The following is a 126,134-nucleotide window of genomic DNA, read 5'->3' on the forward strand; positions in this document are numbered from 1 at the left end:
TTTTTATATATTCCTTGAAGTACGAGGATGGTTCTTATGTAGAGAAAGCGTAAATATGTACCACGGGCGAAGCCGGGGCGGATCGCTAGTTTAATATAAATATTTCTATGTCTACTTGAGATAGGTAGTGAATTTGCTTGTATATTAATTTACTAATGAATAGAAACTATTGGCTTTAGTTTGCACACGTGCCAAACAAGGTAAATTTACACCGAGCAAATATTAATTGATACCAATTGATATTGATTTATGGTACAGACTCGCAAAACGTGAGATTATAAGATGAAAAGACAAAATTATTAAGTATTAAAATTTATACAAATAAATGTAATTGTAGTACTCTTTTTTGTAATATAAAATTAACTGAAACTTAATTTATTTTGTACTACATTATAAATTAAAATAGGGTGTATAAAAGCTTAGTACCTTGACACTTGTGTAGATCAGAAATGTGATATAGTGGTACCCCTAAAATTAGTCTTAGTTATTTTGTTGTTTCTATTGAATCACGATTATTTACTCAGATGCTAAATTCCAGTCATATTAAAACTTAAAATTTACCGTACATAGGTGAATCTTCTCGCCATGGACGTATAAAAAAAGACGGACGGTATATCGCCTAAACATTGAGTGAAGCCTAGTAATGGCGGCGACACATCCATGTGTGTGTGCCATGTTGCCATGGCAACAGCTGTCCTGATGACAATGGCGGCTGTATTTTTTTTCTATAAATTTTGCCGTAATAATTTTGTCATTAAAACATTAATGAAATAACTTGCTTCCCTGTGGAATGTAATCCCTTGTGTTTTGTTATTTAAAATTGTACTGTTGCGACACCATTTAACCACGCAAGACAGCATTTTAAATATTTTTTGTGAAACAGTGACGCAGTTAATCGGTCGGTAGTTCACGACGTAATGGCGGCCGACAAGCTTACTATGGTGAGAGTGTGTGCGTGTTCATTGTCTTTACACGATTGCTAGCTTACTATTGTGGCTTCACGTTGTTTGTTCGTAATACGGCGTCCGTCTTTTTTTATACGTCCATGCTTCTCGCATCTAAAATTCTTAATCTATACAAATATGTAATTTAAAGCTGAAGAGTTTGTTTGTTTATTTGTTTGAACGCGGGAACTAATCTCGGGAACTACTGGTCCGGTTTGAAAAATTCTTTCTGTGTTAGATAGCCCATTCATCGAGGAAGGCTATAGGCTATAATTATATCATCACGCTAAGACCAATAGGAGCGGCGCCATGTGGGTGAAACCGCGGAGTGCATCTAGTTAAGAATATACTGTACGTTTATGAATAGAGAGTTAGAGACATAATTCACATATACAACCAATAAAAAGTTATGAAACAATTTCATTATAATAATTTTTTATCTATTTCAGGAGCAGATCGGACAAGCGGAAGCGGCGTGCTTCACAGCAGCTGAAGAGCTATGCATACTTCAGTACACAATGCGAGATGAGGAAACAAATACAGTAGGAGTTTATTATATTATCGTGTGTCGTGGCTTGTTGAGGATTTTTGTATTATTTGTAGAGCTTCAATGAGTGGTATTTTTATTCTCTTGGTTTTAATAAATCATTTTGTTGCCCTCCTAATATGCTATTATAATTTGCACATGAAATAAAATTGATTAATATATAATTGGAGCACGTGAAAATATACTATGTGTATATAATAAATTGTTATAATGTAATAAATTGTTGAGATTTTTGTTTATATACCTATTGTCTGATCAACGAAGAACCTGACGAGCAACTTGATGTTGATTTAAATAAACGTTAGTCTTTCTTTTTCCTTCGTTAGTTACATACAAAAAGAAGCTAGGCTGTTTGAAAAAGGACTAGGTTAAGCAATGTCACTTACCAAGCCACGACACATATCAATATTTTCGTCATAACAGTGTTCTACAACATAAAAATTAAGCACGATTTTCTTTCATGCCGGAAAAATCTCGACGTACTCCCTTCGACGCCCGTGCTGCCGTGCACACAAAGGATACGCAAAATACGAAAAAAATCGATTTCTTTTGACAAGTCCACGTCGACTATTGAGTTATATCGAAGGTGAGAATTTCTCATCATGGATGCTTTTTTGCTCATTACATATTGTACTTAACTAGCTGTGCCCCGCGGTTTAACCCTCATTGTACCGCTCCTAGTCTAAGCGTGATATTAAGTATACTATGGCAAGACTATGGCAAACAAACTCTGTAGCTTTGTTATAATAGTAGATATATACCCATATAATTTATACATTAGGTAAATAATTATTGTACAAAGAGTGTAGGAGAGTACCTACCAACATCAGTTGATTTTTTGTTGACTAAAAATATAGAATAGATCCTATTCATACAGATTATGCAATGCAAACAAGCATATCAAGTTGAAAAATATTTCGTTGCAACGAAATACAGTATTAAAACTTAATTTTCAGTTTCTGTATCTCTCCAATATTTTCGAAATATGGTTCAGGAATTATTGAATCGAGGCCACGTCGAAAAATATTTCGGCTCTTATGACCAAATAACTACGCTGCTAGGAAAGTTTTTGAGTGAAAATCATTGAATGAAAAGAGAAACTGGCCAAAAATAATTAATATTGAGCTACTTTTTTATTTATTTTTTTGCAGAAAACTGCCGCCCAGTCGACGAAGTCAACAGTCGAACCTTAGTTTAAAATAGCGCTAAAACATATTGTATTGTCGTATAAAAAATGTAACCTATAACAGTAATGTGGTGGAATATGTTAAACAAATTCATACTTATATAATAAAAAAATGAAATTCTATAATGTTTATTCATTTTCTCCGAACTTATTGGTTATATTTTAATTGTACTGTAAAAGCAAAATTTCGTCTTGCGACTTGTTTCTTGCTATTATGAACTACTGTAATAAATAAAACAGATACGCATGGGCATAGAGACATCAGCGGCATAGCATAAAATCTAAAAAATACCCACATTTATTATGCCACACTAGAAAAATAATAAAGCACATAATTCTGTCCATGAATGGTTTCAACTACTGATTATTATCTCATTATTTACGTCTTCGATCCATATTTTTAAACGACATAATTATGTCAATTTCAAAAATGATTACGTCATAATTATGTTAATTATTTTGGAATTATTTATTATATTTTATAGTCATTTGTTATAAATTTATCGAAAATTACGCAGTAATGTATTAAATTTGCAATGTGTTTGCGAACCAAACTATAGAAATGTGCGATATATATTCTTGTCGAAATTTTAAGTGAAGAAAATAGTGGAAATTAAAAAAGTAAAATATTAAAACCATGCCTCTTAGCAAGAACTTCCTATTTGAATTGAGCATTTTTATCGCAGTAGTTGCTGTTACTGGACATTTGACCACGCATTTTTGGGATAGATATTTTTTCCATAACGAAATCAGTCACATGAAGACAAGTTTACATGTATTGAAGGTTATTATTTGTTTTATTAGAAACCCGTTCAATTTGAATTGGTAAATAGGGTACCTACATTAAGTTTCGTATGCGGGTCTTGGGGATATTTCCAAATTCCGCTGCCACTGAGGAATTCTATATAGAAATACCATTAAACACAATACCCGATCTTGAAACTCTGAACACTACTGCCGGGATTACAGTTATTAATTTTCACGAAGCAATGAATATAATACATTAGCATTAGGTACCGTATCAATTATTGTATGTAGTTGTATGTATAAGTTGTGTATAAGCAATCTGGAGCATGCCAAAACATTTAATGTCAGGGTTTTAATAATTATGTATCACCTTATTTTGTATCAGTTAATAATTTAGTGCATTTAGCACATTTTTGAAACTGCTGCATAAGTAAAACAACAAATTTTACTCGTACTATGTGATACCTGTATTTGTGTTATTATCCAACAAAATATAATATTGACCATTCGTAATCATAGTTCAACAGTGCATCAGATCAAGTGCAGACTGTATAGTGAATGTTATTCACTTGATTTTGTGACTTAGACCACGTGAAGATTAATTGAAAATGCCAATTTATATTATACATCACACTCAGTATTGGCCTTCAGATTGCAGTCAATTCAATTAACTATTGACCTACTCTATTAATGCTGGTATTTTATGAGCATATTATATAGTATGAATGCAGATTGTTCTGTCAATTGGTTAGGCAATAATTGTTATGCTGAGATTTCAATATTAAACGAGTTACTATTTACTCATTTTAGCACACAATATTGGATATAGGTGCTGCTTACGATAGTCTTCACAAAGAACTGAACGAAATTGCAAAACTAGAACGTCGGAAAAGCTGTGCTGTACATCATCATCATGACGAGCAACATCATCGACATTTGGATCGAAGAAAACAACATGATATGAATGTACTATCAATTTTAAAGGACAAGACTAAAAAAGAGGCAAAAACAACGACTAACCAAGCTACCCAAAATGAATTGAGTAAATATTCAAAAAATGCCACAACTTTAACAAGATCTTCTCTAAAATCCACAGGTGTTGGCGTAGAAACGCGGCAATATTGTGTTTACAAAAAAGACTGTCATTGCAATAAAACACACCAAGACAAACACTGGATATACTGATGTGAATACCTTGTAATATAAAATTGCTTGTTGAAATGAGATTCAAATAAATTTTACCAATTTTTATACAATTTTTATTTCCATTGTTAAACAAGATTAAAAAGTTGCCTTCATTCGGTTTCTTACAAATTCAAAAGTATCCAAATCTAGTCAATCCGCCTTAATCTCTTTTTGATTTTGTGTGAAGTTTAAAACGTCGTCCTTTTTCAAATGATTCGGTGTCTCAATATTCAGAAATACATCAACATTGGGCAGAGATAATTGCGTTTTAGGATTCCATCCAAAATCGCCCCTTTCGAGCGTGTTAGCTAATGCTTCCAAAACTTCCACTTGTCCTTCTATTTTTGGCAATTCTTCTGAGAACTTTAATATTTTAGACTCTAAATCATAGTAAGAATTTTTCATATCCGATAGATTAGCCTGAAAAAATACAATATCATAAGTCTACATTCAAAATAGTTGCTGAGTCAGTTTTCTTTACAAAAATACTTACTGTTATTTCATTTATTCCTTTTGATATGTTATGTAAATCGCACTTGCTGCTACAAACGCTACAATGATGTTCCAGAAGTAAGTATATAATAGCCATTAGACTGGACATTACAAGGAAACTGCATATACTATCAAAGAATGACGACTTTTTCTGTCTCGGAGCAAAGGCCAGTGCAACAGGATTAGATCTTGGTCTTCCACGGCGACGTCTTCCGTGATACTCCATTTTAACGAGACCTTTGCTTAGTTAATGATTTAACGAGTTCATAAATGCTTTTAATTAATTATATTTTTATGTTTTTTATAGCGTTTGTTTTTCTATTCCTCCATGTTAAGGTTTTTACTGTAATTTGGCTTGTTCGTTGCTCAAGAATTGACGGAAAATTCTTGTGTCACTTAGCAGAAGAAACTTATTGTTCTTTATCGTTTTTCAAAGCACGATGAGTAGGTATCTGTGTAGGTACTTCAAAAGAGTATTGACTATTTATTACTCGTTTTAAATATTATAATTCGGTATTTATATATTATGTAGTTAAGGTATCGTCTTCTTAGAATATTAGAATTAATGTAATCCATTTTTAAACACGAGTTTTTACACTTTTATCGAATTTTTCAAGTCCTACATAAAAATTAAACGATTTGATGACCACGCCATCTCTTTGATACAAACCGTATCATTCCTTTAGTACTCATAAATCTAGTAATTCTGGTTGGTTTCTTTAGATGGCAGTAAAATGAATTTTAAAAAGAAACTATTTTTTTTTTAATAAGTAATTAATGGTGACAAAAACAGCTAAAGTAACCCATGCACCAGATCATAATATAAAATAAATAAAACACAAATTTAAAATTCGGCTCACACAATAACGCATTTTATAGCATGTTGATTTGACTTTGAATAATTAGTGACGAGGGCTGACCATGCGCGCCTTGGTGCCTTTAACATGGAGATAGAATGAGATGACAAGACGATAATATATCTGTCCCTTTTACTCATATTGTATTCCATACTTGGTTTTCATTTTACATTCATTTGGGGTTCATAGGGCAGGATACGGCTGATAATTATTATCGATATAAAGTTTTTATTAAAACTGAAAAAATCGTTAACTTTTGAACATTATATTTGTAGGTAGTACCTACATATAAAACATATTTCTTACGTCATTTCCAATAATAATAGAAAATATAAAATTTCAGCTGAAGTTCACACTTATAATACTTACTGTTATTAATATTTTTTGAAATATTCATAACTTTTATTAATTTTTTGGGTAAATACGTTGGGTAAGTATCTTGAAATGCTTGCATCTAAAATCTAAATTGTATTTATGATCATGAGCCGAAGTGTAAAGGTTGTGGGTTGAGGTTATCTTGTACCTCAGCTCGTCGGTCGTCGATATCGTGGCCTCCGTCACATCCCTAGAGTCGAGCACCGGCCGGCCGCTTCGCGCTCGCTGCATGATGTCATTCATCACACACTCACACATAGAACAGGTCGCCAGTCGACCCGCGCCGCTGTTTACATTTGTATAGCGATTATATCCTTCTTCCCGTGGTGACTTCACGACAAACCGCGTCTGTGATTTAATTTATTATTTATTGTACAAAATAGTTTATAGTTACAAAATGGCAAACAACAGGGCGACCAAATCTGGATTTGCCGCGGAGGCTCAAAGAAAGGTATGTTTTTTATAATATACAGTACTCAATATTTAAATTTTCCAGTAAGATGTCTGCCTTGTCGGCAAAATTTTTAGTTTTTGTAGACGGTTCGTACCTACCTGTACGTATGGATTTTCCGCTGAGATACATATCGATTTGGGATGCTGGGTGGTCCAGATGTTGAGCCAAGGACTCAGCCATGACCTATTTATGTCACGTGCCTCATAATATGTCCATAATTATTATTAAAGGTAATTTGCGTAATTAATGAACTCGAAAGTTCTAAAATAAGTATTTGTCAAAAATGTTCCAAATTAAGTATGTAGGTATCTAGTTTTAGTCTAAAACCCAGATTTTTAGCTCGTACTGATCTTTAAATCAAATATAAGTAAATCCCTGTACAATGATACACATCTATTATAAGAAAGACGAAACAAGAATCTTAAACGGTCGAAAACAGGTTCCAATTTCCACGGCAAAAAACGTTCGTAAGCCCCGTGTGGGTAGGTATTTCTAAACACCATGGACCTCACTCGTACTTGACTTACAGGTGTGTTTTATGGTTCACATAAATCATTTTACCACTGAATTATCTTACAAAGACTTAATTTTTCAAAATTAAACGTAATTTGGATATAACTATTCAGTACTGTACCTAATTCGCGTTTTTTTTTATAAATTTCATTTTTTACCTATCATTATTTTCTCTATAGTCTATGGCAACCGGCAGATGAAATTCTTTTTTCAAAGATGGATTGATACAAAATTAAAAAAACCTATGTTTAATTTGTACAGACTGGCACGGCTTATCTTAGCATGAACTTGACATAATATTATGTATTTATGTACATAGATATCACCATAAATAACTCGTAATAACGGTTATAATTAATTGCATTTGAATTTACTGAATGTACCTAGGTAAGTTTTGCAGGCTGCTGCTGGATTTGTTCTACAATCTTCTAATCTAGAATACTCGGTGGAGTAGGTATATTGTAGAATGCTGAATGCTTTCTGTAGTTTATTATAATTAATTGACTCTATTGCTTTGTCACCGATTTCTTCAACAATAGATAGATAATTGTAGAGAATTAAGATGTATATTTATCAGAGCTTGTGTACCTACTCCGTACATGTTGTTTGTTACGTGAAGTATTGTTGTAAGGTTTCATTTCGTTTTTATATAGTACCATTTTATAGGATATTTAATTTATAGTTGAAGGTCGTTTTTCGATTTTTCTAGGTACTACGATACCATAAACAAATATTGCAATATAGGTAGGTACCTACCTACCTAGGTACCACAAAACACAATCAAATGCTTTTGTTTAATTCTTGATTATTACACACAAATATGAGCAATAGGTACATCTAGGGTTGAATATAGCTGTGTAGAATAATAATAAAGTCTTAGCTTCTCAAATAGGTTACAAACCCCATTTAAAAACGCGAGGGAAACTTTTTAAAGTTTAAAATCGCATGCTGAATTATTACCTAGCTCTAGGTATACCAAATGAAAGTTTTCTCATTGATTTCATAAAAAATCACACAAAAATATATCGTGTTTTGCGTAATCCATACCATTGATATACCTAAAGTATATCGATATCATCAATGAACATAGAGAACAGATTAACGATTTCATAACCGTAGGGATAAATACACCTAACCACAAAGTACGCATTACAAAATGATGTAAGTACAACGTGACTAACTACTAACAATATTCATACTTCATAGAACAATAGTGTAATTGGCAAGACATATTTGCGACCATATGACATATATGTGCACATTTTTGTATGTATGGAAATTCCGATGCTGTAGCCTGTAGGTAACGCTTGGGATCGGTTTTGAATTTTAAAGACGTATAATCGTCCTCCTTATGCTACCACATAAGGAGGACGTTAAGCTCGGTTATTTGCTTAGGATAAGTGTCTGCTGCATGTTGCAAGTGTGTGAGGTGACACGGAAAAATGAATAATGCATGGCCCACGATTTTTTTGTGACTGTGACAGACATTTTATGAACTCATAAATTACTCATTGATATGTTGACGATACATAATTCTGGTTTGGTTATTCTTTCATGAGTGATATTATTATAAGAAGCTTCGAATATTAAAAATTAAAAAAAATATATGAAAATAAAAATATATAAATCTACGGAAAATATTTCAATAAATTTTTACAGTGTCACAATTTGATATTACCAATATAATATTACGTAGCAAATTTATTTCGAAATTAGTCAGGTAGCGGTGATAGCACACGTAAATGAAACAACTATCTACGTTTTATTTCCATACTTTCCTTGAAATTTTGTGAAATTTCGCATTTATCAAGTATAATTATTGTAACACATTGGAAAAATTGCGATAATTGTAAAATAATTATACATAGTTATTTCGTAACATGAGCAAACGTGAGTAGATGTTCTTCTTTTACAATTATTATGTATCATTAGCATAATACAATATAATTGTTCATAATACAATATTATTGTTCTTATTTTGTCAATGACACAATTTAACAACCCCGCCCGGGCTATCCCCGGGCTAACTAGGACAAATCTGGGGCGACCCGGACGGATAGGATAGCAGCCCTTAGTTTTATAAATAAACTTTAACATACCTGTTTCAGAGTTCATTTTATTCAGGAAAATATAATTTTAAGAGTAGATACCTAAGAACCATGTATAACTGATTCAAACAAAATGATAATACATAACTTAACGTACATTATTAAAAGCAATTAATATTAACAGTTAAAATTATTTTGGCAGAAAATATCAAGTAACAAGAGCATATAGCATTAAGAATTACGGAAGGCGGTTGTTGACCCTACAATTTAAATTGCTCAATATGTTTTGTATTCTATTTGAATACGAGTTGATTGCAGTTTCGTCTTACAGTGAAGCAATAGCAACGTTTTAGATGTTATTCTTTGATACTTTTAATCCGGTTTTTCCAAAAAAGGTCCAATCCAATTAACGGAACATATTTTTTGCTTCAATTAATTTGAACATGCGGTGCCTTGTGCTCTTATTAAATTTATGCTATGAAACTCGAGCGGAATATTCTGCTTTTAGTTTTAACGAAATCGTTACTAAACGAACATTCCTTCCGATTATAATTGGCTTCAGATTTGAACTTTCTGTCTGGCTATCCTTGTAAAATTTCTACAGAATTTCATTTCCACATAAATAACACTCTGCCTTGAATGATCATCCTACACAGTCGTTACCATACAAGCTACCAAAATAAGCGGTTAACGGACAATTCACAGTACGTTTCGTCACACTTACATACATTGTAATATTCATAAAAGTATCGTGAATATTGGAAGTCATCTTGCACCTTTCTTCCTGCAGCCGATGTGGGTCAAGGAGAATCGGTCAACACTTTCAACCGGTTTCCTTGAGAGAACCGCTATCGTGGAAGCAATGCACGGCGCCAATGCATTTTTAATAAATAACGTAATCATGTATTCACATAACTCCATGTGGTTTAATTTGTACCATCAATTACTGAACTAGCTGGATTGGATTGGCGTTCCGAATATGCACGGAATTCTAGGAACAGGAATGTGAAAAACTGTGCTAAGGCCTAAACTGCAGCTAAGGATTAGAGCGTATTCAAATTAGGTTTTTCTTGCATTCCGTTCGGCCGCGGCGTGTGTTTTCGGTTTGATTTCTCGGATGAGAAAAAGATTAAGCATAATTAACTATAATTCAAACATTCCTTTCAGCGAAAATAAATGAGCACACTGCACAACCTATACAGTATGTTCGTTGGTAGGATAAAATTCCAATTTCAAACCAAATTAACCTTTTATTAGCGATATCCAGGGGCAAAATTAGTAAAGACGAAGTAATAAAAAAGTTGGTTGAGACTAGAATATGATTCAGAACAACAAAATTAAAACTTTCCTTATAAAAATTATATTGAAATTGTAAGACGACAACCTCTCCAAAGGTTTTCTCATTTAAACTTAGAAATAAAAATAAACCTTGACAAAACAATTGTTCTAGTTAGACAGTAGATAATAATTAATTAAATTCAAACATAGGCAATGAAACAGAATCTTATAACATTTCCGGTACGTCTAAGTGCAATATACCTACATAGTTTGTTTTGTTAAATTCCTCCAGTATGACGCTGCGTCTAGAAGTTTCTAATGACATCATTAATATATTAGGAGTCTAAGTTAGGAGTTATAATATTTTGGGTAGAATAACTTTGTATGTAAATGTTAAAACAATAATTTAGAAGGCAGGAATAGTGGTTTCATTATCCTCATACATTTCCAATCATTGTTTATGTCCTAAAAAATGCATGGTCTCACCTTACTGTATAATTGTAAAGATATCAGATCAATCGTTAAATTATATAGCGACCTTAGCTAAATATAAGTTTATAGGAACAGATGTTCAATTAGGTGCAAAAGAATTTTTTCATACTAATTCATCGAGACGATGACTCATACAAGGCACGGTTCACTTACAACACAACCACACCTTATATGGTATGGCCTTTACTCAGGACGTATTTATAAGGCTTAAATAATATAGGCTACTTTCAAAACAACGCCATATGTTTAAGATTGATGCCTGACCAAATTTCTCTTGCGTCGTCTTTGAATTTTAAGCCCCTGTGTGGACCAAATGTAAACATTAAACAGTTCTAAAACTAGTTTTGTTATGTTCCTGGGTGGCCTCCCATGAAACGTTAGATGTTGATGTAATCAACGTAATTTAAACTTCTACCTAGACTCTCGTTTCGGATAGCCAATACAGGAATTAGTATTCGAGATTCAGCTAACTTAGCTATATAGAAAACAGAACAGAATATACGAGCAAATGAAACTACACACGCTGCTAAAGTGGATTCAGAAAAATTTGACAACCATCGAAATAGTGTTAAGAAGTGGTTGCTATTTCATCGGTTAACTAAACACAACTACTTAATATAAAACCCCTCAAACATAAATATTCAAAAGGAAATGATAAGAGCACGATTAATTACAATAAAAATTCAAGTTCCTTTCAACCATCGCACATTGAAGAATTAACGAACCAGAAAGGAAGCGGTCGCACCTCGAATATTTTTAAAATGGGGTCAAAGGAGAATGGGCATTTTACTATGGAAGTTGGGCCTGAACCCTTGAGTTGGACCAATACACATGAGATATTGTTTTTATAATAGATCATAACACATACATAACGGGAAAAATATATATAAAAAAATAATCAACCGGGTTTTTGTACAGTCACATGAAGTTTTATTTCTTTGTGTATAATATTTTTTGCAATAAATAACTGTTATAAGACAATGACAATATCTTTATGTTACTCCAATTCACTTTCACTTACAAATACGTTCTAATCTTAAGCCTTCTAATAACCGAAATACACTAATATTATGTTTTGTAACAGGTACCTATACCGTGTTTATTATAATTCAACGTAGTTAGACGTTCTTTGTGGTTTAATAGTTAATTCAGTCACTCCAGTGACATTTAGATTTATATTTACTTCACTCGAATTAAAAACACCGTTATTGTGCGCAAAATAATAGCTAAATAAATAAAACTTTGTGCCTTGACTGTACAAGAACCCGATTGATTTATTTTTTTATTTTATTTTTTTCTTAAGGTATGTGTTATGATATATCACAAAAACAATATTTCGTGTGTATTGGTCTTAGCCCAAGTTTCAGGCCCAATTTGCCCATTCTCCTTTAACGGTCAGATGTGGTGACAACACTTAATTGTACCACAGACTAATAATAATATACTACGATTGTACATAAATATTAACACAAGAGAAAAGAGAAAATTACCAGAATGAAATTAGCTGGATGGAGAACAATGTTTCCCACGATCAGCCATCACAAGCCTAGAGGCACACTAGATTTTATACAAATAAGATTGATCATTGCATCGAATTAGCTACATGTAAGCACTAGGCGGCCTCATTGTGACCCCATTCCTGTCTCCTTACCGGTCAATGTTGGAACTATTGTTGATAACAAGGTCTACACTCTACATGCAGCCATAACCGGTAACCTATTAAAAACTCGAATTTCTATTACCCGAATATTAAAACCCCGAAAACGGTTGTTAGAACTTTTAAAAGACAGATGTAATGAATTACAAATTTTTAAAATTCCTTTTTTAATTTCCCAGATGAATCAATTTCCAGATGCACCAAAACCAGATTTTTAAAAAGTATTTTTTTGTTTCCCGTATTTTCATAATACAGATCTCATTATACCAGATTCTCAGAATACTTTTTTTTGTTTCCCATCGTACCATTTTCCAAATAAACTATTGCCAAATTTTCATAATCTTTTTATTTGGTTCCCATATAATCGTATAACAGATAAACTATTGCCAGATTTTCATAATCTTTTTATTTGATTTCCATACAATCGTGATTATACCTTTACTATCGACTGAAAATAAACATGTCAGTAAGTAAATTTATTGTTTTACTTGTCCATTACAGAAAGGTTTAAGTGTCAAATTCGACTCAGTAGGTTAGGTTAGGTTTGAACTGTGACCCCCGATGCACGAGCCGAGCGAGCGAAGCGAGCGTGCCGCGGCAGCGGCCGGCGAGTGCCAGAATCGACTCGCTATTGTTTTACTTGCCCATTACAGAAAGGTTTAAGTGTCAAATTCGACTCAGTAGGTTAGGTTAGGTTTGAACTGTGACCCTTCACGCACGAGCCGAGCGAGCGAAGCGAGCGTGCCGCGGCAGCGGCCGGCGAGTGCCAGAACCGACTCGCTATTGTTTTACTTGCCCATTACAGAAAGGTTAAAGTGTTAAAATCTATTCAGTAGGTTAGGTTAGGTTCGTGCTGCGACCCCCTGGAAGGATTTCGTTTCGCTGGGTATCGTTTATTTGAATTTAAAAAATCTGGACATTGTTTATCTGGATATCAATCAACTGTATTTCAAAAATTTGTGTTTTAAAAATCTGGCTTTCGTGCATATGGATTACGGTCATCTGGATTTTGTGCATTTAGATTTCGTATGTCTGGAACTCATTCGTCTGGATTGTAAAACGTCGTACAAATAAAGAAATGGGCAAATGAAATTCGGAGTTGCGATTATATGGCAAACAAAACTTCGAAATTTTAAAATTCGGGGTTATGAAAAAATGTCCAAACGTTTTCTGGATTATGATATTCGGAATATTAAAATTCGAGATTAAGATAGGTAACCGCCATAACCATTTGAATAAACCTGTATGAATTGTTAGAACTGTTTTCCGCATACATTAAATTTAAAATAACGTTTCTAGAAATATGATAGTATCGAATCCATTGACATTGAGTCATGTTTATTTCTGAGCAGAGTTTTTGTTGCTAACGGACATGTATGGTTCTTACGTACTGAGATTGGTCATGAAAGAGCGTTGTGTACGCTATTGGTCATCATTAACGGCCTTCAAGCACATCTGCTATTATTAAAATAAGGCTTAACGTTTGTATTATATTACATCGCTGGTTAACAGTCGGTAAATTCTCTAAGTACTTTTTAAAAATATCATACAAATTATTTTCATCGAGTGTTACAATATGTACTATTAAAGCTCTCAATTAAACCGTCAACGTTATCGACGTATGATACGTACATAATATGATGATGACTATAAACTAAGCGATATTTCATATCGTAAGCATAAAATATGAACCAATTAACAAAATATTGATACAATATTTGAAGTTATGGATAGACTGGTCGGAATAGTAGAAACGGGACGTTGCTATTGACAAGAATCCACTTCCTTTGTCTTGAAACACAAATTAGATAATGTTTGGAATATTAATGGCTGGCCGAATAGTTGAACGTTATCGGGCAACTTTATCGACACGTTGAATTTCAACTGTACATCCGTCACGTTTGAATTAACATAATTGTTAATTAGTCCGGCGAATTCATAAATCAATGACCTGCTATTAAGTTTTAAAATTAAACTGTTATGCAATATTATCTATGAAAAATTAAAACTAATCGAAATTCATGAACTTATCCGATCCGACCGATCAAGAATGTTTTGTATAGGCGCTTAATGAACTGCAACAGGTCCTACATTAGCTTATATAGTAAAGCCTAATCTACTATTAGCTATTCGATATAAATTATGTGCATATTTTAATAGCTCTATATTTATTGTTCTTGTTACTCGAAGTTTCAGAAGTTGTATTATTTCATTTTGTTTTCAAGACGAATACATACTGTAGTTAGTCGTTGTTACGGTTACTGGAATAGATTCTTCTTTAGAACTTCCTTTCTTTTCAAAATATAGAAACCATGAGCAAATTTTACTATTACATGACTCGTTGTGCACTGCATCGCCATACCATCATTTGCGTGCATTAATCAATAAATTTCGGCAACATATGACCGTTTTTAATAACGTCTGCCCTCTGTTGACTCATCTGAATCCTTCGCTTATTACGTCATACTGCGATCTTGCCCCAATCTCGTATCCTTACAAAACGAGACTGTTTCACGTATTTCTTAGTATTGAGTCATTTATATTATTATTACATGAAGTATTTCTGTATAGTTCGTGACAAATTGATTATTGAGAAATCGACGCATTCGATAGTAAGTTTCCTCGTGAACCTGACCATGGAGTGAACTGTAAAACCCTACGTTAAGTGGAACAATGCGAAAATCTCATTAACACTAATAACTGTAATATATTTAATTGTAATGCGGCCTAGAGATGTTATTGTGGCCTCAATTTACACGCAACTAAATGTTTCCAGCTGCATTATCTAAGTTTTACATACTTACCCCTTTATTTAAATTTTTAGTGTCTACAAAATCCACATTAAAATCTTTCTAAAGAATATTTTCCATTTAAGTTTATTCTGTATGAACTGTAGGGATAAAAAGGTCTGTAAGTACCAGAATATTCTAAAAGAAATGTGTGAATTTGTTAAAATAATGATACTATACCATTATTACCTTGATAATCCCGGCTACGATAATCAAGATATAAATTTTTATATCGTGGGCTTTGAAAGTAACAGAAAATACTATTCTATGAGGCTGCAGCCTGAATATGACATTTAGGTCATTTGCCTCAAGCCGAGAGACGCATCTACTGATATTAAACCAGAAAGCATTTTTTATTTAAAAAAAAAATCTGCAACTGCTATTTTTTACCGACTTTATTACAAACGAAGGCAGATTTCAATACGCGTACTTTATGCCATAAATATTAAATAGTTTGGAAAATCCAAAAGTGCACGCCTCATAATTTTTTTTAAATAATTATTTAGTAATTATTATTTTTGTTTATTTAATAACAATTAAACCACATCGAATCAGACCCTGAAAAATGAAAGGGTTCTATTCCTGAGCATACTCAAGCGTAAGAGAAAAAGAAAGACTCGATTAGTAAAGTATTTCGGTCGCTATCGTGTTAACAAGAAAAAGGATCCGCACATACAGACACACGGACGTCCAAGACAGAACTTTTTTAAACTGTGTGTGTATGTATTATCTTACAAGTGCAATGTATGATACATAAAGACATTTTAAGTTTGAAAAATCAGATGTTTTGCGCGAAGTGACAGTAGTACCCACCTCAACGCTTCGCTTATGAGGCGTGCAATATGTTACTGCTTCATTTCTATAACAAGAAAAACTTTTTACATAATACCAATTACCCTTTGACAGACATTCGTCTTCTAACTTCAGTTCCCATCAATTTCTTCAGAATGTGTAGAACACTAATTGAGCACTTGTTAGGGTTGCTTGTAACAACGTGTTTGTCTTCCATGTACATCTTCCTTGTCCTTATAAAAACTAGTCTACAGAAAAGTGGGTTAGCACACGAGGTTTAATGATGACAACCCATCTCAAAGACGTTTATATCCATTAATGTAATTCATCAAGAGCTAAGCCATATAAATTGTTTTTATTGACCAGTAAATGGCCATAACAAAATACGTTTGGCGCCAGACGGTTGTCGCTTTATCTTGAAGCTATTTGGTTCATCGAGTCATGGAAATCGAGTCTACAGTAAACGTAACGTATTGCTTCTTATTTTATTATACAGATATTTTATTACTTATCCATCGATCTTGTGCGGAGACAGTTTCTGTTTATATTGTCTTAGAGTTTCGGCATATGATATCCTGGAGAAGTTAATAGGTATGCAATTTTGGATTCCTGACTTACTAATAAATGATGATTTACAGGATTTAAAAATCAGTTCGAATAAATAAGTACCTATAAATAATAATCGGATATTATGTACTTGTGAAACCAACCAGTAGGTAATTGTGGTTACAGTAATTGTTGCTACAAACTGTAAAGCTTATCATCTTACAAGTTACAACAATCGATTCGTATGTAATTAGATTACTATTAGTTTTCTAACATTAATTTATTTTAGGGCTGATTTTTCAATCCTTGGTTAAAATTTATTCATCGAATAACGTATTAAACTACCATTTCAAAAATTTATTCTAATTGTCCGTATATAACAGTTTACAGGTAACATTTTAAAATGTTCGTGTAATACTTTATTGAACGGATAAATTTTAACCAAGGATTGAAAAATCGGCCCTTATACGAATAGATAACTACATAATTAATATGGTTTTCCACATGTAATATAAACTAGTTATTTATCGGATATGTTTTTGGATGGAATGAACAAATAAAAATTGTAACAATTTTTGTTACAATTTTCTGTCGGCCCGCTAAACAATTTTGAATAGGTACAGTACTTACTCCTCCAAAAGTGTTTTTTGAGACACAGACGAACCGAGCTCAATAACCAGAAGTACATACAATATCCCAATACTGTCAACATAATGTGCTATATTGGTGATATAAGATAAAATCAATAGGCAGTTGACTGAAATATAACGTACGTTAGATGGCTTATTATTACAATCGCGTATACTATTTATCCTGTCCTTATCAGTTTGACCTTGGCTCGAATGGTTAACATTGACGAAACTCGCATAAAATAAGGTTTCGCACATGCATGTATTTTATTCTATATGTATAGGTATGTAGTAAGTTTTAGGATAAATTTATTTATTCATTTCAATCGGTTTAATAAAGATGAGAAATCTTTACAATTTTTGACTCAGTTTAATAATATAAAATAGAGGGAAAAGAAAAGAAAAACCTCCATAAGGTTAAAATTTCTTATGGATATTGGACTAATAAAATTGTAGGTATCTATTTATTGCAATTATTATCTTAATTCCATTATTAACAGCAAAATGCATAATGTAGCCACGGAAGAGTAGTAAAACTCTATCTCTCTATCTTTGTATTAAATAAATAATAAATATTAAATATTATTATAATACATTGCGGCCTTGATTATGAATTTCACGGTTTACGTAGGTATACCTACTATATTTTCACATAAAATGTACACAATTCTCATTTAAATGTACATTACAAGGGCTGCTGTCCTTCTGGTAATATTCGAATAGTATATAGAGCTACGGAATCATATTTAATACTGCATAATAATAGAATAAAATACAATTGAAATGATAACTTTCAAACTAGATTTCGACCTAAGCAGGTCACGGGGTCATCGCACTCTCCTTGCATTATTGATTAAAAATGCATGATTGCAACATAGAAGTTAGACCATGTACATTATAGGTACATACTTAAATATTGTGTATCTTATAGAATCTTATTATTGCAATTCGAGATTGAATTATTATCCTTATTCAGGTATATTTTTTATCCTATGAAACCCGTTTATATGGTTATTTGATACGTTCAGAGAATTGCTTCGGATAGTAGATTATGTTTAGGGAATTTTGTTTATATGCCTTGAGGGACCTAGAACCGCATGATAGGAATATAAATGGATGAACTTACGTCAGTAACAGGTAGTCATCTAGGCAAAGAGGCACTCATGCATTTAAATTAAACGCTTATAGAAAAAATCTTATATTTTCCATTAACTTGATGAATAAATATTCATTTCTAAAAATAAACAGTTGATTAATTATACTCTATATTTATTTTAGCCTTAAAAATTATTCAAAGATCAAAGTGAAAATGTGTTTAATTTGACCGTTGACCAACCGAGTCGACAGAAGAGGAAAATGAAATAATTTGTACTTAATTAAGAATTAACGTTATGTTTCCAATAACAATACATACTTATTACTTGCACATTCATTGACCTTGTTCTGACATCTCTTAAACCGACCTCATTTCTCTTCTTGTTAAATGAAGGTTGAAAATTGCAGTATGTTGCGCGTCACCTTTTAATATAATAACTATTATATATATAGAAGTTACTGGTCATGAAGCATACCAATTATTCAATTGTTATTTTAAGTAAGTATAGTAATTTCTTGAATTGGTATTTAACATCTGTTTTCAACTGTGGTTTTATGTGTCATGCGTATGTAATTCGAGGTATGATTATTTTTACTTTAATTAGGTATTACATCGATGTATGTAATTATTGTGAAAATATGATCAGAATTTATCGGATATTCGCCGAAAAAAAAGGTGAAAGATATTTCGTTGTAATAAGAAAAAAATTTGGCAATTTGAGATGATTATTTTTTCTGTATAATTTTGGAGCTAAAATAGAAAGTAGAAAATATTCTGCATGTTTTTGAGCGTAACGCAAGCCAGGTGGAAAAATTGTATATAAAAATAAATTTAATAAAGCGTTGACCTAGTTGTAAGTCGCTCTCGAGGCTTGAACAAGTAAACATTTTTATAGCACTTGTCCAATATCCATTCTATTACACTAATTAACTTTAGTAAGTTTAAATTAATAATAATTTAATTAATTATTTTGCTTGCATTTCACTGTTTTTATTCAATATCATAGAGTCGTTGATTGTATGGAACTATGGAACGCTATTCTCTGTGGAAGTATTTCAGTTTTAATTGTTTTATTTAACTTGCTAAAATGTTAATGCTAGATCATTATATAAGTTCAAGATCATAATAGATTTATTATTTCGCTTATAGAAGAATTACTATAATCAACAAAAAAGATAAATTTCATGTTTTCAAGTCAGAGAAGGAAAAAAGTCTTCATTTGCGAATTTCAATTTCTTTGAATGTCTTGGCATCCTGCGAATATAGAGCAAACCACAGAAAGCAAACAGACGCATTATTTTTCATTAATCAAATATGTATTGCTTTTCGTTTCTAAAATTATAAGATTATCCTTATAATGTTACTATTCCTTTTTAATAACATATCGGATAATTAATAAAACACATGTACGTGTAACTTGTAAGTCCCCAAGCCATTGCGAATCATGTATCCCAAAAGAGAGAAAAATTCAATTTCCCTCCATATTTGCGAATAAAGAAAGTGGTTATAATCGAGTTTTTCTTCATTCCAGATCAACAGCAAATACAGCGAAGAGCTGGCTGAAGAATGCTTAGAATGGATCAGGGTGATAACTGGAGAGCCCATCAACGTGTCTGGGGACATGGATAACTTCTATGAAGTACTTAAAGATGGCACCCTTCTGTGCAAGTATGTATCTTTCTTTTGATGATAAATCTTCGGATTCTGTTAAAAATGTAGTCCTTATAACTTAAGCTTGTGCTAGGTTTGAGAAGATTAAAATTGAGTATTTGAATAAAATTTTTTTTTGTGCTAAATGGAAAGATTATATATTAGTTTTATAACAAAACTGGGTTTTTAATTTTTTTTTTGCAATAATTCAAAAGTTATTTCAAAATAAAAATTAGTCTTTGAATCCAGTACCGAAAACACACCGACAACTCCCGAAGCGTCACCCGAACGCGTGTGACGTCATAATGTTAGTTTTCACTCATTGCAGTTGATAGAAAAACGTATACAACTATAACATTTTGACGTCACATCTATCGTGACCAGTCATGGCGCGTTTATAGTCACGTGACTTTAATTTAAATTTCATCAATTTTTAATTGCTTATAATTAATTGAAAAATAATTTTTTTGGAGATTTTTGCATTAAATATCAATATTATTAATAATAAAGTTTTAAAATACATAAAAAAAAATCAATATTTTTTTATTATTCAAATATGTACTCAATTTAGGGCATTGGCTACTTCGCGTAGAATATTTTATATTATTAACAAATATTTTTTGATCACATTACCGATACAGAAAATAATATTGATATAAATTAAAAAAAATAAAGGACACTATCGTAACCTCGAAGTTAGTATACAACATGATGGTAAAATCCTCAATTAGTTTGATGACAGCTAATGTAGCTGTTTGTTTAGGCTCACTATAAACCCAATATAGCCTGTATCAGCCATAGTATTACTGCCAACATTGGTAATTGCTTTGATCGTTAATGTTGTATTAACCTGAATTTACGACCCACCCAATCTTTAAACCATTAATCATTCAGTATGTTTTTACAAGTTTCAGTGAAAAAAAACCGCTAACATTTTCCTGATAATTTCGCCAAAACTCACTAAAGTCAGTGTAGTAACGTGTCCCTTTGTGGGTTATGGGAAGGGATGACAGCATTTCAATGTTTCCCTGACATTTTTTTTTACCTAAGTCTTAAGTAAGTAGGTATGTACGCGATCAGTCTTCTGCATCATGTTAGACAGCGACATTTTTGATAGGCTTTAATGCGAATCCAGGATCAATCAGTTCATTTACCCACTCACTTTCCACCATACTAAGGAGGCAATCACAACAATATCTGATTTAACTACATCAATAACAAAAAATCTTTCACATTCCAGGCTCGCGAACAGCATCAAACCCGGCCAAGTGAAGAAGATAAACGAATCCAAAATGGCGTTCAAGTGCATGGAGAACATCAACGCGTTCCTCGAAGCGGCTAAACAGTTCGGTGTGCCAGCCCAGGAGACCTTCCAAACTGTCGACCTGTGGGAGAGGCAGAATCTCAATTCCGTTGTAATTTGCTTACAGTCGCTTGGTAGAAAGGTAAGGATTATTATAATATTATGTACTACTAGCGGTCCGCCCCGGCTTCGCCCGTGGTACATATTTACGTTTTCTCTACATAAAAACCATCCTCGTACTTCAAGGAATATAATAAAAAAAGAATTATCGAAATCGGTTCAGCCGTTCTCGAGTTATGCGCTTACCAACACATTTTGCGATTCATTTTTATATATAAGAAGATAATCACCATTGTTAAATTCATCTCTGTTTACTGTAGAAAAAACAACGGTCAGCTGGCACGACATTAATAAAAACTGGTGTTGGCGAAATTTAATTGTATTTTATTATTTTTAAAGAAGGACTCGTAATTCGTAATTCAATTATTAGTAGTTACAGGCATTCTATATTTTTAAATGCGGCTACGAAGTCACTTTCGTGATTCAACATATTTTTTGATATTTTTTTTACTAGGCACCGCAAGTATTATTAATTAAAAAGATACTTAATAGTGCTGCCAAGTGTCCACTAAATCACTCAAATTAGCAACTTATATAACTTCTCTTTTTTCCAGGCCCACAATTACGGCATGCCGTCAATAGGACCAAAGGAGGCCGAGAAGAACGTTCGCAACTTCACCGAAGAACAGCTGAGGGCGGGACAAGGCGTCATCTCCTTACAGTACGGCTCCAACAAAGGCGCCAACCAAAGCGGCATCAACTTTGGCAACACTAGACATATGTGAACAGATTAAAAATATTATGTACCATAGCCAACAACAAACTTTGACGTGACTATGGAAATTTTGGCGCGAAACCGCCACAGTCAATGTTCAATCCATAGATTATATAAGTAGTTCTGATTAGCATAAACAAAGTACTTAGAATGGCGATATTATTCGAGTCTTAATCTCAATAAGGACCATTATACAAACTGCATATTTAGAATCTCTGTAACTGAAATATATTCGATTGATCTGTGTTTAAAATTTTATAATTGTATTAGTATATTGCATTCCGCATTCATTCCATGATTGGATTTACTTTAATATAATGACAAGTGAGATTCTTTTGATCTTACTGTAGTTTTATAAGTCGGTTAGCATTTGTTTAATTTACGAAAATAATAATATAAGCATTTTATTACTAGTTTTCCTAATTCCTTAAGATCTTTTAATCTGAAGTGAAGTGCCAATTTCCGACTTCCTTAGCTTTTTTCTTATGCATAAGTATATTTTATATTTATAAAATAATATTGTGCCTTTGAAAGTCCTAAAGGGTTTTTAATTGTTCATCGAAGGTGACTAAATAAAGGATTTTCCAAATTATCAAGAACTATTCTTGAGTCATTCTATTATAATGAAATTAATTCATTCCAAGTTATATTTATTGTGTTGTTACTGTGATTAACCATTATATGTATATGTACTCTATTCTTATAGTTATATATTTTTATGATTCATTTTTGTAAGTTTCACGAAGTTTCATGACTTTGTGAAAGTACGTAGTAAGTAATAAATAATAATCACAAAAACGGTTTTTATTTTGCATGTTTTCCTTTAACAATAAGCTTTTTATTGATAATACCAAGATATAAAATTATACCTATTTAGTTTTATAGCATTGAAAATACCAAGAGAGCTCGACATTAAAATTTTTTGTTTGATAATTTTATGCAATATAATATTCAATTGATTAATAAGACTTCATAGAAAATTTCATCAGGGTAACTCCCCTTATAACTGAAAAAATCTAAATGTTATAAGGGTACTTTTTCACCAGAGATGTGCGAGGATGCGTAGCGGAGGATGTGTTTGTAAAGAACCAATCATATCGTTTCATTTGGCGTTTGAAGCAATACTATTGTTTATCTATACCTAGAGTTAACGCGGGTCATGTGCAGTCATAGGTACGATATTAATGATTATGAAATAAGAATCTAGTTATTAACACTTCTCGCATAAGCGAGCTCTTTCCCTGTACTGTTACAAATAACTAATTAATTATTCTTTGGATTTGGGGTCAGCGGCTTAGCGCCAAAAGAGCATGATAAGAGAATAGAGAGCTAGGTTTCATAGTCAAATATGTAATATCACAGAAGGACCATGACCGTTTGTAAAAATATACTATCATAAATAAAAAGTTTTAGTTAGTTAGTAAATTATTTTGTTATCTGTGGTAGATCGTGCGTTATGCCCGTTATGCCTGTGCGTATTTAGAGTCAAACAAATACTTATGATTGTGATTCAATAACATGCGTTGCGCGCGTTAGTAGGTAATAAAATATTATATTATTGGGTATTTATTAATTTCCATAGTGACGTATGTTTGTTATCTCATTGAAATGTTATTAGAATGGTTCGATTTAATAGTATAAATGGTTAACACCCCTGGGCTTTGTATATTATTTATGCGATAACAGGATAACCTCTTATGATAAAAAGACCTCTTGAGTTCAGCTTCCGAGATAAAAAATAAATTGTGTTTAAAGTTAAATGTGGCGATGTCTAGAAGAGCTAAAACCATAATTATTATTAGGTACCTATACCAATGAGATACTGATCCTTATATTGGATCTTTTTTTTATTCGAATAATATAAAAGATATCAATTAACTACCTACTTACATATAAGTATTTGATCTAGGAAATGCAGATAATAACTAAAATAGAAGTTTAGAAAACAAAAACAGCACGTCTCATAAAATTTATATTAAACTAGCAAACCGGGCGAACTCCGTTTCGCCACCAGAGACACCTTTTCTTTGCTATAAACCTCTCGGAGCCCGAGACCTTTCCAACGAATGCATATAGGTAATATATCGGTTCGTGCGTTCTGGAGTTATAGCGGAAGGAAAACCCGACTTATTTTTAAATAGTAGAAGAAAATAAATTAAATAGTAACAGTTGTCAATCATTATTCTATCGTAAATTACAATTTAGTTAACTGAATAATGAATTACATAAAAAAAATCATTGACACAGTAGGCAAAGAAGCAGTAATATAACCGATTTTTTAATCTATGGCGATTATCACACTTCCACGCACCACGCTGCATGTTGCGTGACTGCGTGTTTTAACGTTACTTGTAAGTATCTCCGTTTGTATAGAAAACACGCACAGTCCAACACACTGAAAACGCAACCACGCGCGTTCATGCGGATCACGAGCATACACGCGGAGAAACATGCACCCCCACGCGTAGGTGCGGGGCGAGACGCAAGGCATGGCACACCGACAGTGCCGCGCGTCGTGATGCCCAGTATTGCACGACCACCACAGAGAACGGCGAATTTTCAGAGCCGCCGTGCGTGAATCTACAAAACGCACCTACGCGCGTGAGTGCGCAAAAAACCCGCACGATGATACAGATCTGCACTCCCGCAGGAACGCGCATAGGTGCGTCAACACGCAATATGCAGCATGATGCGGGGCAGTGTGAAAATCGCCTATAATAATACTAATATTATAAAGCTGTAAAGTTTGTTTGTTTGTTTCAACGGTTAATCTCAGGAACTATATTTCCGATTTGATTGAAAAATTCTTTCGGTGTTATATTTATAGCTCATTTATCGAGGAAGGCTATTTATTATTATCATCACGCTAAGACCAACAGGAGTGGAGCAGGGCACAGCTAGTAAAAAATAAAAATCAATAAAGAAATCATGGACATTGCACAATAAAAATATAAAACATCTTTCTCTAGCTGCTGTTGTGCCCGCGATTTTATCCGCAGTGCCCTGCTCCTTTTGGTCTTAGATTTTTACAAAAAATGTATGTAAATGTCTTAGGTAAATGTAACGGTGTAAGTATACCTACTTCATTTACCTATATAATTTGTTGCAATATTTTTTTAAATGAATTAATGCTTCCATTGTCGTCTTGGCTCCCTCTCCAGAAGACTGATTTAATTACTAATTTAATTACTATTTAATTATTTGACATATTTCCATGATGAACTTATTTCTTTAAAAAAAAAAACTGCAATGTCAAATTGACATTGCAGTTTTTTTGAGTACAGCTGACATTTCAAGAAGTGTAAGAAAAATGAAAATGTCAAAATAAACGTCATCATGGTTATGAATTATTATTTTCGCGTAAATTCAGTTAGGTATATCGAAAAGGTCTCAAAATATAACAAATCTGAAGTAATATAGTAATAGTCCTAAAACAAATTGGCAAATGCGATTGTTACTTTTCGCAAAATCGCAACGCAACTAGGTACATACATTTGAGAAAATTTCAAATGTATGTTTATCTGTTTTCGAAACGTTTTAAACAATGAGACCATGAAATAATAATTTGTAATGTCGCAGTTAGGAGCGTATTCGAATGGATGGGCGATCGACACAGCGCCCGTTGACCTGAAGAATGATAACGACGTAAGTGTGGGCCCCCAGCAGACTTGTTTGTTCTGATAAGAGTGTCCTCTGTGACCTAACTGCTAACTGTTTCACGCAATGAATATTCATTCCTGCTTTATCAGACGTCATATTTCATCATTATTTTTCAAATGGGAATCTTGGTAAGTAAACATAGCTGTTTTTTAACTATAAAGTTTAGTCGCTATTTGGTTAGCTTATTGCGTTGACACATGGAAAGTCCTCTCTATCCTCAGGTATGTTATTTTAAATATTTCAAATCATTACATCTTCACCTCTTTGTCATCATTTGTATCACTTTGTTCTAAACCTAATTATTAATCTGTTTTACAAATAATGATCTTCTACACAGACCTTGAAAATTTATAATGAATTGTTTGAAATGCTTCTAAACTTTATCCATACAGTAATTAGGAACTTTACTCATTGATAAAACTTTCTTAAATATTTATGAAGTAATATTAACAATAACAACGAATTAAAACCTGTTTATGACATACAAACATACAGCACCCTTAAAATAATTCAAACCATTAGAGGCACTAATAAATTGAATAAATTCAGTATTATAATAAAAAAATTCTGAAGTACATTATTTTGATGAGTACCTACATACCTACCTACTACATACTTACAATGAATTTTCAGGATATACTTGCAATACTTACCATAAGTTTAATTTAATAAAATATATTTACTCCTTGGTTGTATAAATTGCTAGTTGGTCTTAGCGTCATGATATAGCCTAAACTTTAGGCCCTAAAGCCTTCCTTGATAAATGGGCTATCTAATAGATTTAATTTTTTTTGAAAATCTAAATACTCCAATAATTGTGATTTAAGATCCTACCACTTTTGACCCAAAATTAATTTAGTAAATAGGCCTAGAACATAAACAACCTACCAAATGTGTAGTTTGTGGAAATTCAAGTAGCAATATTTTGTTATTATTGGTTCATCACTATAGTTTTCATAAAAAATCAAGAGTGCTTAAATGTAATAAGTGGAAAAAATCATTATTAAGTACTAAAAATAAACATGCTCAACTTATAAAATGTTTGTTCCATTTGGTTATCAAGAGGGTTTGACATGTCGTAGCAACAACGCCAATGATAATTATTATTTGTCTTCTTATAGTAGCTTTCAGCCCGCGGCTTCGCTCATGCTGTCTAAAATTATATACTAAATCCTTGAACCACCCTATCTATTAAAATACCGCAATAAAACATTCTGCATAGTTTTGAGGATCTAAAACTCGAAGAAAAATTCAGATAGACATGACAAGCAACATTGTTTTTTAGCTAGTTCAATAAAGAAACGAATCTTCAATGGCGGCCAAAGCTGACTTTGACAGATGGTAGGAACAGCAAAAAAGAAAATAAAAATAACGTAAATTGATAATTATTTTATTTATTATTTTGTTAATTATTTTAATTTGTTTGTTGACAAACTGTTTTGTTATGATATTTGTGTATTTATATGAACTATCAAATGACATATACAGAACGCAACAAAATCCCCATTAATACTCGTAGTCTCGTAATTAGCCCATAAACTGACCAACTTTCCCCAAAGAATATATTATTAAAGAAAATATTATTTACTATAGCAAATACATAATTGTCATTCTAAATTTATGATCGGGTTTCGCATAGGGGTCGACAGGTAGTCAAATTCAGGTAGTCAAATTTGAAAATTATAATTTTGAGCAATACATTTCTTTAAATATTTCTTTATTTCTTTGTTTGAGATTCATCATCATCATCAGCCCATATAAGTACCCATTGCTGGGACTATACAAGTGGGAATGGAAGGAAGAAAAGTTCATATTATTTCTTGTCCATATTTTTTTTTTGCAATTTCAAGGCAATTCTCAAAACTTTAAACTCCAATATCTCAGAAACTAAGTGACTCCTCACCCCCCCCTTTGGAGGAGGGATTCCCACCACTCCCCCCTCCCCTCCCCCCCACAAAAACCTTAAATTCGAGGGTTGTATTTGTACACTTCTTCCAAAAATTATAACAGGGAAAATTAAATACATTTTACTTTACCCTATTTTTTTTTTGCATACCGTACGGCCGTGTGTGAGCGAGAGGGAATGATAAGCGCCGCCATTGAAGATTCGTTTCTTTAAAGAACTGACTAATACTATTTTGTGTCTAAAACCTTCCTATGGATTCACTCTATCTATTAGTAAAACTGCTTCCAAATTCATTGTGCAGTTTTAAAGATCTAAGCATACATAGACACAGACAGACAGCGGAAATTTACGAGTTTATTTTTTATTTAAATTTACTAGCGGAAATTTTTTTGTTTTATACTATGACGTAGTTAGTAATTTTCATGTTGTTAGGATGTCTTGGGTCAATGATATGACGAAGTTTCTTTATCAGATTATAATATGTAATATGTAATAATTAACAATGGACTATTGTTAATTATTTAAAATAATAATTTAAAAAATATATTCATGAGTTTTCAATCTATAGTGGGTAAATTTTCTAAAAAATCTTAGAGAAAGTGTAAGAAATGTTATAGTATGCTATATATTCGTGATCTACTCAATAAGCTCTTTCATTTGATGAAAAAAAGCTCTTTCATGCAAAAATTTCCAAAACACGGCATGTTTTGGAAATTTTTATTTTTTTCTTTGTATGCCATATTTAATTACCGGGGTGCGGGGAGGGGGACCACAAAACTGGTTGGCAACATCTGTCTATAGGATGTCTATGGGATCTGTACAATATATATCAAAAGTCAGATTTAGGTCTGCTATTTTTGCAAACGAACATCTCCTTGGAGCCTGCTCTAGTATATAGAAATATAATGCAAAATCTTGGTTTGAGACTAAATATGCAAAAATGAAATTATGTTCACCCAAGGTTCACCTCACTTCTTATATTACAAAATGGAGTAATTAATATAATTCCCATTAATACTTAAATTATTGGTATTTACCTAGTAAAATAGATATATTATTAATTATAATCAGGCTTAGTATTTAAATTCTTAAACAAATAGGTAATTAGTTCTCACAAAATAAACATTTATTAATAATACCTTACCTTCTGGCTATCTTTCCTACATGTCATTAAACACTAGTATCTTGAATGTGTAAAGTGAACTTAAATTGTATATAATCAAGTACATTTAGCGAGATACTGTGGGGTTCCAACTTCACTTTATCTCATTGCGGAAAAAAGTCTCATACATAAGTTTAAGTATTTATCGGCCCACTCATTACCCCCTGGCGTGGATCATTGATATCGGCTGGGGTCGACCTCTAACCTCACTCACCCAACAGTAGTCTACTGCCGATAAAGACCCCTATAAATTACTCCGCTTTATCGCGTTGCCACACTTACATCTCGCCATTACTCGTGTAACAACCGTGTTGTGCGCACGCGTCTCTCTAGTACCTTCAACCATTTACCAATACATTATTTCAACTTCTTTGTGTTCTTCCTAATGGCTAAATTCGTTTGTTACCGTGATTTCCTTTCTCCCAATTAAAACTCTATTTGTGATTGTGTTAAAGGACCTTTGCAGGGTGTTAATTATTGTGGACTTTTGGTTTTTAAAATTTATTCTGGCTACTGCATACATGTATCAATCTTCGAGCAGGCTACTACAAAAAATGACTATAACTCTGATGTACCGCGTCAACCCCATCTACTATTCGGACTACTCGGATACGATTTAAAATTATACCCAAATCCGTATCAATTTAAACGTTTCCTTTGCTATTGGCTCTACAATTTTGAATACTACAAATTCGGGGTTTATCCGCAAGATATCACTTGACATCAACTGTACAACTTTCTTTAGAGGAAAGCATATATTGTATCATAATGGATATTGTTGCTAATGTAAGTAAAGACCATTAGAAATGTTTACTGAATACACTCCATTCCACTATCAATATTTTGAACACATTCTGATGTAAACTAAGATCAAATCAATGAAGAAAATTACTATCGTAAGCAAAGTTTTAGTTATCACTAAAAACAGAACGACTCTCGTGGCGCGAGGGTCGGAGTTTATCAAAGTTTTGATCCGTTACAATTGTGTTAACCAAACTATCGAGTAGTCTAAAGATTTCACAATTTAAGATATTTATGTTATGACTAATGTAATACAATTGCTTGTTACAGTATCACCCGGTGTTTAAAGCATTCCTCGCGGGGTCTTTCTCCGGAACATTTAGCACTATTCTCTTCCAACCATTGGACTTAGTGAAGACAAGGCTTCAGAATCCAACTCATAATGTTGTTGCGACGACAGTCGAGTAAGTATGCGAAATAGTAATCCATCCTATCATCATTCATATTCATAACTCATAAGCCCCAAACGTCCTGTAAAAGATAAATATCATATTTTTAGCTCCTTATGAATGCTTCCTTTAGCTTCAGTTGTAAAAGAAAGTTTCCGACTATGAAAATCGTCCTATAAAGGTACCGTTTTCATGTCAAACTTGATGTTCCACTCCTTTGTTTACTAACTCTCCTTAATCATATTAGATCGAAATTGGCAAACTAATCTCCTATCCTTAGATAGGCAGTATATCTACATTTCTACTTGTATAAAAACTTCGCTTTCCACCCAAAAAGTCTAAAACAAAACGAATTTTCCAGCGGCCGAATCCAACCCGGCATGATCACGACGTTCATGAACATAGTGCGCCAGGAGCAAATCGCGGGGCTATGGCGGGGGATGGTACCCTCGGTAGCCCGCTGCGTGCCTGGTGTTGGACTTTACTTCTCCTCACTGCACTGGTTGCAGACCAAGCTGGGCAAGAACAGACAGGATCTGACGGCCCTGGAGGCGATAGGACTTGGCGTTGTGGCCAGGACCATGAGCGGCGTGGCGTTGATACCGATTACTGTTATTAAGACCAGGTAATCTATACTTCTATACTAATATTATAAAGCTGCAGAGTTTGTTTGTTTGAACGCGCTAATCTCGGGAACTACTGGTTCGTTTTAAAAAAATCATTTCGGTGTTAGATAGCCCATTTACAAAGGAAGGCTATAGGCTATAGAGGTATATCATCACGCTAAGACCAACAGGAGCGACAAGCACAGCTAGTTTATAATATGAGCAGAATAAGGGGTGGGAGATTTCGTATTCATAAGTACGAAATTTTAGAACTTTAGATGGTATACTAAATTATAATATGAGCAGAATTAAAACTTGCGAAATTGCATTTTCTAAAGTACTAAGTAGTGAGATGGCATACAGATAAGGTTTTCCCAATTTTAGTTGAAAAAATTTTTAGTAGAGCAGTAGTCTTCTTAATCGTCGATACGGTGACATAAATCTTTTTCCTGTAAACGTAAAAAAATACTTGAATTGGTGATTCGAAGACAAAACAGAAAATTTATGGACAGAACATAGTTAACAGGGAGGAGAAACTGTACAATGTAAAATCTTATATATAAAAATGAATCGCAAAATGTGTTGGTAAGCGCATAACTCGAGAACTGCTGAACCGATTTCGATAATTCTTTTTTTATTATATTCCTTGAAGTACGAGGATGGTTCTTATGTAGAGAAAACGTAAATATTATGTACCACGGGCGAAGCCGGGGCGGACCGCTAGTGTAATATAAACTCATATCAAAATCCGTTCATTGTACTGTTTACAAGATTTCAGTCTAAATAAAGTTCAATGTAACATTACACATGCAATATTGTCACGAGTTAAAACGCAGTAACCCTATCATTTGCATACATTTACATTCTTATACATTGTAATCCAATAATTTATGTAAAGACGCACTGAATTTCAATTGCAAAGAAAGTTTATGTTAATCAATAAACTATGCAAAATTTTACAGAATAGTTTGGTTCATTTCTACATAAATTATATTATAATTAACTGTTAAATTATTTAATACATCCACAAATTATTAAACTAAATAGTTAATGAAGTTATAAATAATCGATAATATAATATTCGATTCTTATTGACATCACAGTTCAAACATTTATTTATAATGAGCTCATTGAGCTATTATTTGGTTTAGTAATATTTAATGTTTGGTCTATTTTTATATATTCGAGTGCGTAATTTTGAAAGAGCACCTATCTACCTAATGAAAAATTTGGCACATTGGAATCTATTATCTGTAGTGTCTTGCTTTAGATTTTAGAACTTAATACAACTAAATTTCCGCTTTTTAAGTCGCATATAGTAAATAAAAATTAATTTACAGATACGAATCAGGCGTGTACAAATACAACAGTTTGAGCGGGGCTCTAAAGGCGATATACAAGGGCGAAGGCATACGAGGACTGTCATGTGGACTGGGACCGACGTTAGCAAGGGACGCACCTTTCTCGGGATTGTATCTCATGTTCTATACACAGACGAAACAGGCTGTACCTAAAGGTTAGTGATTTTTGCTACTCTACCATAGAGTCAACTAAAATTAAAAATGACGCAACTTTTTAAAATGTTGCATTTGCAGCTTGTCAAATTTTTAACACATCTATGTTGAATAAAAAACTGATACAATTTCATCATGTTTTCTATAATAGTGTTACTGCGTAATTAATTATTTGAATTATGTATTGTAACTTCGAGTATGTACTATGTGTGCGAGAAATGAGAATTCATTTATCGCTAAGTACTCCTTACGTTCAAAAAAGTCAATGTAATCAAGAATATATAAATGTTTGATTATAAAGTACCTAACTACTTAACTTCAAAAAATATTGTTCATCGTGAAATTTCACACATTTAAACGCAAAAATATAATTATTATTGAAAAATAAACAGGTTTAATAAAAATATAATAATCATCTTCAGAATGGCTCCAATCTCCAACGGCGGCTAGCGGCATACATTTCTCGTGCGGCGTGTTAGCGGGAATAGCTGCGTCATTAGTTACCAACCCGGCGGACGTGTTGAAGACGAACATGCAGTTATACCCGGACAAGTTTCCGAACGCGTTCAGTGCTGCCATGTATGTTCATCAGGTGAGATTTTTTCTTTTAATTTTTTTTTTATTTTTGGCTGCCAGTCTTGGAAGGACTGTGAACTGTGAAGGTTTTGATGGAGAAAGAGTTTTGATTAGATGACAAATTTAAAGAAGTAAATAATGAAAATAAAGAATACCTGAGGGTGGAAAAATCCGTAAAAAATGTTCGAAAATAATAATTAATATGTAGAAATATACCTAAAAATTGTTATTTTATAACATTAATCACAATATTTAACTCATAATGTTCAATTGCCGACAATCTCATTAAAAATAATGAGTAATACTATCTATGTAACTTGTAAGACAATTTGATAAGGTCAGACCAAATAATACTAATAATTAAGTTTTTTTTGCTAAATCTCAGTGCATTGGGGGTCGAATGTTATCAGGATTTTTTTTATAATTAATACGTGTGGCAACACATTTGTATCGAATGTTTCATGGTCTGTTTGTAGATTGATAATGAAAAGATATAGATGAGATACTTTTTTATAATTTTAATTCCTAATTAGGTGCACGTCGTTATGTAAAGGTAGATAAATTATATATAAAGGTTAAGATGATTATTGTTCAGGTTAAAGAACTGTTGTCATTAATTTTTTTAATCAAAGTGTTTCATCTTTTAAAATTTGGTCAACAAAATGTATAAACAACAAGATTTTTTTTACTCTGTTACAGCGCGTTTTCAATACTTTGTTTTGTTTATTTACTAATAAAAGATTTCTTTGTTTCAGACATATGGATTCCGTGGATTTTTCAAAGGCGCAGTACCCAGGCTGGTTCGTAGAACTCTCATGGCGGCTATGGCGTGGACGATATTCGAAGAAATAACTCGATCTATTGGCTTAAAATAATTCTAAATTCTTCATTTTTGTTTTAAACACAAAGTGAGTTAGAGCAGGTATATGTTCCTAGGTTTTCGTTTAAAATTGTATTGACACGCGTACCTATATTAGTTTCACCTGTATGATTGTATGTAACCGACTCGTTTAGACTCGAATTTTACCCATTTTAAATGGTTATTTAATTCAAACTTAGTATACTTATCAAGGATTGGTGACAATACAATAATATTTTTGAGTCAAAAGCGTGTTTTTTTTAGAACTATATTTATTTTATTCTACTTTTTATCTGTAGCTTGTATAGCTTTATTTAATCTGTGTTATTTCTACTACATACATATTCTTTCATATTCTATGTTCATATTTTAAGCCATTAGATGGGTTAAGACTATTTACTTGTGTATTGTTTTCTTCGTTATTTTTTTAAGTTGTTAGTTTAAGCCGCAATTGTGATATTGTTACAAAATAAATATTGATGTTTACGAGAAACTGTTTCATTTATTACCTCGTATGTAAATTTTAGTTATATATTACATAAGGGCCGAACAATTGCTCAAAACGCAGCCGGACTAGGTCAAATAATTTGTTATTACGTTCTAAGATTAGTAGTACTGGGGATTGCAATAATTATTAGTGGCTTTAATTATCCAGATTTTATATTTTAAGCTGTTAACATTTTGAACGTCAAAGGAATTGAACTAATTGACCGTATTTGTGCGTAAATTTAATATTTTTCCTACATCATTATACCTAAAGTTTATTTGGTAGCATTAAATTTGCAAATTTTTAGCATTAAAATGTAAGTTACCAAGTAATCAAGGTACCTAACGAGTTGGTAAGCACAACTTTCCAACAAACATTACTATTTTATACATAACGTCAAGTTTTGCTGATAACGCCATCTAGCCTATAGGTGTAGTAAATAATACCACAGATAATACTACAAAATTATTGAATGGTTATAATTGTATACGTAGTATATTATTATTAGTCTGTGGTTATAATATTATAAGCCTTTAAATTACTTACATAACATTAGCAAAGTATCTTATGACTATTAAAAGGTAAAAATGCCTATTTGTTAATAATTCCATCGCCATAATAGCCACTGGAAACTTGAACAGTTATTAAAACCGATAAACCTGTAGCGACGACAAGCCAATTTACGAGTTACCGAAATATTTCAAGTGTAGTACCTACTAAGAAAGTTCCCACCATAGGTTCACACGGTAACTCGTATATAAACAGTTTGTGCGTTATGCACAGTTAGTTAAGGGCTTGTCGGGACGCGGGTTGGTCGCATTAGGTCGAATATTAATTACATACCGAATAAATATATGTAATTAACGAAATATAACCTTTGCGTAGTTATTCATCTTTCATTACACCCGCACATAACAAGCCCCTACATTGGTGACCCCGACGTGATCTGAACACGCAACCTTCTTTAACACCACCCGATACAAAGAAGTACGAAGCATTAAAAACACGGTTGCTCGTAGTATATGAAGAATCTGAAGTGCGTCAGGTCCAAAAATTATTAAAAGAGCTTGAGTTGGGCGAACAAAAGCCTTCTCAACTTTTACGGCGTATGCGAGATCTGGCTCGAAATAAATTCTCGGAGGAAACATTGACGATGCTGTGGATGGGACATTTACCCGCAGCCGTGCAAGCAGTCCTCACAGTTAGCGAATTAAAGGATACAGAGAAATTAGCTAATATGGCAGATAAAGTTATAGAAACGACACGTTTCGCGGAGATACAGGAGGTATCGAGTGCCAGAGATAAAATATCCGCAATACAACCTACGCTAGTTGAGCAGATTACACAGTTAACGCAGCGCTTAAACGAGCTGGAATCTGCAGGCTCGAGAGGCAGATCGTTTAGTGGTGGAAAGTACGGCAATAGCACGCATCGCTCCGCATCGCGAAGTCGCGATCGTACAGGAATATCAAAACACAAAAATTCCAATTGGATAGGTTATTACCATTACCGCTATAAGCACAACGCCAGCAAGTTTATTCAACCTTGTTGTGCGTGGCAGAAGCAGCAGGAGAGCCGACTTTTAATAATTTTACCAGTGTCGAAAAATAACCGATCCGCGAGTGAGTGTACTGTGTAGTGATTATAAGCCATACGCGGCAAACGGTAGTGTATTTAAGACATTTGGTAGTAATTTAATGACTTTATATATTAGTTTACGGCGACCGTATAAATGGTTATTTATTATCGCCAAGGTAACTCAACTTATGTTTTTGTTTATAAAGTGCAGATTTTTTTAGCACCCTAGGGCCGATGCATCGCTCGCACTTATGACGGACGCATCGGATACTCATGTAGGTTATTTTTCTAAGAATCTATCTAAGATTGAACGCAAGTATAGTACGTATGATAGGGAGTTATTAGCAATTTACTTGGCTATTCGTCATTTTCGGAATATGGTCGAAGGACGACAGTTAGCGGTGTATACGGATCACAAACCGTTAATTTATGCATTTTCTAAAGTAAATAGCGAGAAAGAGTTACCCAGACGTACACGACACTTGATATTCATTAGTGAGTTCACAACGGATTTGAAACACGTTAGTGGGCAAGATAATGTCGTTGCAGATTTGTTATCACGAGTCGCAACAATAAGTTGTCCCACTGTAATAGATTACGCGGAACTTGCTAAGGATCAACAACAGGATTCTTATATGTTGCAATTATCTAATTCGAAAGACGCTAATAATAGGTTAAAGAAAATTATGTTACCTGAAAGCGGTACATTTATATATTGTAATTTAGATAATGATAAAATTAGACCCTACTTGACTGATAAATTTCGACGTATTGCTTTTGATAGTGTACATAATTTATGTCATCCCGGAATAAGGACTACACGCAAATTGATTCAAAATCGTTTTTATTGGCCAAATATGAATCGCGATGTTGGCCAATGGGCTAAAACATGCATTGAATGTCAACGATCAAAGGTTAATCGACATACAATGTCAGGTTTAGGATCGTTTCCGCAGTGCGATAGGTTTGAACATATTCATGTTGATTTAATTGGACCTTTACCCACTTCACCCGAAGGTTTTAGGTATTGCCTAACCATAGTTGATAGGGGGACGCGATGGCCAGAATGTTTTCCTACGAAAGATATAACTGCTGAAACGATTTCGCGTGTAATATATGAAGGATGGATCTCTCGTTTCGGTTGTCCGAAAAAGCTAACAAGCGATCAAGGACGCCAATTCGAAAGTCAATTATTTGCTACACTAATGAAGTTATTAGGTATTAATAAGTTGCGTACGACACCTTACCACCCACAGAGTAACGGGGCGGTAGAGCGTTGGCATAGGTCGCTTAAAGCGGCATTAACGGCTCGCTTATGCAATATATCATCATCTTGGGTTACGGAATTACCAACTGTGTTGCTAGGACTTAGAACAGCAGTAAGAAGTGATACCAGCATAAGCGCAGCAGAAATAACGTACGGAACAACTTTACGATTACCAGGTGATTATTACGATAAAAAGTCGAGTTTTGAAATAGATAGCAGTCTTGAGTATGTAAGTAAATTACGAGACTCTATTAGGAAATATCAGTCAGTAGCTATTAGGCAGAATGAAAGACGGAACATATTTATACACCCCGATTTAGAAAAGTGCGATTATGTTTTTGTAAGAAACGACGCAGTACGTAAGCCTTTACAACCAACATACGACGGTCCTTATCGTGTGTTGAGTCGAGAGGAAAAGGTATTTTATATTCAAATGACTGGCAGGAAAGTTAGAATATCTGTAGACCGTCTAAAACCTGCATATTATTTGAATGATGATAGTGATACGACATCTGGGGCAGATACTGAGGTTCCGTTACTAATTCCAAGTAGCGAATTGCCTAATACACATACCACGCGTAGTGGAAGAGCTATACGATTACCGGTACGATTTAGGTAATAGTATTGTATTTGTAATTTTTTCCACTATTTTATATTTATTAGAATTACGATGATTATAAGTATTCTTAAGTCTTCTAAGAAATGTATAATAAATACTTACTAATCAACACATCGTATTTAATAAATAATAGAACTTAAGTAATTTTGAAACGAGTTCATTGTTTATGTTGAATTTTGATTGAAATGTTTACTACTTAGAAATTTAAGTACTTTTGATTTATGGCTTATGAGTGTATAGTAATAGCCTTTGTAATATTAAACGATACAAGTGTAAAGAACGTATTGAGATTTGAAATGTTAATGTTACTAAGTGTTAGATGACGTGTAACAATTATCGCACGCCACTTAGAAGAACCAACGCAAGTTTTTGTAATAACATAAATATTTTAACGAAATTAGGTGTTAACTGTTAACCACTTGTATACGTTATGATTGATTTATATTGTGAACATTTTTTATACTTTTTATTGTAAACATTTTGTAACCTTATATAGCGACATTTTATATACACCCATCTGTTTATTGTTTAATTTTATTGTAAGATTTTTTTACTTGTATACCCTTTTTATTTTAAGGGGGGAATGATGTAGCGACGACAAGCCAATTTACGAGTTACCGAAATATTTCAAGTGTAGTACCTACTAAGAAAGTTCCCACCATAGGTTCACACGGTAACTCGTATATAAACAGTTTGTGCGTTATGCACAGTTAGTTAAGGGCTTGTCGGGACGCGGGTTGGTCGCATTAGGTCGAATATTAATTACATACCGAATAAATATATGTAATTAACGAAATATAACCTTTGCGTAGTTATTCATCTTTCATTACACCCGCACATAACAAGCCCCTACAAACCGAATTACATAACATTGATCAACATATAGAACAAAAGAAAACCACATGTCGGTAAATAAAAGAAATGTATTTTACATATTTACACATTTGAACTAAATTGACATCATATAAACTCAATGCCTTCATATTTAAGGTTTTCAACTAGTGTATCTTCTAACAATGTTCGTCCGTCTATGGTAAATGCAGTTATGTATGTGGCCGTTTTTCCTTCAAACTCTGTAGTTTTTAAGGCAACAATGGCTTCATCTTTTGATCCAGGAATAAACTTGAATGAAGAGAAACCATGTTTTGGTTGGAGTTTAGTTATCTGCAAATTATTATGTAGAATTTAATAAGTTATAAAGAAATAAAATAGTGAAATTATGAAGAAACATTTTGCTTTTATGAAAAACCAACTCAACATAACAAATTTTATTTACCCCAAATTTCACTCCTATTTTAAATTTTTGAGAAATCTGTCTCCTCAAGTTCAAATATATCTTTGATGATATTCATTAAAATGACTCTGGCTTCTTACATAAAAAGTAACACTATTAGCTATTTGAAAGCGTATTTCATACATTTATTATCAGTAAAAAGTAAAAACTAACCTGCACAGCCTTGATATTGCTAAAATTATTATCCGCAGTGATCAAATAATTGCACCCCATAACTTCATCTTTAGTTTCATTGTATGGTTCATGACTACATCGCCTTGGCAAGAAGTACCACTTCTCGTTAATTGGTGACCACACACCAGACTCGTGGATCATGTAGCCCGGCCAGTCTATGCCTATTGATCGTCGTACTGCTTTATACTGGTGCACCCAGCTTAGATGCTGTACCTGAAATGCGTAATTTTGCTTACTGTTTGTTGTTGCACTGTGGCATTTACAAATAATAAAAAAAATATACCTAATATGTAGGCAAACTTGCATGAGAAGTGATGACTTTGATCATTAATAACAACTACTACGACATGAACGAAAAATCAATGAATAAAAACATCTTCATTTTACAAAGCACCAAAACTCCAACTCTTTAATTTTTTTAAAGTTGGATTTATTTAAGTGCAAGTTTAAAAGAAAGTGAAGTTGTAACAGTATCTAGATATTATATTTTTTTGGTAGTTATATGGTAATTATGTGTCTGGCACTTTGTCAATATATAATCCTTAAGGTCAATCTTTTTAAAATAATATTCACATCTACACATTTACAACATTTTACTTCCACCTAGATTACTATCAACATTTTAATTTTTAAACCTCTTCCTAATAAATATTAGTAATGGATTAAAAGTTCTTATCATGGTTTCGTCTAGATAACTTATTTCTGAGAATATAAAATTAATCTTATCTATAAAAATGTTATTAAAACTACAATATTCATAGCTTCATTAGACTCTATCAAGATAGAATGAGTGAATGAAACATTTTTATTTATTACTTGGAATCTTTCATTGTTAAACTGCTCTTATTGGTGTTGGCATTTTATTATATTACCCTTCTCAATAAATGGATTATCTAACACAAAAATTAACTCAGTTTGATCCAATAGTTTATGACATGAATGGGTCAAACCAAAAACATACTTTTTAGCTTTATAACATTAATAAAGATATAAATACCTCTCCATGTATGTTGATAGCTTTAACCCACATAGGGTCATATGTTTGGAACTCTCCGCTGGCTGTGGTCCACTCTTTACCCATAGACCCAACATAAAGGATTTCATCTTTGATTGTCGCCCATTCAGATTTAAAACCTTTCTCGTTGTAACCATTGCCGTCGGATAATATCACCCATGGCACTATTTTGTTGTTTACTATTTCAAAGATCTGTGGAATAGCGAATTATTTAAATAATTGTAATATTTTGAACAGATATAAAAAACTTTTAACTGTAGAGATAATATTAGATATTTGTTTGTGTAATAAAATATATTTTAAATGAGTTTCAAACTTAAATAACTTGAACAAAAAGGGGGTATATTATTAAGTTCTACTTACCATTCCTGATCTATCATCAAAGGTAAGCAATCTTCCATCATACACAATCAATTCCGACAACTCCATTCCTCGACCCTTGTGTGAATATGTTGATGAAAGCAGTGTTGCTGGGATGGTGTCCCAAGAAACACTCACATACTTCTTCACAGGGTTATAAGTTAATAACCCTCTCTTCAGGTAACTATTGTACGTGTGGGCCTTCGTATTGCTTTTAGAATTCGTATCCAAATCAGCCACTATTCCTATCCTAAACGTAAATGTATCTCCGGAATGTACAACAGGCGAAAGTGGGTAAGTGGCATTGTATGGTCGTGAAATCTTAGTCCACCGATTCAAAGAGTGTGAATGGTCACTTGTCCACCAATTATAATAAAATAACACTAACAAAAATACTCCTAATAAAATTATAAGCAACACAAACTGAGGTTGTAATCTCACTGTATTTCCTACTCTATATGTGGCAGGAGTCCGAAGCGCCTTGCGCCAATCACGAAGACCACGCATTTTACGTTCTTCAAATTCGTAATAGTCATACATAACGTATCAATAATGAATTAATTCATTGTAAAGATCACTCGCGATTCAATTTAAAAACTTATAAATGACTAGTTAAATAAAGATGAATTATAAAATAGTGGTAATATACACGACATATTTACTAATCGTGTTATAATTTTACGAAACGTGGAAATTTCTTTTACATATTGATAATACACCAAAACTTGAACACCTTAATTTATTTATGACATAGTCATATTGTTCTACAATCTGTAATGACAATTGACGGCTGACATTTATTTTGACATTGAGGATTCTTAATAATTGACGTCATCATCATCATCATAGCACCTATCCTTTTTGATATGTCGAATTAACAGATTATAAAATTGTAATCTTGACTGTTTGTTGCTAATAAAAATAATATATATAGTATAGAAACGTTAGGACCAGTAGTTATATACTAATTTTTGGTTTTCGTTTCGACTGCAGTAAAGTGGCAGTAAAAGATCTCCAAGAGATCTTCGTAAATCCTTTCCTGCGAAGCCGCATGTAGCCATGTAATTGCTATTTGCTACTCCATATTATATATTTTATTGCAATGGAAAAAATTCATGCTTATTATTACAGCTCTTTTCAAATTAATGTACAGTACACAATTTCAGACTTCCTTAGGATATTTTAATGGATTTTAGTTCTGCTCTTTATCCGCATTTCTCATTTTAATTTTGAAATGATGCAAAAAAAGTTGTTGTAAACCATGGGTAAACCTCTAAGCACTTCTTACTGCCATATCTCACAGATATTTATTATCTATATTTAGGGTCAGCAAAAGGTGTACATTAAACTTTTTATGAATTTTCAATAAACCATAAACGCTTATTAATAATTGATAATATTAAATAGTGACGTGGTTTTTGACACGATACTCAAATTATAGGAAGCAAAATAATTATATTCTCTTTGCAAAATAGTTTAAAAAAATTAGAAATCGAGATGCATGGTCAATTTACCAACGTTCTATGGTACTTAGAATTTTATGCTTTCATTGTTGTACTAATAATATTTTTCTGCTTCATATTATATTTAGCAAATATTAATTACGTTTCATACAATATCCGATACGATATGCGTCAAAAGTAAGTACAACTCCCAAATTTATTCTCGCAGTAGGTGTATAAACGCATAAGCCATCTTTGCACTTTAAAACCGAAGCGAAGCGAATGCGTTAAAATAAACGCATCTAAACCTGAACTCTGACATAATTATCCCATTCGAATATTGATGCTTTTCATATAGATCAACATTTGCTTTCGATTTATTTATTCTTTATAATCATCAGCTTACCACTTTCCTATTTTCATAAATGTAAACAGAATGGAAATTTTCTATGGGCCATGGAGAAAAGTACCAATTTTAAATACTGAAGATAGCAAATTTGCTGAAAGAAAACATTCCTTTATTTTTAAAGAGAATAATGTATATAACCTACTTTTAGATACATGGCTGATGGGACTTGGTTAATACAAAGCTAGTTCGATGATCAGCACAGAAGCAAAGCAGAAGATTTTGTTGTGAGAACGATTTATTATATTAGCAGCTTCACCTACTTAATACTACTTCTATTATCTTATCTTTTATTATAATGTATGTAGAGGCCTTACAAGATACTTACGTAAAAATTAGCTTTACCACCTGGTAAGATCTCTCAGTTTAATTAATAGTTATTGAATACCCCGTTCCTTCTGTTAATTGCCGTATTTTTATTTAACAAGTGAGACATTTTTACGATTGGCAATGAGCGTTATTCTTGTTGCAAAAAGAGTCGTAGTTTTGTAGACGTAGAAATTAATATATTGTATTTTTTGTTTGCAACTACAACATCTAGGTATCTATAAATAAGATAAATATCTCTTTCTGCAATATTTTAATTAATCTAGTCTATATTATCTCTACAAAACTTTAACTGTTCTCGCACTGTATCAAAGTTTTACTTTTCTTTCTAACAGACGTCAAAATTTATCAGTCGGAAAAACAAGTGTAAAGAAAAAGGAACCCAATCAGAGGCCAGTCTGCTGTGATTTGGGATGTATCTGGTTCTGTCGGCTCATAGGCAGTATTGTTACGATTGCATTGTGTTATTATTTCGCATATACCCTCATTTCTGATACCAAACTCAAGTTCGGATTATTTGTACCCTGAAAGTTGTTAAAGACGTTTACAATTTTATATAGCTTAAGCTTTAGCTTATCACAGCTAGCATAATTATTGTTATAATCATTAATGAGAATAAAATAGTAATATAGCAACAAGTTGTTTAATAATTTAAATACACTTTACATTCCTTACTGAATCGGAATTTATTAACAAACCTATGTCATTATGCACTTTACTTTTCAAAAGGTCAAAAGTATTTTTTGTCAAATTAAACCATTTACTTTAATGTATATCCATGAGGCTTTCATCATTATCATCAGGAGAAACTTTCATCAAGATCAAAACAATAAATTCAAAGAAATAAAAAAATATTTCGTCTGTGGTTCTGTCTACTTTCGAATTGGCGAATTTGTGTCTATGTAATAAGAACAAAGAGGTGATAATAGTGTTCTAATTGAATCTAATGCGATTCTAAATGAAAGTGAAAATTAAATGGAAGAGTAGCAAAATAATAAGAGATCAATTTGCAATTTTTAGCCCACATATAAGCGTAATCATGACTCGTAATATTATTGATCATTGTATAATTTACACTAATTCACCAGTGAGATTTGAACAAATTTTTTTGCTATTAAATATTTAATGTATTGTCTATGAGTAGTCTGCTGTCCGTGGTCAGAGGTGCAGTGATTACGCAATTTATTAGTTACTTTTAATATGTATTTTATACGTACTTTGAATGATTATTTCCTCACAATCGGTGCACTTATACCTAGTACTTATTACATATTTTTGTGCATTTTATACCTATCTGGTCTTTTTGAAAATAACATTGGTAAAACGATAAAAAATATATTGTAGATACTAATAGAATCCGCGATGGAAAACCCTGTAACATTTTATTACCTACACTCAACCACTGAATACCTACATAATATTATGTATGTAGTAGCTAAACTCAACTAAACATGTAGGTACGTAAGCGTTTAATAACTTATTTTCTTTTAATGTTTTTAAGTATATAATTATTATTTTTCATACGAAACCATAAAAAATATGGTTTGCTTTTCCGTTCTCTCTTTTATCTTCTTCTTATATATAAAAATGAATCGCAAAATGTGTTGGTAAGCGCATAACTCAAGAACGGCTGAACCGATTTCGATAATTCTTTTTTTATTATATTCCTTGAAGTACGAGGATGGTTCTTATGTAGAGAAAACGTAAACATGTACCACGGGCGAAGCCGGGGCGGACCGCTAGTATTATTATAGAATTAATAGTCATTTGTAGAGTCACATTTGATTTTCAACGATCCTCTTCGTCAAATTCTATTTCAAATGGATCGTATTAATTCGGTAACGAATAATATAAGAACGTACTTTTAAAATCTAAACTATTGTTTAATTTATTTTGTCGCATGTCTCGGAGATTGCAATTTTTTATAAATTTGGGACATGTCAAAATTAAGTATCATATCTGAATTCGGTGTAGCTGACGATCGAATGATACTGTCGGTTGCCTACTTCTAATAAAAAGCAATTCACTGTCTACTTTAATACCATATATCTCGATGACCCAGAGCTATCTGATCGATTCTACGATCCTACTTGCATTTTAACAAACAAATTTGGAGTGAGCGCGTGACAAAAATAAATATTTGGTCTAGATGGGGTGAGATTTCGTCTCGTTCAAACGAGTACAAGTCTTTGTTTTATCTTTTCGTAAGTCATGTTTGTGTTTTGGGCTACTAAGTGGAAAGGGGCGGAAATTTACATAGCTACGATACTGTTTTGTTTTTACAAATAATATCGAGTACTTGGAAAGATTTGAATTAAAATCAGGGATGGGTTATAAATCGTAGATATCGCCCGACTTATATAGTTTTGGTTATAGCTTTTTTAAATCTGTAAAAAAAATGAAAGGTTTTGATTAATAAATAATAAGTATGATTCACTTTGTTCAAGGAAATTGTTAAATAAACTGAATTAGAGATAAATTTAATATTTATATTATTAAAATCTGCTTTGACTCATCCCTTAATTTCACTAACTTCATAACATTTATATATCAAGTTATGTTAAAGTATAAAATTTAATTAAATGCTGCTTTAATGAGATATCAATTATATAAATCATAAATTGCTACACCCATTGACCACCGTAAGCCCCGATCGGGGCGCGACACAATAGATTTTCTATTGTGTCTGTGATTCCGAGGACTGATGGATTAAGCAGTGAAGTTAAAAAGGGACTTTATGTTCTTTTATAGGTAACTTTACGCCATGTAATTATGGGTCTTTATCCCTATAATGATGAGAACCATTTCATACCTGACTGACAGCCCGCTGTAATTTAATTAGATATCAAATTGATTAAATGTACTCTTATACACAGGAAGAATATTAAATCAAAAGTTCATAGAATCAAGTACTCAATTCGCAACTTCTGTTCATAGAGCAGTTGTAGCGCAGTGATGAACAGTGCAGTGACAATATATTTGATTTGAAGATCTCGGTCTAGTCGGTCCTCGGACCAGCCCTAAATCTAAATATGCTCTTAAATCGAAACTCTAATTAGTTAACAATTTATGTATTTTTACTCAAAAAAATTAAAAAACTGCATGCATGATATCTTCCCAAAATTAATCGCGTGGAAGGCTTAAAATAAGATAAACTTTTCACTCTTTAATTGGCCCGTATTTATTTACGCTGTTTTCAAAAAATATAGTTTCTTTCAATTATTAATATTAAGTGCGTGCATTACATACGAATTAATACACGCACTGAATTATGCTCTAATTAAGAAATTACGTTAATTTAGATCCGATAAGTAGCACAAAAAGTTAAAAGCCTTCTCATTTCTAAAGTATACTATGTATGGCGTTTCATCTCGCTGATACGATCTTAAATTTCTAACAATGCTATTATTTTTATAGCACCAAGCATGTTATAAACATCTGAAGAAACATGCACTTAATTGTATGGGTTTATATAAAGTATCTAATGGTTAAAGCCAGATGGAAAACAATTTAATCCCAATAAATGTTTACATTATTAGCTAATAATGTGTTGACTTTTGACTAGTATCTAGATTGCCAGAATAGTTTTACCTTATCAAATCTATCTTTAATCGATTCTATAAGTGATCACAAATTCTTAGCCTTTGAAAAAGCATGTATGAGATATTGTTCAGCTCTTTCAAGTCTTCAAAAAAGTAATATTATGTTAGATGAATGATATTTTATTCTAGACTCAATAATTACGTACCTACCTACGTGATTTAAGGAATTATAAACTGAGGTGGCAATTTTGATATCTACCTTAGTTATTGTATGAGTTTTCACTAGTATTAATATTTATAGAAAATCATCGAAATGTTCTTTGACAAGCTGGTATATAAAAAAAACCATATATAAGTACTTAATTGAGACAAAAAAAAAAAAATGTAAAATAGTTTCTGCATGAAAAAAGTGTAAACATCTTCACATACACTCAAATACATTTTTAGCATTGTACTCATAATGATTAATGAATACCTAAGATGGATAGAGACTAGAGTAAAAAGATTAGTAATAGTCGATTATTTACTTAACCCTATTGAAACTGTAGTCAAGCCAATTTCGAGTATCTCCTTAATCTTCAAACTAATTCACAAGTTGTTTTTACAAATAACATCCTTAACTGCTTGACATGTCGTTATTGTGTAGCTGTAAAACAAAGAACAAATATCATACAGAATGTAAGTGTGCTTGTATTTTTTAAACGTCTCACTTTTTTTCGTAATTACCCAATTAGTTTAAATATTATGTACATCATGATTATAAAGCATAAAAGTTGCATTTGCTCTGATAAAAATAATTTAGACATTTTGCTGCAGTGCGTAGCAGTTTCAATAGTATCATATCAGTTAGGTACAATGTACCTACATATTTTATACTTAGAGGTCGGGATAATGCTTTTAGTTGATAGTAATTAAACTAATCTTTAAGAACATAGCAGGTTAAGGTTTCAGAAATCCTACATACCTATTACCTACCTTCAGGTATATAATATTTCGTAGATAATATCCTATTCCAATCTTAAACTTTTACTTTTGACTACACATTTTTGTGTTCTATTTTCCTTAATCTACTTAGGTGCTGCTAATATTTCATAGATATTTGTAATCATCACACTTTCGCCAACTTCCTTATAGTCTCAGAGCAATATATTTCTTCGCATATAAACATAAGTTATTACGGTTATTAGTTAACGCACGTAATTAGCTATTACTGTCGCACCATAATTGCCGTTGGTCTTTTAGCACGTCAAGATTGACATTAGACAATACATCTGCCCTCCGCCTTAGGGCACAGGTGCTGATCCCAACCCCGAAATGAAGTCTCAGCGAAAGTGTATGCACCCCTTGTCGACGTATAAACGCGCGCATTGCACGCGGCGCGCCACTCGAATCGCGAGTACGTAAACGTGCGCGCGAACGTTGCGCTCACACGCAGACTACGCATCCGTGTCTTGTGTCAGTGAATTTGAATTTCGAATTGTGTTTCATTTTTTTCTTCTCTTTTATTTTTCGTGTTTGCGGCCTTGATCATCGGTAAGTAAAAAGTTTTGTTTCTGAAAAAAATAAAAAGGTGTGATTAATTTTAGATAATTTGAATAAGTATAGAAAAAAACAATGCAATATAAATGCTATCTTTTTATAATAAAATCAAAGCATATTAATATAAATAATTTTTACACAGTTCTTTTAAATTAAAATATAACCATTAAGTCCAAAATCAATTTTTACATATTTTTTTGCTTATATAAATGCAAATGCATAATAATTACTATCATTAATCATAAAATATCAAATTAACAAAAAATATATCACGTAAGGTACGTAAAATAAATTGCACAAATGCAATTATTCTAATACTATAGCATAGCTATAATAATAAAACAGAACATATTATATCTATTAATTAAAATATCTTCTGTACTCTCTACAAACGAGAGATTTCATAAAATAATAAACAAAAAAATTATGGCATGAGCAAACATTAATTTTGCACTTAACGTACTAGGTACTATCATAAATCTAATCAAAATTTTCATCTTATCAACACCGTCCGTTTTACAACACAAAACCTTAAACATTTAAAAAGCAAACCACGTAAATTGAAACTGTACTCCGAGCGTGTTTCAGGAAATCTGCATTTCATCTAATTCCGAAACGCCTTATTTAGCATATCGGAGTCTGAGAATTATTGGCCAAGTTTATTCAGTAGTAATCCGGAACACGGCCTCAGTCCTCACCTAACTTGAACCGATATTATATGCGCAATTAGAGATAAACGCCTGCAATCCAAGTAAAAACGTATATGCTGCGAATGCAAATAAGCAGAGTTTACAATAAATTTCTTCAGAGTTAAGAGCTCGCCTTTCGAATAATTTAGATTCGCCTTTGCTCAAGTATTATTAAATAGAAGATATTTTTCTATTCGATGAATATTAAGATGGGTGCTTAAATTCCTATTTGTATGAAGATAAATATTAAAAAAATTATATGTATTAATAAAAAAACAAAATGCAAATGAATAACTTAAAAATGAATGAAAATTTTCTGTAATACCTACCAATAATTTAATATTTATTTTGGTCAAATTCTAGGTAGATTCTTTTTTACAGAAAATAAAAAAGAAAAGAAAGTCTAGAAATAGTAGAGTTTATACTATACGAACGTTCGATGATACAAATCCATCCATAAAAAAATCTAAATAGAATTTCCTAATTTTGTATATTTGAAAAAATAAAGTATATTTATTTCTACGGTTTAATTCCCAAAATAAGAACCTATCTTTGTCTAAACAGGTAAATCATAAAGAAATACCATTCAACATTACGCGTAGAGAAATAATGAATATAATACATACCGAAGTAAAATTCTTTAAGCTCATAGAAATTCCTTTCGCATATGACTACTTCATAAACAAATTCATAACTAGTCTACTTCCAAGATCAGCAACCGCACGTCTTGCATCTTCAACCGCAAATTAAATTTATATTCTATCAGCAAACGCTGTACAATACTGACTTGAAATGGGCCGAGATTATCTAATTCGTTTTCCTATATCGATAGGCATTTGTGTTGCTATTAGCGCCGATTCGATACGACACTTCATTGAGATTAGACACGCGAGAAAATGCTTTATAAATCGATCCATCCAATAATGTGTCACACAAATCGGATGCGTCCCCGAATAATCACTTTCTACGTCACTTGCACCGACAAACTTTCACGGAAATATGCGTAAAACGATTTGTTAATCGATTATCGACAAAACGGTAACGTGAATATGGAATAATACATTTCATATTTTCATTTATTCGAATATAATGTATTGTCAATTTAATCGGAATGGTGCTATGGTGTTCTTGATGCTTATGATAATTATTAGTATAAGCTTATATATTTACGTGGTAACCGTTAGCGTATTTAGCTGCTGGCTAAAACAGTTTGTATACGGATTAAAGATATTACAAAGCATGAACTTAATTCGAGATCAAAGCAAAGCATTAAGGTAATTGCCGTCCGTTATTTTTTTAATGAAACATAACGCTGTGTAAGTGTAACGTACATTTTTTAGATAATATCGATGCAACAGAGAAAATCTGTCGCAACTATTAAATTATATGCATGTTAAAATAACTGAGAATGCTTATGTAATAATTAATTTGATGCACGTACTATATTTATATCTTATAATTGCGCATACGTTCAAACCCATCTGGAACATCCCATCCCATTCCTCCTTTATAAAATAAAAACATAATTATTATTGAATCACAAATATGCTCTCTTCACTTGAATTGATATGAATATTAAGAAGCTATAATTAATTACCTGTAGAAAATTGTTAAATTATAACATTTCTTTAATATTCTAAAACACTAATTGTAGATAACGTGGTTATTGTGTAGAGAATTGAGCTAGTTTAAGTAAATATCCTTTCTTTATCAATAATAAATTCTTACAATAAAATTAACACACTCATAAGACCGAGTTCTAAAATAAAAATAAAAAAACTTTCTATTATTTAAAAAATTATATAAAAAAAAACTCTTTCAACAAGCTTTCAACTGATCCTAAAAAACAAATACCTATAGGTATACATATTTTGTTGTTTAGGATCAGTTATTCCTTTTTCTTCCATAAACTAACGGTGAAGATATCTCTAGTCCGTGCAAAACCGTATCACGGCGTAATAACAGACTGGACATAAACTGCGAATGTTAAATTTATTTCCTCAGCTTATTTGAGAAAATTGCCAGCTGGTGATAAATAGATTTTATGGTTCAGGAAGTCATTGAAATTGAAATGCGACATTTTCGCATATAGGAAACTTTATGAGGCATTTAATTTTACTTTTATTATCTTGGTTTGTGGTTATTTCTGAAAAGCGGAAACTTAATCCCAGAAGAAAAGCTGGTGTTTTTCATATGATGATCATACAGCAAGATATATTTAAAGATGCTTAAATTGTGGTTGTAAATATGACATCAAAGAATTAACGAGTACGTATTTCTTTCATTTTTGTGCTGTAGACTTATTTCATTTCATTTCATTTACCTTTAGGTATAAGAATCAATTACATAATATAAGAAATTCATGTTTTAGGAAATTAATATCCCGAAGGTAGAGGACAGTAAGTTCTTATTAAAAACTCAAGCAATGAATATGATAAATAGGATTCTCATAGGCTTCATTTTCTTTTATAGAGAACATGCGCTCAAATATAAAACTTGCTTCACCATAACGCTAAACAAATTGAGTTTTGCTTCTTTGTAAATATTTTTAGTTCTAAAGACTATTGCTTCGTAGATCTTTTTTTTTATAATTTCAATTTACACGTTCAATGATTTTCATTTTATGTTGGGCACATTATATTATAGGGCTTAAATAATATATTTTGGGATAGTATTTGTTAAAGGGTTAAAACAGGGGATGAAAGCATTTGCCAGTTGTTTTGCCCGCGGGTGAAATCGTGGGGCACAGCTAGTGTTATAATTAACATATTTTCTTCTTCGTGATAAGGTTAAAAATAGAGAGCAAGTTTGTATCTTGTAAATGCTTCGGAGTAAACGCCCGGCTTGCTTCGAAAAAATAACGTTTGGTAGAGATAAATATTAATTGATTGCATAATACTAATTAAAATTATTTAGTGACAGGTGTGATAAAATGTGCCAAAGTAACACTAGAATGATACTTGATATACATGAGATTTATCGTTATATAATATAGCTCCGTAAGAATTGTAATTAGATACCTTCTCAATATTCCGATGGCTTTCAGATGTCTAATTACATTAGCATTCTTAGGAGTGCTTTAGCAATTTTTTGGTGCAGAACGGCAATGCCGTGGTCAGCGAAGGAAAAAGGCTTTTACTGCATTGTAATAAGGTATTTAAGTGATATAATGACTCGAAAGTTGTTGCTGAGTGTAGCGGACGTGATTGAATCTTTGAAATCCGAATCCATCCATGATATAAAATAAGCATTAGTAATCTATTGCTTTTTAATATCATAAATCTAATTTCAAGCAACTTAAATAGTTTCAGTACTTGCGGGGTGTTACGTATAAAAGTAATTATAAATAATAATTTAAATAGCTTAGGTAATGTAAAAGTATGGTTATGCGTGTCTATAAAAATAAATGCTGGTATGAAAAAAATCGGTTAATTACTTTTTAATTCTTTTTCATCACAAAGTGAAGCGTGAAACACCATCATTCCAATTACAAACAAAATAAGAGAAATTATAATCCAACAATGTAGACATCAATCTGGTATACACCATGACAAATGGAAACCAGCTGACGTTAAGCATTTCTATACGATTGGCGAAGTTGTAATTACTTCCGCATGATCATCACACAACAATCACGAACAGTTTAAATAATTAAACATCGCAAAGGTCGGCGCGCAAAAAGTACAGCAAATCACGACTAATCGAATGAAAGTAAGTAATTTGTTAACCATATCCGTAGCTCTTACAGCGTGGAAGTACAATGCGACCAAATTATTGTGACTCCGTATCACGCGAACTTCATTCATAAAAACTTCCCATTTTTTCCGGGCACTATTACGAATGAATGGCCTGTAATCTCTGATGTTAAATTGGTTTTGTCTAAACACTTTCGCTAACGCAATATATATAAGACAATTTCAAATTTGGTGTCTCGGCTAATGTTTTGACTTTTGACACGCCGCGCCGCTTGAAGGCGAAAACGGTTTATATTGCCCCTTTGTTGCGGTCACTTAAGTAGGTACATTTGTGGGTGATTCATGATCGAGCACTTTTATTTTGTAATAAAAGAGTGAAATGGACATCACGTTTAGTTATTCAAAACATCAATGTCGGATTACCTACATGACTGTGTTTGAATAACATCATTGGGCTTAATGTTATATTATAGTAGGTACATTGTACAGGTACTGCGTAAAATTTATTAAAAAAGCTGATTTCTATATAAAAGAAACCTGTTAATTTTGTCAATACTCAATAGCAGCAATACTATGTTGCAAGAAAAAACAATAATTACCTAATGATTAGGGACATGTAGAATATGAATGAATAAAGAATATTAGAAAATTCTCGTTGTGTTAAATTGTAATGCTGGTTTAATGGCCCTTATTTGGTAATATTTTTGATTATTGAAATGAATGGAAAAATAAGCTTGTATGGTCATGGAAATCACTTTTAAATAACCTTAATGCAAAAATAATACATTCGTAATCAATCATATTATTTTATGATTTTTGACATCTGAATCAACGGACCTCACACGTATTTTGTAATTTTTGTAGCATTCATACCAAATCCTCTCAAAGTTATCTTTTTACAGATAATTGTTAAACAATGTTCTCTTAAGATAAAAAAATAGAGAACAAGAAAAACCATTCGATTATTTTCTCCAGACACTATTTAAATGTTATTTACATAAATTTTGAGCGCTAATACTCAAGACGAAACAGACTTCGACTAAAGTAAAGCAACCACTCTGTATTGGCTCTACGTGGAATCCTTCTATCCTTGTTTTTTAATGGAACATGAGACCTTTATATAAATAAGACCTTAGCAAAGGTATAGTAATCAATGCCAATAAATCATTTAAACCGATGTCTCCAAAATTGAAGGTTCGTAGCGTACATTTCATTGAGTCTTGATACTTAATAGGTTGTGATGCGGCTGCATAAAAAATCCCGACACTCAATTAAGTACAACAAAGGTTGGTGAAAGTGTTACATTCGAATTGCGAATAGTATGTATCTAATTACCTAATTACCTTTGCAAAAATTAATCTGTTACGTGATTACTCTCTCCTCGTGGTTTCTAAACACACATGCTCTCGTGACAAAGTAATTGAACAAATGTACCATCGTGATCATTTTAATAATGAGACAATTTTATTCGTTTTTCTTAGTAATCTTAGCTGTGCCGAATTTAAGCTAGTTTCTTTTGTCTTTGAAGATTAAGGCAAAAGAAAACTTTTGTAAAAAAAATTGAAAGAGTTTTTACTACGTTGAAACTTGAAGTTCAGATTACTTGTTGGTTTAAGGTATCTTTTAAAAATAATTTAGATGAACATGATACTTCTATATATGATAATTCTATATTTTTTGCCAATTGAAATTGAATAGGTACATATTAATACATCACTTAATGCACATATAATTACGAGTGATTTTTAATTCATTAGTTGTCATTTATACTATCGCTTTTAAATTCAGTAAGTGAACTGTACTCTACAGTTATGAGGTTGAAGAAATAAAGAAAACTATCAATACAAGTTTCTCGCAGATTCTTCTCGGTAAAGACATTCAATGTTATCTTACAGTATGAATCATAAACAATTATCTAATTACGTTGACATGAATACAAATTCGTAACAAGTAGTTCGAAATAGTAATAAAAGTAGATGTAAGTTAAAATAATTTTATATAAGTCATATATTTAAATAATAAATTATTGCTTCAAGAGTTAGTTTATCTGTATCGTATCGGTATTGAGTATTGACAAGTGTTAAGTTTCACGATCATGATCTATATTTTGAAAAGCGTAATTAAAATTATAATGCATACATAATTTAAACACATGTAACACCAGACAAGTATCCATTAAAAAAAAAAGTGTGTGCGTGTAACCTTTACGCGCGATTGAAGTAAAACGCACGTGTCAATATAACCTTGTTATTGAATATTATAAAATGTCGCAATTGTCAGAAAATTTATTTTTAATTTACTTATTTTAAAAGTAATAAATAAACAAGTATATTTAGAGATTTTCAAAAAATTTTGCAATTTAAAATACTTAATGTTTTTAAAACTGTTGAATTTTTCATTCACTTTGCTATTCACAATTGATCCGTTTGAAAATTTGAAAATAAATAATCCTAATTGATTATGATATTTGCCACTAGCTGGCGTATAAAGTCAAGAAGCGTGTAGTATATGACATATACTTACAACCAATCAGAATTATTATTTTTAAATGGCGGAAACTACACAGCGTTACTTCCGTCAGAAAAAAAATCTGAGTTACTCCCTAGTCGCGCCTAAAGAAGTTTTACTTCAACAAGTTCTCTACTTTATTATATCTACATAAACAATTACAATTGTTATCATTGCACGATCACATGTACATAAAGATTGTATACAATACGCCATGGTTAGCATTATTATAAGCGTTTAATTGCAACAATTATTTTTCGAGAGTCTTTGTTCACTTATAATGGGGTATCAGGCGTGATAATCTGCAGACAAATCTCGAGATAAGACAGACAAGCGCTACTGTAAGGTCGATGACACCATACAGCTTCACTGAGCGTAATTATTGACTATAAAAATATTAGTATACCAACGTTTGAATGGACGTAACATTGTTTAATATGTTATTACTTATTTCTGTATATGGCGCCGAATCATCACGCGGTTATGCGCATTAAAATTTTTAATCCGAAGAAGGCATTGTTATCCATTATCATTTAAATGACATGTGTTTTTAATAGATGTGTAAGTTATTGTTCTTCTCTGGTTTGCTTTACACGACTAACCAGGCGATATGCAATGATTATGGATGTGTTTTACTGCCTTTAAAATGAAACAAATTTAATTTCTCATATGAAAGAAATTAACGAAAGTACAGAGTCGAATAGCTGTACTGAAACTAAAAAAAAAACAAATAACAAAATATATGAACTCCATATTCCGATTTACCTCATTGTTAATGAATTTAGAAATCCAACATGTGTTAAATATTTAGCGAGACTAACAATGAGTGGCTTTTTCGCAATTAGATCATTAAACAAACATTTACCTCAATAATTTATCCAAAATTCCTTTCAAAGCATCATTAGAAACACCGAGCATGATAATATAATTACACATCTCGATTCTAAAGCGGTCCAGAGTGAATGAACACTAACAGTGTCTATTTTTCTTCACATAAATACGTAAAACAGGATTACACGCACCTGCCATTCCATCTTTAGCTCGATTCGATACCGAAACATTGTGTATGTATGATAGGTTTTGCAGTTTGCCGCGTAAAAGTGAAATGCATTTCCTCAATATTCAGAATTATATAAATGTAACAGCGTATCATTACCGTGTTGTAGAGTGTAAAAAAGATTGGTGACAGGATAGTACGTAAAAAATGTTAAATAAGTGATTAATTATGTATGCCAATGTACATATTATAAGTTCTTCTAAACTCTACTGTTTTAATAACAAATAACAATACCTATGCCTAGAAATCCTATTCCTGTGAAGATAGTATTTTTGTTGCTTTTTTAAACTTCTGAAGTCTGAACTGATTTCGCATTTTTTGTATTTGTACACATTATGTTATGGATCTGGTTTTGATGTAACTGTTTTTCATACTTAACTATAAGTACCTTTTGTCTGTTTAAATTCACAACCTACATAATAATAATTATTATAATATTTTACGTGAATTAAAAAAATAATAACATTAAATACTCTATTCATGCCCTGATTTTTAATGTTAATATGTGAAAGTCGCGATTTTAAATCGCCAAAATTAGTTATAATTATTTTTTATGTTTAATTTATGCACGTAATTAATAAATAAATACCCAACGTGATAAAACTAAAAAGACCTCATTGGCGTGATCCCGATAACGCGCAAAAGATTTACATGCAATAACCATAATTTTTTCTTCCGGCATTAAGTTCTGTCCCCTCGTATAATATTATCAACGGATGATTATAGATTTTCCCAGCGATTGATAAACAGCGACATTATTATAGATACCGTGGGATCGTCCTTTGGAATTATAGGGATATGGTGACTGTAATAGAAGCTAAGCATTGGGAATTGTGTGATAATATTAGCTTATTTACAGGATCTATTGGCACGCCTTGCAATTTTATGCGTATTGAAATGTGAAATAGATGTTGTCTTATTATAATAGTTGAGATATGTGTTATTGGTCATTGACATCAGTGTGATGATATAACTTTCTTCTTATGTAAAAATAGGAAGTAGTAAAGTAAAAATATTTATTAGTGAATAATGTATTTTAAAATTTATGATTTGATTAAATCAATAATATATCAAAAACTCAGTCAATTATGAAAATTTTACTAAAAGAGCCACATTCTTATACGAGAATGATTGCAGATATTTCCTCAACTAACGTTATTTTTATATGCCTGATCAACAAGGATCATAGCGAGGGAAGAGATGAGTCATAAATCGTAATTCTAGTCTATAAAGTCTTAGCAATGCGGCGGCTGATCTCTAGTATTGCTAGTATGTTGTAGTTTGTACGTTTTTTGCGATATAACGATCCCTTGGACAATTCTTTAAATGTTTCTTTAAGATTATAGAATGTAGTAATACTCCTATACCAGTGACTGTTGGTGACTTATGGTTGAGTTTTTCGTCTTCTATCAGACGTAACATTTTCTTGTGTTTGATCATTTGATGTATCTACTTATTTTCCGCGAGTGTTAATCATTTAGAAATTGAAACTATTTAATGGGATTTATATTTTATATAATATCACAAGAATATAATATTTTAAATCAGTTAAAAAAAATAATTTCAAATTTCAATTATATTGGCCTGTACTCGGTACAAAAAAAAATGCAAATTATCCAGATCAAAGTTATGCGGGCAGTTAGGCGGGCATGGTGAATATATTCTTAAGTTTAAACTAAAAAGTTTAACTCATTCAAAAAATAGAAGGAATACAAATTGCTTTATGCTGATGACGCAATCACAATCTACATGCACATCGCGATATGTGTTAGTAAAACAAGAAATACCAGTCCAATGCATTCAATTAATGATTTAATGTATCAGCCACGTCACGTACTTCCTGTAAATAATAAATACGAAATATTAACAAGGAAATAAACGTCACAAAATGTGTAGCGTGCACAAAAGTAATTGACACATAATACGGGCGTGCTATAAGTACTTTCTACAACTGTAACTCAATTGCCGTGCTCGTTTTGACAAATATTTCACACGAAATGGGTGTATAGCATCTTGAACAAATTAATCAATTAATTTAATATGTGATTACAGTAATTGATATCTAGTAAGCGCAATTACATAACCAGTCTGGTTAATAATTGATTTGCATGTGCGCGTGAGAGTTTGTTTGGGTTAAAAATAGTCAATTTTTTAATGGAAGTGCAATTTCAGTCTTCTTCATCTTTAATGAATTTATCGGATATACAGGGTGTAATCGTTGAGTGTGCACAGGCGATTATTCCGTAACTATTGCAGATATCAAAAAACTTTAAACTGATATCGAAAGTACTTAACCTAATGAGTAAAATGGCCATAATAAATTAAAAAAAAAAACGAGAAATATCTAAAAAATTAACATGAAACCCTCCCATACATTTAATATGAGATATGAATATCTCATGCACATTTAATATGAAAAATTATAGCTTTTTCTTACTTTGTTTGGTTTTCTGCTTTAATTACTTCGCAAATTTGAAGGAAAGTTCATTTAGAAATTGTAAATAGAGCTCCTCATTGTATGATGAGGACGTCACTTCGAAAATCTGCTATGGATACAAAATGTATGGGAAATAAAATGTATGGGAGCGTTTAATGTAACATTTTTGGATATTTTTCGTTTTATTTTTGAAAATTTGTTATGGCCATTTTACTCATTAGGTTAAGTACTTTCGATATCAGTTTAAAGATTTTTGATACCTGCAATAGTTACGGAATAATCAGTGGTGCACACTTAACGATTACACCCTGTATAGTCACGTATAGATACGTGGTTTAGTTCTTTTAAAAACAATATTTATTTTACCCACCAAATACGAATTTGCTCCAGTTGTTACTGCATAGGTACTTAATCAGAATGAAAAAGCAAGATCGTCAATGAATTTATAAGAACGAAAAGTTACAATTTATGGGCATAATATGACGTTTTTCAATTTTAGTGAAAAATAACGATCCGTAGCGCACATGAGGTGCCGACTTTCATTATGTCTAAATAATAGCTGATCACATAGTGCAACAACTGCACGGAGTAAGGTCGATCTAAGTGGCTAACAAATAGTAGCTCATAATCCATCATGCGCAGACCCTTCCACAAATGAATCACAATCATAAACTCGTAATCTGACAACGTGATTTTAAAATCAGTAACAAATCTTCAGAGGCCTCTGTAGATGCCTACACACTGTGGGTTATCTTACTACCAACGCTTGCTTTTCATGCTTGCCCACTCTCGTATTAAAAAAAAACAAACGCGAATACTACAATATAACAGTCGATATATTGGCAATACGCTCAGAACAAGGTCACGGCCACACTGCTCATTCACAAGTATGTCACCGCATGACGCTATACAAGCTTGTACAAACCGTATTCGCGATATAGCCTATTAATATTAATGCTATGTCTGAAATAAACCACGCAGCCCGTGTGAACTTAAAATTAAAATATCCGTAACGCGCGCGTGATGCGTTTTATTAAGCGCCTAACTGTGTCGGCCTTGTTATGTTTGGTCCAAATTGGAGCGTTTTTTTGTGAATGACCCGTTTGTCATGCTAATTTAATTGTTAGATTGTTTTTTAAGAATTAATTGAAATTAAGTAATGAAATAAAGGCGCATGAAATGTTTTGGATTTGCACAATAAGTACATGCACGAATACTTTTAAAAGCTGACTGTTCATGTTGTGTAAAAACGCTAATGATATTTAGTCAATACTCAATATCAATCCATTTGAGGTTCCTTACGTTCCTTATTAATATTATTCAAAAGTATATCATACAAAACTGAATTAGTTAAGTACATTTTAAAGATCACACTTTTACTTCGAACTACACATTTTTTTTTTAGTTTGATGCTTAACAGTTACAGATATAATAAAGCAAAACAAATTCCATTTCAACTACACTCAATCATACAACTAAACTCATAAAAAATATGAAAACCGTAAATTGGAAAACTCAATACCTTTGTAAAAGATCATCGCGATTGTAAAGTAAAAAAAGAAATTAAATGTAAAGACGAGATTTGTACCAGCGCATGTTTTTGCTAAATCCAGTGTCGTGCTATTAACTCCACTCAAGTCTCTGTCATCAAGTTTTTCAAGCGAGATTAACGTCTTCATATTTATGTATGCAATACATAACTAATTGGCTCTGTTACACATGTATACAGGGAGTTCATAAAATGCAATTCTTATTAAATGCAAGCGTAAGTAAGTCTGGTTGTCAAATTCTTACTGCAAATTGATCTCTAGAATTTACTTGCTTTTATATTGAGTAGACAGGATTAATAAATAAATTATTAATCGAAAGGAACTGCTTCTGCATTCTTCTTAAAATCTATAGCTATAAACGGAATTAAAAACAAATTTCCTCAAAGCAATTGTCGCATCAAATTTATAGCCGCCTGTATAAATCTAAATTCAAAGTAGTTAAAATAGAAGAAATGCAATTCAGGTGCTAGTTGCATTGTTTATAGCTTAATCTGAACGTACTGATTACTTTATAAACGCTACATCATTGTTGGGGGGTTTAAAGCAATTCAGGGAAGGCAATTTATGTCATTGCTACATACGTGTTTCAAGGAAGGCATCGCGTCTAATAGCCGAGTAATTATTATTGTCTAATTGCAGAGAACGATATTCAGTCTTCACTCGGCCGTATTGGGTCAACGGAGCGTAATCGAGGCTTATAATGTTTAACAATTATTGTGTTAGTTGCTCGATGGTTAGCCACCATTTTGGATCGTATTGGACATTTTTATGTGTAGAAATTTATGGCATTTGTTTTCTTTTTTATCGTAATGTTTAAAGGATGAAGAAACTGATTGCACTTGTGTATGTTGACAGTTGAGGCAATTTATATAACTACAGAGTGATTTCTTGCAACAATATTTTATTTAGACAAAATTTTCATTTTTTTTTAGGTGTTCATTAGGTGAATGAACTCAAATTCAAACAATTTTTTTCATGTAAACTTTAGAATTGAGAAATTCTTTCTATTCTTAAAAAAAATCTCATTTGAAACTAAATATCAAACTTATCGTTTGTAGAGTTGTGTGTAGAGTCAAAATATAAACAATCCGCTAACATTTGGACCACACAAAAGATGAATTAACAAAAACACAGATTTATAATTAACGACGCGTAGAGGAGCGAAGACAGGGCGGAACAATTTTATTGTTAGCGAGGAAACATTCATTTTATCTTGTATTTGCATACGCAGATCTCGTTGTTTGTTTTATGGTTATTGTTTCATTAAAAATGGTAATAACTTAGATATACTGTTCCGAACTGCGCCGTAACAAGTAACAACATTAATAAAGCTTGAAGGTGTTACATCATTATACAGTATACTTTGAACAGAATAATTTTTAAAGGTGTTTACTACCTACAACTTAACATAAATGTGAAGAGATGTAGAGACAATTTCTACACAATATTACTATAAATTAAAAATATTATTATCTTAGTGTGTCATTTGGTATTTTTTATGATTACCTAAATAACATTGCGAGAGCTGAATCTTATATTATGGTTTTCTAAAAAATCTCTAATTTTAAATCGATAGTGAGATTATTCACATTTTGTTTTGTAAACATGTAACTGTATTTCTTATATCGATTGAATTTGAATTTAAATGATTTTACGGTGTTTCTATGACTCAGTATACCCTGTTATGCTAGGTATTTAATAATAAATATTTTGACAATTTATTGAGAATAGCAACGTATATCTAATATCGAAATCGAACAAGTACTTAATTCCATAAATATGCCTACGCAGATAAATAAAAATGATAATTGCTTAATATAATAATATACTTAGGTACTCATTTATTTATTCTTTTTCTAATCAAAACATAAAAATGTTACATTTATTTTATCTTGATCTTTTGTTTTTGGAATGGATTATATCTTATCTATTATTATACAGCTATTAAGTACTGCTCTATTCTATGAGTACGTTAGTACGAAGTAAGTCTTTAAATTTTGTTATAGTTAAATGGAATAATATTCATTGCTATCTTAATAGCTATTATAGAAAGGTTTATAGGAAATCAGTATTCTGATGTTGTACGAGACGACCGAATTTTTCTATTCAGGTGTCTGGGTCGAAACATCTGAGATCATGAATCAACGGTCGAAAGTAAACTTTATTAGTTTTCGTAGGTTTGTTTATTTGCATCTGAGACAATTATTATCAGTAGTTAGAAGTTTTCTCTGGTAAAGTAATTTTTATCTAGTACCTATACCACATCACTTTTAAATTAATTTTTAAATTAATCACACAGTTTATTTGCATAATATATTATGCAATATAGTATCAAAGTGTATTAGTACATACAATTAAATATTTACAAACAATGTTAGTCTTTTTTACGTTTTTCCGAGAAATATTATCAACACCATGGTTATTTTTCTATGATTAGTATCGGTACCTATGTCATAGAATATTCTGTTTATTTAAAACCAATGAATTTGAAACAAGCAATAGACGTTTTATGCGTATGTTCCTACCTAGTTGAAAATATTTGCTTAGTATCTTCTTCTTATATATAAAAATGAATTGCAAAATGTGTTGGTAAGCGCATAACTCGAGAACGGCTGAACCGATTTCGATAATTCTTTTTTTATTATATTCCTTGAAGTACGAGGATGGTTTTTATGTAGAGAAAACGTAAATATGTACCACGGGCGAAGCCGGGGCGGACCGCTAGTTTTAAATATTTATGAGAATCTTAAAAGCTCTTGACTTTTTTTCTTTGAATTATTATTCAAAATATTTAATACCAATTGCTATTAATACTATATTAATATGATATTTATACTCACATTAAAGCTATTTAGTCGAGAAATGATAGTTTAGGTACTGAGCGTAGGATTACTCCAAATTGAATTTGCATTTGTTTCGTGTTATCGAATATTATTTGATATTCGGAAGTCAGAAATATAAATTGTAAAATTATGTATATAGTCCTAACAAAAAAGTGCACTAATGTATACATCAAAATTGCAAGGCGTTACATATAATTAAATTGAAAACATAAGTACCCAAATTTGAGGGCACTTATAAAACTAAATTTGAATACTTAATTATTCAAAATTTACAGTTAAAAAGTAATTATGTACTGTTATTCGAGGCGTGAAGTTTATTTTCTTAGCGAAATATTTAAGTTTGTTGAACTGAGTGTGGTTAATAGAGAAATTGGCGCTCGGTTTTACTTGCACCGTAACAAAATGATTTGTGACTGACATAAAATAATGCATTTATAGACATAATTTTAATGCGTAACTGAACTAGGTACGTGCCTGAAGTTTTTTAGAGTTTGTTATAAAAAAATCATATTTTTTGAGCCGATGAGGCAATCTCGAATGTTTGTTCCATAATCTGTACGCTACTGAAAGAATCTTCATAGAAATAAAGATTTATGTTGGATATATATAAATAATATTGTCTCATTAGCATACCATATACCAAGGTAAATATTGTGTCATTATAATTATATTATCTAAATTTATAAAGGCAATTTCATTAAAAAGTCAACCTGTAGGTATATAACCTATGTGTACCTAGTGAATTCAATTTATGTTAACAGATCGACAATTCACAAGATCCTCCACAGTCCACACATTGAAGCTAAAATTAACGAAAGTGCCATAATCGTATTAGCATATGGTTTTACTGTAAGTTCAAGACCTGTGAAGACTGTAAGGACTTATATAATATTTTCTGTATTTTACAGTTCTTACTAAGCACACCAGTAGCAATTAGAAACATAAGTTTCCTTTCCATTAATGTAGGTTAGTTCAAATTCTTTCTTAAAAATAAATATTTATAATTTTTCAATTAGGTACTTTATAATGTTTTAATTTAAAAATTAAAAAATATAAGGTACTTTGTATACGGTACGGTACTTAATAATTTTTTAATTAAAAAAAACTTTAATAAAAAATTCTCAATGCACCGTAGAGCTAACAATCTCTTTCCTGCCATTAATTCGCATGAAGCAAAATCTCCAAGTTTTCATTGTTTTAGTTGTCTTATTGCCAATTTATTTCGATTGTAACATCGTCCGTTAGCATTGAAGTAAACGAGGCGTTTTATACATTTTGCAACAGCATAGTTAAATAGACAATACTTAATTTTCATATGTTGTCAGTTAACAATTCAACACACACACAATAAAAACTCTTAAAGGTAAACTAGGTTACAAATCGGAGGCCGTGGGTATCTATGCAAGATTTCCCCACTTAAAAAAATGGTTACAAATCCTGAAAAGAGTTACCTATCCAGTAAAATGTAAAAAAATATATTAAAAAAATTATGATAAGGGGAGAAATAAATTCACTAGGTAAACTTGTATCATTTTCATAAAACGAAAATATTATAATAATAGAGGAAAAAATCATGAGAATCTCATACTGAAAGTAAGAATCGATTGAAGTTATTAAACAGCAGTTTAGTACGTCCGTTATGTAATCTAATAGCTCATTAAAATTCCCCAGTCTATGCTTTTATAGTTAATAAGGATTAACTGTGGAGACCGTCTCCTGTTTCCCTTGGGATTTTATTGGAGGAAGGACTTATGGCTCATTATTATACTGTTTAGAGCTACTTGTTTTATTTCTTTCACACGAAAAACCTGAAGACGTGCGTAATAATCGCATTAGTATGTGTCAATGATTGGTTGAATTGCATTAATGGTATAGTTTCTTCACTTGATTTATAATATAAGCTTCGGTCCGTAAGCTTTTAATTATAACTCGCTTCAAAAATAGTGTAGGGACTTGATAAATATAACTACAGAGCTGACATATGCTTGAATCATTCAATTGTAATTCTGATATCTTTAAATACAAAACATTCAAGTTGAATGTTTTGTACAAAACATTCAATATGAATGTTTTGTATTTAAAGATATCAAAATTACAATCTTAAAGCACTTAAAGTAGGTATGTATTTACAAATTGGCTGTCTTTTGATAAATGCTCATTACAATTTCATTTCACCAAATCTTTCGAATGTTTAAAATATTAATGTCCAAATGGCCGACGACATTTCAGTTATTTTGGGAACAATTCAATTATGTAATGAAAGTGAACGGTAATGTTAAGAACGAAATTATTAACTCAATAACGAATGAAATTTATTTTCATTTATTGCTTTGATAACTTTCGTTATGAAAGTTTACATTTTTATTATGATCCTTTATTATATCTACTAATGCGATTATAACGTTACCAACACAATATTTTATTGGGGGAAAGCAAGTAAGATTTAATATTTGAAAATCCTACTGCTAAACTCGCATCCAGCCTCGTGATCAAGTTTTTACTGTTCTTCAAAATTTCTCATATTTTATAAAGCATGTGAATGCTATAAAACAAAATACCAAATTAACTGTTATGTTTGAATAAAAAACATTTTATTTTTGCTCAGTCCGATACTTTATTTTCATGACTTTTATTTTTGCGCATAATTTAGATTAGTTATACAACCAGTACGAAATAACCGCAACACCATACGTTATTTACAATAGTTATTTAAGTTACGGTTAGGTACAGTAAAATCAACACGGAAGGCTTACGACTACAATAAACACGTCGCAAGTTCGTAACCAATCGAGCAATTTGTAATGATAACGGTGCGTCTTAGCTTTGCCTGATTGATATTGAGTATTGCTTTACAGCATAAGCTTAGCAATAAGGCTATTTTTGGTGGAATAAAGTTGGGAACTAATAGTGTTGTAGCTATCGTATACTTATAAATAGCTTGTAAAGCTTTTCCTTTCATGTTTTATATTAGATAGATATCGTTGCGTGTTACTTTGAGTTGGTATTTTTTTAAACTGCGTAAGGTTATTTAATTATTTTGATAAAAAAAGTCTTTTCGCGTTTTTTTCGTACGTCGGGATGAAAAACCTTGAATCGCTTTCAACGTAGATTCCATTTCAACGATGAGTTCACATTTTTTATGAATAATGGTTTAAATTGAAATTGCTAGTTAAGATATCTTAATAATTATGCTATGTAAGTATGTTAAACAAGGTTAAAATGTGTCTTTTAATTGGAGCAATTAAATACAATGTAAATAATTACGTTCGTGATGTAATTGCTACAAGTATTTTTATAAAAAAAATATCTACACTTATTTATACAAGACAACAGTTATATAGAAAATTATAGGTTGCAATTGCATTATTACGTATGTACAGGACCTCAAAAGCATATGAAAATGTGTGAACTTATTCATAATCCATTGGCTACTGATTACAATTCTTATTCATTCACGTATACACCATCCTACTTACCATTTCCAATACATCTCTTTTGCCATACAAGTAGGTACACTAGGTGATAGGTCTGTCGTAAAATTGACTTATTGAAATCAATATTATTGAAATCATAGTGGTCCGTGGTCGTTCACTTTCTCAGCGTTCAAAAATAATTACGCAGGCTAACTAATTGTCGCAAATAGTCTTTAGAATACGTCTCTATTGCCATACAACCATAGAAATCTAAATAACAAGACACATAGAAGTGCTAAAATGTCATAATTCGTATGAAAACCGCTGTCGCCAAAATCAACACATTCAAACCGAAAGCTAAACAGTACACACAAGTAAATTATGCCTTTTATTGGACAGCTTGATTTTAGTGAAAACTAACTTATCTATTAAATTAAGCTTTTGAATATGTATCCTAACGCACGAATTTACGGTTTATTTTAGAATAACATCCCTAAGTATATGAGACTTTTTGCTCCAATACGAACAAACGTGATAATAAGAATGGTCGACTGTGTCATTCATTGTTATTTCGATTACTATGGTGACGCTCGTAATACTTGTAAATATTCTATAATTTTAAGGAAAAACATCATTATTTCTAAAAAAAAATATTTTCCGATGAAATATTATTCCTTTATAAGTATATTTACAACTTGTGGAAGAATTTCCGCAATGGGAATTGCTGAAACACACCATGTATACACTCATACGTCTCCAGAGCAACTGAACAGTGACGAATGCACTGGTGTTGTGCAAATCACCTGAGTGGCGACAAGGTCACGCACGCTTACGACTTCTAGTGTCTTGTTATTTAGATTTCTATGCATACAACTATACTAGGTTTTAAGTCGTAAAAGTGGCTTATTGAAATCAATAGGGTCGTTCACTTTCTCAGCGTTCAAAAATAATTACGCAGGCTAACTAATTGTCGCAAACACGTAATTGCGTATGTGTGCCGTGTAAATAATAACTCTATTCTGCATCCGTGCGGGGTAAATGAACCCATTTTACACATCAATACTCTTGGCCAGTGGTAGTAATGTATGCAAATTCTTAACGCCATCCGCTATGTAAATAGTGTTAAATTTTATTTATATATACGTGCCGTTAACTCAAATTTTGATATGAAATGTGACGCTGATTATTGCGGTGTGTACGCTTAAATAATACGCATTTGAATGTACTGATTTACAAACATATTCCAGTTATAGAAGAATCGATTTTGCATGCACAAAATCATTTAACTTCTGAGGTCATTTGTGAATATTATCACGTGCATTAGGGCTGCCACCAATTTGTCTGTAAGGAATAGTAGATCGATATAGAACATATTATGTATCTACGGTATTTTTCGAGGTAAAATAAAGAGCCTAAGAGTTATATATATATGCAAAATTTATGTTGAATTTTATAAAACATAAAAATACAATAAGTCACAAACAACATGATTAATATTATCTAAAAATTGGCAAAAAATATTACAGGTTTTTGGAATCTTCAACTAGGAAAATATTCATTTAAACATTGGACACCAAACAAAAATTCTAACATTTTCCTGAATTTCCCGCACCTGACAACCCTAGGTACTATTCAACAACGCTTGAACTCAGCAGTGCGGTAGTCCACCGAATACTTATTGCGACTTTTTGCGAATAGATTGCATTGTATTGGATACAACTAAATTCCTACACGTGAGTACTATGTAGAGTGTTAATAATGTAACTTTTCTCACAGCTTACAAAGAGACCAATACTTGTATTGAATGCATAAAATATCTGTAATAGCTTCTGATGAATATAAAACGCATATAAATTTATGAATCTTCTCATTCATTCATTGGGAGAATCACTTAGAATTAAAATAATGTATTTGAAAAAGAAAATGGTTTTGCTTATAATTTTAATCACAAACTAGTTGCCTTTTTAGGAAAGCTTGATATATTTTATGTTGAATCGTTTCCTAACAGAATTTAACTTTTCCTCGTCACTAAGAAAATACCAGGAAATCCTTATGTTTATTTTTCACAGTACGCATTCTGTTCCTAGAAATATTTTATAGTTTATGTTATAATAATATAAGTTATAACAATTATGAATTAACAGCCCTTAAAGTTTTCTAGTTAGGTCTCGATTACAGACCGATAAATAGAATTAATTTAAATGAAAATTACTGTAAAGTAATAAACATCTTGTTTAAGCTTTAAGTTTAAATGAGCTTCGTGAAGTAATTCGTTTAACAAGTGTAGTTAAATAATTAAATTATGTAATTATCTTTATTACTTAAAGTAAAAGAAACAAGTATTATAGAATTAAATATTTAAATAAACGTTTATTCAATAATATATTAATGCGATTTTAAGACATAATCACATGACTAATGATTATAAAAAATGTTTGGTTATTTAAACAGATCATACAAAAAAAAAAAAAAAAAAAAAATTGCCAATCATTCCTTTATTATTAAATAGTGGATATTACCCCTTTTTTCCTTAAAAATACAGATAATTAAGACCGTAAATAGTTATTTAGCTAATTTTCTTATTAATAAGTATGTTACTCATTAATTTCTCACCACTAATAGGTACATATCCCTACTAATATTATAAATGCGAAAGTAACTCTGTCTGTCTGTCTGTTACGCTTTCCTGCTTAAACCTCTCAAACGATTTTGATGAAATTTGGCACAGACAATCTTTAGACCCTGAGAAAGAACAAAGGCTACCTTTTATTGCGAAATATGTACCACGGGCGAAGCCGGGGCGGACCGCTAGTTTACTACATTTCATTGCCAATTTCATCAAGTGATACTTAACCCGCTTAGTACCATTAAAAAACTCAAACGAACACAAGAGCTCTTAGCAAATATTACTCGTGTTTGCGTGTGTACAAACAAACAAAGAGACTATGTCTATAGTCGAGTACGTTAAATTGATTTTAAGATCAACATAAAGCAAATACCGTTAATTATTCTCAAATAGATTAAGTATAAGTTTTTATGTATGTGGCTCTATTAGAGAGTTACTTGTTTTATGTAGTGATTCTCTTTTTTTGTTATAATCACATCAAAGTTATCAAGCTACTACAATAAGAAGGCCCATTAAAACCGACACTAGCGCTTAGCTACTATTATGTATTCTGTGCCGACACCCCCAAAAACAACGTAGGATGTCAATTCTTATCGTATCTTTTTTGTTGTTTTGAGACGCGTAAGTTTTATAATATTTAAAATAAAATAATCATACTTTATGATTCATAGCTTATAAAAGCGTTTAATTGTACTAATACCTTGTATGTTGAAAATGAAAAATTGAATAACATTTTGCGGAGCGAGTAGCTAGCGTATTTATAAATTCAAATGCAATTTATTTGCAATTAGAAGCAAACTTTTTTATCTAATTGCGTCGCACTTGTATTGAATATTTTATGAAAACTATCCAATTTAGCAATTCAATATGACATAATTTTGCATACATGTTTTGGAGTTCCACGTTAATTCCAAACGGACACAAAGCAGGAATTTTCCGGTATTGAAAAAATTTAGACCGGGAGATACTGACACAAAATTTCGAGTCATTTGTATCAGGATGGCGGTTCTACAGGGGTCTTAGTACGCAATGACAAAAAGAAAAACGATGGTGTGAACGCTGGTACCGGCGGCTTAGTCGCGTGGGCGTTAGTCGAACTCGTCGGAAAAATAGCGAAGTCAAACGATTTGTAACACAAAAATTTTAGAATTTACCGATAGCCCATAAAAAAGAAGTAGGCGGTAGTGTCATGCCATACTTTTCCGGTGTGACTTACAGCCCGCCATACCGACGCGAATGTGTTGATTTAAAAAAAACAATTCAACCATTTGTACCAGGCTAACTTTTGCACAGGTAACCATCGTCGTGCAGCCATTTACGAAAATCGCCATGCCATACTTTTCGGACGATTCCAAATGGTCGCCATACCGCCGAAAATCTGCAAATTTTTTTCTTCGCCGAACCATTTGTAACACTCTAATTTTTTTTTTTCAACAACTCCTGAATGATTATACATAGAAGTGTGATAATGCCATACCTGTGGGAGGTGGCGAATGTGTATAAGAATTTTTTTTATTGTATGATTTTATTCGTATTTTGAACGATTTGTAACAGTATGGCATTAATCTTTCCTATAAGTTTGAGGTTCAACAAATATAAATACAAAATTTCAAAGATCTAGGTGGTAGAAATCTTCACTTCTATAAATTAATAATAAATTTATTTATGAAGTATGGCAGCACTTTTTCCCCCTACTAGAAGTATGGCAAATATAATAATGGTCACTTTTTATCAAATACTCTCCAAAAATCCAAATGCAATACTGGTACAAAAAGTTTGGCGAAAAAAAAAATTTTTGCAGATTTTCGGCGGTATGGCGACCATTTGGAATCGTCCGAAAAGTATGGTATGGTGATTTTCGTAAATGGCTACACGACGATGGTTACCTGTGCAAAAGTTAGCCTGGTACAAATGGTTGAATTGTTTTTTTTTAAATCAACACATTTGCGTCTGTATGGCGGGCTGTAAGTCACACCGGAAAAGTATGGCATGACACTACCGCCTACTTCTTTTTATGGGCTATCGGTAAATTCTAAAATTTTTGTGTTACAAATCGTTTGACTTTCGCTATTTTTACGACGAGTTCGACTATCGCCCACGCGACTAAGCCGCCGGTACCAGTGTTCACACCATCGTTTTTCTTTTTGTCATTGCGTACAAAGACCCCTGTAGAACCGCCATCCTGTTACAAATGACTCGAAATTTTGTGTCAGTATCTCCCGGTCTAATTTTAAAAACTATAAATCGCAATTTATTATTGAAATTATTGTGTGTATTCGAATGTATAATTAAAATCTATGAATAAATATATTTATAGAATGAACGCGTGTGCGTGATTTTTATTATAAGCATATATGGCTACAGCTACAACATATAATAGGAGTAATATTTTTATAAACAATTTCTATTTGACTAGAAGTGAAAAGAATTAGAAGAAGGAATAAGATATGGTCGAAATTTTCCATAGCCTCAGATGGAAATACAAGTAAACACAGTCGTGGAAATTAAATATTTACCTATATTTTTTCCTAGAATTAATTGCATGGGTCATTTAAACTAGACTAGTGACCGATATAACTATGTATGTGTCATTATCCTACTAATATTATAAATGCAAAAGTTTGTGAGGATGGATGTATGTGTGTGTGTCAGTGTGTGTTTGTTACTCTTTCACGCAAATACTACTGAACCGATAACAATGAAATTAAGCACACATATTATAGACTCTATAATATAGAGGGTAACTTGGATTAACACATAGGATAGATTTTATCCCGGAAATCTCGCGGGAACGGGAACTATGCGGGTTTTTCTTTGAAAACGTGAGAGAAGCCGCGGGCGGAAAGCTAGTGTTCTATACATCTACCTTGAGTTTACGCATTTTATTTAATACGGTGTTGTGAATTGTCATTGTGGAAATTTGTGGTATAGTATCGTGGTATAATTTATTATAATTATTTGATGTTATGGATATTACATTATCTCTTATAATAAGCTGTTCGTTAGATTGTTGCGCTTTATAAGATAGAGTACCGTTTATTTTATATTGTAGGTAAATTGTATCACATATACTCAGTAACGAGATTACACTAATATATTGTGGTACTAAATTTTATAATAACGAACATACATCATTGATTATTGATATTAATAACTTTTATAGCTTTAATGTAGAGATTGCGATTCGCATTATTTAGATCTCTGAAAACGTTCATCTCAGGGTTTACTTTTTAGGAAACCTATATGGAAAAATGTGTGTAGTGTCTTGTACAGCTTCATATTTTTATTTTCATTACCAATACATATTTTAAATTTTTCTCACATAGCACATATAATATTACGTTAGAAGTGATACCAAAAGATGCCTGTATGTGTATTGTCTAGGTAATTTAACCAATTGCTAAGATCATTTTGTTAGTCGTTATCACGTCATGTAAATCATTTTTGAAGTGAAACTTCTTTATCGGGGTTGGAAAAAAATTTAGTGTAACATTTTTCCCGTTACGCGCCATCTTTTTCTTATCCCTACCACGCGTGATTCGACGTATTTATGTAAAGTTGCATATAGTAAATTATTTTTTGAAAAATAAGGTCATAAAGAAGTTTCACTTCTTACGTGTGTACACTAGTACACGCACACATTTTTTTATTTGAAGTGTCTCCTTTGCGTGCTTAAAGCAACTATATTTTATTAATTAATCCAATTTATTAGTCGGATCTTATGAATGTATAATTTGTAGGATGTTGAGATAAAACTGGATATTATAATCTGGATTATTCCCTTTATGTTAACGAATAGGATTGATTGTAGGCCATGATTGGCCTATAGTTCGAAGATAGTCGAACCCGTTAGTAGGAGAAATCTTTGTTATAGTTGTAAATTATAAGTTAAAACCTATTTACTCTACTTCATATTTAGTAATTTAAATCTTACCAAAATGAAGTTTTTAACACACGTTAGAATTTAAAATTCTCGTTAATCATATGGCTGTATACATTTCGTAGAGAAAGTCAATATACCGAATATAATTATTTGTATGTTCGTCTTTATGCAATTTCTAATTGATTAGTAAAATCATCAAGCATTCATATTAGAGTAATGATAAAATAAATTTAGAAATTGAAAACGTTTTAATGCATTCAAAATTTATTCATGATATTATTTAACCTTTTAACCTGACGTTAAATATGAAACTTCCAATTTCTTTTTGCGGTTTTTGAGTATATGATATATTTCTCATAAATCTTTATAATTGTTAAAACTTACAGACACGGAAATAATATAATCAAAACATCAAGGAACTAATTGTGAACATAAAATTATAAATAAAAAAGTTTCAAGACCATAAAATTAGCCTGTGCAAATCGAATGTGATGATTTAGTCACGATAAAAATATATTTACCCGTGTAATGCGGTTTTTGATTAACGAAATATGAATCATTTAGTCCAAATATTTATAAAAAAATGCTCATGTGAACAAAAAATACCCTTGAATTCTCTTGTGAATTCCCATTTTTGAATGATTCGAAAAACAAAGATTTTGATGAATTGATTATTTTTTCAGTTTTCTGGATTGTCCTCTAAATTTTACAGTATTTTTCATTAAATATTTCCGAAACATCGTATTATTGGAAATTGGAATGTCAATATTAAATCATTCCTCACTTCCCATAAATGAATCCATACAAGGAGCGAATTTCTCCTTTGATTGGATCGCTTAAGCTACTAATTAACGAGGGGTCCATAGTATACACATCATTACCTACTAATATCCAGGATATTAACTATAATTAAACGCAAACAAAATAAACGCTACGCATTCACTTAATACGACCATAAACATGTACTTTCACTGCAGTAATTACTAATTAGTAAAGATACCGGATGCATCAGTCAAAGTTGAAAATGTAATGTCCGGTTGTATTGCTGAATATGCAATTACTTGCTTTTAGTGTTTGATAAATGGATGTCGGAGAAATATTTCTGTTGAATATTGTATTGAATTTTATTGTTTATTAGAACTATATAGTTCCTCGAACAACGATCTGAATATATTTTGTATCTTTTTTATGGTCTGCCTCTCGTGGCTTACTATATTCCGGGCATAGGAATGTGATAGGAACTCACTAGATTAGAATCTTCCAATTGCAAGGGTAAAGTAATTTATAAATATTTAACTCTATAAAATAGTATTTTAATTTATTACTTACACCTGTTAACAAACTGTGTAGGTACATGTGCATAATTTTCATAAAACTATGTTATATAATTTATAGTTTATACACAAATAATAATTATCTTTTTCTGTCATCTCGTTTTCACAGATAATAAATTGTCCGCCTTCATGTAGAGCATAATATTGTTTATAACGTTTGCACAATGTTGCCAGCTGCAGCGTGTAGAAATTTGTTTTGTGTAAATAACGTTTGTATAGACGTCAAAAATAAAATTTATAATATTTATATACTTACACCCATGTTCATACTTTGTTAGTTAAAGATATTACATATGATTTCCGCTCTGGTTGTTTGATAAAGTAGTTTAGTATCAAGTTGTTTCTAAAAACCATTAATTTTATGGTTGTATCTTTATATTATTTCGAAATTGCTTTAGATGTTAGATACGAGAAGAGATGAGAGTTGATAAAATTATTAAAATTTCCGAACAAAAAAATTATGAACTCCGTCTAATAAAATGTAGAGGTGTTTTGCTTATGGTTATTGCATGAAATACATAAAACGATGAGTCTTATTCTATGAATGCATATTTAATTTAAATAATAGTATGAACCAATATTGAATAGGCAATAAACTGAGTATTAGATCTCACATCTTACAACTTGTATTCCTATACGTACACAAATAAAACAAAATATTTGTTTTTCTCTACAATAATCTCTATCTTGGAACTATTGTAAGCATCTCTTTGAAAATGCATTTTCTTTTTTTATTACAAAATTTAGTTTTATTATCCGGGACTCTATTATACAATATTTAACAAAAGACTAATAACCGTCTTTAAAATGTCAGAACTAAACCAAAAAATACGACATAATAAATTATGGCACATCTTTTACTTAATAAAGTTTTATTAAAATCGGTTCTACCAGTGCTGATAACAAACCCAAAAAAAATACTATCTGGGATATACGATATACATAATAAAATGATATCTTTTTTCAAGTCGGTTAAAACAACATTCTAACCATTTGTAAACATTGAGAGGACAGGCCGCACGCAGAGCTAATACCAGTGTCGTATCGTTTAAATGCTCCAGCTTTCTGCCTTATAATATCGGAAACGCGTCAGGTGCAACGAATAATTGTAGTTTACAAACTGCTGACGTTACTTTTACAAACTTGCGACGAATATTGAACATGTTAGGGAAGTTCTATGTTTGTTGTTTATGCTTGAAGGCATGAAATAAAATGTTACTTAATGAATAGGTTCCTTTACGGATGATTGTTGAATAATATTATTTTGTACCTAGTCATCATAGCAGTCAGCCTAGGCATCATAATATTATCCAGTAACATACGTACGTGAACTAGGTATTTTTTTAGGTATTTATTTAAAAAATAGAGCTAGTCCACGGTGAGATAATATTGTTAACTGCGGCTAAATTCAGCATAATCCACTTTGGTAAAGTACATCGTATTTCATACAGCAAGAACGTAAAAGGAATAAATTGCTGCTATCGTAGATTACTTGTGTCTAATATGCAATTGTTAAACTGTGTTTATGTCTTTCAGATCACGAGATAGCGTCCTCTGGCGTGAACCGTGAGTACCTACTTTACCTACATACGATTGTTCCATTGCCTGTTATGATGTATCAACGATTTATGTGATCGTAGGGTCAGCTCTTAATACTAATATTAAGACTTAGAATAATTCACGATTAAACTTTTTCCAAGAATTTAATTAAATATATTGTTAAGTTAATCGGTACATTTAGATAAAACGAGCGAATACTCATTCTAACCCCACTACTATGCAAATTGCTTTCGAAAAGATTCTATTCAATGTTTCTATACTGAACAACACTGAATACGAGTTTTCGTTTTCACTAAAAGATCACGAAAGAATGCTCTTGCTCTAGCTCTAGCTCTATGTTCGTTTTCACTTGTAAAAGAACATAAAAGTTTGAATTCCCTTATTAATATTAAAAAAATATTTATATCAACAGATAGATTTTAATCGAAAATAAACACAAGCACAACCCTACGTTGCAAATGATCGTCAATTCGTGATGCGCTTTACCTATTTGTGAAGCTTTCAATGTTACTGCCAAGCTTAACGTCATAACGAGACAATTTAACACTTAACCTTTGTTTTCAACTGGGAGCTATGCTTTTTAATTTATTTTAACTTATTTAATGTAATCAATACGGTTGATATTTTATTGAACTATTTATATTCTACACATATCATATCAATAATTCCACATAATCCTTTGGTGTAATGGGCGTTAGCGCAGTATAGAGGCAATATTAATTTATCTAAGGTTTACTTTACTAAATTCTTGTTGATTGAAGTGTTAATTGCATTAAAATTTGTATAGTAAGCTGTTGAAATAATAAAATATTGAACGTCAATCATTAATTATTCTTTCCCACAGATTATGCAATTTGCCCAAGAATTTGCCCATAATACTTGCCATGTCCGTTGAAAATTAAAGTATCTGTAGTAAATGTAGTGCAGTGAAGAATTCTTAATTGAAGCAAATTTATATCGATCAAAATATGATTTACTACTACTGCAATAAGCTGTTTAACGAAGTAATTTTACGAATTTAACGAAGTATTGCAATTTAATTTGCAAATTAAAGCTGAATGTATTGCAGGTAATCTATTAAATACGTCATCGAACATTGAAAAGTAATGAATTCTTTCTTTATTGCACTATTGAACACTGCAATTAAATCGCATTAAGACCACCCACCATAGTTTTAATAAAAATTTATGTGTCTAGTATTTATATGTATTAAAACTTATTACTAAAATGATTGATGTACCATAAACAAATGAAGGTTAATTCTTATTCTTTTGTTTATTTCTATTAGTAGGCGATTCTGTTCAAACTATAAATTATATTCAGCATTTCTTCCACTCGTATATCGATCAATCAATAAAGAGAAAAACTTATCGCAATTTTTTATCTTTCTCTGAATTATAAGTGAAGAATCAGTTATTTTTTACTAACACCAGACACGATAACATTCTTAAATCATAATGCAGTAGTCCATTTTAACATGCATTAAAAAAGTACCGCTATGAAGTTCCTACAAGTATAAATTAAATCCAATAAGAGCAAGCAAACCGCTCATAATTTTGATAAATGAGTTGGAAAAGTTTTTATACATAGAAAAGAACATTAAGACGGTTGCGTGTTTTCTAATTTGAATTGTAAATTGATAACAGGCGTTAAAATAGTATTAAGACCGCTGTTTAATAACGTATTACTATGTAATATATCATATTTCGTGTCTGCACGTTTTATTTGATGATAATTTTGAATAGTCTTAACTGTGTTATTACTTTGACTTACGAAAGAAATAATACCGTAGTTGTTGCATAGAATGCAAGTGGAAAATAATTACAATATTTTGCTCTATATTTCCTAACATTGATTTTATAGCTTACGATGTGAGTTGATGAAAATTATTATACATACATACATATGTTTTCACAGAAATTTATCAATGAACAGTTATAAGGCTCTGTATATAAAAAAGCTCTCAAATGACTCTGTGTTTAAATTTATTAAAATTTAATATAGATAAAATAAGCGTGTTAAAAACCTGCATTCGTAAGTCATCAGGCATCACATAGACACTAATGGAATAAAAAAACAATTATTTCTAAGGCCTATTATTATCTACAAAACTTTGATAGATTTGCGAAGCTCGTTTGAATGCCAGGAAACAGGAGAGATTCAAATCATGACTATATAAGGGCAGGGTAATTGCTTTCCGGTAAAACTGTATGATTAATCGATTTGGTGGTGTTTCTGAATAGATGTTAATGTAACCGGAATACACTCGTATTGGTTTTGCTTTTACTTTCATACTTATTACTTATGTAATGAAATTAATAATTTCGTTCTCATGCCCAAGTATGTGGTGAAGACAGATTTGAAACATTTGCATTGGATTTTCCAATTACAATGAATATTTCATTCATTATAATATTTTAATGTACATTATTCAGTGCGTAAAATATATTATACATTCTTGAAAAACCACATATTGGTCAGCTTCAATATTGAATATAATTTGAATTCTACTTATTTGCATGTTTCTATGTGCAGACGAATTCGCTGCGTACGTGACTTCGTTCAGCTGTCGTAAACGTGTTCTATGAACTAGCTTCTATACGAACTTACTTTTTTCCAGTGTAGTATATACAATACAGAGTATGAGCTTAGTAGAAATGCAATACGGATTTATTTTAAAGATTTTAAGTGAAATGTAAGTACGTAAATACATTATCCGTTATGACTTTGCTATTATTAAAAAAATAAGCTTTATACGAGCTTTTTCTTCATTGAAACAGTTTCGGACTTTTTTAAATTAAAAAATAAAAAGATGGTTCTATAGAGATTTTATATCAATTTAAAGACTTCAAATGAAATGTAATTTAATGCTATAAATAGCGTTAATAGAAGCAGCATTCGCGCAATATTTTGCCAGCATGTATTCTTTGATCTCATAGCCTGAAGATAAAATTTATCAGACAGCGGCCTATTACCATAATAAGATATTACTATATTAGTTTATTGCTGTAAACAGCAAGTTTTCAATTCAAGTAAGTCATTCCGAGTGTCTATTACAAGCTGCGACTTCTCTTAATATGGAACCTATTGAGATAAATCCTTGATAAGATGAAATATAACGTCTTTATAAAGGGGACTGGTAACTTTGATTAATTTTCTTGTAATTGCTTGACAAATATTACAGTTAGATATTGCTTTAAAACTATATCTGGATGCTATGCTTGGATCAATGGGGACATCGGGGAAAGTAGAATGTTTGACGAATATTTGTACTTAATTTATTCACAATTATTAGTGTAGGTATATTATTAATAAAATATTCAATATCAGCATTTTCATTATCATATTTAGATATTGTAATTTTATCCGTGTGCGAAGCCGCAGGCTATAATGTACGTTAGATACAATTTAATGCTATAATTAATATTGAACAAACTCATTACATACAGTATCCATAAAATACATAATTTTACATTTTATCGCATAGGTACTTTGTACACAGCCGTATAAAATTTAACTAAATTCATAGCAAACTTAATTATCATTAATAACAATACGGCACGGTAATAAACCTATTCATTAAATAATTAACTATAAAGTTACATGGGATATCTATCGCATGTGTATTTAACATTCAATAAGGTATTCTAGCAATGTCTATCCGTTTTCAAATAATATTTACGATTCATTGAATGCATAGAGATGTCGCTAGCAGGCGGTGTAAATCATCTTTCGACTGAACAATGCGCGGCAAGGTGTCGCACGCCCCCTCAATCTGTTACATTGTATTGTTATGTTGCTTATATGTACGATTTATAATATCAAAATGTGCATTTTCACTTTCTGGTTAGATAGTCAATAGTGAGGTATTTTGAATGCACTGCGGTTTCTCCTCTCATTTGGCTTATGTAAACATAGAGGAACTTCAGCTATCATGTGACATAAATACACATACATTACATTCATAAGTCATAACTCACTACAAAATAATTTTATTATTGTATAAAAAATCTATTACGATAGTCTACAAAAAACCGCAACAATATTAAACAAATGTGGACCATGCACTTATTTATTTCTCACACAGAAAATGAAATAAATTGTAAAAAGAAAAGTCGAACGCCGTGAGCGACACTATCCTAATTACTATACGCAATTATTTGTAGAACATGCAATCGGTAACCTCCTACATTCTCGCCGCTATTAAATATTCCACTAAAAAGAGGTATTACAAAAGTTCCTACATAATGATCGTCACTTTCTTCAATTATAAAAAGTGCTGGATACATCGCCAGTCAATGAAAAAGTGTTTAAAAAAAGTTAACTTAATTGTTACGCTATTCGTACGCCCCGGGGTACCGCCCGCGCCGCTCTTCGCGAGACGCGTCTCACTTTTTGGTCGTTTTTACACTTTTTTACGTATCGTTTTCACTTTTATATCGAGTATTGATTGACGAAAGCGATAAGCGCTAATTTCAAAGTAAATACCATCTAATTTGTTTACAATTGAACGAATTGCACCACTTTCGAGCACTTAATTTGCGAAGCTTTGTGTTGTAATGAAAGCGATGCAAACGTTATTAATTTGCGCGTGGCGTGAATTAATTAGTTTACTTTGTATAATATTTATACAAATATTAGTAGGTTAATTGTTATAAAAACTATGCTATTTGTTCATGCACCATGTATTTTAGAGTAATTAGTATTGATATAAACTGTCTATAACTGTTTTTTATACAATTTGTTATTTTACTTCTTGTACACTGACTGTACATAAAATTATTTATAAATTCCCATAATCTTTGCGATTCATTCAGTGATAAATATTTTGTCGTATCTACTACCACTACCTAACAAAAAAATTCTTGTAGATTTTTTATGCAAGTTGCATACAAATTATTTCTACAGTCCTGCTAATTGTTACAGTATAGGTTCATTTGTTTTATTTATCTGTAAAGTATACATTTAAACCTTATTTCTCTTACCTAAGATTAAGATAATCGATTGCCACGTCTTGAACAATTAATGTTACGATAAACGCAAACTTTAGTCGCATAACTTCTTTTTATAGCGGTTGTTCCATTTCAACAGGTTGCGTTTATTCTTGCTTGGGATAAAAATAATATCGTATACTCGTTAGTGAAGGCAGAAGCCGAGAACCTCTATTCTTAGCTATTTACAATGATGTGTTGACAGTTAGCTTGTCCTGTGTTATTTAGAAGAGATTATTGCAATTGACCAATGTCTTTTAGATTTTATTGGTACGAGTCAAACAGGGGTTGATGTTATTTTTAATTGAACTTGGAAACCAGCGTCGTCTGTTTCTTGTTGAAGACTTGTAATTCAAGTCTTTAAAACTCAAAAAATACTGTGCCTTCGTCGTTCCAAAAAGTGGTAGGTATTCTAGTAATTTGGTGTATCAATTAAACGTATAAGAATCGATTTACACTTAAACTAGTAGGTAAACATCATACTTTTCCGCAATGAAATTTGATCGAAACTACCAAAAGTAGACTATCCGATCATGGAAATGTTTTCTCTAACCATGATGGTTTTAAGCAGTATTAATTTCGGTTACGTTCCAACTACACTGTTCAGAAACGACCTAGACTACTTTTTAATCTCGAACGAAGCTGGGATAAGCGGCTTGATTGAATATAAATCGCTTAATACGATCACCCAATAAGTGAAAACATTACAGTTTTCTTTTTAAAATCAAATTAAAACTATTTTTACTCCTTTCAAGATGTTGCCGCCTTAATTACGTAAACTTAAGACAAGCAGCCCTAAGCTCGAAGGTCGTCCAAAGGCCGGTTACTGACCTACAATATTTATAGCGACACGTCACAGAGGCGGGGCGACACGATACGATAATTGAAACATCTGGTTTGTTATATTTACTTAGAAATTATTATTTTGCCCACTTTCAATTAACATATTTTGTAAAAAAAAAAAAAAACTAGCACAGCAACTTTTAACATTGCCCTGTAGGGTATGTCAGACTGTTATACCAATTTTTCTTGACTTATCATTAAACAGAGCCTACCTCCACCTCATCTTTGACAACCAGTAATAGCCACAAAGGTAGCTTTGTGAGCTCAGTGAAAGACTGTATTCCTTTATTCATGTTATTGTTATAATTAAGGAAAGATTTTAAATTGATTTGCTCTATTTTGAAAGGACTAACAATTTAACCGCGTGCAATTTAATCAGTAGCTATAAGTACCATATTTTTTAAAGAAAACGAAAAACGATATAGATAAGCCGCGAATTTGATCCATTAAAAGTGAGTCATAAATACTCGACCGCCGTGATAACTATCTTCCAATAAAAGACGATTGCAGGGCTTAGCATCCGAGTAATTATTAAAAGCTGTACTTTTAAACGCGTATAAAAACTGGCTTCAACTGTATTTATAACATTGTAAAGTTACGTGTTCTCGGCTAGCGTTAGTATAATGTTGCCAGTTGTCAGGCTAATTCTCCATGCCAGACGACAAGCACGGTTAATTGATAAGGCAACCCACACGCTATACAAACTTCCCGAGCGTAACGGGATTAAGGAACTGCAGTGAAAATGTACCTTTTAAAAGTTCTAAGATCTATGTCAACGCTAACACCTTGCATATAAGATTTCATTCTTAACTCATGAAAATATCGTCACTCTTATAAAACTCTATGTAAGTATGTATTTTAAAGCATATCTAACTACTAATTATTTAATAATTAGTATTTGTTATTGTCACCAAATCAAACAATCACAATTTTTACGTTATTATCCCATAGCACATACGATTAAAAAGGACGTGTTAACTATATAATTGTATTTTCTGGTAGGTACCTTGACGGCGCTTTTGTTATATTTTCTGCTAAAATATAATATTTTTATCAGACCGTAAATAAAGAAATTACTTTAGTGGGTTTAATAATCCATCACGTTTTAAATACTTAGTGCATACTCCGCAATGCACATATTTCATGAAAATGTTGTATTTAATATCCTCTTAATACAATAATGTATAACATTTGCAGCACTTGCATTAAAGAGAAAGGTGCTAACAAAAGAATTATCTATTGCATTGTACATTGTTTATTACCAAATGATTATTTGAAAATTGAATCAAGAGAGAGCTATTTTCTAGTGAAATTAGAATAGATGCATTTGTATTGAAGTTTAGTTTATAATATTGAATTGTTTCTATTGTACAAGATGTGTTATTATAGTAATGAGAATCGTATTGATAATAATATTTAGACGAAAACGAAAGTGATATTGCGAGAATAATAAAATGTTACGAAGAAATAATTTTATAGTTGTATTGAAGCGAAATGACGAATTACACAATCAAAGCTTCTAACAAAAATAATCTGTTAAAAACATCTACCTTGTTCTTGATAGTATCGGTTGATAATATTTGGTAAAAAATATATATATATTTACTTTACTCTTAGAGAATATATGTATGTATATTACAGAGTACAGACTCTGACTGTACCTATCTATAGTAATATTATAAAGCTGAAGAGTTTGTTTGTTTGTTTGTTTGTTTGTTTGTTTGTTTGAATGCACTAATCTCGGGAACTACTGATCCGATTTGAAAAATTCTTTCGGTGTTAGATAGCCCATTTATCGAGGAAGGTTATAGGCTATATTTCATCACGCTACGGGCAACAGGAGTGGAGCCACGGGGGTGAAACCGCGCGGAGCAGCTAGTATTCTATATAGACGACTTGGTAGTCGTGTATACAAAGACGAAGATTTAAAAAAGACGTAATTATAGAATGATATTGGACGAAGCTGAAATAAGCTGGTCTTTAATATTATGCAGTTCACTTAACTGAATGAACGTAAATGTTTCACACAACACATTTCCTAATAACCTGCCACTTGCCAGCGTTTAGTGTTTATGATCTTTGATAGATAGCTATCATTATTTGATGAATAGTACAAGAAACCAACAATGCTATGAGACGTAAATCTAAAGTAAATGTATACGCTTCGAAAGGCAAATACTATTAGATATCGACTTACTCGTAGATGAAAAGTCTTCAAGTGAAGAATTTACTGGTGTGAAACATGATTGATAACTACATTTTAATTGGAAATTTAAATGAACATGTTTACTTTAAATGCAATTTTAAAATGATCTGTATATTTATCTAAGACAATAAGAGGAGAATATATCTATACTAATATTATAAAGCTGAAGAGTTTGTTTGTTTGTTTGTTTGAACGCGCTAATCTCGGGAACTACTGGTCCGATTTAAAAAATTCTTTCGGTGTTAGAAAGCTCATTTATCGAGGAAGGTTATAGGCTATATATCATCACGCTACGAGCTACGAGCGGAGCCACAGGGGTGAAACCGCGGGGAGCAGCTAGTATAATATAAAATGTACATATTATTTTATTAACCTACTTAATTTACTTACAAATAACAAAGGATCGTCAGAAGCGAGGATTTCTGTAATAGTTAATATTGTATAAATTGAACGAGCTTTAGTAGGTTTTCAGACAGATTTTAGATAACATAACAGTTTCCAAACACGCAAGCTTTGATGGATGTTTAAACAGAAGACATGACTCAGGATGGAATTAGGTTATTAATTAATTATAGATATATTATAGTGCAAACCCAAAAAGGAAAAATTGTATATATTTGAATATTATGTTTAAAAAAATTCATGTAGAGCATAGTTTATTTCAATTATTTACGTTTAATTTGCAGAACAGCAAGCAGCTAGTTCTTTATATTCCATGAAAACTAGTCAAATTGACCTTTTTAATCCAATGAACGAGTGTCAGAAGCACTTTTGTAACAAAATTGTTTAAATAAAAAGAAAGATATTAAACGTAAATTAACACATCTTGTCAAATCGGAGTCGTCAGTGGCGTTCGTGCTGCTCCTGGTTAATCACAAGATCACAAGGAACTGAGGCTACCTTAATGAATTCTTTAATGATTCCGTCCCTTCACGAACTTGACATTAGGAGAAATCATTAACTTGTACATGATTGTATCGTCGCTGCTTTATTGAATGTCGCTGAAGATTTACTCGGCTTATTATATAATTGAAATTACGAGTATTTAATCAATGTGATATTGAATGTTTAATAAATCATTGAACCATAATTATGGTGAGGGTCAGCGTAAAATGTGAGGGGTTTTAATGGTAGGTTAGTGATGAAAGTTCCCATATATTCCTCACTTTTAAATGGTGGTATGTAATTTTTGTAACTGCTTCTCTCTCTACCGAATACTTTGCACCTTTTCATCAGATTATATCTGTGTGTTTATGTGTCTTCTACTTAACATTTCCATTGAAATAAATCTTATTTACGATTCAGTATTTCTATAAGTCTTGTGCAGTGCATTCTGCGTTATACTTTACTTATAAATAAAATATACAAACATTTATTATATGTCATTGCATTTCTTCTAACTGTAATCCAAAGAGGCCAGCGGCAATATTCCATATATTTGCAGATTATATTTTGATACGATCGTTTAAATGATAAAATGCGTGTTCGGAGAAAATGATTTCGATTCTTGATCTTTATTATAGTATGGTAAGAAATTCGAAAGTCCTTAATCGGCCCATTTGTCACGAAAATAATGCGCCATTGTTAAAAATATCCGCCATCTTGAAAAAAGTGTTACACCGTTAATTTAAAACGCAATCGTTTAATAACCATTGATTTTATTGCCCCAAATTATACTTAATGATTTGTGTAGTTTTTATAAAAAAAAATCCTGCTTCCTTATTTAAATGCTTTTGGAAATAAAAGCTTTGTGTTTAGCAGTTGGTTATTCCTTATTACGGGTTATAAAAATGTTAGCGATTAGTAAGTTTAAGTGCCTATGTGGGTACGATATTGTTTGTTTATTGTTTCGATGAGAGGAACAATGTTTTTTGTACTTACGTTTAAAAAATGTTTCTTCATTGGATTTTTATCTTGGTTGAGAATTGATTTAAAAAAATAATTATAGATATTAGATACATCGACAACTAGATATTTTAATAGAAAATTTTGCGTCGTACTAAATTATAAAAACAAAATTTATTTTATCCTTTAAAATAATTTATACGTTGTAAAAACATGAAATAATGTGAAAACTATGGAAATTAATAACTATATTTTAGCTCTTAAGTGAAAGGTTAAACCTAAGTGTAATCTAGGAGTTTATTTATTAAAGGAAATGATAATCATGGTACAACTTGATTGTAGCATTAAAATATCTACGTGTCAATCTTCTCCACACATTATTAAACAAATGAACGGGAATTATGGTAAATATTTCATTTAAGGTTGTTAACGCAGGAATATATTATGGTAATTTGGTACTTCAGATGCAATCTTATAAATTTACTTGGATTCTGAGTTGTATAAATGGACTTCGTATTTTATTGAATGTTAATTCATTGGTATAGGCTCTACAACGTTCAATGGGCATATTACGATTCACCTTATTGTCCCTCCTAAAAATGTTAGCGTGGCTGTACTTACATTTAACATGAATATACCTATTAAGAATATTTTATATATTTCGCTTTTTTCCCCTGATTACTATATACCTAGTTTCAAATAAGAAAATAATACGAACAAATACATAAAAAAATACCAATAAATTAAAAACAAAACATTCAAATCGATTTGCCACATGCGGAAAATTGATCTTAATATCATTCAAAACTATTACATAAAATATGATTTCTCGATAGTTATGATATAACATATTGTAATTTTAAATTCAATGCATGACCGTTAAATCATGGAATACAGTAAAAGCGGAACAAATGCAGCGATTTATTATTGAATGAAAACTTATTCGATGTACCTACGCTAAGGTTCCGTATCTATTATATTCAGATTAATAATAATGTACAAAAAGAATAAAGTATGTAGGAACCAATTATTTAATTCATCAATTACATTTTTAATGTATTTGTTTCTTTAACTAAATAATGAATTGAGAATAATTATGTCTAAAATTATGTTTAAAATTCAAATTCAATGTATTTATTTGTTTTTTTTACTAAACAATTAATTATTATTAACAAATACATAATACGCTGTAGTTCAATAATGGAAGACATAATATGCAGTATAAGGAAAACGGTGAACTTTATAGCAGAAAAATTCGTCTGAATGCTAAATTTCCTTTTTCCTTTTTTCAATTCATTTCATTTCATTTCATTTCATTTCAATTGTAACGATAGTCGGAGCGTAGTAGCGTCAAACAAAATTAAAGCGAAAAAAACATTTTATAATCGTAATTTCGTGAGAAAGGTCGTGATAATTTCATCTCACTTTGTAAAAGTGCAGACAGATTTGACAAATCAATAGTATTCGCTGTATTCGTCAGTAATAGTTGTCGTGGAACCCAAACGAGACGGGTATTTACTGTCAAAGTTATGTAACAGTTGAAAACAGTTGAAATTAAAGTTGGCTCGTGCTAATTGTAGGAACTAACCGATTGATTGTCGTTAATTGTATAGAGATACCCGACGCGGCACGCGTGATTTGACAAATGTGTTCTTGTTAGTAATCATTGTAATGTGATTTAATTGCCGTGTTGTTTGAAGTGAAAAATTACGTGTTCAGTTTTTTATTTATACAGGTGAGTTATGCTATGATTAGTGTGTTAGATATTTGTATTTTTTAATTATAAACAGTTAGTTATGGTACTTATGGTACATTCATGGTTTATTTAAAAGCAGTACCTACTTGATTATATTTGTACACAATTTAAGGAATCTGTGTGTGATATATTTTTATGTTTTCATACCATAAAGCTCAAAATACTTCCATCAGAAAAAAAAATATAAAAGAATTGATTTTGAAAATCGATAAAATTTATTTTCAAACTTTAGTGTCCATGTATGTACCTACCTAGTAGATTATTAATATGAATATCTAATTTATTCCTACAAATCAATTTAATATTATTTTTTGTATTCCATACGAGCTTCTTTTTGGGTTGAACTCCTACCCGATCTCATATATCATCTCTATAACATCCTTACTTAAATTATAATATAAATAAATAAGCCATCATCTAAGTTAAAATCAAATAAAAATAAATATTTAACAATAAACAATGATCAATTTATTATGACATAAACGATTCACTGTTATTATTTGGAAGCTCTATAAGATTGATAGATGAATTATTCTTAACATAAAGTTTTTATCTGGTCTATTTAGCATTTTAAACAAATATAAGCAATCAATAAAAGATGATAGATATATGGTAGCTAACTGTTAACCGCAATAGTAGATTGGCAATTGTTCATTGACCTTACATATTATAAAGAAAATATTGGATTATAAAATATGAGGAAATGGATAATACCTTAAACATTTTCCGTTTTCGTTTTACATTTTTTAATCACCAATGAATTTTACATCGTGATGATGAGGATTTGCCGTTGTTCAAAAGGGTTTGAAAAACAATGTAGGTAGGTAGGTACAATGTAATACTTATTTTGATATATTTAACTACTGAACTTTAAAGTAATCAACACATTTGCGCTCAATTAAGTAAGGAATATAAAATGTGTAATAGTGTCAATGTATGGGATATATATTTATGTGCAATTCACAAAAAGATCGTGACTCTTCAGACCAAAAACACTAACAACTAACAAATGATGCTTACATGATTTCCCTAACGTCATTATTAATTCCTTCACTCTCGAGCAAAAAGTCACATAAACTCTCCTTTTTTCAGATCGATCAAACAGAACGGTTCGTTCCCGGGACAAATTACGTCACCAACAAATAAGGTAAGGCTTAGGTTTTAGAGCTAGTTCATAGAAACATTACTTATTTGTACGTACTTGTAACGGCAGTATGCGAGCTTCCAATTATTAGTCTTTGACTTTTTTAATTGATATAATTGATGTAATTGTTTTGTTGTAACAGTAAATCATTGATTTAATGGTAAATTATATTCTAAGTAATATTTATTTATTATTTTATTTTAAAAATAAATAATAGTTTATATTTCTTTGCGCATTTAAAAAAATATTTTTTACGAGAAAATTATCAATGGATTTTCAGTGAAACAATAACAATAGGTAGTTAGGGGCCATAAAACATACCCGGGACTGATATAAACTAACGTTTTCTTTCATAATGATAAAGAAAGAAAAGCGTGGCTTTCCTAACTATGGGATCTATCACATCAAATTCATCTCAAGAATTAAATAAACATCGAATTTATTGTTCGTGTCACGCTTTCATACACGTGGAGATCTCTCACTGATACGGTTGTTAAATAATTGTTATTTTCCATACAATAATACAAATGAGTTTTTTAAGAAAGTAGGCCTCTTGTTATATTGTTTATTTTTAATTTATTGAATCAACTATGCGGTAGGTTACACGCAAGACGCAAGTATACTTTCATTTAGGTAAAACGCAATTTGTGGTATACTTGACGAAAATGACATAATATATGTAATTATAATGAAAGTCTTGTTATATAAACTGAGGCACATCGTTGAGATACTTACCGAGCGAGCTTTAAGAGAAAATTTAATTTATATGTTACAGCCGTTTAATTGTACTATAAAGTTTAGTTTCACGAACAAGTGAAATACGTACCTATGCTTGTAATTTTATGAAGTACTAGCGGTCCGCCCCGGCTTCGCCCGTGGTACATATTTACGTTTTCTCTACATAAGAACCATCCTCGTACTTCAAGGAATATAATAAAAAAAGAATTATCGAAATCGGTTCAGCCGATTTCGATAATTCTTCAAGTTATGCGCTTAACTTATGTTTCAAGTTATGCGCTTAACTTATGTTTCAAGTTATGCGCTTACCAAAGAATACCAACACATTTCGGGATTCATTTTTATATTATAGATTTAATTAGAAATACTTAAGGTCTGTGTCATATTTTATTTAAAAGAATCTTATCAACGCCTGGATAGGTACCTACAATTCACGCAGTAATAATTAAGGAAGTTTCCTTTTGTGTGAAAACTGTAAAATCTCTTAATAAAATACGACTACAAAAAAATGTACCATTTACTAATAACTTCCTACAAGTCATTAAAACATATAACAGTATATCCTCAAGGAATATATTTCCAAGCTCATTATGGCGAAAGCTCAATAATTACTTGTAATAACAATAGCAAACGGAGTCGATTATTTGTTAAATATAACAGCTATTAGTCTTGTATGCGTTTAAATGAGGAAATATATCGAGCTTTGTTGTATTTTATGGGTGTTTAAACGATTTATAGGTTATTATTTTCCACATATAAAATGTGTTAATATTATTCGTAATATTGTAGAAAGAAGAAGTTTCTTTTCCGTATGGTAGATAACTTATATATTTTAACAATTTCACTTTCATACTCAATTAATATAGAAATAAGACCATAAACTTGTAAAATCAATATAGATTGGATAACGAATTAGAATACATGACGTTTGATTTTAACTGCTAATTTAAATAAAATAATTAAATGTAAATGAAAGTACGGAATGGGTCCATTGCAAATTTATTGAAAATAGTTTTAAGATTAGAAGCTAGTCGATGTACAGATTAGAATATTGTGTGTAGTTTGTGTAAGTCACAGATAACCTGCAAGTATGTAAACATAACAACTGATTTCACTCAAAGTTGCTACTGGGGTTGGCCTGTGCATTGTAGGTCGATGGTCATGACACGTAAATGTAGAAGATATTTGCAATTCTAGTACTTAGTTTATAGCTCAGAAATATATTGTATTGTTCTCGATATATGTGCAATGTAATGTGCGTCTAATATGGTTAGAAACCGTAGATACAATAAGGTGCATAATAGAAAACATTTTTTGAAATTCCAATAAGATGTTACATACGTTATCCACAACAAGTAGGTGATAGGGGATAATTCATAATATAATAGTGGGTACATAATATTTGGGAATAACATATGTTTTTTGAAAATTACTCTAGATTTCAAGATTATATTAAAATTACAATAATAGAAACTTGTATCTGCGAGACAGTTTGAAGCCCTTTATCTTTGCTTAAAAGTATTTTTTTATCGTTCTCAACAAATAAAAACAATGTGTCTTATTACATAAAACTAGGGTGGGAAGTAATTGACGCCCTGAGCGTCAGTAATGGTAACAGATTTAATTCATTTACCGTTCTTAATCCATTAAAACTTCTAATCGTCTTATTACTTACTCATTACATAGTATGATCAGTTTGAAAAGCTTTATATGTTTTAACACTGTGGTACTATGGCATAACTAGCTGCGCTCCGCGGTTTCACCCGCGTGGCTCCGCTTCTGTTGGTTTTAGCGTGATGATAATACATATATAGCCTATATCTAGCCTTACTCGATGAATGGGCTATCTAACACCGAAAGAATTTTTCAAATCGGACCATAAGTTCATGAGATTAGCGCGTTCAAACAAAAAAACTCTTCAGTTTTATAATATTACTATAGATATATGTAGTTGTGTAGCAAAAAATGATACCTATTCTAGGGATAGAATAAAACAAATTCGATCGATTTTATCTGCAATATTATATTAGTTTAAGGTCAAATATGGGGGATGATACAAATTATATTAAACTACAATATTCAGCACATGTAAATGTTATAATTTTGCAAAGTTTATGCATATTAAAATTCGTCTACATATTAATATATCACAAGCATAGTTGATAATAATATCATTGAAAGTTAATCGCTCTTCACTCCTAACCAAGAAGCTCCTAACATTTGAAGAATGTCATAATCAGTCATAATAATAATGAGTGTAAGTTAACGTGTAGGTACAATAAAACTTCCAAGAGAATTGCCTATTAACAATAAACACAGCCCTTGTTACGTTGTCGGTTTTATTTCCTTAGTTTTATTACTTTAGTAGAACTTCATCAATTACAGTATAAGTAATCGGCTCTATAAACTTTTCTCGGAATATACTCAATTAATAAATCTATCAAAAGGAACAAAAATAATGATTACATTTTACATATATTCTCTTACACACATACTTATTTTTGCAATAAATTAATTTATCTTGGTAAAGAAAAGTCTAGAGCTTGAGTACATTAAAGCCTTATTAAAGCAATAAAAGAGAAACACAATGGAAGATAAAATCTGAAAGAATGCAGGCACGGGAGATTTTAGTTTGTGATAGGTACCTAGTATCAAAAACTTTATGGAATTATCGCTTTTCAGATCCATATTATTTAAGCATAAAATTATTTAACTAGGTACTAACAGGACATTTAAATACAACCACGTCTATTCACTTTTCAATAATTTTAATACTAGAAGAATTATATTTTTTTAGCTTGCAACAAATCAAAGACAAGTCGTTAATTATAAAACAATAATGAATAAACATTTTAATCAATATTTGCTTATCTAAAAATGATTAGAGAGGCCAATTCTGTACATGAAATATATTTAAAAAAAAACTATGAAGGGGTGATAAGGGATCGCTACTGATGCCAAAAATGCAATCAGTAAAATTTTTGTCTGTCTGTCTGTCTGTCTGTCTGTCTGTCTGTCTGTATATTCGTTATAGAAACAAAAACTACACGACGGATTTTAACCAAATTTGGCACAATTATTCTTCATACTCCTGGGCAGGTTATAGTAAAAGAATCATGTAAATCGGTGTAGAAACACCAAAGTTATACATGAAATACGCTATAAGTCATCGCGCGAGAATACAGAATCATGCCATAAGGATTGTTTTTGTGTATCAAGCCGGGTATCCACTTAGGTTCGCCGTGGATTGCGAACAATGTGTGCTCCGCGAACGTGAACGTGTATAGTGTACACACTTAGGCTGCAACATCAGTGCTCCTGTCGGAGCGCTAAATTCCGCGCTCCGGTCTCTAGTAGACACACGACAGACGGTCGGTGCAAACATGCCGCCTCCAGAATTAGCAGGAAGTGCAGCTTATATTTTGATACATTATATTGTGATGGAATACAAACAACCTCCTCAATTTTGGCAAGGTAATATGAATAAGGGAAGAAGAAATAATGAAATAATGCATAAATTCATCATTTCATCGGACCACTCCATGTTCGCGAACTTAACAAACACACGCTCGCGTCCACGAACAAACTGCGCTCCCCTTTGAGTTCGCGCAAAAAACCGCTTCCCGAGCGCTCCGCCGTGCTCCGATCGTGCAGCTCCAGTCGCGCTCCGCGATCACGACGTATCCATTATGTTTGGTTTGCGGAGCGGGCGCGTTCGCAAACCACGGTGAACCTAAGTGGATACCCGGCTTCAGTTGCCGCGTTCGACGCGCTTCGCGGCGGGAGCTATAAAAAGGCGGCGGGTCTGCACCCGTTTCGCGTTGTCACGGCATCACGTGTGAACGGCTGAACCGATTTCGATAATTCTTTTCTATTATATTCATTGAAGTACGAGGATGGTTCTTATGTAGAGAAAACGTAAATATGTACCACGGGCGAAGCCGGGGCGGACCGCTAGTACTTGAATATATTAAAAATAGAAATCGCTTACGGCTAGTAAAGTCAATGTTATCATTGGCCACATTCCAGACAAATGGTAGACTCTGAGCTGGCAATAGAATTACCAGTGTTAAAATAATAAGCTGTAATATTGTATATACCACTGATTAAACGTTTTTAATTTTTATGTTATTACATATGAGGTCTTCGACACGTATTAGCATTAAAAGCTTTATTTAGAATAAAAGTTTTATTATATTTTACTTTTCAATATTCCCCAATGTATTTATTTTTCCTACAACAACAACAATGATTTGCCGTCATATTTTGACTCATAAAACGTTATTTCGTTTAACGGCAACGGCTACAAAATAAATTTACCAAGGCTTTTCGGCTCTAACTTTTCTCAATTCTAGAGATGTGTGATATCTAATATTCTCTCCCTCTCTTATTATACTAAGTTATTTTCTTATCAGTGTATTTATGCTATCACTTTTTGACAGTTTGTAATCACTTTATAGCTAAATTTACCTCCAACTTTAATTTTATTTTTTATGTTACTTATACCAAGCGCACGTCCAAACTTTCGATCCTACAATTGGCATAATAAAATAAATAAATAGTGCGCATCCTAGAAACGTGCACGAAACCGCAGTCACTATTAGCTCGGTGGGTTAATGGTGCAAGTCTAGGGAAAGCCTTTACCGGCTAGATAATGTGCGGTTAACAACCTGTTTGTTACCTACCCCTGAATGTGACGTTACGTTGTGGGCATATTTTTTTTATGTGGAAATAAATTAGTCATGAGTGTATGACTGATACGTTATGAGGATATATTTTTTTTCTGCTTATGTGAAATTCAAAATTAAATCATTCGAATAAAAAGATGAATAAAAAGTGTATGGGTTTGTGTAATTCAAAGGTCATTTTGGAATAGAGATTAGAGACGTGTAATTATAAAAAAAAATAACGAAATAAACTTGAAAACCGATTTGAATAGGTTTTAAATTTGTTTTTTCTTTTTATAAAAATATATTACATCTACTGGTTTTGAATTATCATTATGACTTTTTTTATTAGATCATACATTATATAAATAATCTTCCATAGACAAATATTTAAACAGGATCCTACAATTAATTGAAGTACACTTATCCTATTTGCCAGTAAGCTGGCGCCAAAGCATAATGTATAAAAATAACGCGTTTTTACATTTTAATAATATTCCTTATTTGCATATTCATTTCTAGTTAAGATAAACACGGATAAAAATTGTGATATAAAGTTAAACTGACCATAGTTTGTTTTTAAATTAAGTGGTACCTAGTGACTAGGAGTAGATACTCGACCTTTATTCGTTTAGACTAGATAGTCTAAACGAAATATTGAATTTTTCGTTTAGACTACATAGTATAGACGAAAAAATCAATAATGTTGTGTATTTTAAATTGTTTTTGTTTTGACACATTTCGTAATAAAGATCTTTTTAGGCTCGTCCGGATGTAGATTATTTTATTTCATTAAATCGTCATGAAATTAAATTAATCTTATAAGTAAACAATCTTTAATCTGTTCTAATTTTTTTGCACTGGTAGAAAATAAAGTTATTGTTGAGAGTCATAGGTATTTATTTGTTGTTTTCACTCGGGTAACCGTAGCAAAGCGGCTGGTACAATCATCCAATTTTTGTGATGTAATAATAATATGGGAGTATGGCCGCCAAAAATTGTACATTCAAGAAAAAAAAAATGTCCTTGTCATTTTATATAGCACCAGATTTTTTTATATAGTAATTATGGTAGTTTTTAAATAGTTTCAGCTTCACTATGTTATATTTATCATTATATTAATAATTTAAATTAATTTTGAGTGCCTTTAACAAGCTCAATATTTTTTTTTGAAATGCTTATTTTCATTTCCATACTAAAATCATGTGTCCCACTTAGTCATCTCACACTTTGAAGTCACAAAATTATGCAAAAATCTATTGATACCTGTAAAATTTTGGTATTTCTAAATGATTCTGTAAACTTGTGGATAGTTTTAACAAGTTCTAATAAAAATAACATAAAAGAAATTAATATAAAACTCACTTAAAACTATGTCTCACTTTTTTTCACGAATGATACTTCACGCACGGTTACCATAAAATAACACCCTAAATAACTAGATATCCAAGCCACAAAAATATTTTTAAGTAGGGGCAACACCGATTTACATGTTGGCCTACCTTTAGAAAAAAAAATCGCCATTTTGATACTGTAAAAGTTGATCGAAAGGTAGTCGGCATTTTTGTTCCAGAACATTTTAATAATTTTGAGTGAGAATTATGCAAGGTAAGAATACAAATTTACTATATTATTTAAATTATGTGTGTAGCTTTAGTGTTCTAGTAACAAATCAAACTATGCGGCGTCTTATTACTACAATACTTTGGCGAATAAAGGCTTTTTAGGTTATGTCCAACCATATTTTTATTCACGAATGATACCATGTGTTACTATTGTGTTACGTAACATCCGTGAGCGGCTCTTAGGGGTAGTACTCACTAGAGAATCTAAAGTTAAAAATTTACTTTTTTACATAAAGAGAACCCACTTCAAAAACTATCATGTTTCGGAAGTTAGTAACTTTTTTACTATAATAATTCGTATTCGTAATTAATATCATAAGTTGTGAATGATTCTTGCATTTGTAAGTATTATATAAATACAAAATTTGAGAAATTAAACTTTTTCTTTAATATTTAAATTTGTTTTATTGAGTTTTAAAGTAATTTAATCAAATAATTTAATTAACAATATAAAACAGAAATGTAAAAAAAATCTCCTGCATTATTAGTTGTAATGTACACTAGGCTTAACAAAATCACGTATGTTACTATCAGTCACGTATGTTACGGTGTGTTACGATTTCACGACTGTTATTGTACAATATTTGGCGGCCATACTCATGGTACAATTACGGGTGAAATTTTAAACATAACGGTATCGAATCAATATCGATGGTAATAAATAACTGAACGCAGAAAGTATGGAATTGTCGATAAAAGATTTATACGATACATAAGTAAAAGTAACATGCTTACTGAATTACGGACCTCGATAAATATGTCGGATTACCTTTCTTTTATATTATTATCTCGAACAATTTATTGCGCACAATATTTTAACAGGACGTCGCTTAATCATTATAACGCTTAATTTGAGGTAGGTGCCTATAATTCTTCTTTAAAGCATGGTTTTAAGAGGGCGCATAAAGCAAAATAACCAATCTTCTATTAGATGATACGTGTAATATGCAAGACCAAATCTAAAAAATAAAATATATATCAAACTAGATGAAATTATGTTCAACGATTCTGTTTAATAAAAAACATAAAATATTAAAATTTACTCGATAAAAAAAAATCACCAAGTTAGCTCTAATTTTCACACTTTTACGTTTTCTACTTGACATGGTAATACTTATTATGATTTTTTTTTCATAAACAATTATATTAAAACATTTGCAAGATATTTGTCAGAGCATTTTGTGTAATTACTTTTAGTTTTGGTTTTATCTGCGATAAACCACTTTTGGCGCTCTTTTTTTCTCGAGATAAACGTTTGATTTTGTCACGATAAAAGTGGTATATCGCAGATAAAACCAAAACTAAAAGTAATTACACAAAATGCTCTGACAAATATCTTGCAAATGTTTTAATATAATTATTGTTTATGAAAAAAAAATCATAATAAGTATTAACTACCATGTCAAGTAGAAAACGTAAAAGTGTGAAAATTAGAGCTAACTTGGTGATTTTTTTTTATCGAGTAAATTTTAATATTTTATGTTTTTGATTAAACAGAATCGTTGAACATATCATCTAGTTTGATTTATATTTTATTTTTTAGATTTGGCCTTGCATATAACACGTATCATCTAATAGAAGATTGGTTATTTTGCTTTATGCGCCCCCTTAAAATATTTATTTTGGAAATATTAAGTATGTACTTAAATAAAAATATGGAATGTGTATGTGTGCATTTATCAAATAAAAACTGATAAAACGTAAAAAAAATATTATAAAGCAACTTTTTTACATGACTTTATTAAGTAGGTAATGTTTACATACATTTGTGTTTTTGTTTGATAATTTTAATAACACATTCCCTCCATCACCATAAATACTAAAAATAATAATTCTTAATCAATCCGACTCGCGCTTGTCCGTTTAATTTTATTACCTTTAAATAACGGTTGTTACAAACCATTACCTACATTATTGCTGTACTTACATTGTTATATCCTAATTAACAAGTGTGATCGTATTAACTTTTTGTACCGATCGTGATTAAATTATATACTTATCAAAATAATCGTCGCCTCTATGTTTCTATGAGGCCAATTATGGAGTCATTGATCTTGCTGTCAATAATGAGTTATATGTTGTAAATTATCGCACAAATAAAAAGCAGCGCCACGTACTAGGAAGTACCGTATACTGAAAAAACAAGCGCTGTATTAAACGTGAAATGCAGCTTTTGAGATGCAGCTGTTCTAAATATAAAAAAGGAGCTTTTAATAGTCTTTAAATGTGTAAAGGAATTTGATGTAGTTTGTGTATTGTGAAAAAACATTTAGTCTGAAATATCTATAGTATATATATCTATAGATGGAAAAATATGAACAAAGACGCTTAAAAAATCTAGACTTGGCCAATCAAATTTAGAAAAAAAACTTAGCAGACACAAAATCCAATAAAGAAACTCTGTTTTTTATTTTGTTTTGTCACAATATTCATTAATCTCACCAAATTTTACAATTAATAACATACGATATATTACTGATTAGGACAAGTGAAGTGCGCTAACTTATCAAAGCGTCAAATTACCATGAAAACATGATATTTATAAAAAAAAGTATCTGTAAAAACTGTTTGTACGAAGCTGCGCTTGCATAATATTACAAGTGTTTTTTACAATAAACGGGTTTCAGGACCGGATTACAAGTTGAAATATAGACCCCACGATACTTTAGAAAAGGATTTATTTCTTGTCTGTTAAAGGTTAACCTTTATGATAAATTTAGAACAGAGAGACACAGAAAGAATGTTTACAAAAAATAGTGGAAGTAGATTTGGAATCAATTATTTAGTTTCGAGGCTCTTTAAAAAAAAAACATTTTTAACATAGGAATAATACGTGAGTGTATGACAATAATATTATTAATATATTATTTAAAACAAATAATTAAAAATATATTAATTTCCTGTCAAAATAGTGGATTGCAAAATTAGAGCACTATTAGAGCATTTTGTTTATCTAAAGCAAGGAGAATATTATGAATGCAAGAATAATATTTTTTTATTATTGTGGATACGTTCAACTTCTTTTTACAATAATTGCTTTCCAAGAATAACATGTCATAAATAAAGGAAAACACATACAGTGATTGGTTTTTATTCCTTGTTAATCGATTCATGAATTATTTAAATTTGTTTTATCAGCGTACAATAAATTATAGCTGCAGGAAATAGAAAATACACAGGTAGCCGCGCTCAAGAAAATAAAGTATTAGGTACCATCGAGCATAAAATTTTCCTTTCTGTTTATTAAATAAACTACGTTTCAAAGCGTTTTACTTTTTGTTTTAAAAAGTATTGATTTAGAATATTTCTTCGACTTTAATATCATCGTAAACTTTCGCTCTCCATGCTTTGTTTGACGCAAATTGTGGTCATTATATTGCAATTGAATGTCATCTGCGTCCCATAGACAATAATATTCTAGACGTGGACGTTCTTAACGTCATATAAAATTAACGTTATATTCAAAGGAGGTTTTACTCTTTTTTATTTTTTTTTTATACACAGCGTGTCTCTGGCTATCTTCAAATTCGAATAGAGAACGTGGAATGTGATATTAAAAATAAAATCACAGATAAAATGTTGGAATATTGTGTTGGAAGTTGGAAAAATATGATTATTTTTTTTTTGGTATTAGTTAATATTAAATTGTAGATAGTACATGTAAATACTATATAAATTATAATATGGAGACGTTGCCCGGACCAATTTTGGCGGTATGCGTATTACCATGTAAGTTGATTTATTAACAAAAAATAATTGAACAAATTCGTAAGTGTATCCTTAAAGATATAATTGAGTTCAATAAACGTATATAAAATGCTCATTATCACATTTATGAAATAGATCTGTTATTTTGATCGTTGCTTCGGGTTATTCACATCTTGTTTTAAACTTTTTATCCTAGTTTTTTGTTGTAAAGGAACTCGAATAATTAATATGAAACGTTGAGAAATAAAATTAATCGATAATTTGAACAGGAATACCACTTAAAAATATATATAATTAAACAAGTAACATATCCAGCAATCTTTAATCGCTTGTAAATACGTGGCAAAGTTTATTTATAATTTATAATCTTTATTGCATACAACACAAATACAAATTTCACACACACAGACAGGACATTAGATGCAAAGGGCGGCTTTATTGCTTCAAGCAATTTCTTCCAAGCTATTAGTTATTATTCTGTGGCCTAATGGAATATATGTAATAAAAAAAGAAAATATTTTAAATTTTATTATAAAAGTTTTATTTCTCCGTAAAATAATATAAAATAGAAAACGTTTTAGTGATGATATAAAAAATCCACCGTAATAATCGTAATACTTTTTAATGAAATGTAGATATTTATTTTCTTGTGTGATTTATGAAATTCTGAGATCAACATTAAACTATGAGCGTGCAAAAATTAAATTAACATACATATTTTGTAAGTTTGAATCTGAGACGGAGTAAATTGCGTGGAAAACGACGTGGCTTAAAACCTTTTTTGGGTCTGTGTCCTGATTGAATTCATTTATTTTTAATACAAAAATGTTGAATTGGCTTTACTAGCAGACTCTAATTAAAACTGTAATTACTCTAATTTACGACTTTTACGTTTAGAAATAAAAGCTACTAAGTTTTTTGACGATTTTGTAGAGGACTTTTTTATTAGGTACCTAGTTATATGAAGATTAAATGTTGCATAAAAAAAACTACGAAAATGAAATGAAAAAAGTTTGCTTATTTCGTATAGGAGAGGTAAATATTATAATCAGTACCTAGATATTGTTATTTTCAAATAAATGAGATTGTATCCTTGCTTCTGAGCATAGTTCCCTTTAGTTATTTCTAGCAAAAATATGTTAATATTCCAAACGTCTTTCGATTAATGGTTGTGATCGTAAAATTCACCAATTAAACTAGATGAGCTTGTACTCTCTGATCTCCAGACATAAATGGAAGCGCCAATTAAGATAATCCTTAGTTTATGCGTCACATTCTTAAAAGTTTCATTATTTTTCTTTTCATTTTTACGTTAAAGTTATACAGTTTAGTTAGCTGTGATTGCTTTTAACGTAGGTAGCTATTCTACTAATTTTGTCTGTTATTTAAATCAAATTTATAGTTTCACAGTCTTTGAGCTTTTTCTAGCTTATAACTGAATTCAAAAGTGATTTTAAGTGCTTTTGCAAGTCTGGTTGGGTGAATTTGTACCTAGTGAAATTTCGAGATTTTCATTTAACATGAAATAAGTAGTTAGTTATGTAAGTAAGTGAAGTCTTGCAACTAATAGTCAACCCTGTATCTATCTTATATATAAAAATGAATCGCAAAATGTGTTGGTAAGCGCATAACTCGAGAACGGCTGAACCGATTTCGATAATTCTTTTTTTATTATATTCCTTGAAGTACGAGGATGGTTCTTATGTAGAGAAAACGTGAACATGTACCACGGGCGAAGCCGGGGCGGACCGCTAGTAGCTTATAAAAATACGTTCATGCTTCGTTTATAACCTCATTTCCGATAAAAAGCTAGTTGATAAGGAAACTAAGACATCGGAATATAGCATAATAACAGAGCTGTAAACGGTTTTATATAGAAACAACCAATAATTGCAGAATGATGTACGCCTTCCGCCCCCTTCATAGCATGTGAATATGTCGACTTTATTAATCTTGGAAATTGTGCCCACGGCTCTGTTTCAGATAATATTGCTGACGCATGAATAGGTATTACGATTAGGTTGCTATAATGATTCAAAGTAAGTCATCTTAACGATATGAAATAAAATAACAAGCTAACTCTCAATAATGTTCTCAAATAATTTAAGCATAGCAACGATACTAACGAACTGTAATAGCAACATACAATGACCAATGTTAATTAAAATAGTGAATTTAAATGTTATTAAGAGTTACTTAAATAAAGTCACATTAATTGTGAGTGCCGTAGGTAAGTATTTTTTATCCCGGGTGAAGCCAGACGAACGGGTGGTCGATATAAAATAGGTAATTGTTTCATAAAAAACAGATGACAAAAATAAAGTTAAACTACATAATATAATATAGTTAATAGTTATCAATAGAAACAATTTCTATAAGGAAATGAAAATGTTGAAATCGTAATTTCATAAGCTCAATGCACGCAGGTGTCAAGGCCTAATGACCCGCACTCGTTTCATCTTTCTTTCTATTACAACTTAATGTGAAGTTAATGATGACGAATCTATTTGTTTTTTCTCGGGTGAAAAGATAATGATTTCGTCATTCCATTTTATTCTTAGATATTGAATATTTTAGGTACGTAAAGCTGGCGATGAAAAATTAGCGAAATTAAAAAAAAACAACACCTGAATTTGTTGCTTATTTGTTGCTAATTAGTTGCTATAATGACGATTTTGTTGCTCAACCCGTTCGCTGAAAATCAGCAACAGTTCTAGCTTAACGTTAAGGTAGCGTGCAGAAATCGGAAAAAGGGATGGATCGTTGCAAAAATGCAGATGAATTTGTTGCTAATTTGTTGCTGCATAAAAACAGTGAAAATTTTGAATTTTTTTCATTGGCGCCAAAAATAACACTGGCCACGTCAACTTAATTGTCGATTTTCGGTAGTGAAACATAAAAAAAAAAATTGTTGCTCCTCACATCGTTCACCGGCACAGTGTACAGAGCCAGCAACAAAATAGAAACCGGAAGTAGAGTTAATTTTGAAACCGGTTTGCTAGAAAATCGTCCACGCCAGCTTAACTGTCGATTTTCGGTAGTGAAACATAAAAAAAGAAATTGTTGCTCCTCACATCGTTCACTGGCACAGTGTACAGAGCCAGCAACAAAATAGAAACCGGAGGTAGAGTTAATTTTGAAACCGGTTTGCTAGAAAATCGTCCACGCCAGCTTAACTGTCGATTTTCGGTAGTGAAACATAAAAAAAAATTTGTTGCTCCTCACATCGTTCACTGGCACAGTGTACAGAGCCAGCAACAAAATAGAAACCGGAAGTAGAGTTAATTTTGAAACCGGTTTGCTAGAAAATCGTCCACGCCAGCTTAACTGTCGATTTTCGGTAGTGAAACATAAAAAAAAAAATTGTTGCTCCTCACATCGTTCACCGGCACAGTGTACAGAGCCAGCAACAAAATAGAAACCGGAAGTAGAGTTAATTTTGAAACCGGTTTGCTAGAAAATCGTCCACGCCAGCTTAACTGTCGATTTTCGGGAGTGAAACATAAAAAAAAATTTGTTGCTCCTCACATCGTTCACCGGCACAGTGTACAGAGCCAGCAACAAAATAGAAACCGGAGGTAGAGTAAAACCGGTAAATTTTTTTTATGTTTCACTCTACTCTACAATTAACTCTACTTCCGGTTTCTATTTTGTTGCTGGCTCTGTACACTGTGCCAGTGAACGATGTGAGGAGCAACAAATTTTTTTTTTATGTTTCACTACCGAAAATCGACAGTTAAGCTGGCGTGGATGATTTTCTAGCAAACCGGTTTCAAAATTAACTCTACCTCCGGTTTCTATTTTGTTGCTGGCTCTGTACACTGTGCCAGTGAACGATGTGAGGAGCAACAAATTTTTTTTTATGTTTCACTACCGAAAATCGACAGTTAAGCTGGCGTGGAAGATTTTCTAGCAAACCGGTTTCAAAATTAACTCTACTTCCGGTTTCTATTTTGTTGCTGGCTCTGTACACTGTTTCAGTGAACGATGTGAGGAGCAACAATTTCTTTTTTTATGTTTCACTACCGAAAATCGACAGTTAAGCTGGCGTGGACGATTTTCTAGCAAACCGGTTTCAAAATTAACTCTACTTCCGGTTTCTATTTTGTTGCTGGCTCTGTACACTGTGCCGGTGAACGATGTGAGGAGCAACAAATTTTTTTTTTATGTTTCACTACCGAAAATCGACAGTTAAGCTGGCGTGGACGATTTTCTAGCAAACCGGTTTCAAAATTAACTCTACTTCCGGTTTCTATTTTGTTGCTGGCTCTGTACACTGTGCCAGTGAACGATGTGACGAGCAACAAATTTTTTTTTATGTTTCACTACCGAAAATCGACAGTTAAGCTGGCGTGGACGATTTTCTAGCAAACCGGTTTCAAAATTAACTCTACTTCCGGTTTCTATTTTGTTGCTGGCTCTGTACACTGTGCCGGTGAACAATGTGAGGAGCAACAAATTTTTTTTTTATGTTTCACTACCGAAAATCGACAGTTAAGCTGGCGTGGACGATTTTCTAGCAAACCGGTTTCAAAATTAACTCTACTTCCGGTTTCTATTTTGTTGCTGGCTCTGTACACTGTGCCGGTGAACGATGTGAGGAGCAACAAATTTTTTTTTTATGTTTCACTACCGAAAATCGACAGTTAAGCTGGCGTGGACGATTTTCTAGCAAACCGGTTTCAAAATTAACTCTACTTCCGGTTTCTATTTTGTTGCTGGCTCTGTACACTGTGCCAGTGAACGATGTGAGGAGCAACAAATTTTTTTTTATGTTTCACTACCGAAAATCGACAGTTAAGCTGGCGTGGACGATTTTCTAGCAAACCGGTTTCAAAATTAACTCTACCTCCGGTTTCTATTTTGTTGCTGGCTCTGTTCACTGTGCCAGTGAACGATGTGAGGAGCAACAAATTTTTTTTTATGTTTCACTACCGAATATCGACAGTTAAGTTGGCGTGGACGATTTTCGAGCAAACCGGTTTCAAAATTAACTCTACTTCCGGTTTCTATTTTGTTGCTGGCTCTGTACACTTTGCCAGTGAACGATGTGAGGAGCAACAATTTTTTTTTTATGTTTCACTACCGAAAATCGACAATTGAGTTGACGTGGCCAGTGTTATTTTTGGCGCCAATGAAAAAAATTCAAAATTTTCACTGTTTTTATGCAGCAACAAATTAGCAACAAATTCATCTGCATTTTTGCAACGATCCATCCCTTTTTCCGATTTCTGCACGCTACCTTAACGTTAAGCTAGAACTGTTGCTGATTTTCAGCGAACGGGTTGAGCAACAAAATCGTCATTATAGCAACTAATTAGCAACAAATAAGCAACAAATTCTGGTGTTGTTTTTTTTTAATTTCGCTAATTTTTCATCGCCAGCTTTACGTACCTGAATATTTTTACTTACCTACGTACTGCCTACTGGCTACTGGTATTGTAAACGCGTACTGAAATATGTTTATAAAAAGTTAAGGTCTTTTGATAAACCGTAAACGTGCTTTTCCACCAATAATGTGCGAGGATATTATTGTGCGATACTATATTATAGTATAGCCGATACTATTGGTTGTTTACAAACATATTCCTCGCTACGCATCCTCGCTCATTATTGGAGAAAAAACACCCTAACTAGATGAAAATTTCATGCGAAAAAAATACAAACATCTTTTAAAAAATATTAAGATACCTATCATAACAATATGACTTGATGTTAAGTATAATTATTATAGTAAAACAGCAAAAATAAAAACGTTAGATACATCTAAAATATTATGATGTCATATAAAACTAGATTGCAATTAAGCCCTTTGAGGTATCCGAATAGGAAATGTTCATTATCGGATATCGCAATTAAGTGTATTTAATCTGGTTTTCTTGAGATATAAATTTGATAAGCAAGTTGTCCTATCGTATTGCTCATTAATGCTTAAACATTTTTAATACGACTAATAGGCGTCAGAAATGTCATATTCATTGATGTTATTATTAAAACAGGCTTAATAGCTTTAAGTTTTTTGTTTTATTTACCATAAACGATCCTGTCAAAGCATGAGTACTTTGTGTAATCAATTATTTTATTATTATTATCCCACCGGCCACCCCAACCCGGGCGTAACCGAGACGAACGGCTTGTTTTCAATAGATATAGAAATAAGCACTATTTCTTTTTAATTTTAATCACTAATCAATATTGCTCGTTAGCAGTTTTCAGAAAATATCTATAAAAATGATGATGCCTTTTTATCCATAAATAGAGCACGCCCAATAAATAATGAAATAATTACAAGCTTATTTCGCTGCATCCTTTTAATAACTAGATAAAGTCATTTTAATCGTATTACTAACGATCGACGTTCATATTACAAGCCTTCATATTCTCTATATCAATAATTATCAACACTTCAATTTTTCAAACACCCATTACGCTACCTATTACAAGTTAAGATAAGGAAGATTGATACTATAACCACAGAGTTACATTATTAACACCCTGTCAGTGAAGGAACGACGGACAAACATTACGTATTGAATTCAATTTACACGTCATTATTCTTGTCTCGTGGTATGGAGTATTTATTTGCATATTTTTGCATAGTTAGTACTGAGGTGGCGATATATCAATTTGAGTGACACACGACAGATATTCAAGTAAATTAACGCCTTTACACAATACCGATTTAGATGGAAATTGCATTTTTAAAACATAAGTGCTGGCCTTAATGCTCTATCTCATAGCGTCCTATCAAAGCATATCTATAAAAAGAGTTTTGCATTCCTTTATTTTTTTTGCGTCGTATATTATTAAAGTATTGAATGCTTCGAACGAAGACAGGACAATAATAATGACATCCTTAGGACTTAGGAGTTTACAATTCCGCCCATGATACGCCTAATTGTATAACCATTTGAGGGCTTTAAATAATTACTTCAATTACAGTCAAGACTGGTTTCAGCATTCCATTTTGCCTAACAGTGGTCACCTAGAGATTTATGGTGTTGATACCTTTCCTCCCACAGGCTGTCTGACAATTTATCTTACTCTGCGTTGGACATTAGCAGATGGGTATTTGTGTGGTCGGTGAACTATCAGCAATTACCGGCAAATCGGTTTAGCTTACAAAAGGAGTTATGAAACAGTATATCAAATATTCCTTCCTACTGCATATGGTCAAAGATTACTGTATGCATAATATTTTCTCGTATTCCGCTGTTATCATTCGTTATACCATAAACCATAAGCACACTAGTTAATAGTTTCTTGTGCTTGGAGACACACCGGAAGATAGATTAAAAATAAATGACCTAGTCATTAAATTATTAAATAATAGATAAACCTAATATGCTGTCTTTTTGTCTTTTCAGATACAACCATGGGCTGTTCGAGGCTATTAATCAAGTTGGTGTTCCTGGGCTTAGTACTTCACACACAAAGTGCGCCGTCAAGACGATCACGAGATGCAACTCTTCCAGAAGAAACAAGTACAAGCCGACACAGTAAATTGCAAGAGAAATTTAAAGAAACTACAACAACAGAAGCACCTACACCCAATAACAGACGCAACAAGGCATTAAACTTATTTGGCTACTTTCCTTCTTACTTGTCATCGGGCTTAGATTACAACGAAGATGATGATGATGACGTCACTTTTTCTGTAAATGATGACAATTTCGACGATGATGATTTATCACGTACCATTCCTTCAAGACGTCGACAGCAGAATAAGAAGAAAAACGGAAATGGAGAATCTTTTCCCAATGATAACATCAACTCTCTCCAGTATGACAACTCTCCCATCTTCTATATCAGGTTGCCCCCAACTCCTTACATGTTTGTACCAGGATTAGGTTATGTATCGCAGCCTCCTAGTATTGGCCCACCGATGCCTCCGATGATGCCACAGAATATCCCATCCCAAGTGTCTGATCCTTTCATTAACTTGCCTTTAGACTTCGTATCGAATGGAAAACCCACAGGAGTTTATCAATGGAGTGGCGCTCCTACTTTCCCACAGATGCCTATGGACCCCTATGGATTTGGCGGACCTCAACAACTAATGCCTTCTGGATCTCGCCCCAGCTACAATGCCCCATCGTATTCAAAACCGAAACCAAAACCAGCTCCAAACAATTCTAAGATCACAAACTTAAAGGGTCCGTACGTATTTAACGGGAAGCCTGGCGATAGCGTTTACGTGCTACGAGACACTTACAACTCTATTTATTCGGATGCTCTTCAGAATTTCTATCCTTAAGCTTTTGTTTATTGGTACATGAAGTTAAATGGCTCGTATCGAGCTCACATTACTTTGGAGTCTGATGAGATATTAATGTGTAATAGCGACATAACATTATATAGTCGTAAGAAGGTTGTAAACGTTTGCGACAAGGGCCGTTCCTTGTTCACGAATTTAAAAAAACAATTGCTTAGTTGTATTTGGACTAAATGATTGATATTTATCTATAGGTTCGAACGAAAATTTGAACATAATTTTTGAATAACGCTGACCTAGGTTGAGAAGAAATACGCCTGTTTATATAGTACTACAATAAGAAGGTACTATGAATTGTTATAGTCATCTAGTAACATTTATTATGTGTATAATTTATTATAAAAGTTCTTAGAACACATACTTTGTCATCATATTTACTATATAAGTAATTTAATGTAATTCTAGTTTTTTCTTCTTAATATAGGTTATCACTTATCACATATCGATATCGATGTAATCAACAATATAGGAGATTATTAATTTAGTAACTGTCTTAAGTAATTTTGAGTCAGAGTAAGGAATACATAGTTTTTTTTTAGTATTAGATAGTATTTATAATTTATTTTATCAAATTTACTTCGATGTAATAATAAACGTTCTAATTTATTTTTTATAATATAAGACGTAGGTACAAAACTATGCTCAAAATAAATGCGTGCTAAATCCGTCCCTTATTATACAACTAAGAATAATGCATTTTGCTAATAATTTATTTAATTTAAGACTAAGTAATAAGTATCTACCCTACGTTAAGGTTCACATTATTTACCTATTTATGTGATAGATAACAATTAACATCTACTAACTAAGGCTCTCGTTTGTAATATTCATAATATGAAATGAAAATAAATCCGAAAATAAGTACGATCAGATAAAAATAACACAAACTTTTGTACTTAAGTAAAATTTCGGCAAAATTTTTAATTATAGCGTACCTAAGTATATTGACTGAAAAAATGTATTTCGATTCAATTTTTGTGTATTTACCTTAAATAATTGTATTAAAATCTTCTTAATAAAAACGATATGAAAACATGCTTTCACTTATTTTCCTCATTCCTCAATCTAATAAAAATAGTGTTGTTGTGGTAAGTAATTCACTAATTCCCATATAAGCTTTCCAATTTTGTAGTAAATTATCTACACTCTAGTGACTCTACATAGGTAGCCTATATTAATCTACATGCACATAATTGTATAATTAAACCTACTTTAACGTTGATAAAAATCACATTAATTATTCGGATTTATTATTAATTACTTTTATAGCATTCAAATGCTTTCTATTTGAGAAATTAGTGAAGAATAGAAAAAATACAGGCAAGGCGAAAGACGCGGATTTAAATCCCGTTTCAAAATCCATTTTTTTCTATTCTTTAACCCTTAATAAGCCATGGGGATATTATTTTCCCACCTCGGCATTGCCCACAAATTAATTATTATTTTTTGTATTTTTAAAGATACGGTAAAATTTAAGGAACGCACCTTATGATAGATAGTTCCTTTAATTTTTTTCTAGCAACACATCTTTCTAAACGTCAACTGTCAATGTTAGTAAAATAACCTACGAAAGCTGTTACTTTGGGTTATTTTTTCTCATTCAAAAATGATGGGAAATTAATACCCTGTTATAGCCGTGCATGAAATCTTCAAGTGGGAATATATTTATCCCGTAAGGATACAAAGTAGTTATAAAAAATAAAAAGTTAAGTAAAGTAAAAAGTAATTAAAAAATTCATACATATTCAATAAATAATAAATTTAATGATGCATTTTTATTTTTTGTCCCTGTGTTAAAATCGACGAGTAAAGCCGCGGGCAAAAGCTAGTCAAGTGGGAGATTATTTCCCACATGTATGTTCATGGATAAAACTATTAGGTACCTACCCAATATTTTTTTTTTAATACTCAAGTCCTTAATCTCGATATAACCCCGTACTGATGTATTAAAATTAACTTGTTTGAAGTCATGGCCGATTAAGGGTTAAAAGTTAATTAAGTATATTGTATGTAAGGTAAAAAAATAAAATCCAAATATTATGCTGTAAGTAACCTCTACACATAGGCCAGCCATTAATATGTTTTTTTAAAGGAAGGATGCGTGCTATGGATTCACAAAAATAAAAATTGTATGCACAGATTGTATGTATAATTCAGAATAGCGATTAGCGCGCCATCTAGTTAAAAGTTTTAACATTAAACAATTCATATTATTATGATTATATTTTATTTAGAAATACCTGTGGAAATACCCTATTCCGTATTAATATGATAACAAAAAGTTTCATCAAAATCCGTCCAGTAGATTTTGTATAAAAGCCGGACAGCAAGCAGACACAAAAATACCAAAATTAATTCTATTAACTAGGTAGTGTTTCTTTTTTTGGTATTTCAATGTAACTAGGTAAGTACTTATAGAATTGATTAAAATAATTATGAAAATTAATAATTATGATGTACCATGCAGTAGGTACCATGCATACTCTACATCAGAGTCATATTTCCAGCTTGTATCCAGTCTCACAGATACTATAATATCAGAAAGTTATTAAAATTAAGAGGGAATATTTCCACTAACAAGCCACAACAAGCATTTTCATGTATTACGTTAACTTTAAAGTTTGAAAGTTTAAATATTTAAATTATTGTAAGTTGTAACTTATTTCTACACACCCACAGAACAGTGTTTTTAATGTTCTGTGTACACTCCATACTAATTTCAATAATTATTACAATATTATGATGATTTTCATTTATAATCTTGTAATAACCAAAGTTTGTTGTGTAGTCTGTTGACATTGTTGACAATGTCAGTGTCAGTTGTCAGCATCATCTGTATTCTGTAGGTACTGTCAAAAATGTCAAGATTACATTAAACTTTACAACAGGAAATGTAAAAATAACAAAATCATTAAAAATAAAATAAAAATCAAACAACACATGTGGCGTAGCGTGTTTATTGAATTCTTTTGTGTGAAATATAACATCATGAATCTGTTTAGTGACATTATGCTATTATAATAATGTGCTAATACGCAGTGCTATTCAGGAAATGAACTAAAAGTTCTCTGTTTCATTGCGATTCTTAATTTAAGTCATAAGTGTTGTGAATAATGTTTCGAAGTAGAAGTTGGTTTGGGGGTGGATGGGGTCGTCCTAAAAATCCCCATTCCTTGGAGAGATTAAAATATCTTCACAATATTTTATGTAAGAATACAACTGTATCTGAGAGCAATCGTGGTATTTTAGTGGAGTCCTTGAGGTGCATTGCCGAAATTTTAATATGGGGTGATCAAAATGATAGTTCTGTGTTCGAGTAAGTTTAATTTTATTTAAAATTGCTTTGAATATTGCTTGTTTTTCATTTTATTTCTTATGTGTAAAGAAAACAATCTTGTTGTATAAGTATGTTAAATGTTAATTATATTTCTGCTCTGTATGATTTGTAATACATTTCACATAAGTAATTAAGTAGAACTTACGAGTATATTCAAGTTGAAGTTTGTGGTAAAAAACATAAATCATACACTTTTTTTTTTCTTTACAGTTTTTTCCTAGAAAAGAACATGTTGTCATATTTCCTTAAAATAATGAGGCAAAAGTGTGGTGGATCTTCATATGTTTGTGTGCAGTTATTGCAGACTCTCAATATTCTATTTGAGAATATAAGAAATGAAACCTCTCTTTGTAAGTGTTACCATTGTTTATATTTATTCAAATTTCCTTATGACACCAAGAAAAATATGTCCCAACACTAAATATTATTATGAAAACAAAACAGTCCTGCTAATTTATGTTGCCTATGTCACTACCATGACCACCTCCTTGGTACAGTGGTTGACGAATGAGCGTAGTACCAGAGGGTCCTGGGTTCAATTCCCGGTGAAGACGAAGAAAAAAAAATGTCTCGGTCTGGTAGGATATAGAAGGTCCTCTTTGTCCATAAAGAAAATTGATCAGTGAAACGGATGTATAATGCATCTGTCCCTTACCCCACTAGAGGACATGGGACTTCACTTTTGTCACTACCATAATAATTGTAATGATTAAAACAACACCTCATTAGTCAAAATCCGTTCAGTGGTTTTGGTTGTAGGGCGTGCCTAAGAAATATAATTTATTGGTAAGTAGTTGGTATAGATAATGGATATATTTGTAGCTATTATCCATGAACTGTAGTCCGTTAAACAACAAATATAAATTTTGCCCTGTATTAATATTGATATTTGTTAATGATAACATAGAAAAAAAATCAGAATTATCCAATTTACTTTGATAAGAAGAATTTCCTAGATGAGTCATTAGTTGAACTTGATTTTCAATCCCATAAACATATTATATAGCGGAAGAGTATAAATAACTATTATATGATTTGTTGCGACTGTATAAGGTTTCATGTCATTAAGGGCAATAAATGCAGATTTTCTAACCTTACATGAGATTATCAAGAGGTAATAGAATAATCTTCTTATTCAATGTATTTGTTTCAAATACAATATTGATAAGGTCATTCTATTAACTGGTGATTTGTTGGCAGATCACACATTGTTTAGGTCTAAGGAAAAAGTTAAAATGAATTTTATGTAATTCTTGACCCTTAATTTACTTTGTATCTTATTATTTATAAAATAACATTGATCTAACTTAAAAATATGTTTGATGTTGGCACTTAAATTAGTAAAATATTTAGCACAAGGATCTAGAAATTTAAACTTGCATACATACAGAATCAGTGACTTCTTTAATAAATAAATGCAATTACTTTCAGATTATTTATTAAGCAACAACCATGTAAATTCCATTATTGTACATAAGTTTGATGTTTCTGACGAGGAAGTTATGGCATACTATATATCTTTCTTGAAAACTCTCAGCTTGAAACTAAATAATCATACCATTCACTTTTTCTATAATGAGGTAAGATATGAATACATTTCATAAAATTTGAATGTATTGTTGTATTTGTATACAACAAATATTATAATTATAAACTACTAGTGGTCCGCCCCGGCTTCACCCGTGGTACCTACATGTTTAAACTATCCTATCTCTCAAGTTGGATCGCACTGCACATGGTGTGCGAATTTTATTATAATCGGTTAAGTGGTTTAGGAGTCCATTGAGGACAAACATTGTGACACGAGATTTATATATATTAAGATTAAGATTAGTAAATGACATAAACTATTAATTGGAGCCATTATTATGCAATAGAATTGGAAATAATGTTTAATAGAATTGAAGTCTGAATGTTAAAAACAGGCTTATGTCAGAAAATGCTTGCTAATGTTTATTTCAATCAGTTCATTGAAAATTATTAATTACATATTTTTAAACATATGCCCATGTGCCGTAAGTTGCACAACAACATGCAATTAAGAAAAAAATACTAAGAATGTTGTGTTATTTCTTATTTCAGCATACAAAAGATTTTCCACTGTACACAGAAGCAATCAAATTCTTCAATCACCCAGAATCTATGGTTCGTATAGCTGTGCGGACTCTAACATTAAATGTGTATAGGGTACAAGACGCGAGTATGCTTCGTTTTATTAGAGATAGGTAAGTCTTCTATTGTTATGTATATTTTATAGATTTATATTGCCTAGAACCTTAATTTATGTTTTTAACCTACATACTTACTGCAAACATTTTTTTTGTTGAGATTATTTGTTGTGTTAGCTTCACATCAGGCGATTTTGTGGTCTACCTATATACATATAAAGTTAAAAAAAATTTTTTTTTCGATAAATACATATGTTGTAACAAAATTTTTTGATAGTCTAATAAGCGGGATTTAAAAAGTTATCACCTACAGAAATTAAGATTATTTTAATTCTCTAAGTGATAAATAATAGTCGTGTATTATGACTTCTTGATTACAATATGAATAATAACATCATTTAAACATAAACTAAGGTTAAATGTTGAACATTATCAAACATGCTATTATTTTTATTTTGTTGACATTTTCAGTTATAAAAAAAATAATTATAGTTTTTAATTTATTTTAAACACTACTTCAACACGCGCAAAATTTAACTTAAGACAAAGATCGAAGGATCGAAGGAAAGGCCTTTTAATTACTTCTGTTTTAATTGCAACTTGCAAGTAATTGTATGATCTCAATTTAATTGATGATTAAGTAATAATTATTTTGGTTATTTTTTTAGAACTGCAGCGCCATACTTCAGTAATCTAGTGTGGTTTATCGGTAAACACATATTGGAATTAGATGCTTGTGTCAGGAATGATGCTGAGTAAGTTTCACTACTATGGAGTTAATTAATGAGTAACATCTATAATTTATGGCCAAGATGTAATTCATAGTGCCTATAAAATTAAGAGAAGATTACTTCTTTTCAGCCATCAGTCACAACAGAAACTTGACGACTTAGTTGCAGAACATTTGGACCATCTGCATTACATTAACGATATTCTATGTCTCAATATCCCAGATTTAAATGATGTCCTCACTGAACATCTACTACACAAACTTCTCATACCTTTATATATTTATTCTTTAACCTCCGCGTCCATCAAACGTCCGACCACATCGTCACCATATAACAGAGACCACATACAAAGTATTGAAGTAATTACGCGCAATCTTGAAGCCATTCTATCCGGTAGGAGCACAGATGTGCCTCCTAGAATAAAATATCCCATACAAAAAATGGACTCCGAAGAAGATTCCAAGCCATCGGTATCTTGCGTCGTTTCCCTATTTCTTTTATCGCAAGTGTTCCTAATTATAACGCACGGCCCTATTGTCCACGCTCTGGCCTGGATTATTATACAATCTGATTTATCTATATTCGAAGACGGGGCGATGAAAATATTAGACTTGTATATCAGTAGTGCAAAGTCCAATGTCAAATTGGAGTTCTCGAAGCCCCAGTTGAGTTTAGAAAAAGCTTTGGAATGTACTACTTGCCATGATAGGGATTATACAACGCCAGAATATAGTGGCGCTAAAGCGTTCGGCTATGACACAGATCATTCCAGCTGTGACCTTGATCCTGAGCTAGTATCCACCTCTCTTCCGTCCACATCGCATATAAGCGAAACTTCGAGCATTGCTCACGATTCTACAGAGGATCTGGTCACGCAAATACATTCCCTAAAATCGCCTACTGGTAAGGAAAATATGCCCGATTCGCCTTTACCAGATTCTGGTATAGATTCGAACTCTTCTAAAACTGTATCTGAATTTAATAATATAACGGACGAGGAAAAACAAAAATTACTGGGTTCAATGCCAAGTACATCAACTGAAAAAGCCATGACATTAGAAGGTGTAATTGAAAAGGAGAGTAGAGATGTAGAGAAAAAGCCATTTTTGAAGACTGTTTTAGACTCTTTAGATTGCAGTGAGGACGATTACAAGGCATTATTTGCATTGTGTCTATTGTATGCTCTGATTAACAATAAAGGTAAGCTTCTACTGAAAAATCATAACTGATTTTTTTGCAAATTGTGCCAAGTATTAAGGTGTTTTAAATAATCACTAATTTTCTTAAAATTTTCACGCATCTTTGGTAAACCAGTCGGTAAGAACCATATAACTATAAGTGCTTTTTTGTTCCTTGCTCCTTTTATCTATTAAGGTTATTTTCAAATATAAATTAATTTTCAGGAGTGAGCAGTGAGCTCTTGGACACATTACTACGATCTGAACTAGACGATAGTGGTAAAGTTATAGTGGCCAATGAAAGTAGTCAAGAAGAAAGTAGTAGTACACAAGAAGGCACGCCTCAGCCGATAAAATCTAAAGACAGATTCAATGCTTTGTTAATATCCAAATTAATGTCGATAGCCCATCTTAGCTGCAAACCTGGTAAGATTACATTTGGAAATTTACGTTACTATTTCTTTTCCCATACCTATCTATACTTAATATATCTTTGAATCGTTTTGTGAATTTGGTGACAAAATTTAATTGAAGTACTACTAATAAGCTTTATTTTACTTTATCAATTCTATTATTCGTTTTTATATATAACTCGCGCGAGTTAACTTGACATCTGAAAAATGGTCCTGTCCCTTTCACTCCATTCTATTATCACGTGAGAGTGAAAGAGATGGGTATAGGTAGCAGGTCTCAAGTTGACTCGCGCGGGTTGTAGTTTTTAGGTATATAGTTGTTTTAATGATCAAAGTCAATTCCCTTACTTGTTTGCTAAAGATAGCCATGAAAGGGGTCGGGTATATAGCCACTTTAGAAATAAAGCCCCATATTCATATTTTTCAAAATCGTTTTTTTATTTGACACTTCACTCTACCCACATTAATTTCTCCCTTCCAGCGTCAAAAGTGCGTCTAGTAACATGCGAGTTAACAGTCCGTTTGCTCAAGATATCCATGGAGGGGTCGGGGGGTATAGCGAGCGCACGGCATCTAGCGGCCGCGGACAATCTAAGAGCAAGAGCCGCTGCGTTAGCGAGGAACTTTTATAAGTGTGACGATATATTCTTGGATATGTTTGAGGATGAGTAAGTTTTTAGTTATCTGATTTTTAATATAACTAGGGTTTACGGACTCACCACTCACTACAAATGAAGATTAATAAAATTTTAAATATTAAATTAATGATAAAATAAACATTGTGATTTTGTGTAACAGTTTATCCATACTAATATTATAAATGCGAAAGTAACTCTGTCTGTCTGTCTGTTACTCAATCACGCCTAAACTACTGAACCAATTTTCATTAAATTTGGTATGGAGATATTTTGATACCCGAGAAAGGACATAGGCTACTTTTTACCCCGGGAAAATGACGCAATCCCGGAAATCGCACGGGAACGGGAACTATGCGGGTATTTCTTTGACTGCGCGGGCGAAGCCGCGGTCGGAAACCTAGTTTTTTATATTTGTTGGATTTCCTTTTAAATTTAAGAAAGGCGTGAAGTAATCATTTCTAAAACCTACTTGGCAAATTAACAGTAACTCGTAAGAATCTCGCCTAACGGTTTATTTACAGGATATTATTTTAAGCAATATTTCCTTAATTCTGAAAATTTTTAAAGGTACTGTGAAATGAGTAAACGTCCGTTAAATGTGGAGTGGCTTTGTATGGATGCGGCTATATTGCTCCCTCCGACTAAAACGCCTATGTCTGGAATTGCCTTTGAGAAAAGACTACCAAGTGGCGAGGTAAATAAAATACTCTCCTAATTGAAAAAAATTAAAATTAATTTACATCTATTCGGTAATGGCTTTGAATTGGTTTCAAATTTCAATGTATATTTTTTAATCTCTGTCAGACCACATTATTTTGTGAAAATTTGATACAAAAAAATCTTCAAAATAAAATTTATATTATTGGACTTGTGTCATTTTCTATGCATTCATGTTAAGCCAGTAAAATATTTTCATACCTAATAATATATTATTAATTATTATATAAAAAAATCATTCCTTTAGATGGAGCGAGCTCGTCGTGCAATCCGGACGTTCTTCCTTATCCGAGATTTGTATCTAAAGCTGTCCGGAAAACAAGAAACTCAATTGCCTTTGGCTAATCATGCGCCGTTCGTGCAAGTTGGCAAAACTTTAGATCTCAGTGAGTGTCTATTAAATATTACTGCCTACTATATACAGGAATATGTTTGTTATTTTTATCTTAGAAATTCTGTAGCAATTATTATTATCCTTACTCAATAAAAATGTATATAGAGGTTCACAAAACAATGATGGTTCATAGATTTTTAGGTCAAATTGAAAATTTAAATTAAATTGGCATTATGACATACATACATATAAAAGTTTCAAAATAATTTTCATTAGATTTGTCCTTCAGTGAAATAGTAAAGTAGAAATCATCGTCATCCTATTATATGTGTTCCCAGTTCCCACTGTTGAGACATGGAGTTTTGACTTATGTTTTCTTTATCCATAATTTTAGTGAAAAAGAATCTAATTTGATGTTCCTGCATCCCTAAATTATAATTATTCTAATTCTAATACTCTTTCAGATGACTCCGACCTAATATCATGTGACATAATACAAAAAGACGGTACATGGCACCATCGATTCCTTGCCGTGGACAATATTCAGATAATACTAGTGGAGCCAGACAAACAGAAGTTAGGCTGGGGAGTAGCCAAATTGGTTGGCAGTTTGCAGGATTTAGAGGTTAGATCTATGTAAAAATAAGTTTAAGAAGGTTTAAAATGGTTTTTTTCTTGCAAATTATTTATAGGGGGACTTAATGTGGTCCAAAAACTGAATTACTTTCTCAAAAAAAAAAATGCGAAAAAATTGGAAACTTTTGGTGATAATTCACTTTTGAAGTGCAATTATTTACTAAATTAAACAGAAAAAAAAATCTCACGCATCCAGTCTAGTTTGTTAGATACGTTATTTGTAACGAAAACAATTATAAATAAGTAGTAATGACACTAAACGTATGGTTTTTTACTTTTTTTATTCGGTTGTTTTTTGTTCATTCATGGATATTATATAATTTTCAATGATCGAGCCTAAAATTTGTATTTTATAAGTCTAAAATTTTAAAGAATCAAAAAGTAGGTAAACAAATTATTCATTAATACCCAGATAACAGGCGACAAAGACGACCCAAGATGTCTACATCTAACCATTCATAAACCACGTGTTGGAGCCACTGGAGTATCTCCCCGTACCGTGTTACTGCGAGCTAAGTTTAAGTTCGATGATCATATACGGAGTATGGCGGCTAAGCAGAGGCTTACTAAGGTAGGATTAAAATTAGTAATATTGAGATTTGAAAGGTTGGGAAAATCTATTCTCTAATGGGCAAAAAAACATTGGTAAAATACACAATTTTAAAGGTCAAAGGTCCCATTTCCACGTTGATTGTTGAAATGTTAAGTAAGCATACAGTATTTTTTTACCTTTTATGTTGCGATAATTCAAAATTTTTAGGAATTAGTTACACAGAGGTAGGATAAAAGGAACTCCTTAAATAAAATGACAAATAATGAACAATTTATTTATTCCCAGGGCCGTACAAAATCCCGCCAAAAGAAGATGCAACAGATCGGCCGGCTTCTAGAAGTTTCTGGAATATCAGCGCCCACTATGGCGCCGCGACACCGACCACTATTCGCTAGACCCTCTTTGACCACTGTTCGGAGACATTCGGGTAAACTGATTACATATTATAAGAATATTATTCAAATATAGACCATATATAGCCGAGGTGTCAAGCTTTAGGTTAGCTCTAGGTTAAATAGCGACGATAATTCAAAAACATGAGGCTTGGTCAGATAAAAAAAATCTTCCGTCCTGAAAAACTTGTAGTTTATTAAAGCAGTAAAATATTAAGAATAATAATTAATTCCCATTTCCCCATATTTTGTGGATGCATGCCAAATCAATCAATGATACTTTCTTAATATATCTAATTGCTATAAAAACTAAAATGAGGTCGTAATAATTTGAAAAAAAAAGAAACGATTGTACCAGATAAATATAAGTAATGCCGTAATGCAGTAATATAAATAATAATATAATTTTGCAGGTATAGAAGGCGATGATGCAGAAAGAAGATTGCGTCGTCCAAGTGGGCACGTTCTTAAAGATGGTATTGTGGTCTATCGAGAACGGACTACCACCAGCAGAGAGAGGTATGTTAAATATTTAATAGACAAATATACTTAAACTAAAAAATAACAAGCTGGAAAGTTAAAAATGACGTATGTATTTCAGGATTTCACAAAATCAAACTCTTACGGGGTTAAAATGGTTGGCAAAGTGTGTATTGTTTTTTTTTTTGATGTCATGCTCATTTGGAATTTCGCATTTATATTGTGATCTCATTTAAATATTAGTTCTTGAACGAAGTCACGAAATCAGCTAGTATATATGAGTGTTTAGGAAATAAAAGCTTTTTAAACGCTTTTTATTGATTGAACATACGCATCGATGTATCTCCTATGTGGTCGTCCTTTTTGTGTATGTGTCGTTTCGAACGTTTTGTTGGGAGTTTCGCTACTGTTTGTATTCTGCTACTGTGTTAAATATATTAAACGGATTTCGAATATTGCAGTAGTGTGTCACGTGGTAGCAGTGGGCGTGGCGGGTCAAGAGAGGGTTCGCCCCGTGCGAGGGATGAAGAAATACCGCTAGAGAACATACAGCGAGCGGCTGTTGTTGTACCACAGGTTGGGGTTCAATTTATTATTGACTAGCTTTCCGCCCGCGGCTTCGCCCGCGTTTTCAAAGAAAAACCCGTTCCCGTAGGATTTCCGGGATAAAACCTATTCTATGTCCTTTCTCGGGTATCAAAACATCTCTATACCAAATTTCATGCAAATTGGTTCAGTAGTTAAGGCGTGATTGAGTAACAGACAGACAGACAGAGTTACTTTCGCATTTATAATATTAGTATGGATTAAGTTACCTTTATAGGCATTATTTGATAGTATATGCAATTAATAGATTTTGAACAGTTTTACGTTAGATATTGTACCTTTAAAGAAGTTTTTATAGGATAAACTTGTATATTTCATACCAAAATGAAAGCGATAATCAGTAACCTTCGTTAGGTATTATGTATAGGTAGTTATCACTATAATCTGAATATGTTTTTTTAATATTATTTATGGATTTTTTATCAATCAACAGATTAAATGAACCTTATAAAAATAAGCAGTTAGAAATTGAATATAGCAACACATTAGCGCTTTTGTGTTCGTTTTATTTTAATATTTTAAATTTTTAACTTGTTCGGACTACTTAGTTACTATTTATTTCGATTTAAACTTCAAATGTTTTAATATTAAATAATTTTGATACAATTCTATAAAAAGTTTCATATTATATAACATATATTTCAGAATGTCCCAAGCACATCGCAAGCCCCTCGAGTGTCCCGAACCTCATCAGAAGAAACTTCCTTCATTTCGGGTGAGCCGAGACCCAAAAGGAAAGGCATTATAGAGACCATTTGATATTAGCTACATACTAGAAAATAAATGAATATGGAAAAACTAAGAAAAGATCGCGCTTTTCAATGTTTTTTGGGAAAGTCTCAAAAATTTTAGTAGAAATTCAAGTTCGGTCGGAAATAAAATGCGTGGCGTTAATATAGATTAATTACGTAAATAAATTTAATGTTAAATAGTATAATAATTTTACTGGCTGTTATGTGAAACATATTCGGAAAAATATTACCTAAAAATTATTATTAACATATAAATAATAGCTACTATATTAGAAGATTTAACTAAGTAACTAATTGTGAAAAAAATTCCAAAAGTAAAAAGCGGTTCCATTGTATTGTGACGTCATAGACAAAATTACTCGCTTGTTTTTAAAACGAATGAAGCCTGGTTAATGACTTAGGGCCGATTTTTCAATGCTTGGATAAAACTTATTCGTCGAATAATGTATAAAACTACCATTTTAAAAACGTATTCTAATTGCCCGTATTTGACAGTTTCCGTGACATTTTAATATTATCGTGTAATACTTTATTGGACGGATAAGTTTTATCCAAGCATTGAAAAATCGGCCCTAAATAGTAAAAACAGTTACAGCCTAATAACCGTTTCGTATGGTATAGACTTATGTATATTTTTAATACACATTTTAAATAATTAATAAATGATGTAATTGTAATAGTTCACATTTAATAATAAAATCTTCACATACTTTCCTCACTATAACACTTTCACCTCAGTGTCTTCCTCCATTCAAATTAAGTAGTAAATTAAAAATATATAAAAATTGTTCATTGATATGCCATTTCGCTCGCACTTGAGCGTTAATACTCGTGCTATCCCACTCGCACTTGTGGATACTATGACAATTCTGATTTTACTAGTAATTATTTTCATAAGTTACAATATTTTTCATAGTTTGTTTTATCGAACTCATATCATATCCGCAGCTATAGTTTTGTTAGAAAAAGGTATACTCTCTCTGTCTTTATAAATATAGTTTTAATGCATTCATATCAATAAAAGCTAATGTTAATATCGAAATGTTGCCAGTAGTACAATTTTTTTTTTAATTTCTACTATGATTGATGAAGACAATCATTTTAATTGACTATAACTATAATTTCATCATTAAAGATGTGTTTGTGAAAACGGGTCTTGTCTTAACAAGATTATTTTCTGTAATTCGGAGTAAAACGTCGAAGGAAAACCGTCTCCTTTATTTCTTTATTCAAGAAAATATTCAATACTCTTGTGGAAAGGATAATTATCAATTCATGGAAAAAATTAAAATCGCATAGTAATGTGATATAAGTTAAAATATAAACAATATTATTGCTTCCAAATTATGTTATTTCATAAGTTTGTCGGCTGAGCTGGCCTTTAGGTTGTGGTGCTACAAAATTAGGATTATTTTCATTTATAATTATTTTAGTTTAATAAATGGGTATTTATAAAATAATGATTTGCTTTTTCAACTAACTATTTGTATCAGTATTTGATGTCAGTGGGCAATGTATATATTTAATTTTTTAGCTTTGTGATTTGAAGTAAGTTCCTGGGCTTCGTGTTTAGTTACCTTTTTTTTGGTCTAAATTTTATTCGTGTATTCTTTTTTCTTTAATATTTCAATAAGTATAAGCCTTTTTCTTTCTCTCTTATCTTTTTTTATGTTCTTCTATATACGTAAATTTAAAGTGTGGAGCAACAATTTCATTACTGTATTCTGTTCATCAAGTATTATAATGGCTCATCAAATAGATTTATTTCAAATCAGATTACCTAGACAGGTTTAATTATCAGTAACTACGTTTCATTAAATAACCAACAAATGTTAATAATAATTATTGTCATCAAATGTTCTATTTTAGTCGTGATTTATTTAACTACAACAGCAATTGATTTTAATGTGTATTGTGTATTTTTTTTATATTAGCACCAATTGTGTATTACAATACAAAGGTTGTTTTTAGTTTTTGTTTTATATTTTAATATTATTTTGTAAAGAATACACATTGATCTCATTGGAAATATTGTGAAATTTCGCACTCATGTATACTTCCAAAAAAACCATTCATTTATTGTATTCTCAATAAGTGCATGATATTAAAATATAAAATGTCTACAAACGTACCTTGTCACTTGATCTATTAGAATTTAGAATCATCAGTAAGTACCTATTAGAAAAAATTTCATATACTTCTCCGTAGTTAAGAAATTTCTTGGTCCATTAATATAGTTATTAGATTATATTCATAGTTGTATGTAAACTTTTCATCATTGGTGTATTTTTATATAAATAATTTAACTTGATGTGTCAAAATGTAACGGTTTTGGATGTATTTCGTATGGTATTGTCATGTTGTGATTTTTATTTAAGTTTTGCAATAATGTAAATATGTAATAGATATGTACTTGGTATTAGTTGGAAAATATATGACATGTTATGATAATTTGTTGTTTTATTATAAATATTTTCACCCAACACACAATCAATATATTCAGACCACACGTACTCTAATATTAATTAGATTTATGAATGTTTTATGTTACACGCATTTTTTCGGTAAAAATGTGTAAGAAGTTAAGAGCAAAAAGTTCATCCAAGCATCTAGTAGGTAACAGAATTTTTTTCCTAAGAGAAATTATTTTTAAAACTTATAACTTCATGCATGGCGTTGATGACACAAAAGGGTTAAAAAATAAAACATGATGCTTTTTCGTCTAATTTATTGATTAATCATCTGCTCTATACACATGATATGCACCAATGCTTATAAATTATACAAACGATAAGGGGTAATCACAAACAAACGTACTGTCATATAAAACTGGTAACCTTGAGCTTTGCCAAACATTTAACTAAATATAAACATTCAATACCGCTTCAATAAACTTCACATATTCAACATTAAATCACAGTTCAATCAACACGATTTCATTGCACCGTCAGTACTTACTGCGTTCGCAGTTCATTGAAATACGAAGGATAGAAATACAAAGTCTAATAAAAGTATTCAGAAAGAAAGAAGAATAAAGGTGCGCGTACATTGGGACGAGCTGAGCGGCGACAAGATGCGTTATTATTGTGTATGTCGCTTGTCGTGAACGGAGCTCAGCGTGTGTTTGTAATTACAGATTATGTTAAGAAACTAATTAAAATAGTTTCACACACACGTACCTATCTATTCTCAAACGAAGCAAAACTCGTATTATGGCGATTTAAACTAATACACATACACATTTCGATATTATGTTATATTTCGATACTTTAATCATGTTCATGTTTCTTTTTTTTTTGTTAATATCCGTACATAATTTTTAATGGCCAGACTCTAGAAGAACAGTGAAAGTTTGTAGGTATCATGGGTAGTCATCGTCATCAGTCCATATTTATACACCTGATAAAACACTCTATGATTATTTATAAATTAAATCCTTATAGACAGTTACCGCTCGGCTCGCTGCAATGTACGCGCACCAGTATATAGCATAGAGCATCGACATATAGATTAGTTCACATTCTTACATTGAGATTCAATATATTACATTTGATTGCAAAGTCGCTTAATATAGTCACACGTAAACTAGCAGTTTAAAATATGATAGTCGTATTGCCGAAGGATTTATATTATTATCAGTTACGGATAGCGAACTCTTAAAATATCATACATGTTACTTAGAACTATTGGAAACGATAGCTTGTGAAAATTACAAATAAATAAACGATTGTATGTAACCAGGAATGACATTCGTAGTTTTATATCGATTCCATAAACAAAGAGTTGGCAACCCTAACATTAAAACATAGGTATATTAATAATAATCTGTTTATAATTTGATTAAGATGTTTAACATTAAATAAACAGTACTTAAGGTCCAGTACTAAATTATACCTAATCTTAAACAAATCACTTATCATATTGAACATCATTATTTTGGTCTGCGCAACTTATATGTACCTACTAGGATGTTACAGCCTTACCAAGCCGTATTTTACATGTAGTATATAAACATACATTAATATTATTACTATTTTCATTATTGCTATTGCCTTCGAACGATAAAGCTCTGTACATAAAATAAATACAACTTAGATATAATAGCAATTTCAAGTTTACAAGCTACTTAAGTTTACAAGTTACTGTATTTCTTCATTATTATTATTTAATATTCAATTCTATTCTTGCGTGTATTAGGCCGAAGTTTTTATACACGTGAATTTATAAGAAGCTAAGCACATCCTAGTAATGGCAGAATTATCTAACTAAGCATTTGGAAGCACATGCTTGTTTTGCTAGAACCTGAAGTACTTGGAAAATTAATTCATGAATGAAATCATATATTCAACTCATATATGACGTGGATAATGTGATACCATCGTCCATCATACTTAGAGATATTATTCTTTTCGTATGGATGGAAGTGTAATTATTTCATAGCTATGACGAAGATTTGTGTACTTAGGTTAATGCATACGAATGAGAAGATTTATTATAGCGTTCTGTATTTGAAGTAAATAATGTACACGTAAAAACTGTTTAAATTTGGATGGAGGTGGAGGTGGGGGAGGTGTGCACATAATGCATAGTCACAGTACCTCAGGTTTTAGAATATAACTCCTTTTATTAAATAAATAATATACGAATTTCTACTGCGTTCTAGAAAAGGAACTCATGGATGGTGATGTAATCGTAATGAGAGGCGATCGATTGTTATTAGGTAGGTATGTAATTATTTATGTTTGCAATTTTTTTATAATTTCTTTATAAATGTCGCATAATCTATCTTATCACAAAAATAAGGTGCAGATTAAAAAATTACAAAGGTACACTGCATCGTAACGCTGATAAAAATGTGGATAGGTAAATATTTTTCTTTGTTAAATGTCGAATATTCTTTACAAATAAGAAGACTGTATAATCTGTGAGAAAACTGTGTATTCGAAACGTTAACAACTAGAGCCGGAAAGTGCAATATACTCTCAGAAATATTTAATCTGTTAAAATATAAAAGGTATAAGTATATAATAATTTCGAATGAAGTATGAAAGATAAGCTCCGATTTCATTCCGGCTCCATACGATATAGAAAATTTTGCTGGTAGACAAATATAATATTTAAATCACCCTGTCACCAGAATATGTGCGCTTAAATATTAAAAACAATTTATAAATAGGATAGAACTATGTGAAAATAAATATGGGAAGTATGAGATGAGGTGGTTATATACACAACGCTGTTACAAGCCACCTGTAAATCTAAATAAAGCTCATGTTTTTCCTTAACGTCTATGTAGGTGGCTACATTTTTCAATGTTAACGAAATAGTTTCACTTGTTATCTCTATAATATAAATGTCCATGCGTTTTCGTTTTAAACTTCTGATGGCGTATAATAATAATAAATATACAATTATCAAAGAGAGGTGGAAATACTATAGCTTCGAATACGTTTTTTAATTCCTCAGGCAAATCACTGTTGTTTTTAAATATTCGTAACAAATTATAAGTCAAGAAATAATATTGTCAGTGCAATCAATATTTAAGTTCCTTGGATACGAACGTTGTTTTATATTATGCGTATTAAATGTTTTCAAAGAAGCGGAACTTCAAATCCTATGCGAAAAATAATTTAAGTAATTGACAATTCTTAGATTTAAATAATACAAAATAACTATACATTTTTCATCTGATTACAAATTTATAATTGACAAAACTAATCAAAAAATTTCATTTTATAATAAGATTTTTTTTCGCCTCTACAACTCCGAAGCCAGAGTCCATAAAAGTACGTTCTAGTTAAAACCTGCAGATATACAATTGATTTCACTACGAAAGGTGCAAATATTTCTAAAATATATTATATAGTAT

At 31.5% G+C, this 126,134-nt stretch overlaps 7 protein-coding genes and 1 long non-coding RNA gene across 13 annotated transcripts; 6 read left to right on the forward strand and 2 right to left on the reverse strand.

Moving 5' to 3' along the window:
- Nucleotides 1-4,656: 4,656 nt before the first annotated feature.
- LOC149906661 (uncharacterized) lies at nucleotides 4,657-5,626 on the reverse strand. Its single transcript, XM_090104995.1, has 2 exons — nucleotides 5,103-5,626; nucleotides 4,657-5,029 (listed from the first exon to the last, which is right to left on the reverse strand). Exons 1-2 carry the CDS (start codon nucleotides 5,325-5,327, stop codon nucleotides 4,760-4,762), a joined length of 495 nt encoding a protein of 164 aa, XP_089961121.1. The 5' UTR covers nucleotides 5,328-5,626; the 3' UTR covers nucleotides 4,657-4,759.
- Nucleotides 5,627-6,563: 937 nt separating this feature from the next.
- On the forward strand, nucleotides 6,564-22,916 carry LOC149906662 (myophilin-like). Of its 2 annotated transcripts, none has more exons than XM_090104824.1 (4): nucleotides 6,564-6,784; nucleotides 20,159-20,295; nucleotides 21,518-21,722; nucleotides 22,255-22,916. In XM_090104824.1, exons 1-4 carry the CDS (start codon nucleotides 6,731-6,733, stop codon nucleotides 22,423-22,425), a joined length of 567 nt encoding a protein of 188 aa, XP_089960950.1. In that variant the 5' UTR covers nucleotides 6,564-6,730; the 3' UTR covers nucleotides 22,426-22,916. The 2 variants fall into 2 exon arrangements, with proteins under 2 accessions (XP_089960950.1, XP_089960951.1); XM_090104825.1 differs by lacking the exon at nucleotides 6,564-6,784 and adding an exon at nucleotides 16,739-16,821.
- A 2,824-nt stretch (nucleotides 22,917-25,740) lies between these two features.
- On the forward strand, nucleotides 25,741-34,353 carry LOC149906663 (mitochondrial glycine transporter-like). 3 transcript variants are annotated; one of them, XM_090104826.1, is made up of 6 exons: nucleotides 25,741-26,060; nucleotides 30,215-30,348; nucleotides 30,695-30,958; nucleotides 32,279-32,454; nucleotides 32,875-33,044; nucleotides 33,784-34,353. In XM_090104826.1, the coding sequence occupies exons 1-6, from the start codon at nucleotides 25,986-25,988 to the stop codon at nucleotides 33,901-33,903; spliced, it is 939 nt and encodes a 312-aa protein (XP_089960952.1). In that variant the 5' UTR covers nucleotides 25,741-25,985; the 3' UTR covers nucleotides 33,904-34,353. The 3 variants fall into 3 exon arrangements, with proteins under 3 accessions (XP_089960952.1, XP_089960955.1, XP_089960953.1); XM_090104829.1 differs by lacking the exon at nucleotides 25,741-26,060 and adding an exon at nucleotides 26,067-26,203; XM_090104827.1 differs by lacking the exon at nucleotides 25,741-26,060 and adding an exon at nucleotides 29,207-29,929.
- A 958-nt stretch (nucleotides 34,354-35,311) lies between these two features.
- LOC149906664 (uncharacterized) lies at nucleotides 35,312-36,047 on the forward strand (the record flags this gene model as incomplete). The annotated part of the gene is made up of 1 exon (XM_090104453.1): nucleotides 35,312-36,047. A coding segment is annotated over one exon (702 nt), but the record flags the coding sequence as incomplete, so codon positions are not given.
- A 2,696-nt stretch (nucleotides 36,048-38,743) lies between these two features.
- Nucleotides 38,744-41,461, reverse strand: LOC149906665 (apyrase). The gene is made up of 4 exons (XM_090104831.1): nucleotides 40,685-41,461; nucleotides 40,304-40,513; nucleotides 39,286-39,519; nucleotides 38,744-39,002 (listed from the first exon to the last, which is right to left on the reverse strand). Exons 1-4 carry the CDS (start codon nucleotides 41,219-41,221, stop codon nucleotides 38,799-38,801), a joined length of 1,185 nt encoding a protein of 394 aa, XP_089960957.1. The 5' UTR covers nucleotides 41,222-41,461; the 3' UTR covers nucleotides 38,744-38,798.
- A 718-nt stretch (nucleotides 41,462-42,179) lies between these two features.
- On the forward strand, nucleotides 42,180-43,413 carry LOC149906666 (uncharacterized). The gene is made up of 3 exons (XR_016456976.1): nucleotides 42,180-42,321; nucleotides 42,681-42,756; nucleotides 43,192-43,413. It is a non-coding gene; the product is annotated as an uncharacterized LOC149906666 (long non-coding RNA).
- Nucleotides 43,414-47,767: 4,354 nt separating this feature from the next.
- Nucleotides 47,768-108,365, forward strand: LOC149906667 (uncharacterized). Of its 3 annotated transcripts, XM_090104833.1 has the most exons (4): nucleotides 47,768-47,931; nucleotides 75,509-75,538; nucleotides 88,266-88,320; nucleotides 106,423-108,365. In XM_090104833.1, the coding sequence occupies exon 4, from the start codon at nucleotides 106,431-106,433 to the stop codon at nucleotides 107,310-107,312; it is 882 nt and encodes a 293-aa protein (XP_089960959.1). In that variant the 5' UTR covers nucleotides 47,768-47,931; nucleotides 75,509-75,538; nucleotides 88,266-88,320; nucleotides 106,423-106,430; the 3' UTR covers nucleotides 107,313-108,365. The 3 variants fall into 3 exon arrangements, with proteins under 3 accessions (XP_089960959.1, XP_089960960.1, XP_089960961.1); XM_090104834.1 differs by lacking the exon at nucleotides 88,266-88,320; XM_090104835.1 differs by lacking the exon at nucleotides 75,509-75,538.
- Nucleotides 108,366-110,177: 1,812 nt separating this feature from the next.
- On the forward strand, nucleotides 110,178-120,317 carry ema (C-type lectin domain containing ema). The gene is made up of 16 exons (XM_090104837.1): nucleotides 110,178-110,646; nucleotides 110,878-111,017; nucleotides 112,099-112,247; nucleotides 112,750-112,892; nucleotides 113,504-113,590; nucleotides 113,697-114,766; nucleotides 114,970-115,170; nucleotides 115,639-115,825; nucleotides 116,363-116,489; nucleotides 116,760-116,898; nucleotides 117,311-117,471; nucleotides 117,895-118,053; nucleotides 118,321-118,462; nucleotides 118,841-118,946; nucleotides 119,369-119,483; nucleotides 120,159-120,317. Exons 1-16 carry the CDS (start codon nucleotides 110,444-110,446, stop codon nucleotides 120,270-120,272), a joined length of 3,243 nt encoding a protein of 1,080 aa, XP_089960963.1. The 5' UTR covers nucleotides 110,178-110,443; the 3' UTR covers nucleotides 120,273-120,317.
- The last annotated feature ends 5,817 nt before the right edge of the window (nucleotides 120,318-126,134 follow it).

The sequence above is a fragment of the Colias eurytheme genome, chromosome 8, assembly GCF_061535395.1.
Source record: "Colias eurytheme isolate Ceu_HAF_F1 chromosome 8, ilColEury1 Martin Lab GWU primary, whole genome shotgun sequence".
NCBI lineage: Eukaryota > Metazoa > Arthropoda > Insecta > Lepidoptera > Pieridae > Colias > Colias eurytheme.

What these genes read in the sequence shown, in the direction of transcription:
- LOC149906663 (XM_090104826.1), top strand. Translation starts at nt 25,986, where the DNA reads ATGTCGCAGTTAGGAGCGTATTCGAATGGATGGGCGATCGACACAGCG. An exon ending in ATTACTGTTATTAAGACCAG is followed by an intron (nt 30,959 to 32,278) that starts GTAATCTATACT and finishes ATTAATTTACAG; the next exon opens with ATACGAATCAGGCGTGTACA. An exon ending in CTGCCATGTATGTTCATCAG is followed by an intron (nt 33,045 to 33,783) that starts GTGAGATTTTTT and finishes TCTTTGTTTCAG; the next exon opens with ACATATGGATTCCGTGGATT.
- LOC149906667 (XM_090104833.1), top strand. Translation starts at nt 106,431, where the DNA reads ATGGGCTGTTCGAGGCTATTAATCAAGTTGGTGTTCCTGGGCTTAGTA.
- LOC149906662 (XM_090104824.1), top strand. Translation starts at nt 6,731, where the DNA reads ATGGCAAACAACAGGGCGACCAAATCTGGATTTGCCGCGGAGGCTCAA. An exon ending in CCGCGGAGGCTCAAAGAAAG is followed by an intron (nt 6,785 to 20,158) that starts GTATGTTTTTTA and finishes TCTTCATTCCAG; the next exon opens with ATCAACAGCAAATACAGCGA. An exon ending in TACAGTCGCTTGGTAGAAAG is followed by an intron (nt 21,723 to 22,254) that starts GTAAGGATTATT and finishes TCTTTTTTCCAG; the next exon opens with GCCCACAATTACGGCATGCC.
- LOC149906661 (XM_090104995.1), bottom strand. Translation starts at nt 5,327, where the DNA reads ATGGAGTATCACGGAAGACGTCGCCGTGGAAGACCAAGATCTAATCCT. An exon ending in AAGGAATAAATGAAATAACA is followed by an intron (nt 5,030 to 5,102) that starts GTAAGTATTTTT and finishes GTATTTTTTCAG; the next exon opens with GCTAATCTATCGGATATGAA.
- LOC149906665 (XM_090104831.1), bottom strand. Translation starts at nt 41,221, where the DNA reads ATGTATGACTATTACGAATTTGAAGAACGTAAAATGCGTGGTCTTCGT. An exon ending in TTGATGATAGATCAGGAATG is followed by an intron (nt 40,514 to 40,684) that starts GTAAGTAGAACT and finishes GCTATTCCACAG; the next exon opens with ATCTTTGAAATAGTAAACAA. An exon ending in CTATCAACATACATGGAGAG is followed by an intron (nt 39,520 to 40,303) that starts GTATTTATATCT and finishes TACGCATTTCAG; the next exon opens with GTACAGCATCTAAGCTGGGT.
- ema (XM_090104837.1), top strand. Translation starts at nt 110,444, where the DNA reads ATGTTTCGAAGTAGAAGTTGGTTTGGGGGTGGATGGGGTCGTCCTAAA. An exon ending in AAGAAATGAAACCTCTCTTT is followed by an intron (nt 111,018 to 112,098) that starts GTAAGTGTTACC and finishes AATTACTTTCAG; the next exon opens with ATTATTTATTAAGCAACAAC. An exon ending in TGGCAAAACTTTAGATCTCA is followed by an intron (nt 116,899 to 117,310) that starts GTGAGTGTCTAT and finishes ATACTCTTTCAG; the next exon opens with ATGACTCCGACCTAATATCA.